The sequence below is a fragment of the Camelus dromedarius genome, chromosome 11, assembly GCF_036321535.1.
Source record: "Camelus dromedarius isolate mCamDro1 chromosome 11, mCamDro1.pat, whole genome shotgun sequence".
Classification (NCBI taxonomy): domain Eukaryota; kingdom Metazoa; phylum Chordata; class Mammalia; order Artiodactyla; family Camelidae; genus Camelus; species Camelus dromedarius.
Window position 1 is genome coordinate 61807555 of NC_087446.1, and position 144179 is coordinate 61951733.

Sequence of the window (144179 nt, forward strand, 5' to 3'; positions counted from 1 at the left end):
TCCTCTTGCCCAGATCCACCTCTCAGGTCAACCAGCGGTCACGTCCTCTCAATGACCACCTCTAACACCAATTCCCTTGATCCAATCAAGGCCAATGGTTCTGCTTCTCCACAGAGGTCCTAAGAGGGGCAGCCAGCTTCCACCCAGCTCTTATTTCAATGGATTCTTCCAAGAGTGCATGTCTTCTGCTCAAACTGGTGGGATTCAAGTTGAAAACAGTACCATGGATCTCTCTCATCACATAGGTTTTATGTGTCTTTTCTCATTACTGAGCACAGTGCTGAGAACAGAGTAGGTGAGCAATACATGTTTGCACAACATAATTCAGTCTAAGATTTGAAAACAACTTGAGAGATATGCATTCTCACTACTCACATTATTTGGGAATCCAGTCTATATCATTCCTGGTATATTTTCATCCAACACCTATCAATACTTCAAGGAACAGGGTTATCACTACTCGTCTGGGCAATTCACTGTTATTAGCATTATGGGGGAAATTTTACCCATGGAAGTTCTAAGAAGCCTCCTCAATTTTCACTCATTGCTCCCTGTATTGACTATATAAAGCAACACAGAACACATTTCTACATGTCAACCCTTTCCACATTTCAAAATAGCTACCCAATCTACCCCAAATCTCTCTTTTCCGAGCTAGACATACCAGGTACCTTCAGCTATTCCCTTACGACATAGGTTCCTGAATGTTTAGAATGGAATTTCTCAGGGCTTAGAACCTCCAGACAGATCTGAAAAGTAGAACACTGATGATGAAGTAGTAGGTAAAGAAGTTCCAGAAGTCTGGCTTGCCCCAAAACTTGCGTGTCTGAAATCCTGACCATTAGCTACTCCTTCCCTGGGGGAACCACCCCCTGGATGAAAATACAATAAAATTAAACAAAACTAAATAAAATAAAAATACTCAAGGGAATCAAAACATACTTCCCATGGTTCTTCAGTAGTCCCTTTGCTTGGATTCCTTTATCACACATCAAAGCATCTCCTTGAAAAGGAGAAACCAGAGCTCTGCTTGAATAGGAAGCAGATACTGATAAAAGAACACGAGGGGCCACACAAGCTGGTGGCCCTGTTATTTTCATCAATACTATTGTGATGAACATTCTTTCATATTAACGTGTATACTGGTTATTTCCATGGAATACATTCCTACAAATAGAATTCACTGGAAAATACATTTTGATGTATTCTTTAGTTTTCTTAATTGTTATTGAATTACAAACTTTTAAATTCAACAAGTAATACATGAAAAGATTCTCCTGAGAAGGAGAGGGTCAGGGGAGAGAGAAGGAAAGAAGGAGAGGAAGAGAGGGAGGGAGGCAAGAGGCAGGAAGCAGGGAGGATTTAGTTTGATGAAGCTGAAATCTCCCTTGACCATGCATGTGCCTTCTGGATCCAAGGCACATCCCTTAAACAGTGGTATAAATTTGCTATAAATTCTTGCAAACCTTTTTCTACACATTAGCATACAAATATGAAATCGCAGAGAATATACATATGCATTTTAAGCAAATATTATATCATATTTATTCCTACTTAAATGTACTCTTCTCACTCGCTGTATCATTAATGTCGCTGCATGTCTACAGGACTCTCCAATTCCTTTATGTTCGGTCACCCCACTACTAATAAGCCCAAAGGAGTTTCTCTGTCTTTCAAATAATAGTTCAGTGAGTATCTTCGCAAATGCTTCTTTTGTGCTCATTTCTGTCTAGTGAGAAGCGTGCTGGTGGCTCAAAGGTTACGTGCATTTTAAATGGTAATAGGTGAGACCACAGTGGTCTCTCAGCTGTGCGTGTGTGTGAGTGCCTGTTTGCCCACACACTTGTCCAAAGCTGCCACTAGCAAATATTTCAAGCTTGCCCATTTGGCTGTTGAAAAGTAGCACCTTTTTTTTCTGGTTTTGTTTTGTTTTCTATTTTCTTGATTATTAAAGAACTAAAAACATTTTTGTTCATATGAATTATCTATCTGTACATCCTTTTCTGTACATTGACTATTTCTATACATTGACTGTTTCTATACATTGACTGTTTCTATACATTGACCTGTACGTTTTTCTGTTGGGTGGTCTTTTTCTTATTGAAATTTGGGAGTTTTAAAATTGTGAAATACAGATACCGATCTTTTGTTAAGTGTGGTGGATGTACTTTTCCAGTCTTCCACTTGTTTTTTAAACTTTGTTCATGATCTGTTTTTTAAGTTGATTTTCAGGTTGCTAATGAAGGCTTGCCCTACCTTAAGGCATTAAAGAATATATTCTATTTTTTTCTTGCAAGTTCTTAATACACTTGACTTTTATTCTTTACTTGTGGGAAGGAAAAACATAATTATTTTTTCAAAATATAGGGTTGTCTCATAGCTTTTTCCCATTACTTTGAATTGCCACATTTGTTATATCAAATTTATCATATCATATCAAATGTATCATACCATATACCACATTTACACATAGTCCTTTTCTGGGATTCTGCTGTATCTCACTGATTCATTTGTCTTGCCCCACACTATCTTAATTACTATTAACTCTTTTTATATGTTTTTGTATAGATAAGGCAAGTGCTTCTTTTGTTTTCTTTTTTTAAAATGTCTATTCTTGAATATTTTCTCTTCTATATCAGATTCAGCTTGACAATTTGCATGAAAAATAAGTTTGAAATTGTAATATAAACAGTATTTCATTTAGAGACTAATCTGGGGAGAATTCACGATTTTTTCATGATTCAGTCTTCTTACCCATGATCATTATGTCTCTGTGATTATTTAGATCTACTTCCCTAAGCCTTTATAAAATTTACTTTAATTAATTGATTTAATTTTATACATTTATTTTCCATTTTAATACATAATACTATTTCCTACCACCCTATTACTGCTTCTTTTCAAGTTTTCTACCTCCTCTTACCTACTTATTTTATTAAATAATATTTAGCATGCTTCTGTCTAGTTCTAAAATAAAAGCCATACTTTACTTTCCTCAGTATGAAAAGGCACATGTATTTCAAACAAAGGTGAAAAAAAGGGACACATTCCAGCAAGAAGGAAAAGCTTGTGCAGACCGAACACTAGGAAGCCACACAGTCTGTCTGATGACTAAACTGTGATGCTGGGAGCACAGGTTTCAGGGTGGCAGTAGTGACAGGAGGTCAGACGAGACCCGCGGAGGTGGGTCGGCTCACGGAGGGCCCACGTGTTCCAGGATTACCGTACAGGATTTGACTAGAGCGTATTTCCTAACTGTACGATGGCACAAACCTAAACCTGGAATTCCAACACTCCCATCACATCACCGTGTATTTTAGACACGATTTCAAACACAGAGACTCCGAGCATAGCCGTGAGGTGCTTGCTCACTGACAGGTTAGTCACGTTCTGGGTGAAGAAACCCATCTCAGGAGCGATGTGAGAAATCGGCCAATGAGCATCGTCAGCAGAGAATGAAGAGTGAGTCAGGTCAGGTGGATAGGCTTGTCCCTTCTTTGTGGAAATGAGAGAAATAAATGTTCTATAGCTTAGCAAATAAATATTAACCAGAGCAGCAAAAGCAAATGAGTTTCTAAAAACGGGGAGGGTGAAAAACAGGAAGCTTGGGGAACAGAGCAGAGATTTCTGAGAACCAAGGGTCAGTCGAAAATGCTCAGTGTGCCCCCGCAGCCTCTTGCTTTCCCTCCCTCCTTCACCCCCGTTCAGGTAATCACTCCCTCCTGGGTCTAGCCCCCCTCCTCCCCGGCCTCCCGCTGCTGTTTGCCCTGACGCTGTTCAAGCAAAGACTCTTTCTTTACTTCCCCCTCTAGAGAAAACATTCTGGCCCATTGCTACGGGGCTGCCTGTATTCTCTGCTCAGGGCGACAAGGGGTCACCTATTCACGAATGAAGAGACCCTACTAGTGCCACCTCCGTCCTCTGCCGCCTCGAGCCTGCTGTGCCCACTTCCGGGGACTCCAGCAGACCCTTCTGGTCAAGGAGGCTGGGAGCATTTCTGGAATCAAAATCAGCCACTCGGCAGAATGGGTCTGGTAGAAATTTCTGAGCACAAATATTGTCAAGAGAGGGAGAAAAAAAAAAAAAGCTGAAATCTAAGACACTGTCTTGCCTAATGCAGGACATCTGGTTACCTTATCCTAATGTAGTCAGTACATCAGCAAAATATAAAATGCAACATACTGACGGCCAAGTTAACTCTGCCTTGTGAAGCCTAAGCCTGGAATTTCCTGTATTTGTATTTTGACTGCAATTCATTTTCTGGATTTATTCTCATTCTTCACGAAAAGAATTTAGGGAGGAGGGTGTGGGGGAGGAGAGAGAGAGAACAGAAAGAAGAGACAGAGAGGGAAAGAGGGAAGGAAATAGGAGAAAAAGACAAAGCGTTCAAAAGATTTGTGAAGGGGACATTTAAATAATTATCCCCTCCCACACAGGAGGGGGAAAAATCCTTAGCCTGAGAAAGAGGGATGTTAAGCAGGCATCTAAGGAATTCCAACATTCAAAATGTGTGAGGCTTGTATGTGTTTTGATTATAGCAAACATCATAAAACACTTAAATATTTTCTCTCATAAGTAAGACCATCCAGTCACCATCCATCAAGTTTATCTTCAGAGTCTCTCCCATCAAGTGCCAGAATCTTAGTATTAGCGGCTCTTCAGTTATGCACATGGAAATAAGATTTAATGAGGACCCAAACGTAAGAAACAGGATTCGACTATGCTAAAACATCACCCCCAAAATGCACCCAGGTCACACTGCACAGTCCAGAGGATCAAAGTCCTACCTTTCAAATTTCTTCTGTTCAAAGTTATAAGAAACTGAAATAGTTAAGAGCTGCAGCGCTGTCTTCATTCAGGCACTGAAAACGGGACACTCACTCTTTCCACGTGGTTTATCCTGCATGGTATTGCCAGACAGTCCAGGAGCACTCCCTAATTCCATACATCATTTTAGATCAAAATTACACAATTCTTAAGGATCCAATTTTGAAAACAGTAGTAAAAGGCTTTGTCAAAAAGGAATTACATCTCAATCCTCATCTACTCTTGTACTGAAGGTTATTCTTCACGATCTGAAGTTGACGGGTCTGTCTGTGAAATTGCTGGGTTTGCCTGACGGGACCTGGGAAGCAGGCATCTTCCTGTGTGTTTATGACTCCCTGGCCCTGAGCTCGCCACCTGGTCTCCATCTCTCTTCATTCACATCCTGGGAAGAACCCGCGGTGATTAGGCCTTGCTTATCTCAGCTCCTGAGAGCTGACTGTGCAGACTCTCTCCCCAGTTCCCCCTAGAGTAACCATGGTTTCTTGTAATTGGCTGTAGTGGGAATATTTACACCAGGGACATGGGCAAACACTACAAAAATCACAGCTTTTCTCCGGACAGCCAACTGGTAAACATGAACCACACAACTGAGTATAAAGTAAGGTGTCCATAGTCTGAGTGTGCTGACAAGCTTTAGAGACACTGTTAAAAGGTGTCTAATTTGCTGTTTTCTACATAGGGTGTAAATAGTCTGGCTTTGAAAGTGATTGCCAAAGTAGTCCATATGTTTATTTGAACTTGATTTATTAAAAACCATTAAAACCATTATAGAAAATTATAAATAAAGAGCCTGTTTCCCCCTTATTGGGAAAACCGTGAACTTAACATGAAGTGATACGTGTGCTGATTCATGACAGATCCGGCCCAGCCCAAAGCTCCATTTGCCTCTCAGCAGAATTCACCGAAGGTGTCACGAAAGACCCTCAAATGTTTTCTCACCTTGGACCTTACAGGGTTAATTTGAGTTGGCAAAAATCCCAGAAGGAAGGCTCTAGGACACTGCAGTGCAGGCTGGAGTTTGACTGGGTAAAGGGCTCCTTCCCCCTTGGTCAGCAAGGATAACAGAATGAACCAGACCAGACCACACCGAAGTGAACCACCTTTGCACAGGACTCAACGACACTCCTTTTATGATCAGGGCAAATCTGTCAAGAGGGCCTCCCAGAAGGGACTGTGTTCTTGCAAAACCACAAACCCTGGACTCGGGTCTGTTTCTATTAGAGAATTCTCTCCCAGACATTATGTCACTTTAGTTTTCTTTTCATGTTGTTTAGGAACAGGTCTGCCACTAGCGTACAGGAAACGTGTTGATTATTCTTATCACAATGAAACTGTTTTTCCAAACACTTCACAGTTTTCATGCCAATAAAATAACTTGGAACATCTTGGGCAGATAGATGCTTTATTCATTAAATTGTACATGTATGCATTTATGAGGTAATTTTCTATTTCAAATATTCAGATCTCATAACTAAACTATTCTCTCCCTTGGTATGAAGCAGTGGTTTTTTGGGTTTTTTTTAGTTAAGAAATACAAAAACAAAAAAGCACCAATTTTTCAAACAAATGATTAAGAACTGTGAGACATTTACAAGTGTTTTTTCAAGCTGGAAAAATGTATAGCCAAGTATTTCCTGAATTTTCAAAGGAATATCAGCACCACATATTTACATACAATATATTAGCAATACAGAATCAGTGGCTCTGTAGGACTTCAGGAAGGATGAAGTCCTGAAGAAAATCAAAGCACTATAGAAATTAAAAACTGGAGTCTTAGAAATCATATCTGATTCTCCAATAGAACAGAAGAAGCCAAATGGTAAGAGTCAATGATTTGTTGGGGGCATGTCATACATCTGGTAGGTGACTGCAGCCTTGGCACTCAACCAGGTGTTCAGATTTCCAAGAGCATGTTCCATGGCACCATAGTCTTTCCAAGATACTCAGTCAACATTCCAACATAGCATTTGCAATGTTACAGTTGTGCCTCTATTTCTCTAGTTTGCTGTCTGCATTTTTTAAAAATTATATATTGTAATGAAGCACTTTTACAAAGCCTATGTTGAAACCTAGAATTAACTCTTCCAAGTTAATCGTGTTATGTTCCATTTTGCCAGGAGTAGGCATTGCATTTCTGGAGCTATACTCTAAGTCCAATATAAGCCAATATATTTCAATAATAATTATGATTCACAGTTAGAGAAATTAAGGCAAAAAAGATTACTTAACATATCCAAACCACAGACTCATAGAGTCAGATCATTGCTTTCTTTCAAATTAGATTGCTTTCTACTTAACTACACATCAATTTAATTTTTAGTAATGCGGGAAAACCACAAGATCAACCCAGTGGCTTCAATTACCCACGGCAAACACTCACTTACAGATGCTTCTTCTGGGGCTATAATATTGGAAAAAGTCCCCAATATAATGGAGGTTCCACATTCTGAATTCAGCCTCTATGTGGTAAAACCCTGGCACTCTCTACGATGGAGGTCACTCTTTGAAGAATTGATTTTCTCCATTTTTTGAGCTCTACCTAAATTTCACATTTGTCTTATATGTGTGACTTTTACTTGTTCACTTATTAGTGTTCGACTTTTAGAGTTGAAAGGGCTTTTGAAGATCTTGTCTAATGCAGGGATTTATTCAGCATTGCAAACAATCACCAGCTTTTGCTTAAATGCCTCCATTGGAAGGGAGTACATGGATTCCACTGTCAAAATTCTTACAAAGGCCCTATTGCAATGCAATGAGAGGGTTGTCTTACTTCTGTGGTGTACTTCCCTCAAATTCATAACATCAGTCCAATCTTTAAAAAAAATCAGATCAACCCACAATGAAGGACATTCTAACCACTGGTTTTTCAAAGTGTCAGTCTTGAAAGACAAGGAACTCAAAATCATGAAAGACAAGGAACCCAAGAAACTGTCCAGATTGGAGGAGATATCATGACTAAATGCAACATGGCATTGTGGACTGTATAGTGGAATAAAAAAATACATCAGTGGAAAAACTGGGGAAACCAAAATGTTAATTTCTTTGTTTTGATAAATATACCTTTGTCCCATAAAACGTTCATGTTAGGTATTACATTACATAAGATGTTGACATTCAAGGAAGCTGGCTGAAGGGTATACAGGAAGTCTCTGTACTAGCTTTGCAAACCTTCTCTAAGTACAAAATAATTTTAGAATAAAGTTAAGTAAAAAATATCCTACAAAGATATTATTTCACTTTAGTGGTGAAGAAATAGACTGATTAAGATGTGAGAGTTAAAGAGTAAATGTTTAACTTCAGCCTGTTCCTTATCCTTTTTTGTGCGTCCATCAACATTTTGTTGAGAGGTTCCATAAGAACAAGTGCCCAGCGTCTTGTTTTGAACTCCATTTCTGCCACTCATAATCCTAGACAAATTTCCTCGGGTATCACAAGCCATGGTGATTGACAACTTTCATGCTCAGTAACTGTTAGCCACCTACTGAATACCCATCGAAGGCTCAGAAATCAACTTAGCTAATGTCCAAGCAATCACTTTAACAGGAGCCCTCGAACCTGGCTGAGCATCCAAATCAACTGAAGAACTTCTGCAAAATATAAATTCCCAGCCCCCACTGCATTTTTATAAACCTCCCCAAGGTGATCCAGATGTGCAGCCAAATTTGGGAGCCACTGCTCTTTGGTATTTAGCGGCTCACCGAGGGGGAGTTCTTTATACAGTGTGCCTTGAAAGTCAACAATTTAAATCCAAGCCTCTGAATAAAGAACCAACAGACCCTTTATAATAGGTAACGCTATACATAGGTCTCCCTTCCCTGAGGGAGCATTGGAAAAGGGGCATTTGTGTGTTATTTAAGGCAAGGTATAACTGCAAGAACTTAATCTCCTACCAGTCCTAAATGCTATTACATATTTGTGCGTTCTCACTGTAATCACGTTGTATTTAATCCTCTTGCTTTCATTTGTCAGTTTACTAGAGCCAGGAACATGCCCTTTCATTTAGCTTGAGTTTGCTCATTCAATTACTCAGCTGCCGTTTTTCAGAAAGTTGCCATGACAGATTTGGGCCAGGTGGGAAAACCTGCCCTGGGACATAGGACAGTAAGAAAACATTGAGTAAAGACAGAGAATAAAGAGGGGACACCAAATAATGACTTACATTTTCACCTAGGGGTCAAGCCTGTTGGTTAATGAAGACAATATATAATTAAACTATTCCCAAATATATGTGTGTGTCTATGTATGCATACATGTTTATGTATCCATACACACGTATACACGTATACACCCACAAGCAAGTGTACATATGTATATGCAAATGTATACATGTACATAGAAACATAGAAAAGCCAAATACATGGTTTTCTGACTTTCAGAATCCAGGGAAGGATGGATAAGAAGATAAAAAATGCAAGAGAACCTACCAGGGAGCAAGGAGTGAGTAGCATGGTGAGTAAATAAGACTGGGGCTTGAGGATGGGACTGATAAGGCTAGGAGTGAAGACAGAAGCGGAGCACTAAATGAGAAACTAACGAAGGTCAGGCAGGCACCCGGAGGAAGCGACCACATTTTCAGCTACGGAGTCACACGATCACCACTTTAGATCTACTCACGTCACGGGTTCTGCCTCCTGCTTTGAGAGTAAATATGTTTTTGGGGGGCTCATCCTGTCTTTATTTCGTAATATATCTTGAAATTCCCGTATTCATGCTGAACACGATGTTAGAACAGAACTCTGTTTTATTTTACATTTGTGTTACAAATAATTGTTAGTAAGAACCACACTCGGCCTCTGCACACGCTCTGCAACCTTTGGCCTAATTCCTCCTCTTGCTGGGTCCCCCTGAAAAGCTGTTCTGAAAACACAGCTTATTCACAATCAATGGGCAATCCACATGTGGATTAACTCCAGGGGTTGTATACAGAGGTAAGGCCGTGGCTTATTAACGAGCAAAGGTCAGGCTTGAGTTAGAGAATGGTTTCCCCATTGCTCGGCCCCCTGCCTGCTCTCATCACATCATAAAAGCTTCTAAAATGTAGGCACTCTCATTACTTCACTTTTAAAGAAGATTTGGAGTTTATTTGTAAGGGTTGTTTTTTTTTTTTTTTTTCAAAATTGACTTGTGCTCATTATAATTGAGAAAAGTGTGACCTTAAAATGTCTTCATGGCAACAATTCTACTTTTAGAAATCTATCCCAAGGAAAGGATTAGAAATGCTAAGATTTATGAAAATGTAACTTCATCATAGAGTGATTTATAGCATCAAAAGCCTGTAGCCAATCTAAATGCTCCACCTACAGGGAATAACTACATATAATAAGGTAGTCATATAATAATGAATTAGGTGACTAAATTATGTTTACAAGGAATTATTAACACGGGAAATTCTCATGATAAATTTGTGGAAAAGGCAAAATGTTACATCGTCTCTGAAGAAAGATAAAAATTAAACATAAATGAGCATGTATATGAAACAGCAGAGGGTAACAGTCAATGAAATGTTTAGACTCCGGCGTTAGATTGTTTGAATTTGTATTTAAACATCCCACCATTTTATTCTGTGTGCTCTTAGGCAAGTTACATAACCTCTCTGTATTTTAGCCCCCTATAATCTGTGGACTAATCTACCTACCGCATAATATCTTTGTGAGGAGCAAATGAGGAAATTTGCATAAAGCACATAGAATGTATATGTGGTACCACTCTATGTGCTTTATATAAATTTCCTCATCTAATGAACTCAAATAAACTCTGAATTTATTGGTTCACAAGTCTCAATAAATGTTACCTGTTGTTATAATTATTCTTACTTGTATTATTATTATATTATTATCATACTATTATATTATTAACTTTTTTTCAAATCTAGGAGAAAATAAGACCTACGTTTTTACAGTGGTTACCTCGACACTGTACGTTTAATACAGGACTGTTAGTTTCTATTTATTTTTTTCTGTGTTTTATTAATTTAGGAAGAGATGCATGCCAGGCTTTTAAAATCAAAGAAAAATAAAATCACCTGATGTAGACATGAAAAAAACATTGCTGTGGCAATTTTCAAACCCTGAAATGCCAAAGTGTATGCACTACAGTAATTCGCACTGCAAATAAGGAACATGTGTCACACACTGAACTCCCAACACACCAGTGTTGCTTCCAAGTTACTGACTTCAGCTTCATAGGATAAGAAGGGTTTCCCCGACTGCTGAGCTATAATTTAAGCCTGTTCCTGCCCACATAATTGTTAAAGTTAGACCAACCCATTCCTAATTGATACGCTTTATTTATGTCTTGTCTTTGAAGGAATACCCTTAAATATAACGTAGTCAGCAACAGGAATTGGTTTGTTTTGTTTAGTTGTGCTCTGTCTCTACCATCAAAAAATATCATTCAAATGAAAGACAAAAATACATGGAATAGCAAAAGAACTTCCAACAAATTGGCATCAACCCAAACTAAATCAGCGGGATTATTGCCACAGAAAAGATCTGAAAAGCTATCATGGGATTTAGATACCAACAGTGACACATCTTAATTTGTTTTACACGCTGCCACCCTCAGGAGTGTAAATAAGATTTGATAAGACCTATACGCTTTCCAAGTCTGATTTCTTTGTCCCTTCAGTCCAACCACCTAACACTCTCTGAGGAGCTCAGATTTCCACTCTGGGAATCCAACGTCATGTTTAATTCAATTGACACGTGCAGAACCTCCTCTTCTAAGAAAAGCTTAAAAGCTCCGTTTGAAAAGAATCTTTTCATATGTTTTCTATTTACATCTATAAAACTGGAACCCACCAAATTCTGGGGTAAATAACATACCAGTTCTAAGATAGGTTGGTTTGTTTTCATTTTTCTTGTTCATTACTCATGAACAACTCAGGACATGGTACATTGTCCCATGCAACACTAACACTGAAGACATCCTTCAAACCAATTCTCCTGACAAAGGGGATAATTACAACATAAACCAATTACAGCTGGTTTCAGAAGATCACAGTTGAGGCAAAAGGAAACAGTATTCAATTTATTTGGCAGCCAGATCCTGTCACATACGTGGGTAGCAAAACCTTCACACAGACCCAGAGGGGGTGATCTGCAGGGGTAAGAGGATGAGCCTACTGTTTGAGGGCAAACGTGAGACAGTATGGATATACTTTTAAAGAAAAAAAAGCGAAAGAAGGAAAAAGCACCCAGGTGTTTAGTCATAGGACGAGCTTCCCATATGTCACAGGATGAAGCACTAGAATTCAAGGCCGGAAGTCTCATTTGTCACTCCTGCGGTGTCATCACAAGTTACTGAATAAGTTACTTCGTCCCTTCAGATCTTCATTTTTTCCCTTCATTCTGGAAATGAAGGTGTGAAGCAATCTATGCAAAATATGTCATGTATGCTTAATTTTCCTCATTTGCTGCCTCATGCATTAAAACAACAACAAAAAACAGCTAGATGAATTTCTACCAAATCTGGAGGACAGTTTGGGGTGTTCTGACTTAACATATAAGCTCTATAGAATATTCACTTTGGAGGCCTCTTGGCATCTCGAAAGTGAGTGTCTCCATGGCCAAAGGGCTGAGAGGAAATAAACTGTGATTTCAAAGTCAAAAGGGCAGGCGGTCCACATTTCAGGAGTTGATGAGCAAGGGGTCTGCTCCTTACTTGGGTTCACTCCAAAGCTAGCTCAAGGGTGAAGAGTGGTAGGCACTTATTAATTAGAAGATTGCTAATTATTTTTCTGGAACGATGCCAGTAACACAGATTCAGGTTGGCACAGAGAGAGAGAGAGAGGAAGAGAATTATTGCTTTAATATGTGTTTGCAAAGCACTTCAGGGTAGGCTCGTCCGAGCATTAGGTAGCCCTATCCCTTCCGCGGCAACTCCACTTCCACTTAACCCCCTGAAACCTTCTCCAGGACTGACTTTATCTATCATCTCCATGTTGAAGTGTTTTCAACCATCTTTTCTCCTCTGGCTCATTGTCTACATTCTAAAAACATGCCATGCATCTTTTCCCCAGGGTAAAAGACTCAGCACCTCATATACACCAACATTCTAAAGAGACTCTTTGCTGTTGTCACCTCCCCCCACCCCCGACACACACATTGACTACTCAACCCATTGCAATGGGACTTTTGATCCTATACTCCGAACAAAGTATTAATGACCCTCCCCACAGCCAAGTCAGGGGCCACCTCTCTCTCCTTGTCCTGATCCTCTCTGTAGCAGCTGATACTGTCTGACCTATGCTTTCCTGGATATTGCACCCACAGCCATGGTTTTCACCACCATCTCTATGTTGGTCTGTATCGCTGGTGCTGACCTCACTCATGAGCTCCAATCAGATCCACCTGCTGACTAGCTATTTCTCCCAGGATGTACTGGAGGCATTTGAGACTCAAAATCTAGGTCCATGAACTTTTGCTAAATCTGCTAATCCTCTTTATTCCATTAATCATTTCGTGATACCACCATTCAGTCACTTAAGCCAGGAGTTCCCTGGGAGTCAGTCTCATCTCCTTTCTTTATTACCTCTGTAACCCAGTTATACACCTAAATACTTTCTACTTTCAGAATCTAACTCCATTCCCAGCATCCTCAGTAACTCACAGAAGATGTAATACTAGCCTCTGAAATAGACTCCATGCTGCCAATCTCAACCACTCCATTCCTCCCACCTGAGTTCCTCAAGGTTCTCTTCTTGGCTGTGCTCTCTCTCTTGGATCTTTTCCTGGGCAACTTCGTACACTCTCAAAGTTGCAGTCAGTAGGCAGCAGCAGGTAGCTCACCTATGATGATCGCCAGTCCTAACTTCTGTTCCAAACACCAGTATAAAATTACTCATTGTCTGGGGGATAGTCCGCATGTGATAAACCCGACAACAAAAACTCAGCAAATTTTCCTCCCCCCCAAATCTCCTCCTTCTTCTGCATTTGGTATTTGCGTTAATTGCAACACTCTAGAATGTCTAAATTGAATTCAATTGTCTTCCTCTCAAACCTAATCCTCCTCTTACCTTGCAGAGTGCATTTCATGCTTCAGAAAAGCGAGGAACCAGCATCTTCACCTCCTCTTGCTTGATCATCAGTCACAGTCACAGGTCAAGAAACTCCATTGATTACAAGCCTTAATTACCTTTTACAAGCCTTAATTGTCTCTTTCAAATATGTTCTTACTTTTCTGTTTTGGTTTTCTATTTATCCATTTTTTCTATTATGGCATAATTTATATTATTTGAAACTCATAATTAGAGGAAAAAACCCCACCAACTGTCATAACCATTTGTTAGCATAGAGTGTATTTCTGGTTTTTCTAAAGAGTGCCTTTTAAAATATAGCCATAATTATCATGTATGTGCAACTTATATTCTGCCTATGCCAACTGGTACCTTCATCATCTGTCTTTGCAATGCCATATAGATTTTATGTTATCATCTTTAATGGCTGCAGTAATTAACCTAGTGCATTTTTCCCACATTTATTTCACAGTTTCCTCAAATCAAACTCTTTTGGGGCATCTTTACTCTGATATCCTTTCTGAACCTCCATAGGAAGTCGGATATTTGACAGATATTCACCAGGAAATGTCTAGTAAACAGGTGGAACTTTCAAAGAATGCTTTTTTCAACTTTTTAAAATTACAACAGGCAATAATTTGGAGGAGTTTTTTTAAACTTTTTTCAATGATCTATTTTTTTTATTGAAGTGTACTTAATTTACAGTATTATGTTAGTTTCAGGTGTACAGCAAAGTGATTCAGTTATATATATTTTTTATATTATTTTCCATTATAGGTTATTACAAGGTATTGAATATAGTTCTCTGTGTTATACAGTAGATCCTTGTTGCTTCTCTATTTCCTGTAGGTAGTCTGTATCTGTTAATCTCATACTCCTAATTTATCTCTCCCTTCCTCCATCCCTTTCCCCTTTGGTAACCATAGGTTTGTTTTCTATGTGTGGGAGTCTGTTTCTGTTTTGTATACATTGATTTATTTGTGTTACTTTTTAGATTCCACATACAAGTGAAATTACATACTTTTCTTTCTCTTTCAAGCTTACTTCACGTGGTACAGTAATCTCTAGTTCTATCCATTGTTGTAAATGGCAATATTTCATTCCTTTTTTATGGCTGAGTAATATTACATATATATATATATATATATATATATATATATATATATATACACATACATACACATACACACAAACACACACACACACACACATATGTACACATCTATAAATGCCACATCTTCTTAAACTAATCATCTATCTGTTGATAGGCATTTGAGTTGTCTCCATGTCTTGGCTAATGCAAATAGTGCAGCTGTGAATATTGAGATACATGTATCTTTTTGAACTAGAGTTTTCATCTTTTCCAGTTATATGCCCAGGAGTGGGATTGCTGGGTCATATGGTAGCTCTAGTTTTAGCTTTTTAAGGAAGCCCATACTGTTTTCCATAATGGCTGCACCAATTTACATTCCCATCAACAGTGTAGGAGGGTTCCCTTTTCTCCACACCCTCTCCAGCATTTATTATTTGTATACTATTTGATGATAGATAACAGGCAATATTTCTTATCAGATCTTTTATATTTACCACTGGTCACCCAAGATCCTCAGATCAAACTGATTAAGAATGTCAGTACTTTAAAATAGCACCCAAAATAATAAAATACCTAGGAATAAATCTAACTAAGGAGGTGAAAGAATTATACACAGAAAACTATAAACCACTGATGAAGGAAATTAAAGAAGACTTTAAAAAATGGAAAGATATCCCATGCTCCTGGATTGGAATAATCAATATTGTTAAAATGGTCACACTGCCCAAGGCAATCTACAGATTTAATGCAATCCCTATCAAATTACCCAGGACATATTTCACAGAACTGGAACAAATCATAATAAAATTTATATGGAACCATAAAAGACCTAAAATTGCCAAAGCATTACTGAAGAAAAAGAAAGAGGCTGGAGGAATAACCCTCCCAGACTTCAGACAATACTATAGATCATCAAGATAGCATGGTATTGGTACAAAAACAGACATACAGACCAATGGAACAGAATAGAGAGCCCAGAAATGAACCCACAAACTTTTGGTCAACTAATCTTCAACAAAGAAGGCAAGAACACACAATGGAATAAAGACAGTCTCTTCAGCAAATGGTGTTAGAAAATTGGACAGCAGCATGTATATCAGTGAAGCTAGAACACTCCCTTACACCATGCACAAAAATAAACTCAAAATGGATCAAAGACTTAAACATAAGACAAGATACAATAAACCTCCTAGAAGAAAATATAGGCAAAACATTATCTGACATACATTTCAAAAATGTTCTCCTAGAACAGTCTCCTCAAGCAATAGAAATAAAAGCAAGAATAAACAAATGGGACCTAATGAAACTTACAAGCTTCTGCACAGCAAAGGAAACCATAAGTAAAACAAAACGACAATCTACGGAATAGGAGAAAATTTTTGCCAATGAAACAAAGGCTTGATCTCCAGAAAATATAAGCAGCTCATACGACTTAATAAGAAACAACCAAACAACCCAATCCAAAAATGGGCAAAAGACCAAAACAAGCAATTCTCCAAGGAAGACATACAAATGATCAATAGACACATGAAAAAATGCTCAATTTCACTAATAATCAGAGAAATGCAAATCAAAACTACAATGCAGTATTACCTCACACCAGTCAGAATGGCCATCATTCAAAAATCCACAAATGACAAATGCTGGAGTTGCTATGGAGAAAAGGGAACCTTTCCTGCACTGCTGGTGGGAATGCAGTTTGGTGCAGCCACTGTGGAAAACAGTACAGAGATTCCTCAAAAGACTAGGGATAGACTTACCGTATGACCCAGGAATCCCACTCCTGGGCATATATCCAGAAGGAACCCTACTTCAAAAAGACACCTGCACCCCAGTGTTCATAGCAGCACTATTTACAATGGCCAAGACATGGAAACAGCCTAAATGTCCATCAACAGATGACTGGATAAAGAAGCTGGGGTATATTTAGACAATGGAATACTAGTCAGCCATAAAAACTGACAACATAACGCCATTTGCAGCAACACGGATGTTCCTGGAGAATGTCATTCTAAGTTAAGTAAGCCAGAAAGAGAAAGAAAAATACCATATGAGATTGCTCATATGTGGAATTTTAAAAAAATAAAAAAGAACATAAACACTAAACAGAAACAGACTCATAGACATAGAATACAAACTTGTGGTTGCCAAGGAGGCGGGGGGTGGGAAGGGACAGACTGGGATTTTAAAATGTGTAGATACTGACAGGCATATGCAGAATAGATAAATAAGATTATACTGTATAGCACAGGGAAATAAATATATACGAGATCTTGTGGTAGCTCACAAAGAAAAAAAATGTGACAATGAATATATGTATGATCATGTATAATGGAAAAATTGTGCTCTACACTGGAATTTGACACAACATTGTAAAATGACTCTAACTCAATAAAATAAAAAAGAGAATGTTAGTACTAAATTAAGACTTAATCCTGGTCTCACAGTAGAATCTCCTATACTGGGAGTCATTTAGTCTTCCCTTACCCCAGAATCACAGTGAGGGGTTTAAAATAGAGGGGCTCTGGAGTCAAAAACCTAAGTTCAAAACCTAGTTCATTTAGTTACTTAGCTTGTGACTTCAATCCAATTTATTTAGCTTTCCTTGGCCTCAGCTTTCTTCTCATAACATGGTGTTAATAATAGTAACTACTACACAGTGTTGTCAGAAGGATCAGGAATCAAGAGATGGTATAAGGTATGTGAAGCTCTTAGTCAAGTGTCCAGTGTGTCACAAGCACTGAGAAGTATTGGCCATTATGATCATTCCTCAGTCTTGTGGAGTAAGGTTGGCACTCCGCCATTTGTGTTGTTACTGCTGTGGAGTTAATAAGCCTGAACCTAGCCCTCGTTTTTCACTTTATTTACTAACACAGTCTTGGGTTTTCCCGCCGGTCATATTCCTCCATCCTTCATCATTGAGAGACAGTCAACAGCCTGAGCAAACAGAGATTCCAATTCAGTCTATCGCTTACCACATCCTGCATCGCCCATCAGAGAGCAATGGGCATCGTAACCTCTTGATTCCCTTGCACGAGAGGCACATCCTACCAAACTGACGTTGAGGTTGGCTGCTCTCTACACAACCGTCAAAAAGCAAAGTGATCGTTCAGATCGTTCATTTTTTTTAAAGAAGGTGCAAGAAGTTTCCTTGGATTTTACCAAACTGAAAAATGTTTCTAATTGCTATGATCAAATGTATTCATGATATTAATCTATGTAAACAGTGCTGTGGTCACCATTTATTTCTCCTAGTTTTAAAGAAAGTTGTGAAATACTATTGTTAAATTTTCCTAATGAATGAGTTCATTGCCAAGAATATCTCTGATATTCCATGTACATTTATTTGTTTCCTTTTTCATTATTTACTTAAATTGACATATGCAAACCTTCATAAGAAGTGCAAGCGAATGAAAATAAATTAGAATTAGAAGAGACCAACCTATTCTCTCCCAAAACCCACCTCCCCAAATTGCAAAGGCTAGCTACAACTTCAGGGAAATCTTAATTTTCCTCTTAGGTAAAAGATACCAAAATTATGTGCAAACAAGGAGCTACATACATGTTAGTGTGGTGATTAGTAACTTACTATTAAAATATTACAAATATGAGAACTAACAGACCACCTGCTTGATCACTTTGAGAAAGTTACTGGAAAGACTTTTCAGTTTCTCATAAAGAAGCCCAGTTTCCATTTTCTTTCTCTTTGTTTTCTTTTAAAATATATCTGAAGTTAATTTCTTATAGTAGCTGTGTATAGCCCCTAGCGTTAAACAATCTAATTCAAAAGTCAGGTAAGATTGTAGTAGCTCCATAAAATATAATTAATAATTTAAAGGCAATATTTCACATTTCACCTTGAAGGTTGTGTGTTTTTCTCCCAAGGCAATGCATATTTTTAAAATCCTAAGATAACCCCCATTCATGTATTTAAGATATGACTTTATTGTTCTTGTTATTAAATCGGGGAAAAAAGTTTTGAGCCATTAAAGGTTGACTATACCCAGTGAAAAAATAAAGCAGGAAATTCCACTATTATCAGCACAATTTGAGCTGTACGGGCAGTTGATTTAAATCATTCACCCTAAACAGTGACAGTCTTCCTTCCTATGCAAGGGCTGTCACTTTCCTTCCTTTTACCCACTCTGTTTCTTTTTATTTCTTTTGGAAACAGAAGCTTGGAGCTCAGAATTTAAATGCATGTAAGCCCAGCGTTTACCCATTTGTCTCCTACATATGGCTAGGAGTGAGATGTGTGTGTTCAACATTTATCCTCTAAGGATACACTCCGAATCACAGCAGCGTGAGATATGTTTTGTGACACCATAACTACGCTTACTTGGTGAATTTGCCCTTTCCGTAGGCATTGAGAGAAAGGTAAACTTAGCAAAGTATGAACTAAAATAAATCCAATTGTATTATCCAGCATTTTTTCAAAGTATTGGGGAAGAAGAGCAACACCAGCAAAGCAGAGCAGCCACGCAGCTGATGGTTCCACTTGTAAAAACATTATTATGTTTATAACAATCATAATCAAGATAATGTTAGGGGAAAAGCCTTATGAGTTATTTGTTGAAAAGACACAATTGTTCCTAATTATGTTTTATATCATTATGTTTTTATTGCATGCTATACAATATAGTGAGCACATAAAAACTCTATGTTAAGTCCCCCCAAAACAGTCTGAAATAGGTATCATACACCCATTTTAAAGATTGGAATCTGAGCCTCAGAAATATTAAAAACGTTACCAAAGATCACTCAAGGTTTGAACCTATGCTTTCAACCACCATGGTGGACTGATCACGTTTCCTCCTGCCTTTCCACATGTAAAGAAGCTACTATTTATACGGTGCAAGATGTTTGGTCATTATTCGTTAAATAATATTACCTGTTTCTTTCATCGTTTTATGTCAAAATAAACACTGTTCAACTTTCCTGGGGAATTTTTACAATGAATTTTTGTTTTGTTTTTTTTTTTCTGTTTTGTGTTTGTTCCAGTAAACATTTCATTTAGGCTCTTCTGGGAGCAAAATTACTTTGTTAGATCACTCAGAAGTTCTTCAACAGTTTTTTTTTTTTTTTCCCTCGTTTTCTTAAGTATTTACCACAGGTGCTCAGCAAATATTAAAGATGTTAACAACAGCCTCAACAACAAAATAGTTTTCTAGGCTTATCCATGCTTCCCAAGCCTCCCACCTCTAGCCAAGAGCTTTACATCTGTACTTCAGAAGTTTCTTGAATTTACTTCTTTCTCTAGAATTACACAACCACAGCCCCTTATGCATGGAATACTCTAACCATCTCTTAATTAACCTGCCTAATACTTCTTCTTCTTTTGTTTGTTTGTCTTGTTTTTGTTTTTGTTTTTGTTTCATTGGCCCAAATCAGTAAAAAAAAAAAGTTTTTTCCTTTTTCAGTTCTGCCTAATACTTCTTTACCCCTTTGGTTAGTCCTGAATACCCCTGCCATAGTAATCTTTCTAAAACACTAGTTTAACTTGATATAACTCAACAACAGGTAACAATCTGGTTCAAAAAGGGGCAGAGGAGCTGAATGGAAATTTTTCCAAAGAAGACATACAGATGGCCAATAGGCACATGAAAAGATGCTCAACATCACTAATAATTAGGCAGGTGCAAATCAAAACCACAATGAGATACCATCTACACCTGTTAGAATGGCTTTTCTCAAAAAGCAAGAAATAATAAGTGTTGGCCAGGATGTGGAGAAAAGGGAACCCTCATACACTGCTGGTGGGAATGTAAGTTGGTACAGTCACCACGGAAAACAGTAGAGATTCCTCAAAAATTAGAATAGAACCACCAATGATCTAGCAATACCCACTATCTGGGAATTTATCCAGAGAATATGAAAATACTAATTTAAAAAGATACATGCATTCCTAAGTTCATCATAGCATTATTTACAATAGCAAGATATGGAAACAATCTAAGTGCCTATCAGCAGACAAAGAAGACAACGAAGAGGTTTTATATAGATACACAATGGAAAACTACTCAGCCATTAAGAAAAAAGATGAAATCTTTCCACTGCTGACAACACGGACAGACCTTGAGGTTATTATGCTAAGTGAAATAAGTCAGAAGGAGAAAGACTAATATTGTAGGATTTCACTCATTCATGGAATATGAAAAAGAAAACCAAAAAAATGAACAAACCAAACAAAAACAAACATGTAGATACAAAGAACAGAGTAGTGGTGACCAGAGGGGAAGAGGCCAAAGGGAGGATGAAATGGTTAAAAAGGTTCAACTGTACGGTGATAGATGGAACTAAATTTTTGCTGGTAAGCACCCTATAGGGGATATAGAAGGAGAAATATAATGTTGTCCACATGAAACTGATATAAAGTTATAAACCACCATCACCTCCAAAAATAAATTTAAAAAATTACTTAACTTGATCACACACTGTAGTTGAATTGATGTTTTATTACAAAACATCACATAGACAAAGGAACATGAAATATACATTTAGTATTTTAAAACTAAGATGAAACACACTCCCAAGGATCTACTAACTGGATTAAGGAAAAGAGCTGCGCCAGTACCTCAGGAGTCCCTCGTGTGACCTTCCCAGATCACATTCTGTCCCCCTTCCAGGAAATGAGCATCGCCCTGCATTTTGTATTAATCATTCTGTGGCTTCTCAAGTTCGTTTTGTCACCTAGCATTAGATTCTAAAAATGGGTATTTTTCAGTGTTGCCTCTTTCATTCCTCAGTGACCTGCTCCTTTTCCTCAGGTCTATGTTTCTGAGATGTATCCATGATACCACTTCTAGCCAGGGCTCGTCCATAACCTCTGTCACACAGTATTTCTTTGTATGGATATTTTACAGTGTGTCTCCATGCTATTGGTGACATACATTTGAGATGATTCCAGCACTTTGCTAACATGAACATCCTGCTATGAGCATTTTTGCACAGGCCCCTGGTGTACACATGCTGGACTGTCTCTGCAGTACGTATGAGGGGTAATTGTGCATGGATTCTTTTGGTAGTTAATTCCAAAAGGTTCATACAAATTTATACTCCTGTGTGATTTCTTTTTCCTCTACATCAAGGGCCAGCAATCTATTGCCCACGGGCCAAATCAAGCCTGCTGCTTTTTCTTTTTTATAAATAAAGTTTTATTGGAACACAGCCACCAATTGGTTACAGATTGTCTCCAACTGCTTTTATGACACAATGGCAGAGTTGAGTCCTTACAGGAGACCTCTTGGCCTGCAAAGTCTAAAGTATTTAGTATCCATCCTCTGTAGGAAGTTTGCCAGCCCCTATTCTATATCCTTGTAAATACTTGATACTTTCTGACTTTAAAAATTTTTGCCAATTCGATGTATATGACATATTTCATTGTGGTTTAACATGTAAATATACCAAATTGAATTTGATTTAATTATGAATGATGTTTATCATCTTTTCATATGCTTAAGAACTTTCCCTGTTTCCTCTTCTCTGAAATGTTTATTCATGCCTTTTGCCAATTTTTCTATTAGCTTTTATTGGGTTTTCCCTTCACCTTTTTGAGCCATAGAAGTTCTTTATACTTAAGAGTTAGTAATAATTTTTTTAGTGACATATGTTGGAAATATTCTGTCCTGGTCCTCGGCTTATCTTTTACTGTTTTTATTTATGATATCTTTTGCTAAATGGAAGTACTTAATTTAAATGAATATTAAATATCTTAAGAGATACCTCCATATCCCAACATTAGAATATAAAAAGATACTCTGTTATATTGTCTTCTTAAAGCATTTGTTTCAAATATTACCTTTCGTATTTAAGTCTTTAATCCACCTGGAAATAATTTTTGTGTATGAGATGAGACAGGGCTCCAATTTCATTTTTTTCCACAGGGGTTATCACTTTTCCCAGCATCATTTATTACATTGTTCTTCCTTTTCCCATTGATTTGCAATGCTTGTTCTTCCAAAATTCAAATTCCACATAGGAAAGGATCTTTCCAGTTTCCCTACTTGTTCCTATGGGTCTAATTTGTATGGAAACCCAAGCTGCCCCAACATCTGGTTAAGCAAGTACTATCACACTGATCACCTCTGCTCTTACGTACATATTTTGAAAAACCAAGTTGGAATTAACTTTGAGTTTTTAGATAAAATTTGAGGGAATTCACTTTTTCATAACATAGGGCCTGAGATTACAGTATATACGTCTCTATTTAGGTCTTATTTAATGTCTGACAATAAAACGTTATAACTTTCTCCATAAAAGGCATGTATGTTTTGACAGTTGTTTTTTTCTTGGTAGTGATTAGTTCTTGTTGATTTGGGAGATATTAGAAAAATGCATTATCTGCATTTATTTTAATTGCATTTCATGACTGTTGAGGGTACGTGGGTATAGAATTGAGTTTTGTATTTTTATTTTGGTATCAAATAAACTTGCAGAACCCTTTTATTGACTTAATATTGGTTAAAGGCAATGAGAGTGGGCATCTTTGGCTTGTTCTGAATTAAAAAAAGAATGCTTCCTACATTTCACATTGAGTATGACATTTACTGTACACTTGTGGTTAAGAAAGTTCCATTGTACTCCTAGCTTACAAAGACTTTTTACTATGAATGAATATTGAATTCCGTCAAACTTTTTTTTTATTATTTTTAATATAATTAAATACCTTTTCTCCTTTAATCTGTATATCCTATAAGAAGAATATAGTTGGATATCCTATGAGTGTATGTCCTATGAGAAGAATATAGCTGGAATTTCTTATGTTTTAAAATTCAACCCAACATTTGTTTTTTAACTGAAGAGTTTAGTTTATTTACATCAATTGTGATTACTAATATATTTGGATTAGTTCTACATTCTTCTTATTTGCTTTCCACTTTTTCTAATTTTCCTGCTTCTTTTTTAATCAAGGAGATGGCATGATTGAAACTTTAAAAATAGTAAAGAAATTTAAAAAATGTTTACATAGGCAAGATGTACTCATTTCAGAAAACAAGAAAACACAGATAAGGAACAAGAAATTTTAAATGCAATCAAACATTCCATACTCATTACCTTCATATATACCTGTACATACTTTTATTATTTTTCATACGTTTAAATAGATTGGTTATAATGAGATTGGTACATATACATAGAACTGAAATTTTTTGAGGAGAAAATTTATACTATTAAATAATATGTAAATTAAAAGTATGGGATAGGTCAAAGGAAAGAGATTAGCATCATAAAACACAAAACAAAGAGGCTGTTGTAGTTATCTGAGCATAAGATAAAAGTGTGGTTGAAGTGCATTAGAGCTCTCAGCACCTGCTTATCCTTGATAAATATGTCACTAAAATAAAAGCCAAAAGTCACACTAAGTTTGAAAGCAAATCTTCATACCCACATCATTATTAATGGAAGACATTGTTTTAAGTCATAATTCAAGTATATTTTAAAGTCACTGAACCTTAGCTCTTTAATGATATCATCAATCTCAGTTGTGTGAAATAGAAATCAGCCCACTTTCGCAACATTTTGACAAGTGATTGGAAGATGAATTAATTGAAGGTCTGTTCATCTACACGTCATCAAATTAAATTGGGGCAATAGTCTCACTGAATTAACCAGTTTTTTAAATGTTGTGTAAATACAGCCTTAGTTTTAAAATTTGGCATTGGCAGCATTTCTTTTGAAGGTTGCCAAGTCTGGAGCTGTTAAAGGTTGTCGCATCCCAAGAACTTTCCACTTGTAGCTGTCAAAGATACTTTTTTTCTTAATTAAGCCAAAATAGCTGAATGTCTGAGCTACTTCCTGATTGCAAATTTAGTGACTTTGGAAACCATTCTACATCTTCCAGGCCTAAAGGCCAGTCCGTGGTGCTCTTAAGATTTATGTACACTGCCGTGGGGAAAGCAGAAGGAGAGGATACCGCAAGGAAAGAGTGTCCTGTGCAGGGAGGCAGGTGTTACTGGGTGGGACTCACCACAGAGGAAACGTGTCCACTGGGGAGTTCGTGCTGTCATGAACAGTTTCCATAAACTGTCAGACCAGCCTTGTTTCCACCCTGTGAGGAGCTTTTAGAAAGGCATCCAATATCCTTACCTTGCAGAGTTCACATCTTCGTCCTGAACACCCACACTGATCTGTCCTGTGCTCAACAGCCTCATTCTTCCAGTTCAGGGTTCTGTGCGGTTCTCCGAAAACGGCCACATACTACTTCTTAGACCTGATCTTCAGCAACACTTTCTTTTTCCCACTTTAAGTTTCTTTCTTCTCCTTTTGTGCATTTCAACACACAGACACACACAGATCCTTTTTGGTACATAAAATTAATGTGCTAGATCCCAGGCACTTGGCTAGGCTCAGGAGATATTGTAATAAATCATTTAGAAATAATTTGTGCATTTTCCAAACTCATGAATACGTGGGCTCAGAAGACAGATGGCAAAAGCATTACCCATATTCACTCTGGAGCCTCCAGCTGCCCTGGATAACCATCCCTCCCCACACAGCCCCAACCCAGGAGGCTTTATTTTTGTAATGACTCGAATAAATAGACCTGAAAACACGGCTGAGGAGGACCCAGTTCAGTCGATGTCTCGGGCGAAGGCTGCTGTCTGCTCCGAATCCCATCCCATCGGATCTGGGCATACAGTGAAAGACAACAAACAGAAGGGGTGACTTCACCTTCTCCGGGCTAAATGTAGCTGCTTATTTTGAGTTGCTGAGTGTTGTTTCCCTCGCCCCGTTTTGAGAAACTCTCTTCAATGAAAATTCAGTGGTGACTCATCGAGACCCCACAAGGAGAGAATTGTGCTCCGTGGAGGACACCTGTGGAGAGGGCCACCGTGGCAGTTCCCCCAGAGTGGGTCTGCTGGGCACACAGCCATCCCCCCCAGGCCGGCTCTGACCCGGGTTACAGGAACGCTAAAGATCTGCTTTAATCCAACCAAAATAAGAGTAGGCAGTCTTAAAGCTTTTAAAGAAAAGGGGGAAAAAAAAAATCTAGTTTTACCTTTGACCCTGGCTATTTTTCCTCAAATATTTCAAGTTCAAAGGCACCATGTGCTTATACTTTTATTTCAAACCAGAAAACCACTCTTATTGTGTTTGATCACCCTCTTATTTTAATTTGCACTCTTGCTTAGTAGTAAAACATGAGCTGGACTTTAGCCTAATATATCATGTGTGCAATAATATCAGAACCCTTTTTTAAATTATTAACTAGGAAATACATAAAATACTGACCTTGTGGGTAAATGACTTTAGCATCCATTTTTAATCATTATTATGTTGCTAAAGAGCTGGCGAGAGTAAGGTTTTAATGTGGCTCCTGGGAGAATTATACCAGTCTTTATGGAACACATTGCTCACAGCTGTGGGGACAGAGCCAACGCTAAAACTCACAGCACCTTCTATTCCATGTCAGTGACATCACTGGTGTGATTTAACCTTAATCCACATGCGGGAAGCAGTTGTCTACCAACGCGAAATTCCCCTCAAACTAATGCGAAGGGTAGGGGAGAACTGGAACATAATTTTATGGTTTCATTTGCACTCAGCATTAATGTCATTTTCCAAATATTTTAAATAAGGCCATACTTCTCCCACTCTGACAGCAGATGATAATTTCAAGATACTTCTTAAGATATTAATAGGAAGATACTTTCCATAAGACTACTGAACTGGCTAAGATTCCTGGGCTTTTCAATGATCCATGTTCCAAAGTTTTTTATCCCATAAAGACTTTCTCTTTAGAAGCGTGACAGTGAGGCAGTTAGTGCCTAAAACCTAAGTCCGTATCCTCTGAGAATCGTGATGAGGAATCTGAAATTGTCCTGGGAAGAGATGAGGAATCTGAAATTGTCCTAGGAAGAAATCAATAACTGGCGGATTTGTATAGGGTATTTGAGTTCTCGTTGGTGTAGAACAAGAAAGAGAGGAAAACATTCTTTGGAAAAGGCCCATCTTTGAGCGTTTGTTGTCTTATCTCTGATATTGACTTGTTTCACGATAACTTCCGTGTCATCCTATAGCCTTCGGCTGGGCAACGTTAATTTTCAGATTATTCTACAGTAGAAAACCAGCCCCCAAATCTCAGTTAATCGGAACTAGCCTTCTTCCTGACTTCCTTCATCCAAACGGGAGAAAATAAATGTGTTCTGATGGGAGAATACGATCAAGGAGGGAGGGGAGGACTAGGTAAGGGCCCTCATCTGAAATAAGTACGTTCTGCTCAACAGAATATTTGCAACCAGAAGCACAAAGCTTCTAACCGTCATTCACGTAGACGTTCAGCTCGGTACACAAACCTCGGATTACGTGATGGCTTTAGGGGTGCAGACCTTCAATGAAACCTCACTGATGACTAAGCCATGCCAGACATTGTTCTAGTGTGAAGTTTCAGTGGTAAATACGATCAAGTTCCCACTTAGCCAGAGGGCTTACCTTTTGGTGGAGGACATAAGCAGTAAAAACATAAATATATATACACATACATGACGTAATTTTTCGGTGGTGATAATACAAAGAAGACAGATAGGTCCGGTAAGGACTAGAGGTTGCCTGGGCAGGGAGGGGAGGGAAGCTATTCGGAAGCTGTGGTAAGATAAGTTTCCCTGGGAGGTAAAATTTGAGCGGAGACCTTAATGAGGCGAGAAAGAGCTGGAAGTGAACAAGGAAGCACGCTCTAAGTCCAACGAACAGCAACTGAAACTGTCCTTGGGTGAGAATAACCTTGGAATGTTCCAAAAATATAAGGAAGAGTGTGGTGTTGAAGAGGGAGCGTGGTACAGGGTGGTGGGAGATAAGATTAGGGGAGAAAGCAGATCCTCTGGGGGTCTCCTGGACACTTGGATTTTATTCCAAGTGTCAGAAAAACCATGGGAAGATTTTGAGCAGGAGAGGACTCGGGCTTATGTTTAAAAAGAAGATTTGGGCTGCTTTGTGCAGAACTGATTCTAGGATTGCGAGAGTGGCATCAGAGAGTGGGCCAGAGGTGTTTCCATTAATCCAGGTGCAAGACACTGACAGTGCAATAGGGGAGCAGGAGTGGAGGCGTTGAGACTGCTGAGAATCAGCGCTCGTGCTGAGAAGCAAACGGACGGGACACGCTGATGTGGGAGGTAGGTTGCAAGCTGTCAGACAAAGGGGCGAGTCGGGGAGGAGCAACTGGGTAAAAGGCGATCTACCAGCTGAGATGGGTGTTCAGGGACTGTGGGCAGTCGGTCCACGGCCTCGAAGACTCAAGGAGCTCCCATCATGGGGAGACGCCAACACACACACACACACACGCACACACTCACTCACTCACTCACCCCTGACAAGTATGGTAATAGAAATACACTCAGGAATTTCCTGATCTCTGGATTTTCCTTAATTTTCATTCAAGTGCCCCTTCTTTTGCCCTTACTATAGACAGTGGACTAGGGTGGCGTGCTGGGACACCTGGTATTTCGGTCCTGGCTGATTGTACGGATTTGCTTGTACAGCAGCATATTCCTTATTGTTCTCTGTCATCTAAGTATCTATCACCACAGAATGTATTCTCCTTTTCCACAGAAACATATGGGAAAGTAGCCCTCTTTTTTCCAAATTTCCATACTGGTCCCAGGCAACCATGATCACTCAAGATAGACTCATAACGTCTTTTTCTGTATTCCTTAAGATTCGTCTATATTTGACAGAGCAGGATGGGAAGAGAGGGGAGTTTCATGTGCTTATGGTAAGGGTCTCATCACCCATGGAAAGAAACCATAAGGAAGGCTACACTGTAATAGGAAAGTTAGTCCCCAGCAATTCCAGATACGCAACCTGCAGATTGTCAAACTTTGAGGAGTGTGTTAAAATGTAGAATTCCCCAGAATCCATCTGAAGAATTCAGTATTCAAGATTCAATATGTTGGGAAAGGGGCCAAACAGTCTTTATATTAATAAGCGTCCCCTGTATCTGATGCTACAGTTACACTGAATACACTTGGAGAAACACAACCGTCTATTTATTGTTTCATTTTATCCTGTGCCTTCTAAATGGCAGACAGAGGAATCATATTCAATATAAAGGTTTAGAACTTAAGGATGATAGAAAATGAAAGATATTTTAAAGATTCTCTGACCTAGACCTCCTTTTATTCTTTTAAATATCAGAGTTTTAAGAAGCTAATTGCTCTTAATTTTAGATCTACTCGCGTATAAAACACATCTTAAAGAAGTAACTCTAGTTCCCAGATATGGATTGCCCCAGGATATTTCAGTTATTTTTAGTGGAGGCAAGCATGCTACATTTGAGTGATTCTTATAAAAGCTAATTTGAGAAATATTTTTTTGCCTAGGGCAAAACTTTTAGGAAGAGTTTTTGTGACTGTAATCAGTATGTTCAAATTATGCATAATTTTGTTTCCAACATTCTCATCTTGGATCACAAGTCAAGTATAATATTAAAAAGATGGTGAATTCTACCCTCACCTTGAGACATTTATCATATACTCTCATGAATACTATAGGAAAAGATCCAAAGTTACAAGTTAAAAAAATATAGTACATTTTACTGTTCCTTTCACAAGCATATGAATTTCAATGAATAATCACAAACTTCAGGAAAATGCCCATTAACTTCTAATGCTATTGAATCCTTTTGGGACAGGCCCATCAGCATTTCCTATAATTAATTATTCATTTTTCCACTAACTTCCTCTGTGTACTTTCATTAGGTGAAATAAAGGTTTTGTCCCAACTCCTGTTTTTGAGATACGCTTTGGCTTTTAAAAATTTTATCACTACATTACATAACTGAATGTTCTAGGACAAAGTGTTCAAATAAACTGTATTTTAAATAACATATTCAAACAATAGCTGAAAAAATTGACATGCTTTTATACGAATTATTTTTATGTGCAGTCTCATAAAATTGTAGGTGAGCGCCCTTCATTCATTCAAAAATAAATCCACAACATTTAACATAGGGTACCTTGTGTCTCTAGTGCTTTCTTTTATAATATCAGAAAATTTAGATTTTTATGAGAATCCCATCTCTTTCTTGATGTCTATTACATTATTCATAATAAAATTTGTCATGGTGATGGATGGTTTGATCAGTACAAATTAAGATAATGAAAGTTACTGTCTTACAACTTGAGTTGGGTCTTTGAACGTGAGGAAGACTTCAACGCAAGCACATCACTGAAAGGCCTTGGGCCGAGTCCCCTAAAGAAGGCAAGCCTTTGAATTCTTACTGGAGCAATGCACTTGACGGGGAGCCTTATTTAAAAAGCTGTTTGGGAAATTAGAACTTAAAACGAGCCAATATGGGACACTTAAAAAAGTTTCTCCTTATACTGTACAAGCATTAGAAAAGCGTAAAAGCTAGCATTAGCTAATAAACCAAAAGCTAAAAGAGAATTCTGCTACCCCATGTAAAGCATCTCGACAATTGAAATATAATCTCTAGTATTAATATTCCATTTCTCTGGCCTTCTTGGATTCATGGCTCCCTTAATTAGGTGCAGCCCTCAACGAAACTAAAGAAAGCAACGTCTGTTTCCTTTCTACACCTTTCTTCTCTTCTGATTACCAACCACCTAGGCTCTCCTGCAATCCATATGCAGTTTCATAGAACATCGACCCGAAAACGCCAATGCCACCCATGCAACACTCCTGGAAGCAGGGGGCACTGACAGTGCAGAAGAGAACTTCAGGGAGATGGTCGTGCTTGAGCACATACAGTTAATCTCTAATGGTGGAATTTCCAGGACCACTGGAAAATACCTAGGCAGGAACATCAACCTTTACAAATCAGAACCCAAAGCAACCGATTTGTACATCTGCATAAGACAAATATTTCTTCCCCAAACTTGGTTCAACAAAGAAAGGAGGGAAGAAAGAGGGAAGGAAAGGAGAGGGAGTGATTGCAACTGATCACTTTCAAGAATTATCAGGCAAGTTTCATTGCTTCCTTTAACGACCGCAGTCTGCTGGCTGGAAACCCCGTCTCTTGAGCATAAAGGAAGCCCCTGGAAACCCTTATTTCTTCTGACTCTAGTGGCGAGCAGCATGCATAGCAATTAAGAGGGTGCACTGTGGAGTCAGAGTGACTGGGTTTGGATAGCAGCTCTGCCATAGGCAACTTCCTTAGCACCTCCATACCTCGATACCTTATCTGGTAACTTAGGGATGACACCTTACAAGGTGGTCATAAGAAATAACCGAGCTAATACATGTTGAATATTTAGAGGATAGTAAGAATGGTGAGAGCTTAACCCGTGTTGAACGTGCTCATTTGTGGAGTTGCAAGGGTCTCTTACTCCCCCCCCCCATACCCATCCATCCCTACGAGGCACATAAACAGAGAGAAGACATTTCTGATCCTCACAAGGGCATTGGAGGAAGAGAAGTACTTGGGAGAAAGAATTAAGGACTGCAGTGACCTGATTTGCAAAGAGAAAGCTAAGGACTACTTCTGGTAATAGCTTCTCTTTTGTCCCAAAGAAGCAGAAAAGCTCAAATGGCAGCAAGAGAGCAGGAGGAATTCATTTCTGTGGGCTCTAAAGATGAAGGCTCAGACTGGAAAAGTTGTTCAAGTCTGAAATAACTGCTTTGGGAGTGGAGGGGGCTGCATGCTGCAGATATGGCTGTGCCAGGGGCCAGCAGATAAGCAAGGTGCCCTTGAAAGCTTCTTCATGCTCTGTGTCAGTATTTCCCTGGAACTTTTTCTGTACATATGTATAAACATAACAGAAGTGTGTAAAGCTTTGGGATAGAAACGTAAGACTTTAGCAGACAAGTATCTGTTCTGCCTTTAGCGTAACAGGAGCACAATGTCACGTTGAAATGAACCCTATAGAACCAAAACCTTCATTCTCTATTTGAAAATACTTATACAGAACGACATTGTGAATTCTGCAGCTTGAAAGTGGTCCTTAGATTTAGGGAGAGAAGCAGAGTTTTGAATGCAGGGAACTTGATTTTGAGAATACCCATGACAAAGTCACCTTAATGATTTGATAGTCAGGCTTGGGTAAAAATCAAATGTGTAAGAGAATGAAACTATAAGTAAAAGTCATAAATAACTCACTTATGAGCATTCTTCTGAGTTGGAAATACACATTAATTTTTAGACTAGTGTACAGGCCAACTGTTCAACCAAGAAGTGGAAGAAAAATATTCTGTAAAAAAGTTCCCTGGAGGGATATATGAGTCTTTTTAGCAAATATGTCTAATCATTCTCTTTGACCTCATGGCATAAATCATAACACATTGAGTTATGCAGTAACTTTTTGAGACAGCATAATAAAATTCCTATGAAAAAATCTCAGGATCTGGAGAGTCTGCTGTCATAACACACAGATTAAGGGTTTTATATGAAAGTTATAAAATGGTTTTTGTTTGTTTTCCATTTGAGCATCAATTCTTTTCCTCATTTTACTTAGAAGAAATAGTTGAGGGTTTATATAATTCCAACATTCCATTGGTCAATAATCCCAGCAGGAGAATGTTTCTGCAGTTAACTCACTTTGTCTCCCCAAATGATGAGAAGAAAACAGCAATCTGAGAGTTAAGGAATAGGAACCAGCATCCATCCGGGACTTCACAGTATAGCAACGCGTCACTCTTCACCGTTTCACAGGTGAGGAAGATGGTGCACAGAGCTGGTCACTAAGCCGAAGCTACAGGGCTTATGACCTCAGAGTCGGACTTCTGGCCACCGTGCAGCCTCGGCATCTAGTTCTCAAGCATTTGGATTTCTGCATTGCTGACAGGGTGGGCTACTTTCTGTGTTGAGATTCCAAGGGAGGGTCTTAGTATTGCTGTTAGCTACAGACAAACATGCAACAGGGTTGGAAGAAGAAAAGATCCTGAAGTCCCTAAAGGAGCAGAGTGTCTGAAGGCCACACACAGAAAACATCCGTTGCCAGGAAGGACACCAACCACTGAGGCAAGTCTGGTGGGGTCCCAGCCACCCTGAGCCTTCACCCATTCCCCACTGCCACCCTAACCCCAGGGCTCACAGCTCTGGGCTCCACCGAGGTGCCTGCCAGGGTATCCAGTTTTGTCCACCATATGAGATTTCCTCAGAGCACACATTAGTCCCAGAGAGTGACTTGAGAAATGAGCAAAATAAAAGCCAGCATATGCTTAATTTATAGTTAACTGAACGTGCAGATAACACTGTTTGTTTTCAATTCAAGTAATACCGCACAGTTGGCCAACTCGAGAGAAACAGATGGGTGACTATCTTCATTTTTCTAAATACTTTCTAAAGAGTTTAGGCACACTCATTGCAGGGGTTTTGCAAAGTAAGATTCTATTCTCTGGCTCTCTCAGCGAAGCACTGCATTTTTTGTGCATGAGAAAAGGGGGTTATCTATTTCTTCTAAAATGCCTTAATGAATGGGAAAAGATATGGTTAGGTTACAGAGCACAGCAACGTTTGCTTTTGGCATCATTATCTGGGGCTTTTTGTGCTTTTCTTCCTCCTTGGCCTTATCTCTTTTCCCTTTTCACAGTTCACACTTACACAAACTGTGTCATTCATTGTAATGATAAAGCAAGTACTGAGTGTTTAGCTTTCATTCTTGTCCTTGGATGTGAAAACTGACAGCTTAGCACCTCTATTACTTTTTATCGGTGAGTCATTGCCCTTGCCAGCACTCAAGATAAGAAAGTCTCACACTTGCCCGAGGAGGAAAAAACAGGAAAACTGACAAGAGCCCTGGGGCTGGGTTCCACTAATCACAGAACGGACGGGAGGAGGCTGTTTGGAAAATGGATGGGCCTTGCCATTCTCCGGGACAAAGTTATAAACGAGAAACTCTCCGGCCTGATTTAGGTCATTTCCAATGGAGAGTGCATTTTCAGCACCCCAGTTCTGCAGCCTAAACCAGTCAGGAGGAGAGAAGTTCGACACTTGATGGCATTTTAATCCCAATGTTAAAAGACCAGAGTGAATCTGATCACCTCACACTGAATCCTTATTTATGAAAGATTAGCCATTTGATACTACTGTACTGTGTGTGTGTGTGTGTGTGTGTGTGTGTGTGTGTGTGTACACAGAAAAGCTACATCATGAGAGGATCAGAGAATTCAGTGACACATTAAGGCTGTGTGTGGGTCACTGCTATTCACTGATAAATTTGGGGACAGTAAAAATTGTGCGTTCCTTTCCCGCCTCTAATTCAGACCATCTTTCCTAGTGCTGGGACTTCATTCCTATTGTGTAGATACTACAAAAAAGGCTGCACAGGGCTGCGAGGGACCTCAAAGACACTTAGTCCTCACCTGCTCGGGGAGACACCCCATGGGAGTTCTGCCCTGGAGTTTGTGAAGGGTTTGGGAAGTCTGAGAAAATATTACTTTGGTTGAAAGTTGCCAGGTAAGGCTAGTTCCTCTTCCTATTGACTGCGTGGGTGAGGACCTACTGAGACAGAGAACAGCCACATTGAACGTGAGATGCATCCTTTCCATATCATCACGGTTTGCTTTCTCAAAAACCTCAGATGAAGTTCTGAGTAAAGCATGAGCCACACCCATGAAACATCGTCTGCTAGTTGATTCCCAATCATGATGACTTTAAAGTGGAACAAGACCTTAAAGGCACTTGCAAAGCAACCTGGGTGACAAAACCTCCTAGATTTATCATTTCTCCCTGGTTCTTATCATTGTCTCACCCAAATCTAATCTGATGGCGCTGTGTGCTAGTGATTACCTACAAGAATCTTTCCCAAGCTTCAAATTCATTATCATTGAAATGGAGTTATTTTCTGGTTGCACTCGTATTCATTTGGTTGGTACAATATTTAATTGTGTACTTATAGATATAGACACATCTGCAACTACAATGGGTTCACATCCGACTGGCAGGAGCAGACAAATGGAGGATGTACTAGGGAGGGGCTGGTAGCCACTAATTCCAGCTAGTCTTGGGCATTAGTCCATAAATCTTAGAGAGGGAAAGTGAGTGATGGCTAATCCAGTAAACTGATTAATGGAAATCAGGTAAGAGAGTTTTTTACTGTGTTCCCAACTTACAGATAAAGAAACTGAGGTAGTGAAAATTTAAGTAGCTTAATCAACATCATATATCTGGTAATACCCTTAAAGGCTATATAGGATACACGGTCATGTGGAAATAGCTCTAAGCATTATTTAGGAAGTAGCAGAGTGACAATGGCCAAGTACATTGCAGCGAATTCCGGATGTGCTGGGAGTGCATTAGAGGGATAGCTCAGACAGGACTTGGGAATATTTCTCCGAAAGAGGGATGCTTAACTTGAAATGCCAATCAGCCAGACAATAGAGCGGCAGAGAGTGATTTGGACAGAGGGACCCTTCTGTGAAGCAGGGCCAAAGGCAGAGAGCACAGCAGGGGAAGAGAGCCCCAAGGAGGTCCTATAGTAAAAGATTGATGATCAAATAGAATGAGTTAAAGGGGAAAGTAGAGGCCAAGCCCCAAACCAAACCAAAACCAAACGCTACATAAGTCTTCTAGAGGATTTAAACTTTACTTTGAGAACAACAGGAGTCTGAGAAAGGAGTTAGGCAGCTGAGTCACAGAATCAGATTTGAGCTTTTGAAATATCACTTGACTGCCCTGTGGAGAAAGGGCTGGAATGCCTGATAGGAAAGAGGCTCTGGCAGTACTTCAAACAAGAGCTGATGATGGTCTGAGTTTGCATAATGTCGACAGAGATAGAGAGGAGATACATTCACTTGCTAGCTTCATTAGGACTTGCTAATTGGTTGATTGTAGAGATGGTGGTGAGAAGGAAGAGACGTTGAGGATGAATCAGGCTTCTGGGGCAGTAGTCATCTGAATGGAGGCACGTATCATTCCTTGAGATAGTGAACTTAGGAGGAAAAGGAATAAGGTTCAAGGGTGGGGAAATTTAATTCTAGATATGTTGCATTTGAACACCCAACTTAAGATAAGCTGTGGGTGGTTGACTATGTGGGTCTAGACTTCAGGAGACAGTTCTGGGCTAGAAATCAGCATATGGGTGTAAATGGAATTCACAAAAGAAGATGAAATAATATAAGGAGAGTGTGGAATGAGGAAAGAAAATGAGCCAACCTTCCCCAAAACGGTAGCTAATTTCTGATTATCTCTGTCACATAGGTGATACATCAGTGAGCATGGCACTATGCTTATACATAATGGCATCTCTCTTCTTGTTGAAAAACTCCAATGCACTAAGCCTGATTTTCCCTGTATGAAGCACATGAGGGAGACTGAGCTGGAAAATCCATGCCATGGCTGGGGTGTGTCTTGTCCACTCCCAAGCAGGCAAAATAATCACTCAAAATCGAAGTGCCTTCATTATAAATATTTTCTAATTGTACACAATCAAAAAAAGTGGTGAGGTGGATCCTAATGGTAGCTGGAGAATAGAGGATGGGATATCATATCTAAAGTGGTGTGCTTCAACTTCAAAGTTGAGTCCTTTCCCGCCCAGTGTTCACATGGGTAATTTGCTACAGAGGAAAAATCAACCCGAATGAGTTGGAGTTAAAGTCTCAATTCTCCAAGCGATCTCCACTCCTCAAGAATGAACATTTTAAACAGCCCCAAGGGCTCTTTTGGCAGACAGCGTGCAAGAAACAGTTGTGCAAGAAACAGTTTAAAATAAACTTTCAGTTTTTGCCACAATTAGTTCCCTTCTCTGGGTGCTTTTCCTCACCCAGAGGAGGAAGATGTTTCCAGATGATCTCTGAAGTCTCCGCTATTTCCTGCGGCCCCAGTCACCGGCTCGAGTTAAGTGAAGGCACAGACTTCACTGCGAGGTTCTGTACACCAGAATCCACCCCTGACGGGGGAGCAGGCAAGCAGGACTTCTAGCCTGGTAGCACAATCAGGATTTGTCATCACTCAAAGCACAGGTGGACCATGGTGCATATATTAATGTTTCCTCCAAGGTCCTTGTTTTCATTTGCCTTTGAAATATTACTATGACTATTTTTATTACTTTTACCTATTGCATGCAGTCTGTGCTTGCCACCGCGGTTCCTTAGAAGGTCATTTCCCATCATCTCCCCCCCCCACGTCTTATCCAGTGCACTAACGCTAGCTATTTGTAACTCAATACACCATTTCCAATACCATGACTTTTACATTTTATTATTCTTTTTACCTTTGGAGCTGACATACGGGAAAAACCCGACCAGGGTTAATGTTAAATAAAAAAAAAAACAACAACCTGCATTTTCATTTAAACCATTGTTTCATCTGATTGGTAGGATAATTAATACTTGCTTTAAAATCTGGAATGAAAGATTTCCTAATAACTTTACTCCCCTGAAGTGCCCCAAAATACCTCAACGCCGAGAGCTGGCCTAATTTTTTGCTCACTTGTTAGCTCACTCCCTTTTTCTCTTCAAGCCCATTTGATGTATGTTTCCCAGGACGTCGCGGAGACTTCTGGCCCGGGAGGCTGGAAAATGTAACTCCGACTTTCCTGCAATCTCGGTCGCACTTTCTCCCGCGCGCCGGCCCAGGGCGGGAGCCGTGTTGCTGTCACGTGGCCGCGGGCGACGGGCCCGGCCGGCCAATGGGCGCGCGCGGCCCCCCGCACGGCCCGCCCCTCGCCCCCGCCGCGCCGCGACTCGGCGCTCCGCCGCGAGGAGGAGGCCAAAAAGTTTCTGCGAGGGAGTCGGTGTTTGCGCGCGCGGACGCCGCTCCTGCTGCCGCGCCGCCGCGGCCGGCCGTTCTTTCCGGGTTCCCTCTCGCTGCCCCGGGGCATGAAAGGGCTTTGCGGCCGGGACTGAAAGACCGGGGTTTACCTGCGGGCGCGAGAGGAGGGTGCGCACACGCGGCCCGGAGCGCGGGCGTCCGCCCGCCCCCGCCTGGAAGTTGGTGCCGGGCCCCCGAGTGCGCGCCCGCTGCGGAGCCCCGGGCGGAGCGAGAGGCCGCCGGCCCGCGATGGACGCGCCGAGGCTCCGCGCGCTCGCGGCGGCGCTGGGGCTGCTGCTGTGCGCGGTGCGGGGGCGCGCCGGCCCGGCCGAGGGCGACGGCCCTTCGGGGGTCGCCGCCGAGCACCCGTGCCCAGCTCCCTGCCGCTGCCTCGGGGACCTCCTGGACTGCAGTCGCCAGCGGCTGGCACGCCTGCCTGAGCCGCTCCCGCCCTGGGTCGCCCGGCTGTAAGTATTCTTCCTCAGGGCGGAGCGGGGAGTCGCTCGAGTTCGGGACCGCCGGCGTGGTGTCAGGATGCTCGGCGCGCAGCCGCATATTCCCCGGCACCTCCTGTTGGCCCGGGCCTGGAGCGGCTCAGTCTCCAGGAGCCGGGCCTCAGTCTCCCTCCACCGGCCAGTGCTCTGCGGGCGGTGCAGGTGGGCCCTGGGCGCGCCCCGCCGGCCGAGGGGACCGAGCCACTGACAACCCCGGGGGCAGAGCCAGCGTCCTGTGCGCGGAGCTCGCCCAGGGGGCTCAGATGCGCGCCCTGCCAGGCCTGGGCAGGAGCGGCAACAACCTGCGGCCAACTGGAGTTCGCAGTTCTCAACTTGAGAGTATGATCCCGTGGCTCGGTAGCTTCTAACTGGTTCAAGCCCCTTTCCCGTTCCCTTCTAGTAATCGAACGCGCTCCTTTCGTTTGGGAAGCCCCCTTAATAGAGTTCGATCACTGTCCACGCTGTGATAGACATCCTTTTGTTCCTTAACCTGGGCTTAATTTTGCGTTAATAAATTCCATAAATCCCTTTTTTTCCCGACCAAATTATAGCACATCCTCGTTCGGGAAAGAAGTTGGCAAGACTGAACACTAGGTATAGAAGGGAAGGAGCTAGAGGGTTTTTTGTTTGTTTGTTTTTTCAGAACCCAGGGCGTGATTTCTGTGGCGTCTCAGCACGCCAGAAAGTTTAGGAGAGAGCGCTGGGTGCTATTATGCAAGTTTTGGGATGCTAGCTGTGAAGTCTGAGAACCTGAAATCACTGCCAACTGCGTGGACGAACAGGGAAGAAAATGTAGTTTAGTTGGAAAGGCTGATTCTTTCCAAATGTCATCTCCTTATTCTCTCCCAGCCCTAGTTTTACTAAAATTGCAAGATTTCTGCTAAATGTGAACAGTCAAAACTTTTTTTTTTAATGGCTATGCTGTTTAAAAGAAACAAAAGTGCAGTCCATCCTTAATCCTTAGATGTGGGCCTAGCAAAATTGCAATGGAAATTCTAAACTCTAAAAACAACTCTAGTCGGCTCTCCTTACTACCAAAAAACAGTTTTGGAAAGTTTGATCAGGTGGTTTAAGAAAACTGTTTTTAAATCACTGTGCTAATCAGTGTCTCTATTTGTGAATTGTAGAATTGTTGACCATCAAAACAGCATATTCTTTGTGTTAATATATCTTAGTTTAATAAAAGATACAGGGAGTTTCAGATTGATGTGTAATCTCTTATCACAGGATGTCTTATTTAGTAGTTTTTATTACAGTTGAAGAGGAGATAAGGGCTTTAACCTAAAGCAGGAAGACTTTCAATTAGTTGTGGCTAATTCTGTTCAATTGCTGCTTGTGGAGGTCATGCTGCCTTATTCATGAAACATGAATGGCTCTATTGACAATTTATGGAACTGAACGTTTCAATGACTGGAGGTGAACACTTACGAATAATAGAAGGATGCAGAAAAGAAAATATAGTGCTTCCTGGGGTGTGTTTAGAAATGCTTAGCTCCTTCACCAAGTCTAACTTATATTCAGTAGTTTCTCAATGTTAAGTGGACTGTTGGATCAGGCCAGTGTGGAATATATTTTTTGTGTGTGAATGTCATTTTTAAAAAATTGAGTGTCTTCAAAAAAAAAAAAAACACACAACTCTATTGCTCTTGATAAGAAGTTGCATTAAACCAAAAGGGGTTTGATACCTATTTAAACATTGTCTTAAAAGTAGCTGACCTAATTAGGATTTTGTTTTGCAGATAATTTGGTGGCACACTAAAAACAAATTACAGTTTATTTGGTTAGCACAATCTTTAATGACATTTCCGCCAGCAGTAAATTGTCTCGGTACAAGTCCACATTCCTTAAATGGATGTGAAAATAAGTTCCACTTGTACAGATAAGCACTAGGTCTGTTGGCAGAAGCCCTGCTGTGATCGCTCATTGGACAGCTCTGTCATTCTTGTACTTGTGTGACTTTTAACCAACTTTGTAGTTGTCACCAAGCCATGTGGTCCGAATTCTTTATTGTAAATGTTTCTTTTGTTTGTGCCTAACGCTCCAGAGGTCTCCTCTCCCCACCTTTGAAAGGAGCAGAAAAGTTATGTGGAATTGAGCTTTCACCTCTCTGTTACTTGATGTTTGGAAGAGGAGGCGTAAGATAAACTGCTTCTTAAATTTTACATAATTAGGAAAAGCTTTTACGTAGACTGTTCCCAGTGTTCAGAAGTAAGTAGAAAAATGCATATTGTTCTTCCCCATATCTTAACTTTTCCTCAGGTACTTACGAAAGTACAAGTGTGCCTTAGGACTAGTTTATGAGAGCACTCTGCAGAAAAAGTTTAGTGTCTCAGCATGTTAAGAAATTATTGAATGTACGTGTGTATGTATGTTTTCCCTTTTATTCAGTTGTAGTTTACAGTCATAGGAATCCTGTAATATGAAAATTTGAATCATTTGAGCTGTAAAATAATCATATTGCAGTTAGTTCTCTTTTCAAAAAGAAACTTTTAATACTTTTAAGGAAGGTGGCTCTTAAAACACTATTCGAAGCGTATATGCCTTTAAAGGCAGGCTTGAGTTTACATCTAGTGTTTGTGCTCACAAGGAGTTCTGAACCCAAAGAGAAGGGCTAGTTAGAATATGTTTACTTAGCCAGCCAAAAGAGGGAAAAGTTGCTCTATTGTCAGTAAGAGCTTCAAGTGCTATGAAGATCTCACTGGAATTTCAGCATTATTTGTCTTATCACGTAGAAGGGTTTGAGTTAGCTGGGCTCAGGCAAAAACAATCCGAAAGGTACTTTCTGCTGGTGTGGCTTCTTTAGTGTCTGCCTGTTGCAAATCCTCTGGTCTGCACCAGAATTGGGGCTGGGGTTGGGGGTAATAGCCCTTATGGTTTTCACAGCTGTTTTTCTATATTTTCCAGACTACAACTTGAACATAGCAGGCTGATTTATGAGTCACTTTGGATCAGTGTCTTAAAACAGCTACAGCCTGGCTTTTTGTTTTTCAGCTTTCCAGATTTTTGCTGAATTAGCAGCTCTGCAGGCCCCAGTGGGTTTGATTAAGAAGCTGTGCTGGATTTGCATTTTAAAATTTGACTTGGAAGTCAGATTTCCCAACGCTAAAAGGAAGAAAATGAAAGCTGGAACCAAACACTGTAAATTAATTATTTTCCTATATTTATTTGCTTGCTAATATGCAGAAAGAGAGATGTCTCTCTACCATGTAGAGTTTGGTTTTCAAGTGTTTGGCCAGCTTAGTTTCGGGTAAATAGTTAACATCTCCCTGCCTCGCCACCTTTCCCATTTATTAACCTCAGTACAGAAAGTTTTTTAAGAAGGTTTCCTGGCAAGATGTTCATTAATGGAACTCGAAAAATGAAGAATCTTACTTCCTTGTTGAATGTAATGGGGTTCAAGAAAACATCGACACTGTACAACTTGAATAGATTTTTTTTTTAATGGTCTCACCATAGAAACAATACAAGGAAGATTTAGGAAAATGTGACATCCTTTGACTGGAAAGTAATCATTTCTGAAACATAAACTGTATTAAATCTAAATTTAGGTGCATTAGAAGTTTCATAGCTGTAAGTATTTAGCAATAAAAGTCACTTTAGGGTGATTTTTTTTCTCCCACATGTAATATGGTTTTAATAGTACACAAAACTCAGGACTGGAAGTGTGTTACAGTAACTGAAATGTTTAAGGTTTTCAGCTCCTGCTCCTGGATCAAGAATGAGTGGTCCCCAGCGTGTGCCCCGTTCTCTGAAGGCAGTTTCTCATTTTAAAGGTCTTTTGTTGGAGATCTCATCCCGTTACTGGTTAGGAAAAAAAAGTTAAAGCACTCCATCTTTTTTTTTCCCCTCCTCACAGGATTGCCTGAGAAATAATCCTTAAAATGAAGTGAAGGGTGGAATTTTCGGTTTTTTTCTAATTAAAGAGACAGTCACCTGTATGAGATGCAAAGGCCAGATGGGTGCCCCCTTTCCTTTGAAAACCCGACTCAGTAGGGGGTGCTGTTTTAGGCTGGTGCATGGTTCTTTAGTTAAGTGGGTCCAAATGAGACTTTGTGTCGATTCGCTACCTCCCAGGTGAAGGGCTCTTTTCCTTGGTTGCTTTTCAAACCCGGTGGGAAATCCGTGACTGTCTGTGGTGCTAAAAGCACACAGGTTTTGTCTGAATCCTAACATGAGTTGTTGGGCTCACGGTTTCCTTGATGAACTCCAGATGGACGTGAGCTGGGCTGGGAGGGAAAGTGTCTGGCTCCAGCGTGGGGAGCGTGCACAGCAGTGGTTGTAATTGCAGGATTTTTATAGTTTAAAGACTGTGCCAGGTTTTTTTCATGTTATAACTCTACCAGAACAAATCTACTCATGTCTGTTACTGTCTGGTAGGTCTCTAAGCAAACATGTTTCAAATAAAACCTTTGCAGATTTTTTTTTTTTTTAGGTGAAATAGAGAAATCCAGATTTCTTCTCAAAACAAAAATTCAAAGACTGAACGGGTCTCTGATTTCTAATTGTTAACTAAGGGATGTGCATTCAGTAACACTGCCCTTCTCTGAATGTGAGTTCTCTGCCTTTTTCTTTAGGGGGAAGGTAATATTTTTATGTATAACAAATGGTCCCTGCTTTTCTCCAGTCAAGTTTGGGTACCTCTGACTTTGGTCATTTAAAAATCTTCACCTATGAACACTGAAGGAATTAATCTAGTAAGGATTGGTAAGCCTCTTCCAGTGGGAGAGCTTTAAGCCATACTGTCGGTCAGCCTGGTTTTCTATAGCTGTTCAACCACTTCATTTTCATTAGACCATTTTGAAGGCACTGATTCAGTGTATTGACCAATACAGTCAAGTATTTGCCAGATTTTGTTTCACGCTTTGAATCTTAAATCCTGAGCTGATGTCCTCGCCTAAAATGTTGCAGACGTAGAAGTTTTGTTTTGCTTTCTTATAAATACTGATGTCCTGTGGAAATGGTTAGTATTAGATGGAGTCTCTGAGTTAGGAGCAGATTTATTTTAATGACTGAAAAGAAATCTGATCACAGGTTTCTGTACAGTTTTCTTAACTTTGTTAGGTGGTCGATGTGGCTTAAATTATACATTATATTGAGATACTGAGATTTGGGGAATTCAGGAAAACAGAGTTCGGGTTCCTACCCACTCAACACACATACACACACACAGCAATACTTTAAATAATTTGGCGTCTTAACCCAGAGAAAGGAAAATCTGTGAAAAGCAAGTTCTACTTTGTTTGACTGCATTAAGGACACCAATGCTTAGTTTTATGATAATAAAAAGGTTTCTTTAGAGGTTTCAGGTTCAGCAACCTGCCTAATTAGCTACTTTTCATAAGCTATGACTTCATCCTATCGAGTTGGGAGAGAGGGGATGGGAGGGGGTGGGGAGTGCAAAGCAAAACAGCCCCTTCACAAAAGGTCTGTTCACCCTGGGCCAAAAAACATCTCCTGAAACATTTGCGGGGTTGGAGCATTTGAATCGACCAGCCTCCTAGACTAATTTTGTCCTCAGAGTTTGTATTTTGAAGTTTGCCCTCTAGATTATGGCCAGGATGGACCAGTTATTTCTTATGTTGTCACTGGTGTTGAGAGAGAGACTTCATAAATCTACCCTGTCTCACACTCCGTTGAGCGCTATTCGTGATTTTTGGAAATGACTTACAGTTTTATTTTTGTTCTCTTGTAGGGACTTAAGTCACAACAAATTGTCTTTCATCGAGGCAAGCTCCATGCGCCGCCTTCACAGCCTTCGAGAAGTGTGAGTTTAGTCATTTTCTGTTTGAGGTTTGAATAAAATACACTACCCATCACACTGTTTAATTGTAAAGAACATTTGGGTTGCAGTAAATGATTTATAACTTCTGACTTGGGAGGGGTCTTTAAATAACTTTGTAAAGTTTTCACCTTTATGTGTTACAGATTACATAACCAGCTTCTCTCTCTCTCTCTCTCTCTCTCTCTCTCTCTCTCTCTCTCTTTCTCTCCTCCCCCTCTTCTCTCTCCCTGCCTCCCTCTTTTTTTTTTTTTTTTTTCTTTTTGGCATTTGTAGGAAACTGAACAACAATGAATTGGAGACCATTCCAAATCTAGGACCAGTCTCAGCCAATATTACACTTCTGTCCTTGTAAGTGAATGCCAGCAGGATTTCACATGTGTGTTTGCAGGGACCACGGGTAATGCCTCCGTATGGGCTAGAGCACAGATCTTACAAGCAAAATATGCCGTCTTTACATCAGTTGGCTTACTTTCCAGCCTCACTCTCACTCTCCTAAATTTTAAAGTATGGTACTAAGAACGCCATACGTTTTACTGTCATTGCTAATCTGGTCTCTAAGATCAAAGAAGCCACCTTCACCCCATGGAGTGATTATGGTAGACTAGGACCTTAATTCTGGTGTTACTCAACGGTTGGCATGGGACCTGTGGATTAGGTATTACGTGGCCCCAGTGGAAAATGATCGGAGTTGTTCTGGGATGAGAAATGGGAGTTGGTACTAAAGCATTGGGGTATCCTTTTTGAAGTGTGGCACCTGCGGTGGAAATCAAGGTTCACAAACATCACATCAAATATCAGCTTTATACAGTTAAAGTTAAATAAATGATTGAAGTTAGAAATACCATTGCATGTTTCTTGCAAATGTGAGTTTTCAAACAGTATTAAAATTGTGTGAAATTTTCTGTGTAAAAACTGGGCAGGAGACAGGTTTATATTCATGCATCAAAGATGTTTTGGAATAATTTTGACTTTCGGCCTTTAAAGGTAGCATTTAGAATGAATATGGTTTAATTTCTAACATTAAGTAGTTTACCACCTTAATCTTGAATAATTTAAAAATATATTTAAGCCACTGATGTTAAAAATGTTTTCCTCCTTTAAACAACTTACTGGAAAACCACCATTGTTTGCTGCATCTGGGAAAGGTGTTGGGAGAGTTGAAATTATACAGTAAATTTCAGGAAAGCTGTTCAATTAATTAAAGTGATCACTGCCCAATTGCTTACATCTGGTGATTTATAGAGGTTTGTTTTTACTGAGGGCCCAGGTCAGCTAAGTCACGGGTGCAGCCGCTCTGTCTGCTTTCCTCTGTTTGAATAAGAACTAAGTGACATTTGATACTGATGTGGTTTTTCCAAAGATCAGAAACAGAAAGGAATAAAAGAAAAAGCCGTTGGTATTTAACAAACACTGAGTTTAAAAAATCTCTTTTTGCTAGCATTAGTACGTGCTTTCTTTGTCTTTCCCAATTGCTTAAAATTTTAGAGTCTAAATGAAGTACTGCTTTTGTTATCTTCAACATCTTTAGCTATTCTCATTTGACCACTGGGGCCTATTTAAATCCCAGGGAATGCCACTTCCTTGCCCTGGGTTTCGGCAGATTCTGTCAGCATGGCCGAGGGTCTTGAGGGTCATTGCGTGCTTTGTGGCTGAGAGGGTCTACAGTGGAGTTTTGGAACCTGAGTGGGATGAGGATCATCTTCTCTTTGGCATGGTATGGAGTTGAAACCGTATGAACTTGTAAGGAAATTAGACAGCTCTATCAGAAGTAAATAACCTAGTGATTTTACACTGTGTTTTGCTGCAATTTGTAATTAGAAAACTGAAATGAAATCTGGGAAATTAGAAACCTTCAGTATTTGAACTCTTCTACATATTTTTGTTTGTGTCTCACTTCAGCGAGTACTGAGTGATCTTTACTGAACATGAATAATCTCACTTTCTTTCCCCTTCATTTGTTGTAGTACATCTAACCAAGGTTTGCTTTGTTCACTTTATAATGATATATTCTATTTGTTACCTAGATTACACAGATTCTGCACAAAGTAATTTGTGTGACAGGCCTGCTAATTGAATATGCAGAGTAAAAATTGTTTTCCTACCTATGAAATATCTTAAAAATTTTACTTCTCTGGCTGTTTTCTGCTGCAAATATTTTCTTCTGTAGGCTTCTTTGGGTTCTATAATACACATTGTGTCTAAAGCACTATTAATTTCTATCATCTGTTGTGTAGGGTAGACTTATTTTACTCAGAAGCACTTGAAAATAATCAGAGCTAAAAGTAAGTGCTTAAATGCATTTCTGAAATTTCAGAAAAAAATTTGTTCAGCCACATAACATGGCTCAGATTAGAAATTTGCTACAGCACCACAATTAAATCCCGTATCTTCCAAGTAGTCCCCAAGACTGTTTGACTTTTATTTAAAGAAACTTTTTTTAAACATTTTGTGGAGGAAAGCATTTTTCTGGGTAATATGCACAAGTTAAATAATTGGAAGGCATGTTAGAGAAAAGGAAACATCATTTGTAGTCTTGAACAAAGGGTTTAATGTCGGTGCCCGCACTGTTGCTGCTCTGTGTATGTGTGTGTGTGTGGGGGGGTCCCTCGCAGCTGGAGGGGCTGGATGCAGAGAAGGCTGTACCTGGTGAGATCCTCCACTCCTCTGGCTTCAGGAGCCAGCAGCTAATAATGGGTCAAACGTCACTCCATGTCCAGCGATGAATTCGGTTTGATGATGTCAGGGAAGCATCTTGGGATGATGGTTGGGTGAGCATTGAACTTCCCCACTGAGAAAGCTCATCTCTTAGATTTTAGGGATCTTTCAAAATGTAAAAGACCTGACCAGACTTGATTTCCTTTGAATCCCACAGAACACTAGCTCAGAAGTCAACTGGTATGCTAGGGGCAAGATGTGGTTTGTGTTTTGTGTTTATTTTTCTGAATTTCCCAGCCATGCATGGCAGGATGGTATGTTTTAAGGGAAGCAATGGAATAATTTTTGGAGTGAATATATCTTGTACTAAAACTGTTGACCTGGCATAAGTGAGTTGATTTGACCAGATGTGATGGTTCTGGCTTCTTGTGATGTGGCATGAGCTGCCCAAGCATTTGAAACGTGTGACCTGAAGTAGGTCAGGTTTGTAAGTTCTGTAAGTTCCGTAACGTCACTTTTGAACAGAAGACGCCTATTGGTCATTAAATAGAGCTGCTGGGTCCTGGCCTCCACACTGATGGTTTGCACTGTATTGCCCAACATGCAGGTATTTTGCCTGGTGTCTTAGACTGGAAAGGGTTTACGTCACCGAATGTCAAAGGGGTACCTAGGTTACTGGTTAAAAGTGTTTTCCTGACCCCATCCCTAGAGATTCTGAATTACTGGTTTCAGATGGGGCCCAGGAAGACCCATGTAACACATCCACTTTGCTGATTCTGATCAGATATTACGTAAATATTTCTGAATTACTGATAGAGTCCAGTGGATCATAACCAAACAAGACTTTCCTCATTATTATTTCAAAGGTAGATCATTTCTTCCAAGTCCATCATTTTCTTCATAGCCTGTCATTTCCCCAGAGACGGCAGTATCCTTCTAGAGAGGTTGTTATAAATATTGATCACTTCTGCTGGTGGGACCCCAGTGTGGGTGTTCTACAGATGAACGGCCGTTGAAGAGCTTGAAAGCAGAGTGAGGTGATCAGTTTTACTGTTGGAAAATGTCACTCCAGCTTCAATGCGGAGGATGGCTGGGCAGCAGCAGGAGAGGGGCTGGGAGGGGCCAGACGATGACGAAGCCACCACAGTAGCCGGGAGCAGTGGTGGCCCAGTTCTCCTGCAGCGCGGCTTTGGTCTGGTCAGTACAACAGCGATTAAAAGCAAAGCTCAAGTCAGAGAGCTTGCGGCTTGTTGCTGGCTCTGCCCTTTGCTTGGGCAAGTTCTGTCTGTCTGTCTGTCTTTGCTTCCTCCTCTGTAAAATGAGGATAATCACAGTGCCCACCCCGGCAGGTTGTGTGGATTGGGAGCGAGAATACAGGTGAAGCCACCTGGCACGTGCTGAGGGCTCAGTGAACTGGAGTCACAGTCACGGGGCGGGGGGGGTCATTCATTCAACAAAATTGTATTGCTGGAACGGTGCCAGGTTCTGTTTAGCGAGCTGGGGACACAGCAGTGAACAAAGCAGACCAACCGTTCTTACCATAAAGCTCCTGTCCTAGTGAGGGATGAGAGAAAGAAAAGTCAGAGAACAGACTTGGAGAGAAAAGATAACTTGGACAGAGGGATGATAGGCCGGGCAGTCGCCCTGCAGGGAGGCCAGGGAAGGCTGCTCTTTGAAGATTCACCAGATCTAACTGTGTGCCGGGTACCGAGCAGAAGAGACAGAAATCCCGCTTTCGTGGGGCTGGCTTTCTCATGGATGGAGAAGGACAAAAAGAAAAACGAGATGTGGTCAGAAGGTGGTACGTGCTCAGGAGAAAAAGAGAGCAGAGAGCAGGTATCGGAGCGTGTGTGGTGGAAGAGGGGGGCTTACAGGTTTAAATGGGGTTGGAGGGAGGGGGTCACTAGCCGTGTGACACTTGAACCAGGGCCTGAAGGGGTGAGCGGGAGTCAGGGGGCGTGTCCTGGGGGTGGCGGTCATCTCCTTAAGCCTCCCCTGCCCTCTCTGGGCCCATCTTGCTTTGTGTAGCCAAATGTTACATGGTCATGAAATGATTTGTTTATATTTTTCTCCACTGACTAGGATACTGACTCTTGTTTTCCCCAGCACTAAATGCAGGTATATGGCATGCAGTTGGTGCTTAATTAGTGTATGAATTGAATTAAGGAATATTTATGGAACAGCCACATGCACTTAGCATTATTCAGACAGATTATTATTATACAGATCTCCCCCTGTAGACTCAGTCTATACCAGACTAAAAACTTACAGTGGGAAAGCATACCTAGGTTTTACTTAACTTGTGTTCAGCTGTGCATGCCTGGTAAAACATAAAATAAAATAAAAAATTTACAACCATGGCAATAATAATAATTAAAAGAAAAAAACAAAAACCGAGAACTCATTTAAGTAGCAGAAGGCTTCAGCTCACCCTTCTGGCCAGGAGCCCCGGCGCTGGAGGGTGTGTGACGGGAGTGTGCGGGGAGTCACAGCCCCCTTTCCCGTTTGCCTTTCGAAGTTCGTATGTCTCGGCACCCCGAGGATGACTTCGGTCTCCAGAGATACAGATGTTTCCTAGCCCCTGTGCCCAGCACGCATGTAAACTACATCAGGTACTGGGCTGAAAATTCAAAACACAAAACAACAAAGCAAAACACTTAATTGACCTGTCTTAACCCTGAAGGAAAAACCGGACCTACGGGAAATCAGTGAGACAGAGAGCAGGAGGGAGCATATGTGTCTGCGTGAAAACCTTTGCAGGTGTGTTCAGGGCCCTTGGGTGTGTGAGTGACAGTGGCCCTCCCCCATCCGCGGGCTTTGGAACCTGCCGCCGCGTGAGAGGTGGGCGGCCGTCACATGGTGCGTCCTCCTGCGCCGGGGAGGCAGGGAGGGGTGAGGGCCATGCCCCCCCCCCCCAAGGTCTGATGCGACTGACGTGCGCCGGAGAGCACTCCTGGGTAGTGGGCGATCCTGGCGATTCGTGCGGGTGAGCGGGGTTACTGTGGAATTCAGAGAAGGGGGTGACTTTGTTTTTTTCTTCTGTCTCGGAACTCCCACAAGTGCAGTGCGTGTGGTTCTACACTGGCATTTGTCACCGTCTCACCGCAGGGTGGGGCTCAGTGCCCCCGAGCCCTCCCCCCCACCCCGCCCCGCCGCGGCGCCATCCGGAGTCTGGCACGTGGGGGCTCTCAGCGAACCCGGGGCGGAGAGAGCCACGGCCGGTGCGGCAGGGGGAGCCCTGAGCCGGGGCTGCGCCGCACGGGGTTTGCCTCGTCTCGCTCCAGTCACCCGTCTGGCGCGGCAGAGCCCGCCCGCTCCACTTAGTTTATCTGCAGGAAGAGCGGGAGCCGTCGGCAGGTCCGTGCCGCGTGGTTCCGGGAGAGGCTTCAAGGCCAGAACGTTCGCGAAAGGGCCCTGGAGAGTGAGCTCGGCCCGGCTTCCCTTACGGTGGTAGGCGGCTTGCAGAGCGGTGCGTTCTTGAACCGGAGGTGGCCGCAGGAAGGCAGGACTGACAGACGTCATCCTGGCAGCCGCGGAGGAGGGAGGGAGAAAACCTGGCATCTGGGGTGAGTTATCAGCAAAGCTTTTGCTCTCTTCAGATAGTTCCAAAAAAATGTTAGTTAAATGAACAGCATTTCCAGCCCCGGAGCTGACATTCTATAAGCTGGATTTTGAGCTATTTAAAGTCGCCCCAAAATGCCACTTACAACATACCAAATGCTGGAGAACAGAGGAAAATAGCGGTTGTCTTTTTGAGGGGCCTTGAATAAGTAATAGGTCTATGGACCATGAGGAGATACTCTGAGGGGTGGTGCCCTGGGTGGCAGCAGCAGAGGGGAGCTGTCATTCAGTGCGCAGAGTGTGAGGGGGAGTGAGGGAAGGGGATTTGGGTCCAAATTGGGATCAGCACAGGCGTTTGACAGGTTTGGGGGAGTAATTGGCTTTTTTGTAAGCAGGGGAATGAAATGACTGCATTTGAATTAAGCACAGAATCTGCTTCTCTCCTTTCTTCCAAGCAGTCATTGAACAGTGCTTGTTTTCAAAACCAAGTTCTGTAGAGACAACTAGATAATATGACTTCAATAGTTAACAGTTATGACTCGCCAAATACTGTTCTCCATCCACCTTTGCACCGGCTGTGTTCCCTCACCCCTGCTGCATGTTAAAGCCCCACCTCTTTCCCACAAAAGGAAATCGGCTGTGGGGTGGGAGTCCTGTGGGCACTGGCTTCTGTGTGATGGAAAGGGTAGAGCTGAACTCGTGATTAGAAATCAGATCAAATCTATTATCTATATTGCTGAACCCAGCACCTTACCAAGTGGGAACTCCATCCATAAGTGTGCATTTCTCATTACAGTCTGAAAATAGGACTAATGAAAAAATCAGTTTGGAAGACTTAAGAGACTTGCCTGATTGTATGGCACAGAGTTTATTTAAGTAATTCATCAAATTCAGCTTATAACTTTTAAATCAAAATTGATATTTTAGTAGCTCACAGCTCAGAAGGAAAGCTACATGTACAGAAAGTGAGCATTTTTATCCAGTTTCAAGTAATGATGTAGCTAAGTGATTTTGTAACCATGAGGTAAAGCACAAAGGTAGAAACGTTTGTTTTTCAAGCCAAAGCCCATATAAGTCAGTATTTGAAAAGAGGTCACCAATTTGTCATATAAATTAGGGAATTTGAGAAGCTTCAGCCAAAATTACAACTTAAGTTTCTACCCAATCAGGGAGCTTTGTTCTAATTAAGTGGACACAAACCATATCCCATCTTTACCCACGTGGGGGAGTAGATGAACCTGTGGAATTTGACCACCTTAACTGAGAAATTCATCCCCAAATGGTGCTCTACCGATGAGGATAAATGGACTAGTGTCTCCGTATGTGAAGGACGTTGTGTTAGAGGGCCGCCACCTTCACGAGTACAGACAGGCCGGACGATACCGTGTTTCATGGCCACAAGCTCGTGAAGCCCGAGTCTTACAAAACACACACATAAATCTCTTAATAGGATACGTGTAATCTTTTATTGGAATTTAAAATGTTTATATGTGATTTGCACATAGGGGAGCTTACGGTACACAGAGCTGTGTGCGTAATACTCTCTACGTTGATCTTCACACTTACTCATAAACCGGCCTCCAACATACACATTTGCTAGGTTTTTGAATTCTCAGTTTACAGTGGCTGTATTTGAAACATGAATTTGTGATCGTGTCATGGCCCTTTAAACCCTTCAGGAACTTCCCATTGCTCTTTAGAGCAAAAACCCTGCTCAAGACAGGCAGTGCTCTGCGCGACCTGAATCCTCTTGTCCCGTCGGGCTTCTCCGCATCCTCACTTCCAGGGAGGAGCCAGCTCGTTCCTGCTCAGTCCCTTTGCCTGGAACACCCACCCTCCTCCCGCTTTCGCTAAGTCGCAGTTAGGTCTCCCCTTGCACATTTTCACACCCCCTTCACTTGCTGTGTCCACGTTATTGTCCTATGCACAGTCGCGTTTTCAGGTGTATGGCTGTGACTTTTTTAATGTCCATTTCCCCCACCAGAATGAAATGTTACAAAAGCTGAGATCATGTCTGTGTTCATCCCCGCTGTAATCCCAGCACGTGGGCTCAGTGCCTGGCATGTGGTGGCGCTCAGTCCATGTTTGCTGAATGAATGATCAAATCATTAGCCTAGTCCAAGTTAAGACATAGTTAATTGCAGAAGAAACCAGTCAGTTAAGCTTTCTGTGCCTCCGCCTCCACAGACACTTAAAACTGTTGACATTAATAAAAACTTTGTTCTAATGTGACAGCATTCTTAGAATTGACTTGATGATCCATTGGACACTTTTCTTTAATGGTGATTCTTGGAGCCCATAAAACTGACCTCCAGACCCTTAAATCTGACCTTCCGGTATAGCTGGTCCCAAGAATCCGTGTATTACCTGTGTTTGTCCTGAACCTGCACTGTTTTCTCACTCTTTCCCTCAATTTCACGTTAGCCATTTCGGTTGCTGCTCTGAAGTGTCAGATACAACTTCTGCCAGGACTTCTCTGTGCTGAGCGAGGCCTGTGCTGCCAGGACAGACAAAACAGCAGGTTACAGGCAGCTGCTCTGCATGACTGGGGAGACAGGATTCAACATGTGTCCCTGTCCTGGCCTGGTTACTTCTCTTCCTTGTCTTCTCTGTTTTACCCTCTCTGCTGTCTTCCACAGAGGTTCAGGGCTCTCCTTGTTGGTTAGAGACCCTAACAATGTAGTAGGGCTCTACCTGGTACCACCCCTTCCTTCTCTGGCTGAAAGTTGCTTAAGTGCTAAATTCAAAACATGAAAGCAAAGGTAATTATAAATATTAGCACCTCCTTCCTGGCACTTAAAATCCCCTGCCTGGCTATCTCCCTCCCCCTGCGGAAAGCGTTAGCAGGTAGACAGAGTGTTCTGCAGACCGAGGTTGAAGGCAGCATGAAAGATTAAGGTAATGTTCCTGCTGCAAGTCCCATACAGCACAGGATAAACATGGCACACGTTCTTGGGCTGTCAGTTTTCCTCCACACAAGCAATTTTAAATGTTTTTGTAACAAAACAAATGTACAGAGTTAGAATCAAAATGAGCATCATTTTTTAGAAAAAAAAAAAAAGGTGCTTTTGTACTTCATTGCCGACAGCCATGTCATCCTGCACAAGGTACAGGCCTAGGAATAAGGGACAATACTCTTTAAAGATGAGTAGGTGTTGGCAGAATCAGGACACTACCCAGTTAACTGTACAGATCGCTCTTTTCTCATGTTCTCCGCCCCCTGTCTGTCTTGCTTTTACTTCTCCACCACCATCCCCATATAAGTATCAAGAAAAAGGTGTAAGGGGAGTGAGAAACAGTCTGCTTGTATCATGTAACCGGTCAGAACCCACGTTTGGTTAGCTTTGAGGGTCTGCATGCAATCCTAGTCACTTTGAATTGGAAGAGGCCCTTCTCCTGTGGAGAGAGCTCTGGTGGAGAGGTTGTCCGTCCTCCCCTTGAGCACCCCCAGCGACAGACGCTCACCCCGGGGCGAGGAGCCATCCCTGCGGAGTAGTTCTAATTGCTGGGACTCTCTATTTATGGAGCTGAGCTCTGCTTTTCTGCAGCTTCCACCTGTTGTCCTGGCTCTGAGTGCGGAGGAGAACAACTTCAGTCTGTTTCCTGCAGCATAATACTCCCAAGTCTTAGCACGTGAGGTTTTCTGAATGCTTTCTCTTCTCCTGGCTCACGTTCCAAAGCCTGTTTTCTGTATGACATGGAGTCTAGACCAGCGCTGTCCAGGAGCCCTTTCTGTGGTAATGGAAATGTTCTGTATCTGTGCCGTTCGCCGTGTAGACACTAGACACGGCGGTACTGAGCATGTGAAGTGCAGCTAGTGTGACTGAGAAATTGAATTTTTTTTAAACCCTTTTTTATTGAGTTATAGTCAGTTTACAATGTTGTGTCAGTTTCCAGTGTAGAGCACAATTTTTCAGTCTTACATGAACATACATACATTCATTGTCGCATTCTTTTTCACTGAGACCTACCACAAGATCTTGTATATATTTCCCTGTGCTATGCAGTATAATCTTGTTTATCTATTCTATATATGCCTGTCAGTAAGGAGTTGAATTTTAAATTTCATTTACTGTGAATTTAATGAGCCACGTGTGGCCAATGGCTACGGTACCGGCCAGTGCAGGTCTAGACTCTGAAAGTCCTCCCCTCACACATGCCGTCTGGCGTGACACTGTAGGACAGTGCCCAGAGCAAGGTATCTGGGATGTGGCCTAACGCAGAGTGTGGTGGGACCATGTGTCTTGACCAGAATACGGAATGTGGATGAAGCAGAAGATTATACTAGCTTTTAAAGGACTGTGTTGTGTTCTTGGCGCATATGGAGTTGTGGTCAGCTGAGCTCCGATGTCTGCTGTCATTCTCATAAGAATTGCTTCCCAGTAGGCCTTTTAAGATGATTGATTAAAAATTCAAAACACCGCCTTTCCCCAGCTGAATTTCTTTAGTCGCTTCTAGAACATGCTGTTAGTATGTTGAGAGGTTTGGGATCATGATTTGTCTAATAGATGGATTACACGTGTAGCTCTGTGGTATTTATACACGACTGTTCACATCTCTGTCCATATTCGTACAAACGTTGACAGCACAGGGCCACAGACAGACCTAGTATCAGCCACCTTGCAGCTGAAGGTCAGTGCCAGTCTGTGAATAGAAGGCCAGGGGTGAAGACTCACCTGCCCCAGTGGTCATCACCACCACACGTTCACAAGGGCACGTTCCATACTTGGTGAAGTCAAGCCACTCTGTGTCTGTGATGTTCCTAGTCCGTTGATCTGGAACCAATATCAGAAAAATAAAATGACATTAATTTAGCCTGATATGTTCATAAGAATTAATCCTCTGTATGGTAATGGTTTATTAATTTGAAGTTCAGAATAATGATGCCGTATTTTCTGGTTCATACTATCACCTTAAGGTAAAATTCTTTATATAGGCTGATTTTTTGTTAAAATGTCTAAGTTGAATGATGTTTCAGTAAAAAAAAAATTATAGTAAGTTTTATGAGGGTAGGTTTTATTTTGGTTCTTAGAGAAAAACTGATTTTATTCGCTGATGAGATTGCCATTGAAAGCACAGAGAACTGTATTCAGTATTTTGTAGTAACCTATAATGGAAAAGAATACAAAAATGAATCTATGTATGTATGACTCAAGCATGCATACACCAGAAATTGACACATTGTAGCTGGCTATACTTCAATAAATTAAAAAAATAATAATAAAGTAGATTCCTTTTGAAAATGTCCTGTTAAGCCTGGTGGACGGAACACATTTGCTTCACTCTGCGTTGTCCTAAACCCCCTTAAGATGAACATATAGGACTAAGGTACACACAGACTGGAGCAAAGAGAGAACAAGAGAGGAGACAGTCCAAATGAGAGAGGCCATAAAAATTTTGCAAGCAAGTGCACAAGTTGTAACTGACTTAAAAGAGAGAAAGTGGGGTGGATCTCCAAAGAAACAGACACTTTCTTTTTGCTGCAGAACCTTAGAATGCTTCAGAAATTCAAAGTCAGTAAAGGGGGGGGGGGTACAGAGAAGACTGAAAATGGGGGATTGTTGAAAACTCTTACGAGAAGCAGTCAGACCCCAGGTTCCTCCTCTGAAACTCACAGACCAGTGCCTGCCCCTCCCGTGATGGAGGCAGAAACCTGGAAGTTTACTCTCCTGAGGGTTGAAGCAGAAAGTCTTGGAATTTGGGACACAGGCCCAGCTGGGCAGGGGGTGGAGGTTGAGGGCAGCAGCTCCTGCAAGCAGGGAAGCAAAGTCAGACCTGAATACTGAGGGTGACAGTCTTCCCCTCAGCTTACATTCCTGTTCGCCTTCCCAGACACTCGCAGTCATGCTCATCCCACCAGACTGGAGGTTGGAGGGTTTGAGTGATAAGACAGACACGTGTAGATCCCATTGTGAGATGGGTCCCCTGCTCAGCCACCTGTCGTGAGGCCCACCAGACAACAAGTTGTTACCTCACAGCCCTCAGCAAGCTTCCCAGGGCTGCTTTTTAATAGGTAGATAGCCAGTGATCACTGACTCTCGAAAGAGTTTCTGAGAATGAAGTCAGGGTCTGAAATCCATAGGAAAAGGGAACCAGAGAGAATGGAAGGAGAAGGGAACTTCAAAACAACCTAATCTCTCTGGAAAGGAGAGAGAGTATGTTATACTCACAAAATAAAAAATGCACGGTACTAAAAGGAATATTCAGAAAATGGGGAGGAACCCACTGAAGTTAAAAATATAGTAACAGACACTTTAACAAGGTAATAGAAGTGTTGGAATAAAGTTGAGAAACTCTCAGAAAAACCAAAAGACAAAGAGATGGAAAACAGGAGAGGAAAAGATGAGAAGATAGGAGGACCAACTAGGAAATCTATCTAACTGGAATTCCACAAAGAGACATCCATGGAAATAGACAAGGGGAAATTATCAAAGGGACAAAAAAATTGCCCAGAGCCAAGAAACATGCGTTTCTAGGTTGAAAGACCCCACTGAGTGCCAGCAAGTGAAAAAAAGAAAAAAGACTTGCACTAAGGGACGTTACTGTGCAACTTTAGGATATCGTGGTTAAAGAGAAGCTCAGAGAGGAGGAAAACTAAAACAGAAAACAGGTCACCTGTACGGATCGACAGTGGTTCTCCAGGCATGAGCCTCAGAGCGTCAGCATCACCTGGGAACTCAGCAGAGATGCAGATTCTCAGCTCCCACCCAGACCTACAGAAACAGGAACCATGAGGGTGGGGTTCCGCAGGCTGTGCTCCAAGACACCCCTGCCCCTCGCCCCCCAGGTCTGATGCCTGCTGGAATTCGGGAAACACAGACTGAGGCACTGGCTCCTCAAACTCACAGCCATGAGTCCTGTGATGGAGAAGAACGATGTCTGCAGAACCCTGAGGAACCTGATTTCTCGTCTCAACTCTATACACCCGAACTGTCAACCCTAGAAAGACGTATCCAAGCGTGAAAAAAAAAAAAAAAAAAAAAAGCGCCTCTACACATGGTTTCTTCAAAAGCTAATGGAGGACATGCCCCAGGAAAATGAGGGAGCAAACCAAGGAAGACTGGGCTGCCAGGCAGTGGGACTTGAGCGGAAGAGAGAGGTGAAGCCCGCGAAAGTGAGGCCACACTCTGTACGAGGCTGCAGTTTTATGTGACAAGTACGTGCAAATCTGGTCATTCGCCATGTTTGTCATCCAAATCCACAGCTCCTCAGAGCCGGAAGAGGTCATTTCATTCCATTTCCTCCCATTGAAGGGTGAGAAGATGAAGTATAGTAGATCGAGGCACGCTGCCAGGAGCAGAAGCAGACCCTCCTGGCTGGGGAGCTGTGGTGTGACCTGCTGCCTCTCCAAGGGCCTCCTTTGGCGGGTCGGCTGACGGAGGGACTCCCAGCTTTGCTTTTTCTGCCGTGGTCATCCCGCTTTCTGGTGTACATGCACCTCTCGGACCACCGCTCAGGGAAGTCCCTCTAGGCCAGTCTAGAGCTTGATCTAGAGTTTTTTAAGACTAATCGAGACTGGTCGCTTCAGGGTCTTGAACCCCTTTATGTAATCCTGACTTCTGGGGAACCAGAGATGAATGAGAGATTCTCTTCACTCATAAGTGAATCACAAGCTAGTGGGGAGACGCAGACCCACAGCCTCAGCATTAACAGTTTATATTGGGGCATCGAAAAAGGTGGTTTTGTATGTGGCATAAATGGGGTTTTTACCTGTATTTCTGTCTTCATTTTCACACGTGTGATAATTGGCACATATTTAGGGCCCTGATTATTGGAGGATCTCCATATTAAAACATTGTGGGCATCTTTATTGTGTTCACAATCCAAAACATAATTATATTTTATGATGACCCGGCTCTTAGCACAAAGAACTGATTCTCTCCTCGCAGTGGCTCATTTGCTGCTGAGTGTCGCTGATTCTTAATCAAGAGTCTTTCTCCTTGCTGAAGTTCCTCAGCTGGCTTTATTTTTTCATGCCGCAGTACCGGCGGGCCAGTCTAAACATGTGGTCTTTTAATGAAACTTCTTAATTATCTTTTTAGAAAAAAAGACGCACGGAGACAGTTTATTTTTATCTGTATGGGAGAGGTTCTTGGCTTGCCAAGTCTCTCTGTTAAAAGAAGCCTAGTATTATGGGGTGTTATTCCCGCCAAGGTAGTTTTCAAGGAAGCTTTTTTTGGGGGTGTAGGGAGAGGGGTTATTGTTGGAAATATAAGTGATCCTTAATGTGTTTGCAAAATGTAGTGTTTTCTTTAACAACTTGTAACACCTTTATAAATGGTGTTAAACTGGTTGCTGGCAAGTTACATATAGAAATCACTATTTCCTTGGGGCCAGGCTGGCTGTCCCGGTCAGTACAGCTAATGTGCTTGCTCTGTGGCCGTATGGAATGACCACAGATTCAGCAGTTTGTTGGCTGCAGTAACTGAATCGGACTTAAGGGATGTGGTTAGAGTAAGGCATTCCAAGAAAGGAGGGCATTGCAACATGTTAAAAAAAAAAAAAAAAAAGGTTTCAAATTGAATTTCTTTGCACATACCCTCTCTCAAAGGAAAACACCACATTCCTGTACCCTCTCTGAACAGCCACGCTTGTGTGTCTCCACACATTGAGCTGCAAAGCCTTAAGCTGCCTTTATGTTGTGTAATAGGTAAGAGACAGTAGAAACTATTGACAAATATTTCTTATTCACCAAGAAGCTACAGTTTAATTGGTTCAGGAATTCCAGTGTGAAAAAACCTGATATTCTGGTTCCTCACAAAGAATATTCCACTCTGGAAATAAACTGACACCGTTTATACCCACTTAGGAGGTCATGAAGTTCTTCGGTGACTCTCACGCTTTCTAGAGATCACAGTGAGTCCAAAACAACCAGTCATCATCATCCCGAGCAGTCATGTCAATAACCTCGCAAGTTCTAGTTTACTGTTATTAATTTAGCCTGGGTTCACATCCATTGCAGGTGTTCAGAGTATCAGAACAAACGAACACGTTCCTTATATATGAAAATAACACAGATGTGCATTTTCCCGGTAATGACAGACATGAAAATGCCAGCACTGGGCTCTTCTGGCCAGTAGCATCTCACATCTGAGCAAGGAGGGACTCTAGTCTGCTTGAGAAGAGGACCCCACGCTTTAGAAGGCCTCTCAGATAAGCAGCATAAGACACTGCGGTAATGGGTGGAGTGGATAGGAATGCCAGTCGTGCTGGACCGGGTTCCAGTGTCCAGAGGCTGCAGGGCTGGAAACCTGAGCCTTACGTCAGGGGAAGAGGAGAGCATGGTCTGTGCCCCCGGAAACCAGGGGAGGAATGGCGCTTCGCCCCGAGGGGGTAGCTAGGCAGACCGTCACCGTTACCCCAGCACACCATCATCCATCCCCCGCCCCTCCCCTTCCTGTCCCCCACCCTTCTCCTGCCCCACTGCTCCTAAAATGCACGTGTGGGACCGTCGCCCCACCATTTGAAACCCTGTCCTCCTCCCTCTGCTTGACCAAGTGTCGGCTGTGGTTTACAGGAGCGCACGTGACCTGCTCTCCTCTCCTGCCAGCACCTTGCTCTTGCGCTTGGCCTTTCTCTGGCTCCACTGGTGAGCTCTGCTCCCCCCACCGGGGCGTTCTTCCGTGTCCTCACAGGGAGGAAGCCTTGCCTCGCTCTCACTGGCTTCTGCTCGGACCCTGGCCGCCCCCGCTGGGGAGGCTGTGCCGACGCCCACGCCCCTCCGGCTGGCCGCCTTTCAGGAGGCCGTCCTCTCTCCTCTTCTGTCCCTCTGGTGGCTGCTCCCGCCTGCCGCCTGTCTCCCCACCAGAATCTCAGTTCTGCGAGGTCAGGGACCATACCTGTCTCGTTTGCTGTCCCGTCCTCAGCACTGCCCGAGCAAATACCACCAGACAAAAATGGTACATCGGGCTTGCTTCTGCTTCCAGGTACTTGGCAGAGTGGGCTGAAGGGTGAAATTAGCGACAGAGGGAAGCCATTATTCTTGGGCTGAAGTACCTGGGCCTCCTGCTCTTCCTGTGGCCTCTGAGAGGCCTGAGGGAACCACGTGCATTCCAGTGACCAGGCTCCCGAGCCTGCATTCGTCCACAAGGGACTGATTATACTGGGCCTCAGCAACGGTTCGACCGTGGGACGCCCTGTACTCTCAACAAACATAGATGACCAAAGTATTCACGGTCCTTAGGATGGATTTGCACAAGGCTCAGACGCCTTCCAACACTCACAGTAAAGATTTCTGAACAATGGAAAGATGGCATTTCCACACTGAGGAATGGAAGAAGACAGTCATACACTTTGTTTTGTTTTTGTGTTAGAGCAGTGCACATTTCCTGCCAAAAAATATTAATGAACTACAGTGCTTTTAAAGTGTTCCTCAGTTTTGGCATTTGTCCACATTTGGAGACAAGTTAAAGCTGGGGTTGAATTGGATCTTTGTCTCCTAGAAGCAGCTATTGGTGGTTTGCTCTATTGTGAAGTAGGTTTATTTTGAAAGTTTTGGGCGATTAAAAAGATTTTTTCATCTAGTTTTTTAATGTAGTTGTCTTTTTTATCCCTTCTTGTTTGATATAAAGCAAGTTTGTTTTTTTTTTAACTGGTACATATCAGGTGGTTATTTGCCAGTTAGTCTGAGAGCGACCATGAAACTGGTGTTTGGATTTAATTCCATTCCATTAGAACAGAGTTAAAATTCTGTGATACAGGGACCATTATCCTGGCGGTTGTGAGTGATTTTTGTGCTGGGCAGCAGTGCTGACAAAAGACGCACTGTGCACGGTCCGTTTGTAACTGAACACTCTCACACTGCAATTTAGGAGGTGTGCAGTTGCGGAAATTGCTGGCTTTGGCCGGAGCATACTTTAACTGCAAGGAAAATTTTATCCGTCCCTCAAGTAATTGGCAGTTTTAATGCCTTGTTCATAATTACCTTATAAACAAACGCATGCATAAACCAGAGACTGTATGGCCTGTTATCTGACTCACAGCCTGATTTGACCAATGTGACAGATACCTGTGGGTGTTCCTCTCCCTCCCACAAAAAGCCAATTTGCTCCGTTTATTGCAGAAACCGATAGCTGAGTGTTTCTTTCTGTTGTTGTTAAATACAAGCATAGCTGTACTAGCCCCAGACAACCTGGGGGCCGAAACCAGTTGCAGAGTTTGATGGGAGGGACGGGGAGGGAAGGAGATGAGAGGGGGGGCACTTCATGGTTACTCTTCTGCTTGTGGGAGGACATCCTGGTAATGCAAACATTTGGGCTATGTATTTAAGAGCACATTTTTGTCCCCTGAAGTGTGGTTTTGTTTAACCCACACACCCTGACCCTAAGGCCCCGTGGCTTGTCTCCTGGACTCACTCCATCTCCGGGACGTAGAAATTGGCTAATTGTCTCACTTGCGTTTCCCTGCACCTCCCAGCTAGATCAAGGGGCTTATGCACGGATGAACCCAGATGTGGGAACGGTCAAAATCAGAGGTCATGGCTGACTTGACTCTAAACAAAGTCTGTAAGACTTTCTGGGGATCTGATGTTTGTGACTTGTGCATGGAATTGCTAGGTCCCCCCGCCCCCCCCCCTTTTTTTCCAACCTTACTATTGTCACAGACAGAGTTCAGCTCTTAGGATATACATCTCCTATGCTTGTTACCTTGTACTGGCTTACTTTTAAAAATGGAGTTAGATTTTCAGATGACTCGGATCGAAAAAGACAATTCCCCACCGTCTTTCAAAGTAACATATGGAGGAGTTTTACCAATATTTTAGGAAGTTTTGTTAGTCCATTGTTGTTTAAATAGAAACTGTACAACCTGTTTTTTCCCTTTATTATTCTCTTTTGTGGGGAAAGAAGCACCTGACATTTGCACGTATTCAGGAAGCTGGTCTTCTACCCAATTGGATGCCAAACATGTGCAAACTCCGGAGGGCCCTCTTACCCACCTAGGGTGCGAGCACAGGCTGGGGGGCCCTGTTTCCAGGGCATCTTTAGTGTTGGCATGATGGTGGCTCGGTGAGCCAGTGTGGATTCCCACATTATTTTGGAACCAAAAGTTCAGCATTTTTGCAAGGGTGGGAAGTTGCAGGCCTTTCTGGAGGTGCATTTTCAAGTAGGAGCTTAATTGCCAAAATATGTTTGAAACTGTTCTGTGGAACAGCCTTCACGGGTTGCTTTAGGACTGACAGGGGCTTATTCTGTGAGGCGGTCCAGGACCGCTTAGACTTGTTAGGTTAAAAGCTCTAACTTCCTAATTTAAACACCAGAGAAATGTTACTACAATCAAATGGCATAATATGTGAAAAATGCTTAGCATGGGGCTTGGTGTCTAGCATGTCCTCCACGTTGTGAGAGTCCATATACATTCCACAACAGAGGGGTAGGGACATAGCGCTGCTTCGAAGGAGCTCACAGTTGACAGAAAAGACCAACAGCGTGAAGAGTGCTGTCAGATGCAGCAGAGCGTTTTGTGAAAGCCCCTAAGAGGTGCTCCTATCTCAGGAGCCTTCTGTGATGGCGAGAGGCCCACGAGTTACAGTAGTGCAGGAGAACTTACTGAGCTCAAAGCACTATGCAGATGCAGTTCTGGGCAAGAAGGATGCGCACGTGAAGTCACTTCCTCAGTTTTCCCGTGAAGCGGTTTTACCGAACACTGTGGGCAGAAGTCGCGGCACGTGACTTACATCACATACAGAGTTCTCCTTGGAGCCTTTGGATGGTTTCATTGTTCCTTACGTTGTAAAGAGAAGACCCTTTATTATAGGTGGACTTTGCCATCATTCCACCCTTTCTACCTTGACGTGTTACTTTCCCCTGTCTGATGATGGTCTAAAAAGTCCAAGTTACCTGGTCTAATATGACAGTTAAGACAGCTTGCTCATCGGTTTGGCTCCTGTTTCCTAGCAAGGTTGTCACTTAATGCTGAATTTCCCTCTTAGAAACTGCGGTATCAATATTTTAAGAGCTTTGACGTGGCCTCTTTTTGTTTGTTTCATTTTTTCGCTTGTGGTCCAGGACAGTGCTCACCAGCAGAACTTCCCACAATACTGGGAATGCTCTGTATGTGTCCTGGCCCATTTGGCACATGCTGGGCACATGTAGCTATTCAGGACCTGAAATGTGGGTACTGTGACTAAGGAATGGAACTTCAGCATTTAATTTTAAAGAGCCACAGGTAGCTACCATTTTGAACATCATGGTTAGTCCAGTGTTTAAGACAGTTAAGGTCAAAATTTTTAAAAATCTAGTTACTCCCAGGGGTTGTTTAGACCGACGGACTCTTCTGTAATACTTTTATAATATTCAAAGCTCTGGAGCGAGCATATCCACTGATACTGAAGACTGTGGCAGTGCATTGAAAGGTGCTATTTCTTAAAGAAAAAGAGATTTCTGTAGGATGGCTTTTTAAAAGCCCCAGTCTGATGAGTACTTTAAGTTCACTGGCACCTGTAGTGTGGGTACTTTCCAAGAGAAGAATTAGAAGTGGATTAGGATTCAAAAAGAAAGAACAGGGAACGAAACACATCAGCGCCTGGAATGCTAACTTGGTGCTAGTCACTTCACATCCCATTTCAGAAAATGATAAGGAAGAAAGACTGTTAACAAAACAACAGAAAGAGAAACCAGTTTAATTGCATAGCATTTCCATAACCACAGCTGTTAAACGCTCCCTGATTTATAAAGGAGTGCTTTTCATAATTCTAATACTATGATTTACTGTTTAACGCAAAATTAAAGTGACTAAGGAGTATTTGTTTAACTTTTAAAAGTGCTGTTTAGAGCAATCGGTTTTCCATATTTCTGAAAAATGAGTTAGAGATAGAAAATGTTTTTCACGTTTCAGATTGTTGTACCATCAACCCTGTTATCTGTGCTATTCTTGACTTCCAGAGCTGGAAACAAGATTGTGGAAATACTGCCTGAACACGTGAAACACTTTCAGTCCCTAGAAACTTTGGACCTGAGTGGCAATAACATTTCAGAGCTTAAAACTGCGCTTCCACCCCTGCAACTCAAGTATCTGTAAGTTGAGTTGTTTTTAACAAAAGTTTTCACATGTGATGAAAATATTGTAGTATATTTTTAAAAAGACTCAACGTTAAGATATGATGAACTCTGTCCTTTTTTACTGCTGATGGATCAAAAATGTAACTTTCTTACTGATAATTTGCTGTAAGCCCAAATAACTACAGTCTTCATTTTATTACACTTTGGGTTACAAAAATGAGATACCCTTTGTTAGAAACTAAGTGCTTCTTTTTAAAAATAATAATCCAGTTAAACCACTAGAGTGATTCATTAATAAATGACTTTCACGGAAATCGGATGAGCATCTCTAACGAGTGTTCGTAGTCTTCAAATGTTCCAGTCGCTTTCCCCAGCAATTGGTGTGAATCGTAGCCGACGTTGGGACAGGGACCTAAAGGGTTAATGATTTTAAGCGTCCATCATTTCAAACGATGGTGAGGTTCTTTGGAGATCCTTTATATGCAGAGTATACATGCACTTCCACTTCCCAAAGAACCAGGGAGAGAAGCTCACCTTCACACTTCCGACAGGTCCATCAACAGCAACCGAGTGACGTCCGTGGAACCGGGGTACTTTGACAACTTGGCCAACACGCTCCTGGTACTGAAGCTGAACCGGAACCGGCTCTCCGCTCTCCCGCCCAGGATGTTTAAGCTGCCCCAGCTACAGCACCTGTAAGTACAGAGCCCCTTAGATACTGTCCCCTCACCTCCTCTAAACCCTCAGCACCTGCCCCCTGACATCCACTATGTGGCAAAGGGAGTGCAGAGGCAAGGACGTGGCTGCTTACCCAGTGGGAGCCGGAGCTGCAGAATCTCCACCTCAGAACCTCACAGTCACCCAGCACAAGCTTCTGCCTGACAAGGCAGGCTGGGTTGTTACTGAAAGAGTGAACAGGGTGATCATTGAATGGCCTTCGTCAGAGACATCATCGTGGCACTGAAGACGGCGTGGGGACTCCCACTGCTGTGGATATGAGGGTCGTGCCGACAGCTGCAGGGCCCTGATGGCCTAAGCAGCCGTGAAGAGCTGTCTCGTTAATAAGCGGAACCCCGTCTGTGAGCAGGCTCCTCCACTATAGTGGTTTTCAGCCTTGGCTGCACATTACAGACGCTTGGGGAGCTTTTAAAAGTCCCAATGCCTGGGCCTAGACCAATGATATTAGAACCTCTGGGGGTAAGATCCAGGCTTCATTTGTTTTTAGAACTTCCCCAGGTGATTCCTGAGTGCAGCCAAAGTTGAGAATGTGACTGCCTTAAAGAGAAAACATTAAACATGGACCTAGTTGTCAAAGAGAGAAATCAGTTTTTGTTAGCAGACTGAACAGGATAAACTTGATGGCCCTGCTCCTGAGTAGACCTGTTTCCACATGATATTCAGCATTCCCATTCTGGATAATTTAAAAACCAGTATTAATGTGTTTACTTCTATACTGAATGGACAACAGTTTAGAAATTAAAGTGTCATCTGGTGTGAGTATTTTATTATTCCAGAAGTATACCATGCTTCAGGAGGAAATTGACTCACTGCTAGTAAATCAAAATTCTTCTCAATGAAAATGTTTAGAAATTTAAAACATTCTATGTAATTTAACACTAGCTGGTTTAACTCTACTGTAGTAATGTCACATTTTATTACTACCTCCGGAATTTGTCACGTAAGCTAACTGTTTAACTGTAATATCCAATGCAGTGAACTGAACCGAAACAAGATTAAAAATGTGGATGGGCTCACGTTCCAAGGGCTTGGTGCTCTGAAGTCTCTGAAGATGCAGAGGAATGGCGTGACAAAACTCATGGATGGGGCTTTCTGGGGGCTGAGCAGCATGGAAATCTTGTAAGTGTGGGTTGTCACAGTTCCTACTCCGGAAGTGTGATCAAACAGTGCTCGGTGAACATTTAGTAGCTTTCATGTGAAATCCAGCGTTAAAATCTCATAATTTACAATCATACCATTTAATTTTTAGTTTTGTTTCAGCTAATGTGACTGAGAATTTATAAGCATGGTGTTTCATGCTGATGTCTTCACATAACAAAAGCTAATCCTCTAGGAACAATAGGAATGTGTAGTGGATTGTAATCATACGTCCCCTTGGAAGAGTCTAGATGATGAGCTTTGGATCTGGCTTTTGGTTCTTATTGTAACTGTAGGCAGCTGGACCATAACAACCTGACAGAGATCACCAAAGGCTGGCTTTACGGCTTGCTGACGCTGCAGGAGCTCCATCTCAGCCAGAACGCCATCAGCAGGATCAGCCCTGACGCCTGGGAGTTCTGCCAGAAACTCAGCGAGCTGTGAGTTGCCTTTCATTCTCCTCAGGTTCGAGAGCAGGAATCAAGCCAGAGCATGAGCTTCTTACCACTGATCTGTGAAATTTTCATAACAAGGTTTCCAAGGTGACAGCTTTTTTCACATGCAACCTAGTCAGAGTTTAGTTGCGGTAAGCTGAAGCCAGCTCTGCTGTTTCGATTCAGTGGCACGCGGGCCAAAGCAATGGTGGTTATTTTCAAATAAAGAGAATTTTTTTAATTACTAGGATTAGAAATAATGTTTGCCTGGGTATTATTAAAAAGGCAGAGTTTTAAAATAAGGATTATTGTGTTAATATATCTCATCCTTTTTTTTTTTAAGTGGATCATTGTGTTGAACTGGAAAATAAAAGCTATTGTTTGTTTTCCTGTTCCTTTTTTCTTTACAGGGACCTAACTTTCAATCACTTATCGAGGTTAGATGATTCAAGCTTCCTGGGCTTAAGCTTGCTAAATACACTGCACATCGGGAATAACAAAGTCAGCTACATCGCTGATTGCGCCTTCCGGGGGCTTTCCAGTTTAAAGACTCTGTAAGTTACACATTGTGCTCTCTGTACATGAACCTAATTGGTTCCTAAACGTGCCCACTTTTCTCCAAGCAGGTTTCCTTTGTTGTGAAGGAAATGTGTACGGCCTCAGAAGTGGTGTCTTAATCTTTCCCAGATCAGTTTGATTACAACCGGCCCATTCCGTCCACATGTGCTTCTTGCAGGGATTTTGCAGGGACAGTGATCAGACTGTGTGGGCGATTACAGTTAGCCTTCTCGGGATCTCCAGGAAGCTGGTAACGGCTCAAGAGGGAAACAGTTTTAAATCTCTAAATTTTTCTTCGTAAAAATGCTGATTAAAAATTGACCCAGAGCAGAAAAAGATATACAAAGGACAGCAAAAGAAGATGCCTGTTTATCAGGCCAGTTATATCCAGACTTGATCTCTGTCCCAAGAGAAAGAAAAGAGAGTTGGATTAATTGACCTTTGAAAAAAATCTCTCAAATGTTCATTTTAATGTCGTGCCATGGGCTTTTGATTTTTGGCCTGTTGGAAAGGCTTGCTCTGTTCGCTATTTGAAGCATTACATAATTGAAAGACATGCTGTGTGCTTTGGCGAACTGCTCCTTGTGTGGTTGGAACAGTGGTTTTAAAGTTTAATGTATTTTTCAGACTATTCAAGACTTTCAGAATTTAGTCATCTTGATAGAGGAGTTAATAGGGCCAGAGTCAACTGTCCTGATTTCGGGCAAAAACTTAAAACGTTGCTGAGTGAGAAGGGGAGGATGTAAGAGATATGTTGGAGAGAGAGAGTTCCTGTCATTTTGAAAGGGGCAGAGATGACATGGGGACGTGCAATGAACTTCTTACAAACTACGTGCCACCTGGGAGGTGATGTTAGATTTCTAAGCATATCTCTAAAGAGAACACCTGTATCTTTGGTGAAGAGCCTGGTCCTAGTTTCGGTAACTTTCCTTCTTTTAATTAGGGATCTGAAGAACAATGAAATTTCCTGGACCATTGAGGACATGAACGGTGCCTTCTCTGGCCTTGACAAACTGAGGCGTCTGTGAGTCTGATTTGCTTCGTAATCTGCCTCACTCTTTGACCAAAACATTTTGTCTTAATCACAGTCAGTTCCACACACAAGTTGACATCTCTAAAGAGTTTAGAAATAGGTGCTTAATCCGTTCGTCATTTCCCCAGATGCCTGCTCTGATACAGAGTGTATATTAATTAGATTTTCTTTCTTGGACATAGTGGTTTTACTCAACACTTTAGTCAGTGCGCAGCTTACTTTAGCATCCAGATAAGAGTTTTAAGTTGTTTTGAGTGCTTGGACTCTTGAGATGATCGTTGTGTAAAAGTTAGCGCACTTACTAAGTTCAACCTTTTGAAACGTCCAGTGTTGCCCTTTGCTCAGAGGAATTTTTAAATGAAGTGATCCAGTATCCAACGATAATACTGCAGTGGGTTCCAAGCAGTACAGGATAAAAATCTGTTTATATTCAGCCACAAAATGGCCTTGCTGATGGCCAGATTCTGAGTTTTAAGTGAGTGGTTTTCAGATTGAGTTCCACGTAGCCCTAAAGGTCTGTGGACAATGAAGGTTTCTACAGGGAGGGAGGGGGAGGGGAAGGAGGAAGTCTCCCCATTACCTGCTTTACTTACTAGAGTTCTGAGACACTCGACTTGGAATAAAAATTTCTACCTCTTCGAAAAATCACTGCTTTAATTTAACCGTCAGAGTGGCTTCTTGAATACCTGTTTTGGCCGGATTCTCTGGTGAATGCTTTGCAACCATGCTGAACTGTATTACTGAAATAGATGGCACGGATACATTTTTTTTAAGGCTATGTTCTTTAACTGAAGAAAATAGACTTATTCACAAATGATTTAAAAAGCAATTCTTTTCATGAGAATCGCACTCCAAAATGGCTTTGATTAACTGTTCCATTGTAATTTTTCTTTTTTTAAGAACACTCCAGGGAAACCGGATTCGATCCATTACCAAAAAGGCCTTCAGTGGTTTGGATGCACTGGAACACCTGTGAGTAGCAGGACTTTGTTCCCCTCAAGGAAGTCTGAGCTGGTTCTCTGCTTACGCGTCACGAAAGAGGACGTAAACCAGAACGGAATTCTGTTGGTGTCCTCACGTCTGTACACATCTGTCTGTCTTCCGCCTTACCGAGCTACCTGCTCCTCTGTCTGTATCTCTGTGAAAGTGTACATACACAGGTACATACTTCTTTTGCATTTAAGGACATTACATCATTACTGGGTTTTCTTTTAATTATTTTTCTCAAGCAGAGGTACGTTTAATTTTTTTAAAAGCCTCCAGTTATCACATATGCTCTGCATCTCAGGCATTCTGCCAAGTATTCATATATAATATTGTCTCAATTAATCCTCACAAGAAAGCTATTCAATGGCTATTATTATCTTAATTTTTAAGTTAAGACGTGGAGGTTCTGAGGGTTCACCAGCTCTATTGAGCAGTTAAGGAGGTGACTTGCATTTTAAAAATCAGAAATGACAGGTCCCCCTGTCTTCGAGAATGTGGAAGGAGAGCTTTAAGGCTGCTTGGAGGACTTCTGTTGTTGTGGCTGTTGCTTAAGTATAAAATGTACAGCCTGTTTTTCCTCCTTTTTTTCTTTTCATCGTTCTCCTTTGCTAACCAACCTCTCAGTCCTGGCAGAAGCAGGACTCAAACCAGGGTGGCCTCCGCTTTCTCAGCAGCTCTTGCCCTCACAGCCTCTGCCCTCAGTAACTCCCGGCACACATTTCTGAAATTACAGTTAGGGATGTAAACATTTTCAGGCACTAGGAGGGCAAGCCAGGCAGCCTTGCTGGGAGTCAGAACCTGCCCAAGCGCAAAGCCAACTAGCTTACCGTATAGCCATGGCTGCAAGTGTTTGTGTGCAGTGAGAGGCCAAAGTAACATGAAGCCTGCTCACCCTGACTGTTAAGGAGTGCTTCTGTAGCCACAAGTTTTAATGCCCATTCACCTGGACAAAAGCAGTTATGATGTAAGAGACACATCTGGTTGTGCCGGCACTGGTGCTCGTGTCCAGCTGTGATCTGTGCCCCATTGTTGTGGGCCACTAGCCGCACCGACCGTGCAGCAGTGCGGGTTGTGGTCTGATGACTCTGCAAAGCATAGTTTGGAAGGGCGGGCCAGTATTGCTGGACTTAGTGAAACAAATTATTTTCAAAGGGAAACTAGCCAAAAGCATTTGTCATCTGACCCATAATGTTTCTGGGAAGGTGGAATTAGTAGGTCAGGGGAGTACTGACCTCTGCTTCAGTTTCCTAACCCTGTATGCCTCCCCCAGCCTCTTCCCCCGCCCACATTTGGGACCTTGATTCTGTCTTCTGCTGCCACTTGTCTCTTTCAAAATCCCTCCTGTCTACCCTGACCCACGTAAAGGGAAGCAGAGTGGCAATCACTGTGGCGAGGACTTTAATTCAGACTGCTTGTAAGTACGAGTTAAAAATCAAATCAGCCTGAATACACTCTCATTTGGAAACGTCCTGCCTGAAGTGGCCGTTGGTTGGTTGGTTTTAGCGAGTACCTCTTGTCTGAACCCCTTGCTGTCTCTCTGTCAGTGAGTTGTGAGTGGCAGAGTAGGCTGGTGACTCAGAGCATCGGTTTTGAAACTGAAAATAGCTGAGTTCACATCTGATCTGCCTCTTTTATGCAAACCAAGGAGTAGTTAGATCATCTTCTTTTGGGTTGCTGTGAGGGATAATTGTAATAACGTGTAGATGTAAATCACATAACACGGTACATATCATGGAAGGTATTCTGTCCATGATAGGTTTTTAAAAAGCATAATTATGAGGAATTTTATTTGTGTATTTAAAAGTTACTAAGCATTAGTAATCTGAATAATGAGAAATACAGTAAAATAACATGGCAGAATAGCTTAGGCCCTTGTGGGCCAAAAAGCCTGTGGTGGTGTAAACTCTGTCTGACCAGAACGGAACCTGCTCTGACGCAGGCATCCTTGTTTTCAAACCCAGCTTCCTGTTGAGTTCCTCTGGTCCCCGCATTGGTGCGTTTCACACAGAGCACTTTTGTGGTGAAGGGGCGGGCAGCGTGGGTCCAGCCTGTGCCTGAAGGCGCCCGGTGACCCCGACTCCCTCTAACGCACTTGACGTGGTTGCTTTCAGAGACCTGAGTGACAACGCGATCATGTCATTGCAAGGCAACGCTTTCTCACAAATGAAGAAACTTCAACAACTGTAAGCTTTTCTTTTCCATCCACGAATTTCAGATAAAGCATAGAGGGGGGGCCTGTCATGGGGTAGGTCCTCCTGGATGATGTGTCTATAGGAAGTATCTGGCATGTTCTTCACATAACTTTTATTACGAGAAAGCAAGAGGAGTTGGTTATTTGTTCCCTTTGTGGAAAAGAGGAGTTCCTTTTTCTTTCCATTGCGATTTTGCAGTTTAAGCATGCGGGGCCTGTTACGGCGCAGAGCCTCTCTCGTAGTACGCAGTGTCCAGGAGTCAGGTGTGTTTGTTACATCAGCACGTCTGTCTCCGCAGATCAGTAAGAACCACCACAACAAAAAAATGGTGCTAGTTCCACGTCTTGCATTTGAAGATGGACTATAGAATGTTTATTCCATGGGTTGTATGTATTTGGTGTCCACATTCATTGCTTTGTTAGTATTTACTTGAGTTTCGTTTACTTGTAGAAATCTGCATTTCATACAAAACAAATTGAATGTAATTACTCTCTTCAGGCATTTAAATACATCAAGCCTTTTGTGTGATTGCCAACTAAAATGGCTCCCGCAGTGGGTGGCGGAAAACAACTTTCAGAGCTTCGTCAACGCCAGTTGTGCGCATCCGCAGTTGCTGAAGGGGAGAAGTATTTTTGCCGTCAGCCCAGATGGCTTTGTGTGTGGTGAGTGGCACTATGGCCTCGGCGTTTTATTCATTCTTCTTTCTTTTTTTTTTTCCTCCCGTCTGTCCAGATCTTGGATTTGAGTAAATTTATGTTCCCCTAATAAAGCTCTTATTTCTGCTGAGGTAGATGAGAGTGGATCTTAGTTTGCTGATGATTGCAGTTTTACCAATGGAAGGAAATGCTCATACAGTTTCTTCCTCTTTGTGTTGGCGTCAGGGTGGTTTGGTGGAAAGAGAATGATGTTGGACGTTGAGAGAGTTGGGGGAGAGTCTCAGCCCTTCTGCACGCCTTCAGTTCCCTAACTCTCAGTCTTTGAATCTGTGAGATGGGAACACCACTGTCTGCTCTTCCCAACCCCGGGGGTCATTGAGAGGCTCATGTGAGCCCAGTGAAGAGACGGACTTAAATCCTGTACAGATGCTAATTTGTGTGGAATAGAAAGAGAAAGTTAGCTAGTGGTTTATAGGCTGCTACAAATTTTTACAATTGGTGGGTGAAACATGACTGTAATAGAAAGTTTGAGTTTATTATAAATAAAGGTAAGGTCCTTTGCTTTAGCATGTACGCATCTCAGTGTTAGACATCTGCTTACCCGGCTTCAGATAGCTAGTTCGCAGATCCGGATCAGAAAGCCAGGTCTTTATCTGTCTGGTGCCGTCTGTTGTCTACCACACTACACTGCTGTTCACTCTTCTCTGCCGTGGAGATCTTTGTGAAAATAAGTGTGCGAATAGAACGTGGAATCAAAGTTTGCTTGAATTTTAGCATGTGCGTTGAGATATTACAGAACCCAATTTTACATTAGCCTTTAAAAATTTATTTAAAACCACTTTGCCTTCAATTGTTTAGTACAAGAAAAACTCCTTTTAGATTGCAGCATGCAATAGTGCTCACGGTTTCTGGAATTAAAACATCTGATGTGGCTTTGGATCTAAATAAGCCCTGGACATACATCTGTAAGGGCCTGAGCATTCCTTTTCCATGGTCTCTGTTTCACAGTTCTTGCATCTCACGATAAGAATCCTCTATTGCTTTGAGACATATATGTGGTCTCCATAGATTTGTCACTCCACTGAGAATCTGAACATTGACTGACCACGTGAGAATTTTAGAATAATCATACAGAAGAAGAAATGATCTGGATTACAGCGTGCAGGCACGACATTGGAGATGAGCTGCACTGGAGTTGTCAGAGGACCCCCCACATCCCGTCCATACATGCACACACACATGCACACGCACATTAGTTTTTCAGAGCACCCAAGGAGTACATTTTAGAGGATTCCAGATGCTTTCTTCTGGGTTTAGACCATCTCTGAGAAACTGAAGTTCAAAAAGGTAACTTTTCTAAAAAGTAACTGAGAACTTAAAATACCCGTTTGGAATGAGAGAGTTGCTGAGCCCTAATTACAGTGTGGCTCTGGCAGTGTAGCCCAGCGGCCTGGTGGACTGGCCCCTCCAAACTCCAGGCTGCAGCCAGGTCTCACAGTGAGCTTGAGAGAAGCTTTTTCTTTCTCTGCAGGATTTTTTCCTGCTCTGCCTAAAAATTACTGCCGTTTAATATGAACTGTGTTTTTGGTAAATGGGGTGTTAATTGCTGTCTCTGGTGATACTGATTAATTATCATTACTGATGTTTGATTTCTTAATTTTTCTGGTTCTTATTTGTGGAAAACATATTGTGGGGGCATGGGAATGCAGTTCCTGACAATAGCACTTTAAGCTGATTCATGAGCTTGGAAGTGTCTTAGCTGATTATGTAAAAAGGGACCACAGGGGGTCTGGAGTATATTCCAAAATTCCAGCCTCTTCTCAGTTAATGACGGGTAACTAGGTCTCAGTCTCGATTTGAGATGAATGCATTCCTTTATAAACTCTTCCCAGCTACCATTTCAACAGTGGGACTGCTACTCCATCTGTGAAACATACACAAAAGGGTAAAACCTAAGCCACTGTTTGTTTTGAGTTTCCTGGTGTTCAAATCTGAGTAGCATTTGGACTCTCAAGCTTTAAAACTGTTCTGTTTCTTCCTCTCCATTTTGAACAGATGATTTTCCTAAACCCCAGATCACGGTTCAGCCAGAAACGCAGTCGGCAATAAAAGGTTCCAATTTGAGTTTTATCTGCTCGGCTGCCAGCAGCAGTGATTCCCCAATGACTTTTGCTTGGAAAAAAGACAATGAGCTACTGCATGATGCGGAAATGGAAAATTACGCACACCTGCGGGCCCAGGGCGGCGAGGTGATGGAGTACACCACCATCCTGCGGCTCCGCAACGTGGAGTTTACTAGTGAGGGGAGGTACCAGTGCGTCATCTCCAACCACTTCGGTTCATCCTACTCGGTCAAAGCCAAGCTCACAGTAAACAGTATGTGGTCTGACTTTTCCTTTTGCATTAAAAGACACCTTTGAGAAGCAGAAAAAGTGCCTGCTTTCCTCTCTTTCTCTTCTTCCTACCCCGGTCCCCTGCTCTCCTGGCTCCCACCCAACCCTTCCTCTCCCTGCCTCTCACTCCACAGCATGGAGTTTGCGGGTTATTTGTATGTAAGCAAGCGGCCATTGTGTTGAGGGCCCGTGCTTAGCGGGCCGGGGAACCCAGGTGAGCCAGATGCTTTCTTGCTCTTAGGGAGTTCACAGTGTCCCAGTCTCATGTGGGAGGCTTTGAAGTATAGTGTTAAAGCACACGCTCCTTTTTTTTAAATTGAAGTGCAGTTGATTTACAATATTGTGTTAGTTTCTTTTCAGGTGTACAGCAGAGTGATTCTGTTTTTTTACATTTTTTTCATATTATTTTCCATTATAGGTTATTGTAAGGTACTGAATGTCATTCCCTCTGTTACACAGTAAATCTCTGTTACTTGTCTGTGTTATGTATAGCACTCTGTATCTGTTCATCTCAAACTCCTAATTTATCCCTCCCCCTTCACTCTCCCCTTTGGTAACTGTAAGTTTATTTTCTATGTGAGTCTGTTTCCGTTTTGTATGTAGATTCATTTGTGTTATTTTTTAGATTCCACATGTAAGTGATGCCGTATGATACTTGTCTCTCTGACTTACTTCACTTAGTACAGTATTCTCTAGGCCACCCATGTTGCTGCAAATGGCAGTATTTCATTCCTTTTTATGGCTGAGTAGTATTCTAGTCTGCGTGTGTGTGAATGTCTGTTTTTCTTAAACCAGCCATCTGTTGGTGGGCACTTGGGCTGCTCCCGTGTCTTGGCTATTGTGAACAGTGTTGCTGTGAACATTGGGGTGCAACTCTTTTTGAAATAGAGTTTTTTGTCTTTTCTGGGTTTATGCCCAGGAGTAGAATTGCTGGGTCTTACGATAGCTCTATTTTTCAGTCTTTTAAAGCACCTTCATACTGTTTTCCGTAGTGGCTGCACCAGTTTACATTCCTGCCAACAGAAAGCATACCACCCTTAACTCAGACATCTGGGTTTGCATCCTTCTACTCCTGCTTGCGGCTGAGGGGCGCTCGTCGAGTTCCTTAACCTCTCTTGCCTCCTTTTCTACATCTTTCATTTAGGAATAATAGTGCCTACCTTACAGAGGTACAATCATCGTTAAATAAAATAATTGTATAAAGAACTTAGCAGAACGCATGGAATACAGTAAGTGTTCAGTAAATGCAGTGTTAGCTGCTGTTCTTTATAAAAGCATCTCATTGTGCACTTTGTGTGGCAGGTAGACAATTTTACAGTGTATCATTTGTTTGTATCTTCTGTGGTAGAAGATACAGTTCATTAATGTGTTTATTCAGCAAATGACTGCTGAGGCCTGACACATAGAACAGTAAAATTAGAGGACAAAATACATATCCAAAGTCACAGACTGTTAGGGCCAAAGGGGAACTTCAAAAAGAAAGATGGAGAGGTCAGGGTGCAAAGAGATTAATTGATCTGTCCAAGATCTCACACATAATTATTGAGGAAACTAAAAAGTGACTGAAAAATAGCAGAAAGACCATCAGTCTGAAGATCAGATAACCTGTTTCATCTTTACTCCATCACTTCTGTACCTGTGTAGCCTTGAGGGAGTCAGTCTCTCTGTCTTAACTTGCAAATGGAAATAACCCCTGCCTTACCTATGTTAGGGACATTTGTAAGTCCCCCTCCAAAAAAAAGGAATAGAAATGAATCAGTGAATCTCTCAAACCCCAGCACACTAGTGCCTATGTTGTGTTTCTGATTTCAGTGCTTCCTTCATTCACCAAGATGCCCATGGACCTGACCATCCGTGCCGGGGCCATGGCGCGCTTGGAGTGCGCCGCCCTGGGGCACCCAGCCCCACAGATCGCCTGGCAGAAGGACGGGGGCACAGACTTCCCGGCCGCGAGGGAGAGACGCATGCACGTCATGCCTGAGGATGACGTGTTCTTCATCGTGGATGTGAAGACAGAGGACGTCGGGGTGTACAGCTGCACAGCTCAGAACAGTGCAGGGAGCATTTCTGCAAACGCCACTCTGACTGTCCTCGGTGAGTGGGCGTTTTCAGCTTCTGTGATACGCGTCAGTCTTAAAGATACCCACTCACCCGAAGGCCCTAAGAAGTGTCGCAAGTTTTGGGGGTGAGAGATGGTCTGTAGGACCCCGCCCTTTCCTGGAGAGGACTGTGGCTTCTCAGAAGCTTTGAAGTTGCTTCTTCAGGCCTGTGGCCAGTGCGATGAGTCTGCTCCCTCCCTCCAGAGGCGGGGAGGAAGTGCATGCTTTGAGGCTCCCCCTTTTTGCAGGAATCACCTTCCCTTACTCTTCCTGTTGTGTGCAGTCTCCCCTAAGGGTCTTAACAATGTAAACAATATAAGAAAACAAATCCATGAACAAATTGAGAGGGAACTACTTTTTCCTTGGCCCCCATACAACTCTGGAAATCAGAGTTCATCTTTTATCATTTACCTAAACATTTGCTTTAAAAAAAAGTATACGAGCATGTGAATCATACGTGTATCTTTAAAAGAGTAAATCAGAGTAACCTACCAACACCACACAGTAACAGTAAATTATTTTCAGAATTTTGATACAGATCAGGACATCTGGCACTAGAAAGTTTCCCTTTAAAAATGTAAACATGCTGATTTTATTTTATCCAACAACACGCCCTTGTGCTTGAAGTAATTGTAATACATTCTGTATTTCTAAAAAACGCCTGACGTGCTTTGCTTCGCGTCACTTCCAGCATTCGCTGCCCTTGCCGAGAGTGAGGGGGACGGAGCGAAAGAAACAGTAAATATTACCCTTAACTGGTATCGTAAGTAAACAACAGCCAAATGATGACGTGAAATCCCAAATTCTGTGTAGATGTTTAGGCTCTTAAAAAGCCGACATTAAAATTCTGAAAATAATTTACTTTTGTTATTTGTTGTTCATAAGTTGTGAGAGAAGACAGTTTTTAGCTCCAATTTGAATACATTTACAGGCGAGGTTTTATGCCGGGCAAAGTCTAATTTCATGTCAGAGATTAAGAGCATGATTTGTCATTTCAGAGACACCATCATTTCTGCGGCCCCTGTTAGATCGAACTGTGACCAAGGGGGAAACAGCCGTCCTGCAGTGCATCGCGGGAGGGAGCCCTCCTCCCAGGCTGAACTGGACCAAGGATGACAGCCCTTTGGTGGTCACTGAAAGGCACTTTTTTGCAGCAGGCAACCAGCTGCTAATCATTGTGGACTCCGATGTCAGCGATGCCGGGAAGTACACGTGTGAAATGTCTAACACCCTGGGCACTGAGAGAGGCCACTTGCGCCTCAGTGTGATCCCCACCCCCACCTGCGACTCCCCCCAGATGACGGCCTCGTCGCTGGACGATGACAGATGGGCCACCGTGGGCATCGTGATCATAGCGGTGGTTTGCTGTGTGGTGGGCACGTCGCTTGTGTGGGTGGTCATCATCTACCACACCCGGCGGAGGAACGAGGACTGCAGCATCACCAACACAGGTGTTAGACGGCAGCCTGGCGCAGGGTGCGGGGTCGTGTGTGTGTGTGTGTGTGTGTGTGTGTGTGTGTGTTTGCACGGTCCTGCCGTGATTTCCTCCTGGAGTGTGTGTCTTGCCACCTGAGGCCGTGTCACAGGGGTGATTCATTTGTTTCAAGCTGCAGAGCTACAGTTAGCTCCAGGCAACACACCCTAGCCCAAAACAAAGCTGATGGTTACAGATGAGTGCTTTTTGTTACAACCTCATCAGAGTATCCTGTTGGCTCTCAGAGTCAGTCCAAATCACGGCGTAAACCCATCTGACAGGATGGCGACGGAGGGCCAGGAACAGCCCTGCAGTCGTGAGGCTTGTCCTGGGCCCTTGTGTTTTGTTTTGTCACGTGCTACTGCATATGCGCATGTGTGTGTGCAGGTATCTGGTACGGTGGGAGCGGAGCTTTGACCTAGATGTGCAAACTTCTATATCGATGACTAATACTAAGGCAGGGATGTGGCAGAAATCAAGCTTAAATCAAGAGCTTGGATGCGATCCCACGAAAATGGCCACGCCTCTGTCTGTGTAAACATCTGTTGTGTTTGAAATGCGGGAGGGGTGTCCCACAAGCTGTAGAGGAGAAGGTGGGCGCGGGTTCGCCTTAGCCCAGTACTGCTCAGTCAGGACGGGTTTGCACGAGCAGGTTGATTGGACCTGAACAGAAAACTAAACAGTGCAAACGTTCATTGGGGAAGCCTGTGTGGCAGTTACGATCCGTCTCGGTTAACAGAATGCTGTTGTTTGGTTGCAGATGAGACCAACTTGCCGGCTGACATCCCTAGTTACTTGTCATCTCAGGGAACGCTAGCCGACAGACAGGATGGGTACGTCTCCTCAGAAAGTGGGAGCCACCACCAGTTCGTCACTCCTTCAGGAGGCGCGTTTTTCTTACCACAACATGACAGTAATGGTATGTGTTTAAAACGAACATGGGCTGCGGTTGTTTTGAAATAGCCCGATGGAAAGGTCCAATATAATCTTAATTTTCACAAGAAGTTGATACACTCGTATATTTGGAGCCTGGCCGAAGATCACTAGCAAAGCTGACGTGAAATAGGTGTATGCCTTTCTCTTACACACTGGAAAAATCTTTGTTTCCAGCAATTAAAAGAAGAGAAACAGGCTAAGTAAATTCAGTTCCTCCATGCGACATGATATGTCCTTTACGTTGTGAATGTTCTCTGGCCCTGAATGTTCTTCTTACTTAAACGGCGTTCAGCTGGTTTCATGCGTCGTCTTAAAAGTCAGACGACTTAAGATCATCCTGTAGAGACATCTAACTGACTGCCGCGTGAAGAACTGTGCGGTTTGAAGCGTGGAGAGGAGGAGGTGACGCAAGTGCATCGGCCGGTTCAGGGCCCTCTGCTCACGCTCCCCGTGTGTCCTGGGCAGTTGCGATGCTTCCCGCTCAGGGTGTTGTGAACACTGGATAGGATGATAGTGGGGGGCCAGCTGGTGCTGGGCACAGATTAAGGGCTCAACACGTGGAAGCTGGTGACGTTTTAAAACATTTTACTGCCTTCCCACAAGCACTGGTTGAGTGGTCTGTGGCCAACTCTGTAGCTGGGATGAAAGAATGTCTGTCTTCAGTTTCACCGTTTAGTCAGTAATGAGACAAAACCCTCAACGAGGAGTCGCGAAGTGCTTGGCAGGGCAGTGGTGGAGGGTATAAACACAGGAGAGAAGATGGGAACATACAAGCAGGTGGTCTGTGAGATTTATTTGGTTGCAAGAACTGAGGCCCAAGCTCATTCAGATGGAGCAGGGTTGACCAAAAATTCGTTTACAAACACCTAAGGGACAGAGCTGGAGCAGAACAGCGCCGCGCCGCCGGGATGCTGGGGCCGGGCTGGACCGGGCTCTCGGAGCAGCCCTCGAGGCCCTGGGCGTTGCCGAGTCACGTTCTGGCTGTTTGCTTCTTGCCAAGACCCCCGACTGCCCGGCCCCTGCTGCCCGGACACGTGGTCCGTCACCGCAGCTACACCCTCACGATAGCCCTTGTCCTTCCAATGCTGTGTCTGTGCCCACCCGGCATGTCGTTTCTGGGTGGTTGAGCTCAGGCACTCAGGATAGGAATTCGGTTTTTTTGGGCTGAGCTCATCTTTGAGCTGGGCACTAAAGGTCATTGGTTAGGCGCCAGTCCCTCATCCTGGTCCTCAGTGACCTTCTGGAGAAAGGGGCAGTGCTGGCGGCATCATGCGGTCCAGACCATGGCTGCTGTGGCCACAGTCTCCGTACGCAGATCGGGTTCTCTTGGAAACCAGGAGACGCCAGCAGCCAGGTTAACACATCCAGCGCAGTGGCTAATCAAGTCCCCTTTTAGTAAAATATCACAGATTTACTCAGTTACTAAGCCGTAGGCCTCAGTACATTTGGAAAAACTCTACCATTAGTTTCTGCCATTTTATCTTTTATGTGGTATTCTGTCTAAACTTTTCATCTATACGTATGGAAAATGTCAAAAGTGGAGAGAATGTGGAGTGATACTTGAACAAAATCAGCACAGTGACTAAGATGTGTGTTTTCAAGGGCCATGCCACATTGACAACAGCAGCGAAGCTGATGTGGAAGCTGCCACAGACCCGTTCCTTTGTCCCTTCTTGGGACCCGCAGGCCCTGTGTATCTGAAGGGGAGTGTGTACTGCTCAGACCCTTTCGAAGCCTACCATCCAGGTACGTGGTTCTCTTATCTGCAGGGGATTTTATTTCCTGGTTGGGCTTCCGGAATCACTCACTCTGTCCCCGGATGTTGTCCCCACATTACCAAGGTTGCGGTCCCGACCCGAGGACAGCTTTAATGGACCACTGTGAGCCCAGTTACGTAAAGCAGAAGGAGTGCTGCCCATGTCCTCAGCCTTCGGAAGAGCCCTGCGAGCAGAGTGTGGGTGACTTAGGGTGGCCTTCCCGTGTGAGGAGGGTGCTCGCCTCTCCTCTCTCCCAGCGCGAGGGGCCCGGAACGAACACCTTAAGTCTCAACAAGTCTTCTGTAGACTTTGGCGCAGGCGCAGAGCCAGCGTCACTTACTCTGAGCAGTTCTTTCCTGGGTAAGTTTATGCAGCTACTAGACACCCTGACTCAGCACCCACATTCCCAGTTGCACAGGCGAGGGCAGTGAGAGCTTTGAAGGCCAGACTGCTGAAAATGGTTTTTGGTGGCGGTGTTTTTTTTTTTTTTTTAATGATGCCGTCATGATAGCCAGTTAGTTAGTATACATGTTTCTAAAAGCAAAGGCAGACTTTTAATGGCGCTTTTACCTGACTATGTATTTAGTCCCGCCCTGAGCCTCAGGGACTCTCTGGGCAGCGCTGTGTGTGGCATCGTCCAGAAGACAAGAGATCTGCAAGCGGCTTAGGCGCCCCGCTGGTCAGCCGTGCGGAAAAAGCGGTGTGGGGCTGCAGCAATCTCTGGGGTGGGGTTGCGTGCGCGGCACGATTGTGGCTGGGGGTGTCTGGTGGCTTATGACTGAGCCCACAGCTGAAGAGTAGACCGCGTCCTACCTGGCAACGCCTGCCCGTCAGCCAAGCTGGACCACCTCCTGCGAAGGAGGCCATCAGTGCCTTGAAGCCCTGGGTGGTGCTGAGAGACACGGGCTGGCCCCGAGATTCCGTTGTGGATTTTTCAGTCTAGTGCGTGGGGATGATGGGGTGGAAGAACTGAGATCATCTTTTCGCTGCATGGAAATATGGAAAAATGAACCACAACATTTAGGAAAAAAATAGAATTTTAAGATATTTTACTCAGCTTTTAAGAAATGCCTTGCTTTGTCATGGTATAATTATTTAATGTTCCTTTTTGAAAAGTGAAAATATCGTATATGACTGAGGCAAAAATTTGAGTCAATGGAGTAATTAATTTGCTACTAAAGAAGAAAGGGCAAGACATAAGGATTATTTTGAAAGAAATGTTCTACATTCAGGCACAGTTTACTTGTGCATAACTATCCCAGTGTCCTTTGTGGAGAATTGTGGGCTCTCAGTAAAGCTAGGATTTGGGAGAACTTCTGTTACAGAATATCATGCTCAACGGTTAGTGTTACTGTAGGTCATGAGACGTGGTCAAGAATGGATGCTTGTATTCAGTGGGTGTACACTTAAGAGGGGTGCAGGTGCCCCCAGCTCCGTTCTGTAAGGTCTCTCTCCACAGCACGGACACGTACGTCCACCAGAGTGCCCTAACACGGGCTCGTGCGAAGCCCATACGGTATTCACATTCACAGGCTGAGGTGCTCCTGCACTTGAAACCCATTTTGCTGAGTTACATGTTAACAGCGGGACCCGTGTGCTCAAGGGGTTTCTTTCTTGCAGGAACATTTGGAAAGCCTCTGAGGAGACCTCGCATGGATGCCTTTCCAAGCCCTGGACGATCATCGGATTGTCCGCCAAGAGCCTTTCACTTGAAAGCTCGCTCTTCCCCGAGCCTGGACTGTGAGTCAGAGGAAGAGGGGAGAGAAAGGACAGATTTTCAGCAAGAAAAGCACACACGTACCTATAAACAGACCTTAGAAAACCACAGGACTTCAAATTTCCAGTCTTATGACTTGGACACATAGACTGAATGGGACCAAAGAAGAGTTCTGACTTACTACCTCAAGTGGACTTCTATTTAAAAGAGAGAGAATTCTATGTTTTTAAATGGAGTTACGAATTTTAAAAGGGTAAAATGTCTTATTTATACAGAGGGACCAAAATTACAAAAAGTTATAAAAATTTTATACTGGGAGTAACTTTCATATAAGAATACCTTTTAAAACTATTTTACTATTTTATAACTTTGCTTTATGCAAAAAAAAGTCTTATGTAAATTAATGGTATAAATCCATGACTATTTTATGTATTTTTATAATGCCAGATTTCTTTTTATTGAAAATGAGTACTAAAGCATTTTAAACAATACCTGTCTTGTACGCGTTTTGAATAGAAGTCACTTCATTTTCTTTTGCACGTTACATTCATTAAAATGTGTCATTTTTATCCCAAGTCGCATCTTTGTAATAACAATTTTTATTGTTTTCAATAGATTTTAGGCTTAATTACTTCATATTATCATGTCTCATATTGATGAAAATTATATTCAGGACATTAAAATATGAGCAAAAAATGATCATTCTGTGTACCCCCCAGGGCTATTGTAATAAGGCTCAAATCAGGTTAGGATGTGTGAAAGCACATTGTAAACAAGGAGGAGCTACAAGGTCCAGAAGGTGCATTGCTCTATTTCTGACTCTGCAGACAAAAAGATGGGTTGTCGTAGGCTCGTGTAATGTAGTACAACCGTTGTTTAAATCATTGCTCAAACCCTGTTTCCTTCATTATAATAATGCCTTACGTGGTCTAATTCTTTGTGCTTTTCCAAATAGTTTCACACCCACCATCCTTAATTATACCAAGAATGGCTTATGGCACATTTATGTAGTAGAAATGCCTACCGCAGACACGGGTTTTGATCCAGTGTTGCAGGTTTTAATGGCATGCTGCTAGAAGTCTTCGCTGTTCCTGTTGATTTTCTGCTGGACGAGCAGTTCTTTACCAAAAAGGTACTCTTAAGCTATTTTGCAGCATTCTTTAAGAATTCAAATATTTTCCCAATTTGTTCATTGCAGCTCTCCTTGTTAAACAGAGTATCCAGTCTGTTACTTAAACAATGATTTACATTATTTCATTTAAGCTATGTTCACGTGAAAATGTTATGACATGAGTGGCATATATATACACAGACACACAGACACACAGACACACAAAGAATATCGTCATTTTCAAAAAGAAGTGACATAGTTTGAAGTAATTAAATGAGACAAACGATTAAGTTTAGTAACTTAGTAAAACTTTTTTGTTTTGATTTGGTTTTTTTGGTAAATCCTTGTTCATCTATCTGTAGTTTAAAGAAAAACTCCCTGGCCCAAGATAAAATTGGGCTGGAAGAAGTTAACAGAGTACATTAAACTTTACAATCTACTGACCTGTTGAAGGTGTGAATTGATGTCATTGTCAGGTCTTTGAACTAAACTGAAAGCATTTATCAGAAAAGCAGGCTCTCCTCAGAGGATGTGCTGGGGTCACATTTTTTCCTGCCTGGTGAATTTAGAGCTTCGTTGTTTGTGGGCCAGCAGCCTGGAACCCAGATTGCAGAAAGATTTCCCTCCTTAATTTAGACACCGGAGTCCAGGCAGGAAGTCGATCCTTCCCGGGACCACCAGTGACTAAGTGCAGAGAAGTGATTTCGTGTGCTTTGGCTTTATCCTATTGCCAGATTTTCAAAATCGTGTTAATTTGTCTTCATTATTGCTGCATGTGATGCTGCATCGATAAGGGGTCTGCTCCATGATTACGAACTTCTTTTAAAGGATTGAAGTTTTCCAGCATGAAGGTTTTAAATCATTAACTCCTGAAATTCAAAACTTAGGTTGACTGTGCATTGACGTGGTTTTTCCCTTTTACTCTGCTTGTGGGCTGAAATGTATGGACTGCATGTAATCGTAGCTGTGTGGAGAACAGCAGGAGCTTAACTTCTCTGACGTTTGCAGGAAAAGAATCTATATAATTTTGAGACTCCATGTTGAATTAACAAAGTAAATCTAGTAGGTATTAAGATAGCCTAAAATAACATAGACTTAAAAAAATGTAGATAAATATCAACTTGGCTTAGTTATGAGAAGGAATGCTTGAAGTTTTCAGTTTAATCTTTCTGTGCGTTCTGATAGGGGCAGTTCTTTACAATGTATCTTAATAGATGTTCACACAACTTTTGTATCTTTTTTCTCAATTCCACTATTGACACTAAATGATGGGCTATTTACTGTGTGTAATCTTACCTGTTTTTTGAGATACTGGGAAAGAAATATTCCTTAATTGTGGCAGGCAACATTTTACAAAAATTAAATATCTGTGGGACAGCACCATTTATTTTCACAGTGTTTCTACAGAAAGAAACCGAAAGTTATTTCTCAGAATAAAGCCAATGGTAGGTACCATTTTAAAAACTCAATAGAAAAAAGAAGGAGTGATTTGGTGTTTGTACATACTTGAGAGCTTTTTTTTTTTTTTTTTTACTCCTTTTGATTTAATATAGGAAGTAATTGATAACCAATATTACAATGGATCTGCTACCCTGGTGTTTTTCAAAGAGAATGAGAACCAAATGTCGTTGCAAAATGCCTGCTCTGTCCCTCCTGCTCTTGGAATCTGCAGTGACTGGACTTGTGTAATGCATAATTTAACACTCAATATTTTTTAAGACAGCATTCTATTAACATTGAATAACACAATGTCCTGCCAAAAAAGCTATTAGAGTCTTCAAAGAGGGGAACAGTTTCTTCATGAATTGAAATTTCAGTATTTCAGAAATATCCCATTACCAGAACGTATCTTTTCTGTGGGGCATTTCTTTAACCAACGTATAATTAGAGAGAACCGAAACAAGCTTGAGAGGTTGCAGCTTTGCCCTAAATTCACATAGTGGTTCTTTGGTAGATATTTTCTTTTAACAGAGAAGAGGATTTCCCCACGTATACTTACTGAATTATCTCAAGTTATCCCAATATTGGGCGCCATTTATTTTTTGCTTTTTGTTTTGAGAAATCTGATACTGGTAGCGTGTCTTTTAATGAAGAGGCTTGATTTTACTTGAGGTATATTATCAAGGTACAGCATACGTGGAAGTCTATATTACGGATTGAAAGGTATACAATTTATCGAACACATTTTAAAATTACAGAAATCCTAAGTTCTCCCACTCCTGCTCTCTTTAGTATCAAGGATCTGAATTCTGTATCTTGAGTTTCATATCCTACCATATAATGATTGATAGGAACACAAGAAATTATAGCTAATATTCACATGTACCTTTTTATTAGAATTACATTTTTTAATTTAAAGAATTTTTGAGAATGCATTTTAAAGAAAAAAGCAAAGCGATTCATAACTGTTACAATTTCCTTTTTGGATTTCTTCTATAATTTTTTTCATGTATCTTTATTGGGTTTCATGGTTGATTTTGTCTTTTAACAAGTTTAAAACTTTTTTAAAAATCATGTTTGAGTATAACACCTAGTGCCATCATGAGATTATTGATACTGTTCTGGCAGTTACTTTAGTATCTCTGCATATGGCTATGTTTTGATCTATCTACAACTCAGAGCTGAAATTTTTTTTTATTTTATTTATTTATTTTTTTTTTTGGTGGCAGCTGGTTTATTAAGCTGTGCCTTAGTATAGGCGCTGGGACTTGCCCATGGTGCTCTTAATGTACAAAGCCCGGACATTCTGCCAATTTTTCTTGAATAATGACACCAGGAAATTGACAGCTAAGTGGATGTTATACACAAGCTCATCATTGTCATTTTCACATGGCCAACAGCCACTGCCAGACACAGCACCTTCTTCATCTGGAACTTGACTGTGGACTTCACTTCGTCAGCTTTGGCCACCACATTCTCATTGTGGGCCAGCAAGGAAGGGAACTTGCCAGCCTTATTCAGACCTGGGCCCACGATTCTTGGGATCTGCTTGATCAGAGACTCTGAAGCCAAAAAGGCATCGTATTTCTTGGCCAGCTTCTTAACTAGTTTCTTATTCTTGTTGAGCTTCTTCAGAGCCTCGATGTCCATGTGGGGGATATCCACAGCCTTGGCCTCATCACAGTGCCGCTGGTCCCCCAGAACACATGCGGAGAGCTTGGGGCGGGGAGTGGACTTCCGCCTGACGGTGCCCGAGAAGCGTTTGTCCTTCTGAGTGTCGTAGTTCTTCAGGCTGATCTGAAGTTCCACTGTCTCCAAAAACTTCCGGCACTTGTGCTGGTTCCCGTGCAGGACTTCCCACACCGCCTCATACAGGGTGTCACGGGAGACCTTGCCGCTCACGATGCCTTGCCCCGCGATAGCCGGAAAAGAGCCAGAGTTGAAATTTGGTAACAATACACTATCAGTTGTCAAAGTTTTTTTTAATACCCTTCACTGTATGTTAGGTATAGGTGGTGTGAAACGAGTAAAATGATCCTTGTCCCATCTGCCAGTGGGGCAGGAAGCAGGTTCATAAATAAACGTTTATGATGCGTTGCGTCAAGTGCTGCAGTCTAGCAGGGCGCCCGTAACGGGCGCTGGTTTGTCTAATTCTGACTGAACTATCTAGACGTGTTACGTGCGCTTCACTCAGCGTGCCCTGGAACAAGCTGGTTTTCCCCCTATTACCCAGTGTCCCCAGACGGTTCCAGGTCTGCGACTCCCTTTCTTGTTCCATCATCCGTCAGTCATCACCATTCCTGTTGTTTTGCACCTGAGTTTTCTTAAGGCTGTTTTTATCTTCCCTCTTCATCTCACTGCCGCAGCCAAGTTCAGACCCTTCTCCATCTCTTGCAGTGGTGTCTTGTCCTTGTCTCTCAACGCAAGTCATTGTTTCACTGTTACCAGAATGATTTTTCTAAAATAGATCTGATTGGTCACTTTCCTGCTTTAAAATCTTTGATGACTAAATCTTCAATCTTAGTTACAATACATAAGACCTTTCACATACTGATCCCAGCCCACCTTCAAACCACCCCCACCCGAACTTTTGTGCAGTCCCCATAACCAGCCCCTATGCAGCTCTGTGGCTTTATTTTGACATGTACAGCTTGGAGTTAGAATTTGGTAACAATACTGTCAGTCCTCTTTGTGTTTTCTCATCTATGGTTCAGCAAACATTTTTTTTCAGTGGCTACTATGCTAGGCACTGTCTTAGATGCTGGAGCTGTAACACCATTAAAAACAAACATTCTTCCCCCGAGAAGCTCCTAGACAAATGACAGAATCAGGACCCTGGGATGTTTTCTCTCTCGTCTGGCAGAATCCAGCCCCTTTTTCAAAACCAAGCCTTTCCTTTCACTCCAAACGTAGCAACTTCTTCTCATAGGGCTTCCTCTGAACCTCTGTGAGAAAAACCGTAGGGAAGCTGTTAATTGCAAAGCCAGCTGTGATGTCATCGTGTGAGAAATGCTAAGAACAATTAACCTGTAGGTCAACAGGACATCTAGGAAGGAACAAAGTAACTCAAAAGATCAGTGGGTTTTTTTTTTAAAAACAATCACCGGATAATTTGTTCCAGCACTTAGCAGGAAAATCAACTCATGTTCAGTCGGCTAAAGGTAAACAGGTGGCCAGGTGTGTCAACAGATTTTTTTCCTGTGGCTGCCTCGCTGCTCTCCATTTCTCAGCCACCTTAGGGTTAGGAGTGTCTGTAACTATAGGACCCTTCTGTCCAGTGGAATGTGAGCAGAGGTGTTGTGTGCCACTTTCGGATCTGGTCTGCCAAGCCTTCACACACACACACACCCCTCTGCGCCCTCTTCCTGCAGCTGTCTGGTGGGAAAGCCATGGCCCAGAGCTGCTCTCCCTTGACCACCCTCTGCAAGAGCCTGCCAGGTCTCTAAATGACCGTGTGCAATGTGGCCTCCCCACCCACCTGGAATAGCTGCTTCGAAGCCCTACTGGAGTGAGGAAAAAGTGTTTATAGCACTCGAACACTGTATTTTGGGTGTGCATTTTATAGCAGTCCGTCCTGCCCCCTCTTGAAAGTCATTTTAATGTGAAGAATGGCCCACGATGCCCACTGTTCTTCATTTATTTTTTAGGCTCTCTTTTATTTGTGTGTGTGTGTGTGTGTGTGTATATATAATTGAAGTATAGTTAGTTTACATCTTGTGTCAATTTCTGGTGTACAGCATAATGCTCAGTCATACGTGAACATACATACATTCGTTTTCATATTCTTTTTCACCGTATGTTACTACAAGATATTTAATAGTTTCTGGTGCTATACAGTATGAACTTGTTATTTATCTATTTTATATATAGTTAGTTTCTACAAATCTTCAACTCCCAATTTACCCCTTCCCACCCACTTTCCCCCCTGGTAACCATAAGTTTGTTTTCTCTGTAAGTCTGTTTCTATTTTGTAAATAAGTTCGTTTGTCTTTTTTTTTTTTTTTTTTAGACTCCTCATATAGGTGATATCGTATGGTATTTTTCTTTCTCTTTTTGTCTTATTTCACTTATAATGACAATCTCCAGATCCATCCATGTTGCTGCAAATGGCATTATTTTTTACAGCTGAGTAGTATTACATTGTATAAATGTACCACAACTTCTTTATCCAGTCACCTGTTGATGGACATTTAGGTTGTTTCCATGTCTTGGCTGTTGTAAATAGTGTGAAATTCATACAACTTAATAAGAAAAAAAAAACCCAATCCAAAAATGGGCAGAGAACCTAAACAAGCAATTCTCCAATGAAGACAAATAGCCAATAGGCACATGAAAAAAATGCTCAGTATCACTAATTATCAGAGAAATGCAAATAAAACCTACAATGAGGTATCACCTCACACCAGTCAGAATGGCCATCTTTCAAAAGTCCACAAGCAATAAACGCTGGAGAGGGTGTGGAGAAAAGGGAACCCTCCTACACTATTGGTAGGAATGTAGTTTGGTGAAGCCACTATGGAAAACGGTATGGAGATTCCTCAAAAGACTAAAAACAGACTTACCATATGATCCAGCAATCCCGCTCCTGGGCACATATCCAGAGGGAACCTTAATTCTAAAAGCTACATGCACCCCAACATTCATAAGCTCCCTTTTTAAAATGAACAGCTTGGCTTCAGTGGCCAACCCTACCACTGACGCCAGGTTCTGGCAGATCAGGAAGACTGACCCTCACTTTTGGTGACTGAAAGTCCTCTTGCAGAAGTACATCCTGAAGTTACTTCAGCATCCTGTTTCCCTCTTGGACACGGACACAGTTTTCAAGGATGTTTGTCTAATGTATTTGGTCACCAGGATCTTTGCACCTGTGTTTCAAAAACTCTCAACTCCTAACAACAGAGCACCAGCAATGTGATAGGCTCTCAGGATCTTGGAAATGAAGGCGACGTGGCCAGGACCCTGGAAGGAGTCTGCTCTTGAGGGAGGCACACTCACATTGGACGATGATTTTCTCATGGTAAAAATCGTAATTAAAGATACTCACATGATCAGTTCATTAGTGGGCATGATTTGCCCTTCCTAGGTAGGACACAGCTGACACCCAAAGGTAAAAAGTGCTGTTGCCCAGATGGCATAGGTCCTCTGAGTGGCTTTGTAATTTACACGAGGCCACTCTTTTGGTCTCTTTCACTGAAGCTCCTTCCACAACCAACTCCTTAAAAATAGCTCAGTCGTGGAGTGCGTGCTTAGCATGCCCAGGGTCCTGGGTTCAATCCCCAGTACCTCCATTAAAATAAATGAACCTAATAATCCTCCCCCAACAACAACAAAAACTTTTTTAAAGTTTCTTCAAAAAAAATAAATAAAAACAATGTTGCTCAGGGCTTCACCTGAAGTGCCTAAAGCCAATCCATTCTACACCAACTTAACTTTTTATTTGCTTGGTGTATCTTATCTAATCTTGTCATTTTCAGTCTTTCTGTGTGATTTTTAAAGTATGGTTTTAGTTACCTGAGGTGTCTAAAGTGATCCAGTTCATAGATACAGTAAGTAGAATGGTGGTTACCAAGAGCAGGGGTTGGGGACAACACGGGAGTCCTTGTCTAACAAGTAGAGTTTCAGATTTATGAGATGAAAAAGTTCTGGCTTCACAACCATGTGAATACACTTATAACACTACTGACGCATACACTTAAAATGGTTAAGATGGTAAGTTTTATGTTGTCTTTTTTTTATATAATAATGAAAAAATGTTATAATCAGAATGTACCTGAAAATTTTCTCAACATGGTATTCTGTAGTTTTTAATAGAGAAGTTCAAGCTGTTACCATTTCAGATAGCTAACATATTTGGAATCATTCCTGCCATTTTATTTTGTTCTGTTTCCTATCTTTTTCTGTGCTTTCTTCACTTCTCCCCTTCCTAACTTCTGTTACATTGATGCAATTTTCCTTGTTTATTTTTATTTTCCTTCTTGGGTTTTTTTTTTTTTCTTTCATTCTTTGGGAAGTTACCACTAAAATTTTGACGTGTTTCTCTCTCTCTCTCTCTTTTCCTTCTTTTTTCCTGGCAAAAGGTGAAGCTTTTCTGTCCTCTCAAACAAGGTAATAACTTAAACCCATTTTTCCTGCACACTGAGTTCCCACCACTTCCTTTCACCCACACCATCTCTGCTGATGTTTCCAGATTCTTTTTGCATAATTTGTAGACTGTCCAACAGATTTTACCATCCCTTTAATCATTTTTGTTTTCATATTTAATTTCATTAATTTTGGCTCATTTTTCCTTTCGATGAACTGTATTATTTGAGAATTCTTTTAACCTGTTGAAAGCTACATTTTCATGGTTTTCATGGGTCTAACGGTGTCTTCATCTTTGCCCTCACTCTTGAATGATGGTTCAGCTTAGTATACAGTGTTAAATGGATGGCAGTTGTCCCCTAGCATTTCAAAAATATTACTCCGTTGTCTTCCAGAATCACTTGTTGAGGTCGATTCCAAGCAGAACTGTCTTCCTTTTGCTGCCGTCTCACCTTTTCTCTCCGGTAGCTTTTAATACTTTTCGCTGTATCTTTCATGCTTGTCGGTTTCATTGTGATGGGTCTAGATGTGGGTTTATTTCTATTTAACTTCTCTGACACTAAGGATCCACTTTTAATTGGAAGATTCACGTCTTCAATTCTGAAAAATTATTTTTTAGAAAACTGCTTATCTGTCTTTCTGTTCGTTTTTGAATTCTTAAATTCCTTTAAAGTGTGTTTTGGAGCCTTACATAACCCTTCATATTTTTTATTTGCTCTCCTTCTGTGTTCTTTTTCGGAGCAAGCTCAGCAGTATCTGAATTCTCTAGTTCTTTAATGACAGTCTAGAAGGTCGTCTTGTTTTTAAAGCTGAGGACTCTATGCATGATTGCTAGTTGTTATGAATTTAGTTGCTTCTTCTAGTTATATCTGCTAGTCTGTGTTTCACAATTTTTTCTGTGTCTCTGAGAATCTTAAACAAAATGATTTCAGAATCACATATAAGTTGTTCCTCTATTTTTATTTTTTCAAGACTGACCCAGTCTCCCACTTATATGTTGATTTTGTTGACTCTCTTAGTGCTAGTTTCCTTGGGTGCTTTGGAACTTTGGTTTGCAGGTTTATAATTCTTCTTTGCTTCTTTTAGGACCACTTTTCCCTCTATAATTGTTTTACAGTTGTCCTGGGGGCGCTGCTGGACCTCTAGTCCAGAAGGAGGTTTTACATTAGAAGCTAGACCTGATTTGGGGCGCTTACCCGGTTCAGCCCCGGGAGCCAGCAGGCAGCGGGCTTTAGGTTCAGCCCGCCCCTTAGAGGCGCTGCAGGCGCACAGGTCGGCAGACGCCTTAGACCCGGCCAGCGGTCACTGCCTTCCCCATCGCGTCTCACAGGTGCAGAGCCCTGCCCGGCGTCCAGTGCCATGCAGTGAGCCTGGCTTCGTTCCCTGTGACACCTGGGAACTTCTGACTCTTAGTCATGCTTCTGGTTTTTCTCTGCCATGTTTCTGACTTAAAGCTTAATAGAATTGTGACTTTAGCCTCTGTGACTGCTGTGTGTTGCTTTTTTTGTTCCTTGAGTCTGGTCAACAGACGTGTTTGTGTCGCTTTTGAGTGTCACTATGTTGTGTGTGTGTGTGAGTGTATACACACACATTTGTGTATATATATCTCCATGTATACATAGGTGTTTATATTTCTGGGTGAAAACTAAAGCAAGCAATCATGTCCTCCTGGCCAGAAACCATCTTCTAATTAAAGTTGGAAGCGACTGTGAGGGAGAAACCAAAGACAATACCAGAGCTCAAGCTTTCGTGATCAGACGGACAGTGTTCCTGTTCACCGAGACACAGAACATGGCAAGTGTGGAGAGAGACAGTGATACATTTTATTTTGTACAATTTGAGGAACTTATTAGAAGACCAAGTGGAAATTTCAGTCAGCTCTTAGGAGAGCATCCAGCTCTGAAGAGCAAAGCTGCTCCTGGTGAAGCAACGGGAATCGGCAGCGTGCGCGTTGGTCTAGGTCCTGGGCGGCTCTGAGGTGAAGGATGTTTGCAGAGCGAGTCAGCAGGAGAGCCAGAGGCACAGGGGGCACACAGATGAAGTGGGATTAGCAACGAAGCCCGAAAAGAGTTTTCAGGAAGGTAAAAGAAAAACAAAGAGCAAAAAGGAGACTTTAAATGCGTAAGCTGCCTACTATTCATTCATTTAATTAACAAACATGTATTGAGCTCTTTTCGTATGTCAAGCAGGGAACACAAGGACAAACAAAATAAGTAGAAGTTGCTCCCCTCATTGAACTTACTGTGCAGGACAGACAATAAGCAAAATAAATGAGTTAAATATATAGTGTGTTACATAGTGACAAATGCTCGAAAGAAAAATGAGGCGAAGAGGTCAGTTGAGTGGTATCAGGGTTGGGGCTAAACTTTGATATGGGGTGGCCAAGAAAACTGACTAACATTGAGTTGTCTTGAAAAAGTAAGGGGTCCAGCAGTGTTGATATCGGGGGGCAGAACACTCCGCACACAGTGCAAAAATTGCAAGTGGAAAGGTGTTGAAGTAGAAGTACAACCTGGATGGGATGAGTTGGGGGGCAAGGGAGAAAAGAGCAGGAGATGATGCCAGAGAGGTTAACACCGGGGTCAGATCACAGGGCCCAGGGGGCCACTGCAAGGACTGGCCCTTTCTCAGTGGAGCAGGCATAGACCTTGAGGGGCTTTGATCAGAGGGAAGACTTACATGTTACCAGATTCATCTCATGGCTGTGTTGATAATAGTCTAAAGAGGGCACACTGGAAGCAAAGAGACTAATTGTGTGACCATTTTATTCATCCCGGCAAGATGTGATAGTCCTTTGGACTACAGTTATAGCTGTGAAGATAGTGAGGATTATATTATTTCTACATTTTGAATTTAGAGATATAGAGTCAATAGGATTGTTGATGGGTCAGATGTGAGGTGTGAGAAAAAAATGGAGTCAAGGATGACCATAAGGACTCTGGTCTGAACGACTGAGCAATGGAGTTGTCTTATCTCAGATGGGGAGGATTATGGGAAGATGAGGTTAGACAATGTCAGCTCGGGTTTGGACAGATCCGTGAATTCTGAGTGACTTCCAAGTGGAAATATCAGCTTGGCAGCTGAAGATATGAATCTTGGATGAATTTGCAAATTCAGGAGTCGTTAGCCTAGGGATGGTATTTAAAGTCTCTGGACCAGATCGGCTTGTCAAGGGAGTGAGCATAGACAGAGAAGTGAGCTATGGGTGTCTCCAACAATGAGGTCTGGGAGATGAGGAGAATCCAGCCACCCTGACTGAGAAGAAGCCGCTGGTTAAGAAGGAGGGAAACAAGCAAAGGCAAAGTCTTTGGAAGCCAAACGAAGTGTGTCAAGGAGAAGGGAACAGCTGACCACGTCACATCTGCTAATACAGGTCAAGAAATTTATCAGTGGATTTAGCAACATGGGGATCATTTGTGACCTTGACAGTCACTGTTTTGGTAGAGCCATGGGTGTGAAAACTTGATTAGAGTGGGTTCAAGAGAGAATGGAAAGAAAGAAGTTAGATACAGAAAGTGTAAGCAGTTATTTCAAGGTATTCTACTGTAATGGAAAAGAGAAATAGGGCAACCACTGCAAGAGAAAAGCCATGCAAAGAGAGTTTTGTTTGTTTGACTTTGTTTATAAGATGGTAGATAAAAGCCTGGTATATTTTTGTGCTAAGATCTAATTGAGAAATTAAAAATTGCTAATTCATGAGAGAATTCATGAGAGGGAGAGAACTTCAGGGTCAGAGTTCCGTGTGCCAGTGGGCAGCCTTACCCATGAGCATGGATGACAGTTCTGCCCTGGTGTCAGGAGGGAAGGTGGATTATGTGGACACTGATACTGGAGCGGGGGCATGTGTGGTGGTGGGAGACAGTGGGAGTTCTCTGATATCTTCCAGTTTCTCAGTGAACAAGGAGTGGCTGAGATGGAAATGAAGGCTAAGATGCTACAGACTTGACCCCAGCAGAGTGGGAGAGTGATGTTATCTCAGTGCACATCCACCACCACAGTGCTTTCTAAGAGCCTGAAGAAATGGCTCATAAACTCTGGATTCCTACTGGCCACGTTTTAAAGGTTCATCAAGGAGAGGGTAAGTTAACTCTCTAATTATATTGTTGTATAATTAACTTACTACTTTGTGTCCCAGTTTAATACATATTGGTAAACATGGTCAAATTACATATCTACCTGTCCATAATCAAGAAGTCTCAGCAACTTTCTGAGGGAAAAGTTGGAAAGAAATGTGTGAACTGAACCTACCTAATGCCTTAGTGTTCACAATTGACGTTATTTTCAGGGAGGCCATATTTTTGCAAATATCTGGGAGCATCCACTATTGAATGAGACAGAAGTGTAGTAAGGGAGTGAGAAAAAGAGAGAAACTTCCTATATGAACAAATTAGATCAAACCTCATCAGTACTTTGTATTTATTCGTGGAACAAGCATTGAGAATATTATATACATAAAACAAGTGTTTGTAATTTAATGGGACACGTCAGTTTAGTAGCAAAGTCCTAGACTTAGGAGTCAGACATCCCTGCCCTAACTCCAATTACCTAACACAGGAATTATTTAATATCTCCAAGCCTCAGTTTCCCTATTTGTAATGGGGTGATAGCACCTACTTTCTAGAGTTTCTGCGATGATTATAAGCAATATAAAAGAGTATGGTTCCAAGCGCCTGGGTTAAGTAAAGATAAATATTATTTCTCTTACTCTTACTGTTACTATTTTTGAATAACAGAGCAAAGAGGAAACCTGGCTTCATTTCTGTCTGTGAAAACCTTGGACAAATTCTTTGTTATTGAAAAAAAGGGGCCTACTCCGGTAGTTACCTCACCCTGAAATTGTGGGTTTGAATGAAAAGCTATGTGTATGGAGACAAAGATTTGGGCTCTCCATCTGACCTGCAACTACACTTTGAGTGTTCCTGGGAATTAGTTTTTTCCTCACTTTTAGAACATAGTTAATACAATAAGTATGGTATTTGTCACATGAATGTTGTGGACATGAAGGGAAATGACACATCTGAAAGCACCCAGACGTGGAGCTTTATGTGAAGGCTGGGCACAAGGGCCCAGGACCCCACCGGCAAACATGGGCCCCACGTTCTCACTGTGTTTGAGCTGGTATTTTCTGAATGACCCTAGGGAAGTTCCTTTAATTGCTCTCGGGGTCAGCGGTAGGCCCCACACTGAAGAAAGAAGACCCCCAGTTGGCTGGGAAGAGCTTCCAACTGTAGTGGAGCAAAACATGTTGTGGGACCACCTGCCCTTCTGTTCCTCAGAATAGTAACATAGCCTCCTCTCCAGGAGGCTCCCACTGCATTTCAACACGGAGGGGAAAGCATGAGAAAACGACCTTCATGCTTTCTTTCTAGGCTGTATGGCATTGACGCAGGGATGGGGAGTGTGGAGTGGGCTCCAGATAACCCAACAAAGGTTCACTGAGTAGTTTGCAAAGAGAAATGTGCTGTTTTATTCTGTTGGGGAAGGAAAGGCAGGTTTTAAAAGAAATAGTGATGAGTCGGATGAAGGGATAGATGCTGCCCATCCCCACTGCTACCTCAGTGTGGCCCCTGACAATGGCAGAGACAGCATCTGGAAGCCAAAGGCAGACGTGATGGGTTCTGACTGGCACCCACCTGGCATGATTCCCAGTGGTTGTCACTTTGGAGGTGGGTCTTGAAGAATAAAGGGCTTTATCTTCCCTAAAGTAAGTTAATTAGAAGAACTTTGAAAAACAATATAGAACTTTACAAACATAAAGAATAAAAGTGGACTATAATGCCACTCCACAGAGAGACTCCTTGTTACCATTTATGTAACTCCTTTAGCTGTCTTCTGTGTGTGTGCATACTTATTTGCAAAATGCCCACTTGCACATTCTGGGTCACAAACTCTTTTACTGTGTATCCACTTAGATAGGATGCATCTTTTATTATGTGTATCAGTTGGATGTTGAGTGTCTATCTATCTTACTGGCTGTATGATGTCACTCTTACTTGCCCTCCATCTCCATACTCTAAAGATTACACTGATCACTATTATGCTGCAAACAGAAGTCACCTTGTAGCCACGTCATGCTGTGACCTGAATGAGCTGTGATTCGGGCACACAGTCACCCAGGTACATTGTGACCATCGTGTCTGTAGGGACCAAGGCATGCGAGGCACTCTGTGACTCAAGTACACGGAGACGGAGGCCCACGACACCCAAGGGCTGCCGAGACTCACTCACGTGGACACCCGTGTGGAGAAGCAAGCACACTGTGGCCAAGACACACTAAGACCAAAGCACACTGGCGCCACGACAGAGCGCTACTGTCACAGGAGCTCTGTGCCCAGCATGCTGGGACCAAGGTATATGGGGACCAAGGGGCACTGTGGCTCATGTCTGGTGTGACCACGGTGTAATCTGACCAAGCCGAGCCAACTCTAAGGCATCTGTTACTCAAGAAAGTTGGGCAAAAGTACATGGTACCCACGCAGCACTGTGACCCAGGCATGCTGTGAACAAAGCGTGCCCAGTTTAACCCAGGCACGTGGAGAGCAAGGAACACTGTAACCCAGATCTGCTCTGGCCCAGGAGTTCTGTGACCCAGGCACATTGTGCTCCCAGTTTGCCACCAGGATTTCTGTTGACCAGCCAGGAGTTCTCCAGGGGTTGGGGGGCAGCAGGAAGAGGTAGCCCCTTCACTTGAGTTACTCTCAGCTGTGGCTGTCCCATAGCCAGAGGCCAAGATAGAACTAAGCAACTCCGTTCTTTCATCAAATAGCTCTGTAGTCTCCACAGTCACACCGCCACTGTCTCCTGTCATCCCCTTACCCTGGCCATACACCTCTTGCAGAAGCTTCAAGATGGCAGAGCATAAATCACTGCAAACTCAACATGCCAACAGATCCAGGCACATAGTCTAAATGTGTGAACTGGGCCAGATAGAACACATTAGGGAGCGGCAAGGACTGTGGTGACCATCAAGGGTGCTGACAGCTGGTCATGTTGACCAAGACACTCCCGAAGCGCCACCATTTGGGAGCTCTTGTTAAAACCATCTACCCCAGGAAACAAGTGTCACAGTAAATGGAGCGACGCAGGCATCCACATCCCACTGTGGTCCTCGTTGACTGATTTCTCCAGCCCCCCTCAGCTTGGACCCAACCTCAGACCAGGTGTTTCTACGTGAGTAATACAGATTTGTTTCTAATCCAGGGAGGGTGGAATCTAAGTATAAAAAAGAGCTATTAAAGCTAACTACTATTTTTTTAGTGAATGAAGGCTGTCAGAGGAAAACATTTTGACGGAGCTCCTTGGCTTCTTTACCCCCGCCCCCCCGCCTTGGGGAAAAGTGAAGCCCACCTTTTAGGGCCAGGTGCTCTTTTCAGTTCCATGATAGCCTGGCAGGGAGAGGCTGAGCTCAGTCCACTGTTCCCAAGGTCCTCAAAGTTTATAGCAGCCTTGTTAACATCTGCAATTTTAAACATGTTGCATAAAAAACAAAAACAAAACCCAAAAACAAAAAAAAAGCACATGGTGTCTATGTTCAGTTTTGTTTGCAAAACTCTCATGTCCACAGGACACTCGGGAACCGGGTCATCTGAAGTGGACCCCGGCTCCCCCTCCCCCGACCCTCACTCCACCACGTTCCTCCAGATGCTAATATAAATCAATTAGGGGCTGACACAGCGATTGGCTGCCTGACAAATGTTCCATCATAATGCAGCTCAAGAGAATGTGGAATTTCTGAGGTGCTGGTTATAACGCTTTCAATATAGCTGTAAATTCCAGGCCGTGTCAGCCCAGGTGGAAAGCTGGGTCGTAAATAAAATGTTTCCCCAATTCCTAAAGAGCTGCCTCGATGATTAACCAAAGCAAGTTGTGATTTAATTCAACCACTTAAACTTTTAGGGAGTAAAAACCAGACCTTCATCAAATTCAGACCAAAAAAAGGGAGAGGAAGAGAGCACAGAAGGGAGGCAGGAAAAGGTAAAGAACGCTGCAGGCCAAGGGCTGCAACGAGCAAGGCTGCTCCCGCTGAAGCAGTTGGAGTCCTCATTATTTAGAAAATAGTCAAAGACCACAGCTAGACAAATGCTCAATTCCATGGGAGTAATTAAAGGAGACACACGACTTCTCCCACTCTGTGGACCACAGCTTGGCATACATGCAGAGACTTACATTTTCCACTGTATTTTAATGGCTAATGATGGACACATTCATGATTCACATGGTTCTGCCAGACCCCTCTTCCACTTTAGGAAGCCTCGTGGATTTAAGCCGATTTCCTTATTTGCGTAGAGGGCAAATAAGGAAACCTTCCCAAGGGTGGGTACTACTTTCAGTATTCTCTATAACTCCACAGAACTCCGAGCACACAGCAGGCGTGCCAATACTACAGTGAAGAATGAATAAGATCAGAGGCGTGTCGGCAAAGATACATTATTTCAGGACACACAAGATAAGTAGGGCATATTAGCAAGTTTAGTTGAAGACTTAAAATTTGAAGATACCACAAGTATGACTTTTTTTTTTTAAACTGGAGTCTCATTACTCTGTCAAATTTGCTCTTAATTCTTTATAGTTTTAGATGTCATTATGTCCAAGTATATTTTGATTATTTATGGGAAGAATAAAAACTGTATGGAGCTATAAGTATCAAAACATATTACTATCTGAATTGATGCCAATGCATACTCTTATTTTCAGAGAGATGCCTAAGCAGAGTGAAGGAACTCTCATTGCCAAGATAGTAATTAGTTTTATTTTTATGCTCTTCCATTTCACATTTTATCTAGCTTCTCTGCCAAAATTACGAATATCTATGTGTGTGTACAGATGTATGTTGGTGTGATTCTGAGCATGCTCTTAGGATACTTCTACCAAAGATACTGAGTATTACCATTCAATTCCTCTCTGACGTAATAGCTAGAAAGATAGTACAGAGGAGCTGAAGATAATAGCCTATTGTCTGTGAAATGATTAATACTTTTCATTTTTGTGAATCACAATTATGCCTACTTTTCCATTCATGGGACTAATTGTGACTTTCATTGGGGTTAGCAGTCATTCCCAGTGTATCTGAATTTCCTAAGTATTTATAAATTCCTTAACTCTTGGCTTGCACTTCAAGAATCTTAATTCACCAAGTATTTTTATATCAATGTTGTTGGATAAGACCAAATCTCTACCTAATCAAAGGTAATTAAGTAGTTAAGAAAACTTATCTATTGTTAATATATTTTAATCTTTTTTTTCTTATTGTGGACATTATCTATATAGGCCCAGGAAATAAACGATGTGAAGAGTAAACCTTCCACACTTTTATTTCTACAAATTCAACTCCTGCTCTTTGCTCATTACACTCAGTAATATTTATATTCAGCTGTGCTCTGCTTTTCCTGGCCCCCTGGCCTTAGCACATACTGTTGCAGCAAAGTATGTTACAGCTCAGTTGTGACAGCAACCTGGATCCAGAAAAGAGACCAAGCAGCACTCGAGGGCTGGAGAACTCAGGGTTATTACGCCAGCGGGCCCAGAGGAGTTAACACTCCAAGCTCTGGACCCCGTTTGTAGGTTTACATAGGCTTTTATAGGCTGCCAGTCTAGATTTTGCAACATCATACACAAATAAGGTGTAACAAAGTTGACTAATCAGGAATGAGCTTTTTAGAAATGGGCCAATCAGGAGTGAGTTTTATGCAAATAAGGTGTTACAATTGGACCAATCAGGAGTGAGCTCAGGGAACCAATAGAATCTTAGCAGTAAGTTCCACTTTCTGAGAAACAAGCCATTTATAGAGGCAAAAAGCGAGATGATACTGCCAGGCCAGGGAACTGGATGGTGCTGGCAGGAAAGTAGTGGCCCTGCCTGGGGGTCCTGCCAGTCTTTTCATGGGGCTTCCCACCTCAGTACTATCTTGCCTTTTTTAGAAGATAAGTCCCCTGTCCATTCTGTTAACTCCAGCTCATTTTCAAGGTCTTAGCTTCAAGATCCCCTTTTCCAGGAAGCTTTTACAGAATCTCTAGACAAGGCAAATCCCAGGCTCCCTGGTCATTTTATGCCTTCCATTCTCCTAGGTGATTATTTTAACCTCCTCTCTCCACAAGCCTCTCAAACCCCTTATCTCCTGTTCTCACTCAGCTGACTTTACTGAGAAAATAGAAGCAGACAGAATTTTCACAAACTCTACCACTACCCACCTGTGTGTACCTATGTCCAGAGAACTTGCCATCTCTCTTATTTCAGATGAACTATCAATTCTTCAACCAAGAGCTTGATCCTTCTGTACTATTTCCAGTTTATATATCATGCAGATCAAGTGCACTGTCCTGCCCTCCTCCCCGGGGCAACCTAACAACAGTTCATACAATCAGAAAGCAAGGTTTAGGCTGCTCCTGCCACTGCTGTTAGGGGACAAGGGGCACATCCTGGGCACTGCTCCAGTCTCCAGAGTCGCTGTGAGCACCACCCAAGGGCAACCCCTTTACTCATTTGCTAGACACACATGTCTCCGGCTTCCCTCTCTGGTCATCCCTGAAGGAGACAACTTTGACAGATGGGAGACGTGAACTTGAGTAGCTTCTGGACTGTTGGAGGTCTTACTAACGTCTCTGATATGGCATCTCTGAAGATGTCCTGCAAGACTGAGCAATCAGTTGGTCACAAAGCTACAATCAGGTGAGGAAGATTCTTTTAGAGCTGCTTTCCTTCCTCTCCCACCATACTCCCTTTAGCCTCATCTCTGCTTCCATGTTGATTGCATCCTCCCTCCTTCATGCTATACGAAGCCTTGTTTCTCTAGGGAACCACACGGAGACACTTCGGCCGTGCATTAGATACTCCCTTGCCTTCTCTAGGCCACTGATCCAGTAACTTCCCCTCACTGGCATCATCAGTTTTTCTTTCTATTCTTGATTTTTAAAATATGGGTACAGACTAGTGTTATTTCCCTCGTGTTAAAAATAAAAATCTGAATGCCATCTGGATGCCATTTCTTTATCTGCTCCACTTTTCTTCTGTTTTTCCTATTTTTCAATCCACAACACTCTTGGGACAGTTGTATCTAATTCCTCACCATCTATCCTCTCATGAACCCATTCCTTTCAAGCTTCTGTCCCCACCTGTTTTTGAAAACTTCTTTTGTTGTGGGCATCTGTGACTTCCGTGTTTCCAAGTCTAGTGGTCACTTGTCAGTCCTACCTTCACCCGACCTACCAACAGCATTTGACAGTTGATCAACTCTGCCTCCTTAAAACATTTTCTTTTCTTGGCTTTCAGGTTATCTTTCTGGCCTTCCTTCTACCCTAGACTGCTCCTTTTCACTCTCCATGGGAGGTTCCATCTATTAACTCTGGAGTCCCTGAACTTTTCATCATCTCTATCTCTACCCAGTCTCTATAAATATGATTTTAAATACCATCTAGATGTTGACGATGCTCATGTCTATATCTCCAGCCTCCTTCCTGAACTTCTGTTCCTCTGTCTCTTTCACATGGACCATGTAGGCATCTATTAGACATCTCAGCCTTCACGTAACAAGCCCTGGACACCTTATCTTCCCGTCTCAGAAGCTGCTCCTCTTGTAGTTTTTCTCATTTTTTAATGGCAACTCCATTCGTGCCTTGCTCGTGTTAAAAAATATAGTGACTTTTAACTTTTCTTTTCCTATGATACACTATTTCCAGTCCATGAGCAAATTCCATTGACTCTGCTTCCAAAATATATTCAGAATCCAGCAACTTCTCAGTTTATCTTTTACCATCTGCCTATTCCAAGCTACCCCCATCCTCACCTGAATTACTGCTCTCTACTGGTAGTTGGTACCTTTGCTTTTATAGTTGCTAGCCTTCCGTCTATTCTCAACAAAACTACCAGGGTGAAACTATTATAACACAGAGGTCAGATGCTGAAAACACAAAAAGACAAAGACCTTAAATTGTCTGCAGGGCCATATAGGATCTGGATTACTCTTACCTCTCTGACACCATCACCTGCTACATTCTCTCCTCCCTCACCACCTCCAACCACGTGGACCGCCTGCAGCTCCTGGAGAGCACCAGCCATGCTCTCATCTCAGAGCCTTTGCCGCTGCGGGGCCCTCAGCTTCTGCTTACCTCTCCGTCCGCTCCCTTTTCCTCTTCCGAAATGAACCTCCCTAAATAGTCTCATGGTTCACTCCCCTGGGTCTTTGTTATCCTTACAACTTCCCGCCGTGTAACCTACCTTGTGTTTTACTTATTTATTGTGCATTTCTCGCTTCCTTCGCTAGCATGTACTCTCCATGAAGGTCGGTTCCTGGCTGTCTCCTCAATGTGTGTGACCGCACCCTGCACACGGTGGGCACTTAATAAACGCCTGTGAAGCAGCAGCCCGCCGAACTCCCCGTATCACAACGTCTGCCGCGCCCTATGGGGCATGCTTATTAGCTCTCTCTCTCTCCCCTGCCCTAGGGAGCCATTCGCTGGAGCAGAATCAGTCCCCATTCTTTCCTGCAGTATCCCCAAGGCTTAGCGGAGCGCTGGCACAAAATTAGATGTTGAATAAACATTTGTCTGAAAACTGAAGGCAATTTTTCTTTTATCCACATGAGTTACTAATTTATATGCATTTAGATGAATGATTTGCTAAAGCTGAAATGATGTCAGTGGGAAAGACGAGAAGCTGGCTTTTTGATTTAGCTCAGGATGTTCACAGCCTCTGCCTCAATTTTAAAAACAATTCAATCTAGTTTGTTACAAACATGTTAGCAAAATCTGAGCTGGCACGCATCCCTGAGATGAGGTGCAATCCCCATTTACCATGTTGGAACTGGACCATGTGGATATCTGGAACCAATGCCCCTGAAGTGCCTATAGCCGGGGTTCTCCATTCCCCACTCCTTCTTTGCCTTTTTAAAGAAAACGACAACAACACACTTTTATTATTGTTCTTATTACAAAAGTAATCCCTGTAAAGCTTTAGAGATAATAGTTAAGATAGAAAAGAAAACTCAAATGATCTGTCATCCCTCCATCCAGTGATAAACCTGTGTGCTCATCGTCTTCATATCTTCTCTACCTGTAACCTGATCTTAACTTTTACACCTTATCTTCTACGTAAAACACCATATTCTCAATTATATAGCATTAAATATAACACACACATATGCATGATACAGGCATAGCTTTAAAGACTATAACTAGACTTAGTGTGGTGATCATTTCACCGTACATACAAATATCTAATCCTTGTATGCCTAAAACTAACATAATGTTATGTGTCAATTACACCTCAATTGAAATATGTATATCGATTTATTTACCCATTTTTAAATTATTGGACATTTAAGTTACTTAATTTTCCCTTAATGAAGGTAGCACATTGATAAATGTTACTCATCTGTCAGAACAAATACCTGGAAGAAGAAAAAGCAGATCAAAAGATGTGTACATTTTACAGCTTGCCATATTTTGTTCTTTTGAAAGACGCCATCAATTGACACTCAAATAGCAAGGGAGAATCGTTCCCGGTTCTTATCAGAGGTATTATGATGTCCATAAACATTTGACAGTCTGAGAATTGAGAGATGGATTCTCCTTGTTACTTTAATTTACCTAAAAATTCTTTATTGCTGGCTGTATGCCAAACACCATTGAGAGCAGTCAAAGCGAATTACATCATGTGATCCTCACAGTAACCCTATGAAGTAGATACAATGAACTAAGTCCTATTAATAACCATCATAAGACAGGCAAGGAAAGCTAGGCACAGAGAACTTAAGTCCTTTTTCATAGGTTGAAATGTTAAACTAAATAATGTACCCTCAGTTAAAATAATTGTAGCTGTAGCCAAGCCTGGATTTGAGCACACATAGTCTAACTTTGAGCCCGGTTCCTTAATCCCTATGACTTTCCATACAATTATTGGCTCATTTTCTCCTGTAAATTTACTATTTAAGGCCGTTTTCCACTGTTTTTTAGGGTGTTCACCTTTTATTGATATGTAAGAAATATTTATACATTAACTCTAAAAATACTTTGTGATACAGTTTGCAGGTGTTTCTCAGGTGAGTCACTTGTCTGAATTCTGTATGTAGTAATTTGGCTAAAGAAGTTTTATATTTTCTGCAATCAAATACATCACTTACTTCTTCCATGGCTTTTGCTTTGCTGCAGTACTTAGTCATCTTTAAACCAGCGGTATAGAAATGCCATTATATTTTCTTCTGGTTCTTGCAGGGGTTCACCTTTTACATTTAAATTATTGGTCCATCTGGAATGTATTTTTGGTGTGAGGAATGGGCCTAAATTTTTTTCAGATGATTTAACGGTGTACCAGGACCATTTGTTAAACCATCCGTTTCTTTTCTGCTGATATAAAATGTTTCTTTTATTGTACACTAAATTCTTGTGTCTACCCAGATCTGTTTCTGGGTTTTTAACCTCCCTTAGTTTTGGAAAGGCATATTTCAAAGCGACACTTTATGGGTTTTTTAGTGCTGTGATTTGAAAAGAACACGGATTTCTGGACTTACTAGATAGTCTAGCCAAACTTCTCTTTGGTCCTCTTTCTTTGGTAAAATAAGGAGGAAGCATAATATTAATTCCATCTATAGCTAACGTTCTTTTGCAGTAAAAACAAATTTTTAATGAAAAAATATTTAATTAGCCAAAAACTACTATGTAGGTATTTTTCAGTTGCTGTAGTATGTGATAGTCATTGAATCATCATTTTAACACATTAATGTTAGAAAAAAGTTCCTTATTAAAATGAACTCGAATAAAGGAGAACTTGTTTTGTCAATTCACATTTAGTTTGCACTGCTCCTTCTCAACCAGGTCAAAGGTTCACTCTTTGTGAGAAAGGAAGACCCTTTGACACTCAGGGGCAAGTCCTTCCCCGTGTCTGTCTGACAATCAGGTCTCCCCATTTTCTCTCTTTAAGCATGATTTTCTTTGAGAAGCCAGATGTGTGCTTTTCTTCTGATTGTGAAAGTGAATGTGGACATTGTCCCCAAATGGATAGACATTGACACCAGCAGATCATGACCAGCCCTGAGAGGTGTGTGCAGACTCCCCCTTCTCGCGAGTCGAAGACCCTGTGGTCTTACCCATGCGTGTGACTCAGAGGCTCACATGTTTGCTCACTTGTCTGCAACCCACTGTTTACACTCAGTAGAGCTCAGGACCCCTTGTGCTCCAGTGAGTCAAGTCAGACAGAGTGGCAGTCACCTGATGAGAAAGGTGTTGAATATCCTGGTGCTAGTCCTTAATTTGGGGTCCTAGAGCCTGAAACTGCTCCACTTCTGGGGTTTTGACAGCTTTCTTCTGGTTGTGCAAAGAACCTTTGGAAGAGCCTTCAAATCCAAGGCACTATGACAAAAAAAGAAGAAGGGGGAGGGGGAGGAGTGGAAGAGGAAGAGGGAGAGGGAGAAGGGGAAGGAGAAGGAGAAGGAGGGGAAGGAGAAGGAGAAGGAGAAGGAGAAGAAGGAGGGGAAGGAGGGGAAGAAGAAGGAGAAGAAAAAAAGTTAGGCTATATGTGTGCTGATGCCTTCAGCCCAATGCAGATTCTTCCTTATCTGATCCTCATCTCACCTGAAACCTCTCTCACACAGATCAGGACATGCTGCCCTAGATTAACTTGTGTTCTAGACCTCTGTTTTCCCAGAGTAAGCTCTTGGACATAGTTTTGTTACCTGGCCCAGAGCATTGGATGAAAGCATAGAGGACGTCCCCAATCTATGTGAGCTGGTTGAAATAAAAGTCAGTGGAAGTTATTAAAAACATAAGACAACAAATTCTCCAAGCACAAAAAGGAAAATAAAAAAAATTCTGTCTCCTTCATGGTTTGGGCATGCAGAATCCATTAAAGAAAAATCTATTTACTATTACTCCAGGTTTGCCACAGTCATGCCCCAAATCATCTTCTCGTGGTTCCCTCCCATCATTCTGCAACAGCTCCCACATTCTCCTCAGCACAGCCCTCGTGAGCAGAAGGTGTGGGTGCCTCGCACTGAATCTCTGCGTAGGCTCCCTCCTTCTCCTCCACGTAGCCAGTGTTGCCCAGTCTTAAACCTCAAAATCAATTTCTTCTGAGAAGTCCTATCTTCTTCCTTATACGGCTGTCCGTGTCCCAGCTCTTCATTACTCATCTGAACCCAATTTCCTGAACGCTATCGTCAGGTACCTTTTGCATGTTTATGTCCTGTCCATGTAGCTGGACCGTTAATTCTTTGAGGGTGTATACTATGTCTGGGCCTTTTAAAATCATCTTTTAAAACTATCCCAGTGCGTCAGCTAGTACTAAATAAATATTTACTTAATTAAATTGCCTTCCCAGCATACATAGTATGTCTGAGTCTTGATAGGCAGCTTAAAAACTCTCTCTGGAACCTGCCCTTCACTTTGCCATTCATTTCTCCTTTCTCAACTTCCTGTTTTAGCCCCTGGTACCCAGGGGCTACGCAACAAATGTTAATGGCCATGATCTTTTCCATCAGCAATTTGTAAAGTGGGTGATTATTGTCTATAAGTGACAAGGGAGACACTATTTTCTATTCATGCTAATAAAAGACTTGACTTGTGAAGGCAGCATCTACAAACAGTGAATGGCGAAACTAAACTCCTTAGCTCATCCAAAGCAAATGGGGTCCAGATTCAGGGGGGCAGAGTGACACCTATTGTTCAGGAGATGCTCATCGCTGTTTCTCACTGTCACCGCTTGTATTGACTCTTGCCTGTGTGAACAACGGGAGCTGTGAAGAGTAGGGGGCTAACGCAGAGTGGTACTTGCCCGTGCTTTGCAGCGCTAGGCTGGACACCTGCTACCAGAAGTGTTTGATTTGCCATGTTTACCAGCTGTTCACACATTTGGCAGCAACTTATATTGTAATCTGTGCCCATTTAAACAGGAAGTTATTAAAGATGGGAGAAGAGAGACGTGAAAACAAAACTAAATCATGTTTTTTTTTTAAATTACTAAGGAGAACAATGAATAACTCCATTAAGGGTGCCTGGTGGAACAGGGCTTCTTTGGATAAAATTATAGCTCTGTAATTTTAAAGACCAAAACGAAAGCTTTAAGTTTTATGTTACATGTGACCTATATAAACAGTAACTTCTCCTAAAAGGTCATTGTCAGCAGCCAAGAGGACACTGACTTTTATGTGGTCAATTTGTATTTTTTTGAAGATGGAGTATGGCCCGGTGGGGAGAGTCTGTCATCCAGCCTCAATTCCAACACCTGTCGTGGCAGGAATTTCACAGTTCCTTGAGGCAGATACAATATAACACGGCACTACCTGCCTTAGCTTTGCTATAGTGCTGTTGAACAGATCCAAGGGTAAAATGTATATGAAATGGTAAATGTATTTTGAAATGTGTGTAGAACTCCTACAGGGCACAATGAACGTAATGAAAGCCATGTCTATCCAGGATTCTAAAGAAAGTAGTTAATCGATGTCATGTAATTTTAAAAATGTTATTATCTCTTCAAATATTACACAATATATATTGCAAACTGCGCTGAAGATTGGTATTTCTAAAGTATATAATTACATCTTTGGAGTTATTCAGAAAAGTTCGCCCCAAAGATACTTTAAATTTCTATACCTGGCTCACGATCAGCAATTTAAATAAAGACTCTCGTTTATCTATGCTTTATAAATTACAAAACTATATTATTCGCATTTAACACAAAATGTTTGCTGTGTTCCCAATGTGGTATGAGTGGTGGCTAAAATCCATACCCTCCTGACAGTCTCGAAATAAGTGGACTTTACAGCCATGTGGGGTGAGCAACCGGAAAAACAGAAAAAGGAGTTTTTAGGCCCAAAGTTGCAAAAGATATAATGGAAGGCTTCTCAGAGGTACTGAGAACATGGAATGTTTATGTGTCTGTGGGGTGACAGTGAAGGGAGCAAGGTAAAGAGACAAGGAAAGGATGTCTAGGTAAGGAACAGGGGGAGCCACGGCCCGGAGAGCAACTGACGCAGGGCGGCTGAAAAGGGAAGCAGGGAAACAGATGATTCTGCCTAGCAGCTTTTCACTTGTATTGAGCTTCTCAAAAAAAATATCTTTAGGTCTCATTAATTTTCTCTATTTTTTTCCATTCTATTGATTCTCACTGTGCCTTTACTAGCGCTTTTATTTGGCCTATGCATTTAGTTTGTTCTTCTCCTTCTAGTTCCCTAAGGTGGAGGTACAGGTGAGCGTTCTCCCCTTTTCTACTGCGGGCGTTTAGTGCCGTCAGCTTCCCCCTCAGGACCGCTTCAGCCACGCCCCACACACTGTAATATGTTCTGTTTCCATTTTCATTCATTTCAAAAATACTTTCTAATTTCCTTTTTGATGTTTTTCCTTTGATTCCCCAAGTTATTTAAAAGTGTGCAACTGAGACTCAAGAGCTTTAGAGCTTTTCCCAATGTTTCTCAGGCACTGATTTTCTACTTTGATTCCATTGTGATCAGAAAGCTCAGTCTGCCTGGTTTAGGTTTGCATAACGTGAGACTTCTTTTCCGGATCAGAATATGGTCTCACGTGAAAATGCACTGTGTATTCTTGTATTTATCGCTGGGATGTTTTTTAGTTGTCAGTTAAGTCAAGATAGTTCATTGTATTTTTCAGATATTCTGTACTCACTTTTTTGTTCTTTTTGGTCTACTCATTCTATTAATAATTGAGAGAAGTGTTAAAGTCTCCAAATGTATTTTTGGTTTGTCCATTGTTCTTTGCAGTTCTGTTGGTTTGCTGCGTTTATTTTGAGCTCAGTTATTAGGTGTGTAAACATTCAGGATTCCTATCTCCTCTTGATGAATTAACTGTTTATCATTAGGAAATTACCCTCTTTTTCTTTGATAATTTACTTGTCTGAAATTTACTTTGTCTGATATTAAAAACTCCAATTCAGCTTTTATTTTTTACTGTTAACAGTACATTTTTTTCTCATCCTTTTACTTTTAACCAATTTTGTCTTTATACTTAAAGTGAGTTTTTTGTAAATGGCATATAGTTGGGTCTTTCTAATTAAATCCTTCTTCTGTCTTTTAGATATTTAAACCATTAACATTTAATGTGAATATTGATATGGTTGGATTTAAATCTTTTTGTTTTCTGGTTGTCCATCTGTTTCCTTTTTATTCTTCTTTGTGATTCCATTTTATCTTTGCCATTGGTTTATTATCTATGACTAATTGCTGTATTACCTCAGGGGTTGCTTTGGGGTTTATAATGTACATTTTTGACTTATGCTCTCCTTTCAAATAATAGTACATCACTTCATATGGAGCGTACAACAGTAAATTTCCATTTCTCCCCTCCCAGTTACTGTGTTATTAATTTGTTTTACTACTATGTATATTATAATCCCACAATACATTGTGATTATTTTATTGTAAATAGTTGGCTGTCTTTTATAGAGATGTAAGTAATAGGAAAAAGACTTTGTCTCTGTAGGTGCCATTTATGGTGGTATTTATTCCTTTGTGTAGGGCTGGGTTTTCATCTGGTAGTCATCTTTCTTCTGCTTGAAGGACTTCCTGTCCCGTTTCTAGCCGTGTAGGACTGTCAGGGGTGATCTCTGTTGGTCCAGTCACTTTTCCCCACTACTTACCCAGCGGCCTTCTGGTACTCTGACCCATGCCCTGTCAGTTACGAAGTTTCTGCCCCGACTGTTGGAGGCAAACGCCATTTCTGAAACTGTCTGAGGCACTGTTCCCTCTAATTCTTGCAGGTGGTTCTTTTTCCAGCTTTAGGTAATCTCTTCACACTCATATACTGATAAGTCCTCGGCCAAACACCCAAAGAGGAACATGTGCAAATGTCCAGGGGCCTTCTCTGTGCAGCTTTCTCCTCTCCGGTATCGAGGACGCTCATCGTCTCAGACTCTGAGGAGTCCCAGGTCTGCCGCCGGATCTCAGGGAGCTCGCCAGGCTCTGCCTGGTGGTCGCCTTGCTCTGCTGCTTCCTGCAGGCCTCCCGGAAATAAGCTGAGGCAACGGCACGGCTCCCCTTGCTGCTTTCCATGTCTCGGGGACCACGTGCCTCTGTTGCCTGAAGTTCAGTATCATGAAAGCTGTTTCCTACACTTTTCTGGCTTTCAGCTGTTGCAGTTGAAAAGGTGAATCTGGTCCCTGTTACTCTAGTTTGCCTGGAAATAAAAAGAAACTGAATTTTAAATTGTATTTCATTTTAATTAATTTAAATTTAAATGATCACATATGGTTCTACTGAATAGCACAGAAGGGACTGATTACAGAGGCATTCAGCTTGTGAAATTTCACTCAACTATACATTTAGGACATGCATGCCTTTGTGCTGTGTAGCACTTCAACAGCAAAAAGAGTTTGAAGAACTAAGATATTTTCCTAAAATTTGCTCATCAGGAGCATCCTTTTTTTTTTTTTTTTTCTGGATCACTGATCAAGAAAGCTAATACAAGTTTTGGGGTTTTTTTTTTTTTTAAATCATAATGGTTTAGCAGGGAGGAGGTGACCAATTTTTTTTCCCCAAGAAAGATAAAAGGATGAGTGGTAAGCGAAGCATATCTACTTAAACGGCATGTACTAAATTCACATTACAAGATTAAGGATGGCGTCGCCTTTAAATCCCCGTGAAGTTAAACTGAATGGTAAAAGATCTATAGGGTAGAATAACCTTACTTAACATCTTATACCTGATTTATTCCTCTTTCATGCTCGACTCACTTTAATTGCAGCCTTTTAAAAAGTTTTTGTTTTTTTTTTAAATATACACACCCTGGTCCAATTTGACTCTTTTCTTTGCACATGACAGATCTCTGAAGAGGCAGTGGGCGATATGTATTGACAGCCTCAGGAGAATAAAATGGATCGTGTTTTTTATGTTCCTTGTAATTCTTTCTTTACTTACAACCTGTGCTGTATTATTTTTAGTAAAAATTGAGCACTTATTTGAAATACAGTAACAACTCATAATAAAATACCAAATTCTAAATGCTGAAAAATACCACAAACATAACAAAATCCAGAAGAAAATGACAAAACTAGTGAACTGCCTACCACATCTCTGTAACATTCTAAATTTTAGCTCTCTTTGTGTGATAAGTTTTTTCTATAATTTGTCTATAGAGAGATGAGAAGGAAAATTCAGTCTGCTAGAAAAGTTTTTTTGACTTCCAACTCATTATAATGCCGTGTTAATTTTTTAGAGTTTTATCAAATTTGTGATAAGCTCTGTGTAGTTCCCTTCATCTGTGAGCTGTAAGAATCACAGCGTTGCAGGTTTCTTGTGCAATGGCTCATTTTATTTTCTCCCAAGTTATTGAGATATAATTGACATGTAACATTACGTAAGTTTAAGGTATGCAACTTAAGGTCATGACTATATATATATATATATATATATATATATATATATAAATGATTACAACAATAAGGTTAGTTGACATATTCATCACCTCACATAGTTACCATTTGTGTGTGTGTGATAAGAATTTTTAAGGTCTACACTCAGCAACTTTCAAGTATGCATCGCTCAGTATTGTTAACTTTAGTCACCATGCCATACATTACATTCTCTGAACTTATTCATCTTATAACTGGTAATTTGTACCCTTTAATCACCTTCACTCATTTCCTCCATCCCCTCACCCCCCCACTAGCAACCACGAATCCATTTTGCTTCTAGGAGTTCAAAATTTTTTAGATTCCATATATAAGTGAGATAATGCAGTATTTGTCTTTCTATAACTGACTTATTTCACTGAGCATACTGTCCCCAAGTTTCATCCACATTGTTGCAAATGGCTGGATTTCCTTCTTTATGACTGAATAATACTCCACTGTATAAGTTACCACATTTTCTTTATCCAGTCATCGGTAGATGGCCATTTAGGTTGTTTCCGTGTCTCAGCTATTGTAAGTAGTGCTGCAGTGAACACGGGGGTGCAGATACTGCTTTGAGACTGTGATTTTGATTCCTTTGGATCTATACCCAGAAGTGGGATTGCTGGATCATGTGCTAGTTCTATTTTTAATTTTTCGAGGACCCTCCATACTGTTTTCTGTAATGGCTGTTACAATTTACATTCCCAACAGTAGTGCACAAGGGGTCTCTTTTCTCCACATCCCCACCAACCCTTGTTATCTTTTGTGATTTGTTTTGGTTTGGTTTTGTTTTGATGACAGCTGTTCTAACAGGCAAGAGGTGATATCTCATTGTGGTTTTCATTTGCATTTCTCTGATAATTAATGATATTGAGCACCTTTTCATGTACCTATTGACCATTTGTGTGTCTCCCTTGGAAAAAATGTCTATTCAGGTCCTTTCCCTAGCTTTAAATCAGAACATTTGGCTTTTGGGTTTTTTTGCTACTGAGTTATATGAGTTTCTATGAGTTTTGGAGAAGTTGAGTTCCACAGAAGCAAAAGAGCTTTGTCTACTTCGATTTCTTGAATGAATAGGTGTTGTTATTTTACCATTGTTATTATTTTTAATTAGAAAAACAGGAGAATTGAGTGGAAACTCTATTAAGTGGTAACTCAATTTTCCTTTCCAACACTGACTCATCCAGACATCTTTATGACCTGTTCATGACAAAATTATAGAGTTTTTACAGTAAATTCTTATTAACAATTCTTATCAATGATTCATTTCTTTTTGTTACCCTTGAATGCCTTATGAATATTGCAGAGTGGTCTCTGCTTGGACAGAACAGACTTTATTGGATGGAACAGACTCTTATGAGCTGTATGGCCTTGGCCATTCACTCTAAAAACCCCCAGTTTCTTTTTCTGTAATAAAAAATGATAACAACAGTGGTGGGATTACTATCAAGTTGAAATGAATTTAGGTATTTCATTTTAAGTAGAGATTAATAATGTAATATTGTGACTACTGCTCTTTTATTGTCCAAATCAGACTGAGGAATAGATATAATTAGTACTCAAGTGGAACAATGAAAAAAAAAAGGGAACGTTTTCACAGAAGAATATATTTCTTTAACTTGCATTTACTTTGTGCTTCAAAATCCCCTCTGTGTCAATGTCTGTTTTTCCCCCGAAGCAAAAAGAAACTTTATAAAAGATTTAACAGACAAAACACAGCAATATAAATAAAGAGATCTGAATTTTTCTGTGTTGTTTTGGGAATTTCACCTTTATTTTGTGATTTTTGCACCTAGTAGCATGAACAGTTTGCCCCTAACAATATTAAAAATGCCTTCAGGACTGTCACAATTACATACCAGAAAAGACCTTGCCAGGAGGATTTTATTATGAAATGGGGTTGCACTGTAAAAATAATTGTTTCAGCTATAAATGGGAAAACAGCTTCAATTAGTTCTCTGAGGAACCTTGATTTGTGTAGATTAGGTGATGAATCAAAGGAGTTTAAGTTACTGGATTTACTAAATTCAATTTAAGGGTACTGCTTTGAAACAGCATATGAAACACTTCATTCACTAAGTATGTATTAGTAAGACAAAATGAAATAATCACTTTATGCTTCTAGAAACTATCATGATTTTATACTATTACCTGGAGAAAAAAAGAATAAAATATTTAAAGCATATAAATATATGTAATATGAATTGAAATCTGTAACTTTGTCAAAAATTTATTGAAACTAGAAAACCTGAAACATTTGATGTTTGCATTTAAATACCAAATTTTCTTTTTCTTAAAAAAAAATCCTTAAGTAAATAAAGGACTTAGAGATGTCTTAAAGAACCCAGATAGACATATTTCCTTACTTCTAAAGTGAGTTTCCCTCTGTGGCACTAATGTTCTAGAAGCTTCCAGCAGACAAAAGGATCCAAGGAGGAGCTGCACCCACACGAGGCTGCCGTTCTGAGGAGCCTGAGTCACAGAAGTGGTCTCCCTTTCTTAAAGGGTGACGACGTAACCAGGAAAGCACAGTCCTCAAAGCACTGTGGGGGAGAAAATGGGAACGGAGGCGTCGTTTTCCTTCCCTCTCCTGCTGCCAGCCCTGGTGCTGGAAGCGGGGTGGGGAGGGCGGTGTTACAGTCAGAAGAGTTCCAACTGCATGTAAGAGCTGCATGTAACAGCAACCCAGAATGATTTAAACAAGGAACATTTATTATCTCACAAAACAAGAAGTCCTGAGGGAGCGCAGCTCCTAAATTGGTTAATTTAATGATTCAAATACATCATCCAGGAACCAGGCCCCTTCCACATTTCCAGACACAGCACCAGGCAGGAGAAAAAAGAGTGTGCTTTTTAGAGGGTGGGACCCTGTCCCCAAGTCTCACAGCTGTTTTCCCTTCCCATCTCGCTGGCAATTATCGGCCATGTGCCCTTTCCTAAACCAATGACGGGCAAGGGGAATGGGGTTATTCCCTTTGCCTTAAACCAAGGTAGACAGTCTTCCTCTCTGGACGGGGCTGGAGGGGAGATATTTCAGGCTCTGTGGGCCATACATTCTCTGATGCACTTTTCACCTTTGCTGCTATGGTGCAAAAGCCGCCATATATCATACATACACAAATGGCATGGCTGTGTTCCAACAAAACTTACTTATAAAAACAGTTGGCAGCACGGGTTTGGCCCATGGGCCATAGTTTGCTGACCCCTGCCTTAGAGCAAGTGGGATTTACCTCTGACAATGTCTGAAACACGTGAGAAATCTGTTCGGCTGCAAGCAATTCTCTTTTGTTCTTTCGCTCCAGACTCATGCCCAAGAATTTAGAGATCTTCGGAGAATTTTGAGCTGCTTTCTCAACCTTTTTTTTCCCTCTTGCCTTTTTCTAATAGAAGGAGGCACTGGAGAACCCTGATCCTCATTTGCCCATTTTTCTTTCTTGCCCATTTTTTACAAGACTTTTGTAAGAAAGCATGCTTGAGAGTTCTTTTAAGGAAAGGCTTTCCGCTCAGCATAATCTGTAACTCCACCAATTGGGTCCATTTGGATGAAAAGTCAAACACCATTTTCCAAATTAGGAATAATATTTACTCAGAGCTTAATATATATCAATTTAATTTGGTTGTTTTTTTAATTCTGATAAGAGGTATGTGGTGTCATGGAAATAAAGGCAAGTAGTGAGAAGCAGAGAGTAGATTTCAGGTTCAAGTTTACGAACTGATCATGTGTTTATCTCCTCCCTTCCTCTCCCCATCTCCATACTATATTGAACTGAAAATAATGTAATAGAATGGTTCTAAATCCTCAACAGTGAGGAGAATGCAGAGAATCTTCAGCAGGTAAAGAAATGAACAAATTTCTGGAATGTAGGTTTAAAAAGCATTTACTGTTGGACCACAGGAGAGGAAGATAGAGTCACCTCAGCACGTGAAGGAAGGGCTGTAGTGTGCAAGGAGGGCGCCCACATGGCCAGCACAGCCTTGGAGAGGCTTTGCACTTAGGCATGGTGGGGCGGTAGGTACAATGAAGACTAGAAGCAATAAGGAAGGTTGAGAACAAGGAGACAGAATCAAGATGTATGCAGAACCTTGACTCCTCCTGGTTCCCTTTAATCCTCTCTGTGTTCATAATGACTAAGCACTTAATCCATGCAAAACATTGGATGATTCAGTCTCTAAAGGAGAAGCTTTCCCCTAGATGGTTCACCATAAAGCAGAGCTTTTTCACTAAAGCCCTGCCCTGTACACAAAGTTCCATCACCTTATTCATTCTTCCACTTAACAAATATTTGCTGAGGGTTTAATAGGCAATGGCAAAAAAACAAACTCTCTGTTCTCATGTAATTTACAACATTAAAAGGATTACCAGACATGTGAGAAAAATTGTAAAATGAAAGAGTAAAACAAATTTTTTGTTTTAATAATCTAAAATGCACTCTTGACTGGGTTCTCTGCTCAGGGTATCCCAAGGCTTGGAAACAAGGTGTTGGCCAGGTTGAGTTCTTGTCTGGGCGCTCTTGAGAAAAATCTGCTTCCAATCTCGTTCTTGTTGGCAGAATTCAGTTCCTTGTGGTCGTAGGACTGAGATCCTGATAATACAGTTTACAGGATCTGGAGGCCACTTGCATTCTTTACCAAGTGACCCCCTCTATCTTCAAGTTGGCAATGGTGCACTGAATTATTTTTGTGTTTCCACTCTCTGGCTGTCTTGTCTGTAAACAACAACAAAAAAATACCTTTCTGTTTTTAAAGGGCCCATGGAATTCAAGTCCCCAGTAATCTCCCTATCTTAAGGTCAACTGTGCCATAAATGTCCCCAAGTTAATGGGAGGAAAGCCCATATCATCCGCAGACCCTGGGATTGTGTAGGGCGCGTAGATCAGGGTGGTGGAAAACCTTAAGAGACATCTTAGAATTCTTCCTACCACAGACCTAAACTAGACCTATTATACAAAATTTCAAAACCTCAAAGTGATGAAAAGATCCTAGCATAGAAGAAATATATCACATAACCATGGGATAAGAAACAGACCAGTATCAGATTTATCATCAGCAATAATGGCTTTTAGAAGATAATAAAATAATGCTTTCAAATTTCAAAGGGAATTTTTTTTCAATACCAAATTTCTGTATTTAATTTCTGTATTTCTAGCCAAATTGTCCCTCAAGTATATAGGCAAAATAAAGATATTTTCAGACATGCAAGGAGTCATAAAATCTTTATTTCTCATGTACCCTTAAGAGTTAAAGTGTAGATTGGAGCAAGTAAAAAGCAAAAAGTTTTCAATAGAAGCCTCAATTTCTTCTACCTTAAAATGACCATAATAACAGTCCCTACTAGTTCATAAGGTCATTACAAAGACTAAGTTAACATTTGTAAAGTGCTTAGAATAGCATCTTACATTTATAAATGCTGTAGAAGAGTTTGTGAAGTATTTTTAGAAACTAGTTTAGGAAAAACTAAACAGAGAAATGGCTCATGAGAAATGGACCCAGGTTTTTGCTGTTTATTTGCATTCTTTCTGTTCCACACAATTTTTAAAAATTGGTACTGATCAACACTATCAAATAGTTCAGAGATATTAAATAAGAAAGTGTCTAAGTTGCATCCACTGTATTTGGTAAAGAGGTAGTTGGTCATTTTAGCTACAGCAGTTGCAGAAAAGTGACAGGGATTTTAAAAAGAGAAAATGTAATGAGTTTACGAGTAATACAAAGTGATAAGACTGTAAGCAATTCTTTCAAAAAGTTTGACTTTGAAATGGAGAGACAAAACGGGACGGCAGCAGAAGAACGTAAAGATGAAGGACTTTTTTTTTTTTTAATTTGAAGATACAAGAAGAGAGAAAAGACTCAGTGCCTCGCTCCAAGTCATATCTATCCGTTTTCTCCAGTCAGCCCAAATAAAAATAATGGGAGTCCCATACTTTGATATAAACAATAAATTTTTTTAAATTTTTATGTAAGATGTGAATAAAAATATCTTCTGAAAACTGCAGTTTTTCTGGATCTCTGACACATTGGCTGGGGAGAGACAAAGCGCTTGTCTGCAAGCACAGCTTTGGGACTGGCGTTCGGAGCGCGCACCTGCGGGAAGGCAGGTGAGCGAGGGCCCTGGGGGCAGATGCGCCCCGGCCCGCCCCTCGCCCCCTGCCCTTTCGGGCTCCATTTCACGCCAGTCCGAGGAGCAGCAGCGCAGAGAGATGTGCAGGCCATTTGTCTCCGGAACCAGGCAGGGCTCAGAGCCTTCTTGGACACCAAGTCGTGTCTAAATAAATATTGATGACCTCCGGAAATGTTCCTTGGAGGAGGGTCACGACTGACAGACTGCCAGTCGGCCCTGTGTGTCTTCCACTCATTTTGAAGTGGGTACCAGTTTTCCACATATTCCCATCAAACATGCATCCATTGAACCAGAACCTCAGCACAATGCCGTTCAAAATGTGGACTTTGGACTGATGTTGGCCCAGGAACCATTTGTTACCAGTCTGCTATGGTACACGTAAGCGTGTATTTTTATAGCCATCTGATGAAGTATCTTTATATATTTGGAACCTAATCTTGAAATATTTAAGTCTGTACATTGCTCTCTTTTTTTTAAATCTTATTTTTCTAGTATTGTTTTTTAAACCTCCCATCACAAAAATGGCGAATTGGAGTTTTAAAAATTCTTTCATCATGAATAATTTGAGAAGCACCACTTCAGAGCACCTGCTACATAGGGACCCGGCCTTGATAGAACTTGGGTTGCCGCTCCCCACCTGCCCACTGGGGACCAGGGGGAAGCCACTGAACTCCTCTAAGACCTCATGTTTCCATCTCTCACCAAGGGCAACAATTCTCACCTAGGAGAGCTGCTGCCGGGGGTGAAATGAAATAAAGGGTTGGAAATTGATTGGTTCCCGGTATGGAGGGAACAAGTCCAGGCGGACTGGGCTGCCATCATTGTCCTGTGCGTGATTAAAGAAAGAATCTCTACCGTTCCTATGGGAAGTAGTACTTTGTAAAAATGTATTGTGTCTTCATTCCTTTTAGGATTCTTTGGCAAAGCGCCTCGCCCTGATGTTGTTTGTTTTGAGCTGTGCGGTACCAGGTTTCTTTTTAGAGCAATTAGCAAGCAAGCACCACTGCCCAGGTTTTATCTCCCTTTGCATTGTCTTGCTGCTTGCAGTCCTTGCATCGCTAATTCAGTGGCTAATGAGCGAAATATGGTTGGCAAACCGTGTAACATTGAATTCTAATGTCATTAATCTCTCACATTCCTTCCATAGTTTCGGCCGATCTTATGCAAAGCAAACGAACCTGGCTCACGCTGAGAGGCTCATCAAACTACCCGAGGGAATACAAGTCCTTCAAGATCCCTTTTCTGTTTTATTTCTGTATAATCGTGCGTGTTCGTAGCTGACCGAGGTGAGATTCATGCGTGAGAGGTGTACGGAATCTGTATCCAGTTGGCAAGAATCACTTTATACTCGGTAGCTGTAAATGCATTTTCTAACTGTCAGCTGCATGTTCGCACGAATCCATTCTTAACTCTTTTTAGACTGAGTTCAGGATGGAAATTTCCCTTTCTCAAGAAGTTTTACCTAGTATAATATCTTGGCAATAAAACCACCCCAGAGGAATAATTTTGCAACCCCATTTCCATTTTTATACCAATTAAATTGGTGTGATCTCCCTCACCATCATCACACAAAATAGGTTTCTAGGCCATATCCTCCCCTCTTGCTTAGAGAAAGCCATCAGATTTATTTGGCCCTACTCAGATTTAATATCAGATATCTTTTTTTTTTTTCAGAGCTTTACGACTTCTAATAATAACAACAAAAAGCACTGAAACAAACCTATTTTTATGGCTGCCTTCCAATCAATATGTAACACACTTTCTGTTTTGTCTCCACCGGAAATAAATTGTGCTTTAAAGCCCTGCTCTGCTTAGATATGTCAAACACGTGGGGCATGCTATCATTGCTAAAGTGGAAACTTCTTGAGATGGCCTTGTTAGGAAGCCTTAGAAAAAGTGTTTTGCAAGCCCATAACCTCATTCTAGAACAGGTTTTATCGCCTTAGAAGATACTAGCATTCTCCGGAGATTACGAAATTGCTTTCATTGCTATATGAAAGAACTGGCAGAGAGAGTTTTTGCTGATAAACATTAAGATGCTTTAGGAAAGACAGAAGAGCCTGAAATATATAACCTTTCTTCACTCCTAATTGCCCAAATCCTCTTCCTCCACACCCTTGCACCTCATCCCTCCTACTTACAGCTTCCGTTTGCCTCAGCTCTTTGTGATTCAGTTTTAATCATATCCAAGCAGTTGAGTCACTGGGAGAGACATCTGCTACCTTCACGAGGAAACGGGTATCATAAAAGGAGCTGAGATCGTCGTTTTGGAAGGCCATGGGGTATTGTGTGTTAACTTCTAGGGACAAAAGAAAACAAAACCCATGAACTGTGGCTATCATTTCTGCCCTGCCATCTATTCCCCACTCTACATTTAATGCTTAATTATTTGCTTTTATCAGCTAGACTCACTGGCAGCATTTTTCCTTTTTAAATAGCTGCTCATTTTCCTACCCTTCCCCTTGTTTTCTTTAGTGCTCTCTAAAGGGCACTCTTCTTCCGATGTGACAGATGGACAGAACTTACCGAGAAAATGATCAAGTCATTAACATCCAGGTATGCAGACTCTTCTTGCTAAGAAAATGCCTCTGGTAGGGACACAGGGGCAGTTTGGCTTTTGAGGGAGGCCACATTGCATGGGTTGAAATGGAAAAATACTTTCAGATGAAATGATTTTCAGGAGAATGAGTGGTGAGGGGAGAGGATATAGAAAGAAACAGGAGGCACGTCAGAGAACTGGGATTTTCCATGATGACCCTTCAGAGTCTGCAGGTGGTGGCTGGTGGTGGCAGGGTGGGGCAGGGCAGTCGGGGATGTGACGCGGAGGGAAAGCAGAGGCAGCGGATCCTGGAGACCCTGGACCACCACAAACAGAGCCCTTGTTTCTCTCTCAGCTGGACACGGCTGCTTCTGTTTGAGAACCACTCAATGTCCACTTGTCAATTTGATTGGGCATGTCCTCTGCCCATCAGTTCCTCTTACTACAGGTCAAACTTCAGCCCTTCTCTCTTTGAAAGGGAGCAGATGGCACAGCCTCAGTGCCATGAAGGACATCACTAAATGTATTCATGCAAACAAAAATACTCTCCTTTCTATAGACCTATATCCATATTTCTATGAATCCATTATGAATTGTTAAGGATGCATGTATTCCTTTAATTTATGCATTTATGTGTGCCTGCTAGGTACCCTTCACTGAATTAGGTGCTGGGAAAAGCTCTGTGCCTGATCTCAGAAAGTTTACAGTCTATTGTGAGAAGCTTGTACGTTAAATGAAGAATTAATTTCAATTTAACATGTGAATGACAATCACCACAATAAATCAGTGCACTTCATAGTAAGTCTCTTGTGTTGGGGAGAGTGTTTCCTTTTGAAGCACTTCTCTTTCATAATACTGTGAGACTTTGGGAAATCACCTAATCTTTTCTGCTTCCGTTTCATTTTAACAAAATATTTCAAAAATATAAAATTAAAAGAACTTGTAAGTTGCACGTGAGGAATATAGGAAACCAGAAAAGAGTTAATTAAGGTAATAGGTAATTAAGAAATTAAGGTGATAAGACAGAGGAGGTTTTCTAATTGGAGGGCTAGAGCTGGGAAAACAGATAGCTAACATGAATTAGTCTAAAATCACACAAGAGACCCTTTAAAATGCCTTCTGTTCAGACCACCTGTGTTTGGTGCTTACAGAATTGCTTATTCTTTAGGTTGCTTTGTCCTCGCAGGGGCCCTGCAGGGATGGTCTGGGCAAAAATGGCCCTCCTGCCTTTACAGGTAGGTTTGTCTTGAAGGTGGCCCAGCTACTAAGGAACAATGCTGGGACTCAAACTCAGGTCTTCCGGCTTCAAGTCCACTAGGAGTCTACTGCGTGACAGCACGCTGCCTGTCACCTGCCACCTCTGAACATGCTTGACCTTCCATCGGTTCTCCAAGATCGATGACCAGGCAAAAGGAATCAGATTCACAGCCCCTAGACCCTACTTGTCGGGGGAACGTGAGAAGTTTTGCAAAAGTAATTCATGTCAGATGCAGAAAATATAGAAAATCTAGAGAGACAACAAAAATCACCCACAATGGCGTCAGTCAGATGTAACTAATTGTAAGATATATATATATATATATAAACTTTCAGACTTCTTTTCCTACATCTTGTTGGGTTTTTTTTTACAAAGGCGGATTATATAATACTTCTACTTTGCAAATTGCAGTTTAAAATCAGTAATGTGTATTTCATACATTCCCTTATATTGATATTTGTTATTGTGTGATTTTGAGGCTGCAATATTTCTTTTAAAAGAATGCACCTAAATTTTTTAGTTCATGTAACCAGTCTTCAATTGTTGGGTACCATCTTTTCTGCCAATATGTATATGGTGGCAGTGGCAAACTGATATGTTTCTCTGAGTTAAAAAAAAAAAAAAAAGCCCTGATTTGTAATGTTTGCCAAATTCCATGCTGTAAGTACTTCCACCAGGGCCGATCTCAAGTTTCCAACTGTATAACAACTGGCTTGGAAATTTTCTAAAAACTTAACAAGAGGTTGCAAACTTGTGAGCACCGGCTCTGGCATACCTCTGCACAGCCAGGAGGCGTAGCCTTTTGGCTAAACCTTTCTCATATCTTTGAATTTTTGTTTTTAATTTCATAAGGAGAAAACACATCAAGATTATTTAATAACCAATGAGTGATGTATGTTAACTTATTTCATCATTCATGAAGAGTCATTATCACTTGTGATGATTATTGATATTCACATACTTTCATTCACTTTTCCTTAACCAAATTATTGGCAGTCTTTTTCTCTCTGCATTTGTCTGTGTCTCTCTCTTTCTTGTCTGTGTTTAAGGATCAAAGGAATTTTGGACAATCATTGAGATGTGTAATATTTTGAGGTTACTCGAATTTGCAAATTTAAAGCTTATTCTCGGGGCGAGATGTAGCAGTATCAATGACAGATGTGGACGGGGATATCAGCTCTACCGGCGAGCAGACTGTTAATTCTGGACGATTTACTAACCTCTCTGAGGCTGTTTCCTCGTCTGCAATGCAGAAACCATGATGTTCATTTCCCAGGATTATCGTGAGAGTGTCCTATAAGATTTAAAGACTCTTGGTGGTGGGACACGACACAATGACAGGTGAAAGGCGGGGTCTTAGGTACTCACCAGGTAGCACAGGGGTCATTCCCAGAGACAAGGTAACAGCAAGCAGGGCTGCAGAGGGCAGCTTTTGTGTGGGAAGCAGGGGGGCGGGGGGCGGTGTCACAGGCTTTCTGTGGTTTGGCTAATCTGAATAATTTTCAGGCTCCAGGGCATAGAGTCTGTCCCCTGTTGTCTGGTATCTGGCCCCAGGGTGGTTAGGACGAGTGGCCCGGAGTGTGGGAACTTGAGGGTAGCCATGGGGTGTGAACTGAACTAACCAGCTTCTAACCGGGGCCTCAGAACTGGATCCTGACAGCAGGGAGATACATCTAGATGAGTAAATGAATCAGATAATGTATCTGAAGCTCAAAGCCTCCTTTTCTTCCTCCTTTACCCTCGTTTAAAGGCTCTCATAAGAGAGGAAAACCAACATTACCCACAGAAGCTGTAACAGCACAAGATTTAACCCTTCTGCGCGTTCATCTGTAAATTGAATGTTGGGATAACGGTGGTGCTTAGCATTCTGGAGTCAAAGGCTCATTGAGGATCCTCTGAAAGCTATCCGCAGCCTCCCCTGAAGTGGGCAGGACTTAAACAGAGAGAATTTTGCTGCAGTTTATTTTGTTGCTTTAGAGCCTGCACTTGACAGAAGCATTTATTTTGGTCTTAGACAGCTCACTCTGCCTCCCTTTTCTTTTCCATTGGAGCAGCTTGGTCAAAAGAGATTACAGGCCTCCGGTCAACGCGGGGCACTGAAACAGAAAGCTCCCGGATTAGCCTGGCTGAAACCATCCACCCAACCATCCAGGTCGGTAAGGAGCCTCTCCTTGTCAACCTGCTTAGGACGAGCTTGCTTTACTCCTCAGGAAAAGTGAAGCTTCTTCCTGAGGTTCAATCAAGGTTTTTGAGACTTTTCTGGAAAATCATAGATTTTTGCCCATAGTGAAAAAGAAATTTATGTTCTGTTTTCATTTCTTATAAACAAACATCTTGAAGAAATTCAATTTTTCATGAAGATGACGGCACCATAGCAATAGACTTGGCTTATTTCAAGGCAATTGGCAAAAGCTTTGATGTTACTACATTCTGATGCATTTGTGATAATTAATTTAGCAAACACTTATTAAGCACCAACTATATATCAGGACCTCTGTTAGGCCTGTGAGATATAGCGGAGAATAGGAAGGATGATTACTACAATGAGCCCCTGTGATGTGTAGAGCTTGTCTTCAGCCGACAACAACAACAAAAAACCCTCGATGTGCTACTAAACCCTTCAAATGCTCCACCTAACCATAATGTCCCAAGATTTTTCTTCCAGTCAAAGACACTGTATTTTTCTTTCTTTTCTTTTCTTTTCTTTCTTTCTTTCTTTCTTTCTTTCTTTCTTTCTTTCTTTCTTTCTTTCTTTCTTTCTTTCTTTCTTTCTTCCTTCCTTCCTTCCTTCCTTCCTTCCTTCCTTCCTTCCTTCCTTCCTTCCTTCCTTCCTTCCTTAACAATCCAGAGACATCAGCTTCCTTGACGTTTCCAGGACAGACACAAGATAGAAAAATATTTTCGATGGCATCATAATTTATATATTCACCAACTATGTTGAGTCTCTACTGAATGCCATTCCCTGTGAATGCAGTGATAAACAATCCCGACCCGACCCCACGCCCTCTAGGAAGCCGTGAGGAAAGAGAGCTAGGGACAGTCTGCATTTGGAGACATCAGTAATTCTATCCAGTTCACACAGAAGAGCAAGGGCATGTCTGCCAATTTCTCTGAGACCGCCTTCCAAATATTAAGTGAAATAGCCACATTTCTAGGGTGGATGATACAGACAGGCACAAACCACAAACCAAGGCAGAAACCACTTCTCCGATTTCCAAAGCATAGATGCCTTGAAGCCTCTCCAATCTGTGTCACATCTCTACTTGGCAGTACAATTAAAAAAAAAAAAAACTTAGAGAACTTCAGCTTTTGCATTGAGACTGAGAGTGAGCCTTTACAGGAGTGTCTCTCAGACCTTTTCTAAAAATTCTTCTTTCCTCTAAACATATAGTTAAACAGGAGTCACCGTGATTCCTCAATATGATCTAATTCATGGCCACAGCCCATTCACCTAAGAGCTGGACACCTAAACCAGACTGGACAAATACATCTTTTCTCTGGGGTATTTGGATCTATTATTAAGACATTAAGAAAAGCATACATTTAAGAAAGGGGAATCAGAATTACCTAATGAGAGTCTACTACCTTTGTTTTCAATATATAAATCAGATCCTATTTCTCCCCTGATTAAAATTCTACAATGACTTGCCATTGCTCTTAAAATAAAAACCAACTCTTTACCTGGATCTGCACGGCTCTCCAGGACAGCTTCTGCCTATCTTCTTGACCTTACTTTTTATTACTCTACTCCTCCCTCACCCTCCCAATTCTCTCTCTGAAATATGGCACGCTCAACCCAATCTCCAACACTTTATATTTAGTCTTCTCCTAAACACTGGGGAAAACAGGTGCTCCAATTTTCCCATGATGGACTCTTCATCGTTCAAGTTTCAGTCTTCCTCCATGACTTTATCTAAAGCAGCCCCCTCCCCAGGTCACCTTGATGTGCGCTACTCTTTTCTTTAGCATCCTTACTACTCCCTGAAATTGTTGTATCTTGGTGTATTTGTTTACTTCCTATTCCTTTTCCCTCAATTAGAATGCACTCTTCTAATTGATTTGTCTGACCAGTCCGTTAGGACAGCCCCAAGGTCTGTAAGAATACCTGGCACATTGTGGCAATCAGTAATCCATATCTACAAATATTTGCTGAATGAATGAAGGATTGAATGACCCTGTAACATGTAACACTTAGAAACGTCTGTCATCTTTCTTTTCTACCAGTAGAGGAAGATACAGAGAAGGATAAGAAATGAAGCAGGTGTGCTAAGATCAGCCTCAGTGGGAGACCTGAGAGCATTCAGATTCTCTGGTTCCAACTCATTCCTTAGTCTCATATGCATTCCTCTTGTCTTCTGTAAAATCCCTGTCATCAATCCCCCCCTCCCTTTTTTTTGCTGAAGTTAATTTGAGTAAGATTTCTCTTACCTCTAATGAAAACAAAGTGTTTTTTTTTAAAATTGAGGTATGATTTACATTTAATAGAATGCACACATCTTAAGTGTGCAGTTTGTTAAGTTCACACTTGTAAGCATCAAGATAACAACTACCTCAAATAAAATATTGAACCTTTTCATTGCTTCATGATATTTACTTGTGTCCCTTTTTGGGAAGTTCTCCACCATCAACTCAGAGGCAATCACCTTCTGACTGCTGTTACCATAGATTAGTTTGGCTTGATCTTAATATAGATGCAGTCATTCAGTATGTGTTTCCATGTCTTACATCTTCTATAAAGTGCAATGTTTTGTTACACTGAGTCAAAGCTTCATTAAGTTACTCCTTTTTTATTGCTGAGTAGTATTCCATTGTATGGCTGTACACCACCTGCTTATCCAAGAAAGAGCTTTAAGTGCAGACACTGCTTATTGGCCAGGTGAAAGCAGGGTGAGGACAGTGAGAATCCCTATCCAGGACAATAAGAAGAATTGATACAGCTGTGATAGTAGACCAGTTGATTGTCCATCCTCTTTTATATATTGTTTTCAGGACTTTTAGGGGGCGTGATGTCAAATGTTGGAATATTTTAGTATGTTGGCCACTTCCTTCAGGCTTCATTGGGGGTTTTTCACTAAAGGAATAATGCTCAGTTCAGAGTGATTCAACCAAAAACAGCTCGAGGACAATAGCAAATATGTATAACTTCTGCCTTTGACCAGCTGGGAGGCCAGATGATCTTTCACCTTGCTGAATTACAGAAACCAAATCCTCACTTGCATTTTATTCTGAGATTAAAACAAATCAATTGGATTCTAGAAATCAGAATGGGAATAACTGGGAAGTCCCAGAGACTGTAAGGTGTCCCTCCAAAGCACCAATACAGCAGGGGTGGAGACATTGACCACCCCTCTCTTTGCACAGCACATTCAGCTGGAACTGGTGTACAGCCTGGGACTGGGGGCTCATTGCAGAATAAAGGCACAAACTTCCCTGTCCTAAGCTATTGTTTTCTGTCCATGAGAAAGACACTTAAACTGAGAAAGAAACAGATGGGAAGAAAACTAATGCCTGGTTCTATAAAGCAGAATCCGAGAAAACAAGGTTCTGTTCAGGCTAGAGATTCAGAGAGAACAACTCAACAATATTTTTTCCATTGGTTATTGAAAAACAGAATTCTCTCAAATGAAATTGACAACCAACCAATATCTTATAGATGTTGGGTTCCCAGAAAACCCAGTAAGGCAAGTCCCAAGTACAGGCACTGATAAGAAATGAATTAGAAAGGTGATTCAGCCTCCCACAGAGAGAACCTCGGAAGTCCCATCCTCAAATGTAGCTCCTGAAGAACTCATCACATGAAACCCTCCCAATGAATGGATGGAATAATCAAGGAATTCACTTCCAAAAGAAGAAAGTTAACAGATGGATACTCAAGGTGTTTGCTCATCTTGTAATATACCTCATGTTCCTTTCCATCAAGATATGCACTGAAGCAGTGACCAATTTAAATTACAACTTTTTTCATTCTTTTAACCAGATATGTTTCATCATAACTAAATTGCATTTTTCTCCACATTTCTCCCCATTTTTTTGACTGGACATGTTACATGTTGTAAGAAGCCATATAAATAAGTATTGGGACTGACTAGAATAGGACTGGGTAGCCCACAGAACACCTGGCCACAGAGAATTCTTGCCCAGGTCATAATATCAGAATGCAGGTCAGGTATGACTTGGGGTCAGGTATGACTTGGGGTCAAAAAGCCACTGTTTAGATTTTCAGTTGGGAAAGCTGGAGAATTTCAAGCAGAACACTTGGGGCGTTATACATAGAGAAGGAAGCTGTAAATCCACACGGGAGGCCTAGGGTGTATGGTATATTTCTACACGGTGATACTGAGGAACATCAACACCTCCCCAGTTCCTTATACGCCACCTTTTATCCACTGGTAGCAGCAGGAACAGCTGTGTTTCTACAACTTTAACCCTAAGCACAATGCTCGGTCTCTGGGTACACATCTGCCCCAAGCTGGGTCAACTGGATCCCTGCCTGGGAATTTTGGAACTAGTGCTATATGAAAAAATCAGATCCTCTCTGATAAGGTTGCTGACCTTACGCTATGAAAAGCTTGGGTATGTTGCGGGGGGGCTTATTTACTATTCATGTAAACCATAGCTCAGAAAAATAGTGGAAGTTGATCTGCAGAGATAATAGAATGAAGTAGATGGACAGAAATGAGCACTGTAAGAAAAAAAGAGGTCAAACAGCCTTAATATCTCTTGTTCTAGTTTCTTCCTGGGGTCCAGGTAGTTCTCCTGTTTCAGTTCAATGAGATAACCTAATATCATAGTAGTAATTTCTTTTTTTGTGCTTGAAGTCGTTTGAGTTAAATTGCTGATGGTTGTAAATGAAAAAAAGGATAACGTTCCAATATTTTTAAATTGAGCTTTCTTCTACTGAAATCCACATTATTATAAAATATACGCTGGAAACATGCTTAATTGACTTGATGCTTCTTTTGGCAGAAGCACTGCTGCCCAAGAAGCACTGTTTATGTCCCATGATGTTTTGCAATGAAAGTAAAACCAAAGAATCCGTAAGTTTCCTTGTCCCATTTTTCTCCTTGGGCCTTTTCTAACTTGAGCTACGCCTTATATGAGCAGTCTGTAACGAGATATTTATAGTCATAACCGTAAGGATATATTCTTCCTAATGTTTAAGAAAATTTAAAGGGAAACATTATTCTAGACATCATAACATGGCAACACTGACACACATATGCCATTTGACTGTCGACAGCCTCGAGCCACTGTATGGTTGCCTTAATAAATACTTCAATAATTCAGCCTTATTAATTTGACAACAATGTGTCCAAAGGACAATTTTCAATGTAATAAAAACAAAATGAAAGGAAACTCATTTAAAACTACCCTGAATCCTATCCTTGGACCTCTTTGGGGGCCTGTGTTCCTGACCTAAGAGGCTGTGTTTTTCTTTCATTACTCAAGCATTCAATTTCAATACCTATTCCTTCCCAGCCCGGAAATGACTTGGCTGTCTAAGGCAGACACAGTGGACTCCCGCTGATCTGGAACAGCAGTGAGAAACTGAGGTCTGCAGGAGAGAGGAACGGCTACCCCTTGTGAACTACAGCCTCACTCTCCAAGTGCCAGATGCACGTGGGCCACAGGGTACAGTTTGTACTGGGGCTCCCACAGCCCCCAAAGCAGTGGCTCCAGTCTTATCCATTAGCGGCACTGTGTTCCAGAGTTTCCTTTTTAAATACATGGCTGCTGCTTCCAGCGTGAGGACAGAGCAACTCCATTTTTTTCACGTGTGATCCCCATGCCTCTAAATGCATTCAATGGCGGTGTCCATTTCTCAGCTCATTTGTGTTCACTCTCAAACATAATAAATGATCACAGAACATTAAAGCTCGTAGGGCCTTTACTGAGTATCAAACACCCCCTCCCATCATTTCATAGACCACATGACTGAGTTTCAGGGAGGTGAATGAATTTGTCCAAGGATATGCAATTACTTAGCAATGGAAGTGAGGTCTTGAGCCCAGGACTGTAAATTCATTACTTTCTATGATCCCAGGTCTATCTTTTCCCCCTAAAGACAGTGCAGGGAAAGATTGCCACATTTCTTTTTAAACTCAGAAATCAGCTATGTAATATTTGTCTAGGTAGCATGCTTTTACCCATTGCTTTTGTCCTGAAATTTTAAAGTCATTCTCATGAATTATTCCTAGCACATGGAAATCAGGCACCAAAGGAGAAAAGCAGGAATAATAGAATACAAAGTTTCAAACAGGAGCCTCTCCTTTATATAGGAGATATTTAATTTCCAATTACGTGTCTGCAAGAAGACCTCCAAAGTGCCTCAGAATTAGTTACTATTCAATATGAAATCTTCCCTGCTGCTTCTGCTAGCCAACATTTCATTTCTTCTTGTAACCACCTCAGCGTTTATTTTGTTTTTAATCCAGGGAGATATCCTTGTCTTGATACTCAATTCCTGGTATTGCTGCATCAAGCAAAAATGTGTATCCTGTCCCTGGAACATTCTCCTCTTGCTTGTGCTCTTTTGCTTTGGACTGAGTTGCAGTATTGGGAATTTCAATCACTGTAAAATTTGAGGGAAACACTGTTCTCATGTTTAAAAAGATGGAAACATGAAGCGGCTCCCATAGACTAGATTAGAGAGCCGCAAATGAGCAGAATATTATAGAGTTATCTGCTGACTTCAGGACCACACCATTTCTCTATTTTCTAAAAATTAGACTTGGATACTTCCTGTTAGCTCCAAAGAATTCTGATTAATAAAAAGCACTGCTCTGATAAGTTCCTGGTACTAATCTGCTGCATATTTCAGTGCCATCAGAAGATATAAAATGACACATGAAGTTAAATGGTAATGGAAATAGAGCTGATGGGTTTACTGAGTGACATTGTCTTTATCCATCAACCTTAAAATTTGGAGTCAGGAAGTGGGACTCCAGGACCTCTCTACAAATGCCCCTTCTGGAATCACAGAAACTGAGGACGAGGCTGAAGGGTCAGAAGGCTGTCAGCTTGCCATTCTCAAGAATGTACTGTCATTTTCCATTTTAATCTAATATTGTTATTTCACAGGAGAATAATATGTGATTGCACTTCTTACTAACAGGAATTCACCTCAAAACTGAGGACATGAAAACCATCTTTGTATCAATTAATCTTTATATCAACCCTGGAAAATAACCGAGTGGAGGAATTAGTCAGTTCTGGTAATAGCAAGGAAGCAGATAAAAAGAGATGTGACTAAGGCAGCAGCAGAAGTCTCAAAAACAGACTTATTTCTGACCGAAATGTTGCCAGAAAAGCAGATTCCTAGATGTATCTAGGGGCCTGCAGCTGCCAGGAATGTTTTCTGGCTGGTCACAGGGCTCATTAATCACTGGTCTGTGTTCGCTAGCCTGGCGGCAGGTGGATGTGCAGAAGCCTTCAGGAGCGGGAAAACCTGGCAGATCTCATCCTTTTACTGGCTTGCCTAAATCCCTTCAAAACCCAAACTCCTTTGCCTGGCAGATGAGGCATTTCCTGATGTTACCTGAAACCCCTCTTCCATATCACCTCTGACTGTTCCCTGGGCCTCGTTTTCCTAGGCTTTCAGTTCTCTTCCATGCCTTTGTGAATTCTGCTCCCTTGGTTGTGATACCCTTTGTCCCCTTGTCAACCTGGCGAACCACAGAGCTTTCAAAACTCAGCTTAGGCTCCGCTTACCACAGACAGAGGATGACTTCCTTGGTTCCATGCTCATTGCACCATTTTGTAACTTTTTGTTTACCATTTCCATAACCGTTGTTTACTATTGTGACTACTGTTTACTATTGTAACTATTGCTTATTTTGTAACTATTTTTTACTATTGTATAACTAGTCTGTAAGTGCAGGAACCAGCTCATTCAGGGTCTTAGCACAGAGTTCAATGCCTGGCAGATGGCTATGGCTTAATGAATGCTTGTTGAACAAATGAGTGAATGGCGCCAGTCAGTGGATGTCTAGACTGTGGCCAATGATGCTAAAATTAATTGGACTTTTATTGTAGGATCAAACTATCAACCAAATTCGATGTTCTCAGTTGTAAGTATCTAAAATTTCGGTTTGGAAATAAGGTCAAGGGACAGAAAGTCTAGACAGTTCCAAAAGCCAGGCTACACACGGAATTGGAACAAAGGTTCCAAGTCAGAGGCTGTCTTTTCCGGAGAGAAAGTGAAAAAGACAAGAACATGATCTGAAGTTAGGACCAAAAATGACAGAGTAGCCCAAGGAGACTACAAAGAAGACAATTATGGACAGCAGGTGGTCCAGAGCATGTCCATGCCTCATGTGCCTGACGATACAGGGCAGGGTGACAGAAAACTCACACTGGGTTCAGCAATAGAAACTTCAGTCACCGGGAGTAAAATAGGAATCCAGTCTGTTAGTATCTCAGGAACAAGGAAGAGAACCTAAGAAGAACTAAGAAACAGATCAACAAGAGTGTCTCATGTTAAGTCATTTACTTGTCTGTTTCTGGTTATATTTTTTTCTACCAAGGATAAGCCCTGGTCATAGAATTTAAAGTACTATCCGTATCTGTGGAGTGGCTTGAGTAGAGTTTAACAGTTAAACTGTGGAGTCAGACTGCCTGGGCTGAAAGCCTTTCCAGCTGTGAGGCATTAGTCAATTACTTAACCTCTGTCAGGTGTAAAATGGGGCTGAAAATAGCAGCTACTTCACAGAGTTGTTGGGAAGATAGAATGAGTTAATCCACTGGAAGAACTTAACCCAAAGACTGGAAGATTCAGAGTAGGTAGCCAAGCAGTTAATTATACTTTTAGAGAATTCAGGGTTGAAAAAACCCACCTATTTAATTTTTCATGTTGAACTAAAAGACAATCTCTATTTATTTGCTTTTATCAAATAATTATCATGATGTCCTTTACAAGGAAAAAAAATCTACCAACTTAAAAAAACTCTTTGGGGGGGTATAGCTCAAGTGGTAGAGTGCAAGCTTAGCATGCACAAGGTCCTGGATTCAACCCCCAGTACCTCCTCTGAAAGTAAATAAATAAACCTAATTACCTCCCCCCAAATTAAAAAAGAAACGAAAGAAAAAACAAGAAAAAACCCTTTGAGTAGAAATAAGAACTTAGAAATATATAATCCATCTAAAATGCTACAAAAGCAGTGGAGTTTCATTTGCTAGTTGGTATATTAGCTGAAATAAAGTACCAGGGCCTGCTTCACCTCTATCTGGAAAACACGTGTGACTGACCTTCCTACGTAATCGCGCCTGCCTGGGCTAGCGATTCCTCTTATCAAAGGGGTGGTGAGGGGTGTGGCCTTCCGCTGGTTTCCATGGTAACCAACGAGCCAATGGGACGTCAGTTTGCCCTATAACTGCGAACTGCCCTCTGCCCCGGAAGCGAAGCCTGCCGCCATGTTCCGCCTGCTGGCCGCTGTCCATCCGTGGCGGGAGAGTCGCTCCGGGAACCTGCTCCAGGCATGGAAGCTCCCCGTGTCCTTTAAGCCATTGCTGTCTCTGTCACTGGCTTCTTCGGTCTCGCAGCTGGGAGTACAGGCCTCATAGGCCTTTGGGGTGCAGCCCAAAACCGCCTTAAACATTTCATCTTAACGAAGGCTGCTCCAGTTCTCCTAGGCCTCTGCTGGGCTCCTCCAGCACGCTGGTTTGCCTCTGGGGTCGCGCTTGGTAAGTGGTGTTGTGACTGCTTTCCTGCCCTCTCACGTTGACGGTGAATTTAGGGAGGCACACAGGCATGCAGAGAGAGTTGTTTAATGGACGTATCAACAGATTCTGCCCCCGTAGATATTGACACATGCGGCCTAATCTCATAAAAAGCTCCTTTAACAGAAATACAGCAGGAATAACAATAACCACGTTGCTAATAGCGGCAGTGGCAGCTACGACTTTTTTTTTTTTTTTTTAATGTATTTGAGTGTCAGGTGCTTGATATATAAAGTGTCAAGAATCTTTAAAACTTTTAATATTAAGGAATGTTATCCACATTTTACAGCTGAGAAAATTGAGGCCCAGTTAGATTGCATAGCCTGCAAGTGATGCCAATGTCTACCCCAAACTATGCTCTGAATTGTTTTTCTCAAGTAGCACGTCAGTCTCTTGGGTTAGGCAGAGATCACTACCCTGTTTGGTCATCTTTGTTTTAAATGCAAACACTCTGAAAGGCACTGTCACTCGAGTCCCTGACACATAGGTGGGCTTCCTGCCTTGGATCCCCTTCCTTATGAGAGAAGGAGCAGGAAATGCACAAAAGCACGGAAGGAGAAGCAGTGATTAGAAATGAGAGTAAAGTGACCCATGTTCCCCTAGCCCAGGATTGGCTTTCTCTAAAGGATTTGGCTGTGTCAGTGAAGCATTGTATTCATTTCCTCCTGTTCCAACGTAGTTGAAGATTTCCCGACAACTGCTGTACTTGTGTCTCTCCAGTGTCCTCTCAGGCACACACTCACATACACACATGACATCTCCTTCACAAAGAGAATAAACCCAGCCGCAGTGGACTGCCAGAGCCTTCACTTTTCTGCCATTAAGTCTATCAAACCTTCCAGCATCCGTACCGTCCATCTCTTCTGCTTTCATTCCCTCTTGTTATGGCTCAGGAGATACCACTCCCTCTTTGTTAGAGATCCCACGTCCCCACACTTGCCCCAGAACCTGACATCGGTCATTATTTTTTTCATTCTTGTTTCTTTCTTTCTGTGGCACCCTTCTCATCATCATTTAAATATATACACATATTTACAAAGTAAGGACACATTCACTTTCATGTTAAAAAGAACTCTGCTTCCCTTTTGATTGTTTCTGTTTTTTTGGGTTTTTTCCCCCTCTCCTTTACAAAGCTTTGACAAAAGTTGCCTGTACTGATTCACTTACCTGCCACTCAGCTCCCTCCCATCTAGGCTCCTCTCCTGTCCTTTATCCATATTCTTCCTGCCATGGGCACCAGTGAGTTCTCCATCAGTTAAGCCAATGGGCATTGTTCTGTGTTCCTGTTACTGGAATCCTCAGCAGCATTGGAGTTTGGAGACTTGTCCGTCTTTCTTGACTGATTCTGCGCTGGGCTTCGCTGTCACCAAACTTTCCCTGTTTTTTTAACCTTGGAAACTGATTCCTCTCAGAGTCCTTTGCTGGATCACTGCCCTTTATCTGGCTTTTAATCTTGAGTTATTCAAGGCTTTGAACTTGGTCTCTTCCTTTTCTCACTTTGTATTCTGTCTCTCATGACTTGTTCCATGCTCATATCATTAATTATTATCTATATTATGAATGCTTTCAAGTTAATATCTTCATTCCAAACTTCCCCTCTGAGCTAAGACACATCTAACAAATTGCTGACTCAGCACCCCCAGCTGGAAGTCTCAAGTTAAACACAGGCTTAACCAGCTTAACCACACCATAGCTGAGCTCAAGATCTCCTTCCTCAATCCCAGCCTTCTGCCAGTGTTGTCTTGCTTAACAAAGGACACTACTATCTGCTCATAGCAGAAACTCAGGATCTAACATTTTCTCTAAAGAAAACAGTATAGTTCTATGTGGCCTGATATCCTATAGGTTTAAGGTGACTTTGGCACATTTGGGTAGGCAACCTCTAAGTTGGCCATCAGTGATCTTGCAGCCTGGGATTCACTCTTGTGAATACCTTCCCCTTGAGTGTGGGTTGGACTTGATCCACTTCGAATAGATGAGATATAGCAGAAATAATGAGATGTTACTTCTAAGATTAAATTGCAAAAGGACTGGTTTATATCTTTCTTCTCTCTCTCTTTCTCTCCCCTCACTTGTACTGGAGAAAACTAGCTCCCATGTCACGAGGTCACGCAAACCCTGTGAAAAGGCCCATGTATCAAGGAACTGATGGCTTTAATTGTAAATGGCATTTGGGGAATGATAAACATCTCACTGATGTTTTACTTAGCTTTTTGCCCAGTGGAACATCTTTTCATATGCTTATTTGCCATCTGTTAAGTTCTTTGATCTATTTTGTTCATCAGGTTTTCTTTTTTTTTCCTTATTGTTGAGTCTTAAGAGTTCTTTGCGTATTTTGGTTAACAGTCCTTGATCAGATATGTCTTTCGCAAATATTTTCTCCCAGTCTGTGGCTTGTCTTTTCATTCTCTTGGCAAGTCTTTCGCAGAACCACTGCCCTTTCTCTGAGCCCTACCAATGACCACATAGGTGAGATTGGAGGTAGATTTTTCAGCCCTAATTAAACCTTGCCTTAGCTCACTTTTGACTCTGAACGAGCTAGACTGTTTGCTGTTTTAAATTGCTAAGTTGGGGATAATTTGTAATATAGTGAAAGATAACCAATATACATTTGAAGAATGAAGACATGATCTTGTGAACTTAGAGAAGTCAGATGGCTCTTTATTAATAACTTTATCATTTTGTAGAGATCGCAAAACAGACATCTAGAGTGTTGCATACATATTCACTCAATTAACAACACATGTTTTCCTATAAAAATAACTTGGAGCAAAAGTTTGTTTTTAGTATGAGTTGCCTTTTTTTAACTTTATATTTTTAGAGCAGTTTTAGGTTTATAGTAAAATTGAGTGGAAGGTACAGAGATTTTCCACGTAACCAGTGCCCCTATACATGCAATTTCCTCCATTATCAACACCTCCACCAAAGTGGCGTATTTATTACAACTGATGAGCCTACATTAACATATCACAACCACCTAAAGTCCATGGTTTACAATAGGCATTTTACGTTCTTTGGGTTGGAACAAATGTGCAAGGACATGTAGCCATCTTTATAGTATCGCACAAGAGTAGTTTTATGGCCCTAAAAATCCTCTGGTTTTTCCACTCATCCCTCCTCTCCCCGCTCCCTGGATTGTCTGTTACTTTTGAAAAACTTAAACTGTTACAAATATAAAAGAGATTAAGTTAAATATCCATGTTTTATGACCTCTAGGCATAGATCAAATAACCTAATAAAATTTATGCAATCTATTATTGACCTATGCTCACCTTCACATATGCTGCTGGAATGTTGAGTGACTAAATTTCTATTAGCTGTCCAAAGACTTGTGGGAATCCCCTCCAAGTCCAGCACACATTAATATGTCCCATGTCCTGTGTACAGGTTTTTAAATTTTTAATTCAAAGCTAAAATTATGAGGTATTTTTACTTCTGTCTTTTAACTGAATGTAAGCTAATCCTAGTTTGCCTCTCAATCCCCCTTCTTTCTTCTTCCTTCATTTCTTACCTGCTGTTTCTTTTTTTCCTACTTTTCTGCCCGTAGATAATGGTCATTTATTTCTCATTAATTTTATACCCAACCATAAAGGATGCAAGAACCAAGGGCAAGTACAATATAATAAAAAGTACTAACATGGGCTGTGACTAAAGTCAAACCTTAGAGCCTAGGTAAAAATAAAGATGCAAGTTTTAGTTCATTTCTTCTCTGAGGTGAATAATGCACTCTAACAGTTTTAGTCCTTTACAGTAACCAGACAACTCTCTAAGAAGAACAAATGCAGGTATCCCAGAGCATTGAAATAGGAAAACCTATCTTTCAAAACAGATAACAGTAGAAATAATCACATGGTTGAATTAGATATAAGAACTGAAAATTTTCTCCACAATAAATATTAGAAACCCAAACAACTTAGAACCAAAAATTTAACATGGATAAGTAAGAATAATTTAATTAAGAATGAAGCATGTTATATAACTGAATCTAATAAGAAAACTTTTAAAATGTTCTATAATTATTGAGAAATCTTTGTAACAATATGGAAATTTTGTATTACCTTATAGATAACATCATTTTTAGAACTACAATGGCCATGAGTCATATTTCTTCATCTAAATATAATGCTGAAAATAAAGACTGATTATTTAAAAAGAATCTTTTAACTCAAGTTAGCTAATTGTTTTAATTGGCATCATGTGGGTGGAAAAGGTATAGAGATAATTGGTATGAATATATTAATCAAGCATTGTTGGAGAAAGTGTTTAAAAGAATCGTTAAAGAAAAATGAAAGTCTTTCCTAATACAACTAGGTAATTCAGTGTAAAATTTTAGCAGTTACTACTCGTCACCATTCCTTTTTCATGAGCTTATGGACCCCTATAAATGTGGCATATGATGGGAAACTTGTTAATCACAGTAGATCCTTTTTTAAAAGCAGCACCAAAGATTCTTCTGCTTTGGAACTAATCTGCCAGTTACTATGCTGCCAGTAGATCTCTGGTTGCATACATCCTTCAACTTAATGAGAAAGCCACATTTTATTCATTACTATTTCTACACACAATCCTACCCCCAAAAGATCACTAATATCTGTAAACATTTCTGCTTCATACCTTTTATAATTTCCAATTAGCTATTCTACATTGCTTTACTTGGTCAGTTTTGTCTGTTTAAAATCCTCTATAAAGGTTTTCTTAAACCTCTTCATGTTGAGAACTATAGAATAATGATGCCAGTGATAACATTAAATATGTTCTTTTATAAAAAGCAGAAGATCAAGCACAAGAAAGATGCCTACCATGCGAATTATGTAAAATAAAAATTTCTTAGCTTTGTCTCAATTACATCATGGTAACATGACGTCGGATGAAAACCAGCACTAATTCTTTTTTCTTTTTTTAATTGAGCTATAATTTATACACAGTAAAATCCACCCTTTTAAAGTGTACAACTCAGTGGATTTTAGTATACTCACAAGGTTGTACAGCCATCCCCAGTAGGTAATTTCAGAACGTTTTAATCACCCACAAAAGAGACCCCAAGTCTATTAGCCATGACTCCCTCACTCCTCCCTCCCTCTTTCCAGCCTCTGGTAACTACTGTTTTGTCTCTGTGTGCCTAGGACATTTCATATAAATGGAATCATACACTGTGACCTTTGTGTCCAGCTGCTTTCATTTACCATGTTTTGAGGTTCATCCATGTTGTAGCATATTTCAAAGTTTTATTCCTTTTTATCGCTGAATAATATTCTGTTGAATGGATATACATTTTTTTTTAAAAATTCATTCATTTGGTAGACATTTGGAGTGCTTCACTTCTTGGCTATTATGAATGATACGAACATTCACGGACAAGTCTGTGTGTGAACATGTGTTTTCAGTTCTTTTAGTATATACCTAGGAGAGGAATTGCTAGGTCATATGGTGATTATATTTATCATATTGTGGAATCACCAAATTGTTTTCCGCAGTGGCTGTAGCATTTTACATTCCCACCAGCAATGTGTGAGGGTTCCAGTTTCTCCACATCCTCACCAAACACACTATTTTCTGTTTGCTGTTGTCTTTTATTTTTATTTTAATTATAGCCATCCTGGCAAATGTGAGTGGGCTCAGTGTGGTTTTTGATTTGCAATTCCCTAATGACCAGGGATTTTAAGCATCTTTTCAAGTGCTTATTGGGCATTTGATAATCTCTGAAGAAATGTTATGCCCTCTTTAAATTTGTGTTACTGAGTTGTAAGAGTACTCTGTGTATTCAAGATAAAAGCTCCTTATTGAATATGTGAAAATTGAAAAATATTTTCTCTCATTGTATGTGTTTTCACTTTCTTGACAGTGTCCTTCAAAGCACACAAAAAATTTAATTTTGATGAAATACAATTTATCTTTTTTTGTTGCTTGTGCTTTTGGTGTTAAACATAAAAAAAAAACATTGCCTAATCTCAGGTCACAAAGACTTGTGCCTGGATTTCTTCTAAGAATTTTACAGCTTTAGCTGTGCATTTGGCCTTTGATCCATTTGGTTTAATTTTGTAGATGGTTTGAGGCAGGCATCCAGTTTTATTCTTGTGAATGTGGATATCTAGTTTTTACAGCACTCTTTGTTGAAAAGACTCTGCATTTGCATTGAATTGTCTTGGAACACTTGTTGCAAATTAATTGACAACAGATGTAAGGGTTAATTTCTGGACTCTCAGTTCTTTTCCATTGATCTATATATTTATTGATCCTTATGTCAGTATCACACAATTTTTATTACCGTAGTTTTGTAAGATTTAAAATAGGTGTGGTGGGTCCTCCAAATTTATTCTTCTTTTTCAACATTATTTTAATTATTCCAGATATTTGCATATTTATATGAATTTTAGAATCAGCTTGTCAATTTCTGCCAAAGTACTATGTAGGATTTTAATAGGGATGGCATTGAATCTGTAGATAACTTTAGGACTATTGTCTTAGCAGTAGTAAGTCTTCCAATCCCTAAACATAGATGTCTTTGAATTTATCTCTTTAATTTCTTTCAGCGAAGTTTTGTAGTGTATTGAGATACATATCTTACACTTATTTAGTTAAATTTATTCCTAACGATGTTATTGTAAGTTGAATTGTTAATTTTATTTTTGGATTATTCATTGCAAGTGTATGAAAATAAAATTGAATTTTTATATTGAACTTTTATCCTTAACCTTGTTAAACTCACTTATTAACTTTAATAGTTTTTTGGGGGAGTGGGCAGGGATTTCTTAGGATTTTTCTATCTGTACGTAGAGATACTTTTATTTCTCCTTCAAATATGGGAGATGTTCATTTCCTGTTCTTGCCTAATTTCCCTGCCTAGAACCTTTAGTAAAATACTGAATAGACTGGACATCCTTGCCTTTTTCCTAATCTTAGGGGAAAGCATTCATTTTTTCATCATTGAGCATGATGTTGGCTGTGGGGTTTTTATACAAGCCCTTTATCAAGCCGAGGAAATTCCTTTCTATTTTAGTGTGTTGAATGTTTTTATTATGAAATTGAGTTGCGTCTTATCTAATGCTTTTACAGCATTTATTGAGATGATCATGTGGTTTTTTTTTGTTTTTTTTTTTTACTTTTATTCTATTGGTGTATTACATTGATTGAACCGAATTTGCATTCCTGGGAAAATCCCACTTGGTCGTTATGTATAATGCTTTTCATGCACTATGGATTAGTTTTCTAGTATTTTGTTTAGGGTTTTTACATTGATATTCGTTAAGGATATTGGTCTATATAATTTGCTCTTCTTGAGATGTCTTTGTATGTTTTTGGTATCAGTGTAGTAAGCCCTAATGGAATGATTTGAAAAGTGTTCTGTCCTCTTCTATTTTTTGGAAGAGTTTGTGAAGTTTTATTGTTACTCTCCTTAAATGTTGCTTGAATTTAAATGTTGGTAGAATTCATCAGTGAAGCCACCGAGTCTTGGGATTTTCTTTATGGAATGTTGTTTGATTACTGATTGAATCTCTTGTAGGTCTATTTCGATTTTCTATTTTTTCTTGAGTCAGTTTCAGTGGTTTGTACCTTTCTGGGATTTGTCCTTTTGTCTAGGTTATCTCATTTGTTGACATATAATTTTTATACTTTTCCCTTCTAATCCTCTTCTATTTTTATAACGTTGGTAGTAGTGTTCCCTCCTACATTTCTGATTTTTGTAATTTGAGCATTATTTTTTTTCTTGGTCAGTCTAGCTAAAGGTTTGCTGGTTTTGGTATCCTTTATGATATGAGTTCCGGAGAGCTGGACAGAGCTAAGCTACCAGATGTTGGATTAGCCAATTAAGGTAACAAGACAGAGTAACAGTCAGGTCTTTGATCACTTAGATAGAATAAGGAAGAAGCTAAACTGCAGAAAGTGCTGGTTTTCCTGTTTCATTCTCCCTGTGGAATGACACTGGCCAAGGCTTAGGGTAATAAGCACAGATGTGGAAGTCATCTCACTATAGAGGGAGCCCTGTACAAAAGGCTCCTGAGGTCTTATGTCCCCAGGAGCCAGATGAAAGACAGCAGGAAAGGCAAGGAGTGGAAAAGTACTGAGTTAGAGCAAAGAAAATTATCTTTTGGGTTCCCCTTATCCTTTCCCTGAAAAGGTGATCTCTGCAGAGATGATGGAGGAAGGCCACTAAAGAAGGCTGTACATGAAGGGATTTCTGAACGAAGGCATCTGGGCTAGTGATGCTGAAAGCATACTTTGTGTGAGTCCATTCCTTTTAAATGTATTGAGATTTGTTTTATAGACTAACATACAGTCTAGTCTGGAGAATATTCCTGTGTCCTTGAAAAGAATGTATATACTGCTGCTGTTGAATTGTTCAAAAAATGTTAATTCTAGTTGATTTGTAATGTTTAAGTCTTCTACTTCTTTAATGATCTTTTGTCTAGTTGTTCTATTCATTATTAAAAGAGGGGTATTGAAGTCTGCTTTATAATAGTTACAAATATCATATAAATATATAAAATAGTAACATTATCTGGGAAGGAGGCCTTGGGGAAGCTCCTGCCCTTTCTTTGGTCTTCAGGGTCTCTGGGTTGCTGGGTTTCCCCATGATTGTAGAGCTGTTAGTTTTTAAGACTCTCACAGATCTGGGGAAGGTGGGTGGGACTGGGACAAGGTAGATGCCACAAAGCTTTCTGTTCTGAGATTTAGCCTTTTTTCTTAAATAAATGATCCCCAGATTGTTGCAAGCCTTTGGTTAATTTCCAGAGTTTTAAAAAAAAAGTTGATTTGGGCCACTTTTTTGGCCTGTGTTCTTGCTTTTATGGGAGAGAGGGTTTGTGCTGGTCTTTACTTTGCCATTCATGTTGCCATTCAGCATCAGTTCTTGAGAAGATCTTTTTCTTTTTCAGAAGTTTTTACTGACACAAGTTACAGTCAGTGGCTATAGTAACACACCAAATATTTTTAGAGCAGCCTTGTATGTGTATTTTCTTTGTTCCTAAGAAAGACTTGTTGAAACTTTTTAAAAAAAAAAATAACACTTTTGCCATGTTCATGGAATTCAAATGAGTTTGACAACTTTTAGATACAACATCTTGGTACACAGAGGTCTCCAAATAATAGATTGGCTTGAAAGCCATTAGGTCAAAAAAAAAAAAAAAAAAAAAAAAGATGATCTGAGTCACAGTAACCATTATTTTATGATTATTATTATTGATTATAACAACTATATATTGAGCTTCTGCTATGTGAAATGTCCAATACTATTTTGGGGGAGAATTACAAAGCAAATAAGACTACATTTACAATTTAATACAACAAACTTAATTATGCTATTAATCATTATAGTCATCAGTTACCAGTATTTAAACATATGAGATTTATTACTACAAATAAGTCAATAAATCTGGTGCCTTTTTTGCTTAAGTCGTAAAAGAAATATATGACAAGTCCTAATGATTAAGATTTTCTGCATTACAGCTTTCATTTTCTAACATAATATACATAATTTTTACAACAATGTCAAGAGAAATGTAACCTTTCCATTGATATTTATTTACTGCTTTTATTTATTTCCATGCTTTCTAGCATTTCTCCATGAATACAAATCACACATGTTCTTTTGACTAATACGTTCATAATTTTATATTGTGAGCTTAGAAAACAGTTTTCAGACCAAACATAAGCAAGAAAGCATTTGCCGATTCCCTTAATATGCAGACTATCAGATGCCAATTAGTTTGGTGATTCTTTCCACTGCAGCTGCATGTGTGTGGGCAGGAGTGAAGTCCAAGTTTTCATTCCTTTTTCTGTTTCTTGTCATGTTGGTTTTAGACTACTGCTGTTGGATCCAGCTGAACCTCTTCACACAGTGGGTGGGCCAGCAGATACTGTCTCCTCACATCCTGTTTAATCCTATTCCCCCACTGATGGTAAGCATCGTTATTGTCACCCAAGTAAAAATCTATTTGCTCTCTGGCTTTTATTGCAAGATGAATATTTGGCCCATGAAATTTTTTTGCAAAATAAATACTTTTATACTACGAGAAAATTTTGACATTTCACTGAGAGATCTAGTGGTTAGACTTACTTTAATTCTTTCAAAAACAGTTTATGCAGTTATTAAGGTTTGAATTCTTCTTGTGTGTTCTCTTCCAAACCATAAATGAGCAATCCTCAAAGGAGTAAGTTGCAATCTTACATTTGAGTGCTGGTCCAACCTAGCTAGGTTCTTTAGGTCCTTAGGACTGCGCTGAATGAAACATTAGTGTTTTGTTGTTGTTGATTCTGGAAATTTCTTTCGTTGTAAGTCAGAAGGTTTTGAGGGAAATAGCACATTCCTATAGTCACAATGATAAAGCTGTTTAGAGAAGAAAAAAATTACAAATGAGTTTCCAATCTCAACTTAGCCAATTTCCTCATGTTTACTTACAGGATCTGG

The 144179-nt window shown here is 41.4% G+C and overlaps 2 protein-coding genes across 3 annotated transcripts; one reads left to right on the forward strand and one right to left on the reverse strand.

Annotated features, from left to right (window-relative positions):
* The first annotated feature begins 37553 nt into the window (after nt 1-37553).
* On the forward strand, nt 37554-83735 carry LRIG3 (leucine rich repeats and immunoglobulin like domains 3). 2 transcript variants are annotated; one of them, XM_031462340.2, is made up of 19 exons: nt 37554-38048; nt 43768-43839; nt 44131-44205; nt 63954-64085; nt 64622-64765; nt 65784-65927; nt 66242-66385; nt 66790-66933; nt 67881-67961; nt 68871-68942; nt 71069-71140; nt 71648-71811; nt 73861-74181; nt 76011-76292; nt 77296-77748; nt 78532-78690; nt 80310-80453; nt 80549-80824; nt 82085-83735. In XM_031462340.2, the coding sequence occupies exons 1-19, from the start codon at nt 37831-37833 to the stop codon at nt 82327-82329; spliced, it is 3342 nt and encodes a 1113-aa protein (XP_031318200.2). In that variant the 5' UTR covers nt 37554-37830; the 3' UTR covers nt 82330-83735. The 2 variants fall into 2 exon arrangements, with proteins under 2 accessions (XP_031318200.2, XP_064347218.1); XM_064491148.1 differs by lacking the exon at nt 80549-80824.
* Nucleotides 83736-85948: 2213 nt separating this feature from the next.
* On the reverse strand, nt 85949-102865 carry LOC105100353 (large ribosomal subunit protein uL1-like). Its single transcript, XM_064491246.1, is given in 4 exon segments — nt 85949-86109; nt 86112-86639; nt 97510-97654; nt 102776-102865. Coding segments are annotated over 4 exon segments (891 nt in total). The 3' UTR covers nt 85949-85981.
* Nucleotides 102866-144179: the final 41314 nt, after the last annotated feature.

What these genes read in the sequence shown, in the direction of transcription:
- LRIG3 (XM_031462340.2), top strand. Translation starts at nt 37,831, where the DNA reads ATGGACGCGCCGAGGCTCCGCGCGCTCGCGGCGGCGCTGGGGCTGCTG. An exon ending in TTTCGAAGCCTACCATCCAG is followed by an intron (nt 80,454 to 80,548) that starts GTACGTGGTTCT and finishes CACATTACCAAG; the next exon opens with GTTGCGGTCCCGACCCGAGG. An exon ending in TCTGAGCAGTTCTTTCCTGG is followed by an intron (nt 80,825 to 82,084) that starts GTAAGTTTATGC and finishes TCTTTCTTGCAG; the next exon opens with GAACATTTGGAAAGCCTCTG.